General features: G+C 42.0%; 8 protein-coding genes and 2 pseudogenes across 9 annotated transcripts; 7 read left to right on the forward strand and 3 right to left on the reverse strand.

Moving 5' to 3' along the window:
* The first annotated feature begins 2,205 nt into the window (after positions 1–2,205).
* Positions 2,206–2,976, forward strand: LOC125878616 (heat shock protein 30-like). The gene has a single exon (XM_049559928.1). The coding sequence runs from the start codon at positions 2,234–2,236 to the stop codon at positions 2,873–2,875; it is 642 nt and encodes a 213-aa protein (XP_049415885.1). The 5' UTR covers positions 2,206–2,233; the 3' UTR covers positions 2,876–2,976.
* Positions 2,977–4,630: 1,654 nt separating this feature from the next.
* LOC125878615 (heat shock protein 30-like) lies at positions 4,631–5,433 on the reverse strand. Its single transcript, XM_049559927.1, has one exon. The coding sequence runs from the start codon at positions 5,379–5,381 to the stop codon at positions 4,740–4,742; it is 642 nt and encodes a 213-aa protein (XP_049415884.1). The 5' UTR covers positions 5,382–5,433; the 3' UTR covers positions 4,631–4,739.
* Positions 5,434–9,814: 4,381 nt separating this feature from the next.
* LOC125878554 (uncharacterized) lies at positions 9,815–12,834 on the reverse strand (annotated as a pseudogene).
* A 2,959-nt stretch (positions 12,835–15,793) lies between these two features.
* LOC125878614 (heat shock protein 30-like) lies at positions 15,794–16,608 on the reverse strand. Its single transcript, XM_049559926.1, has one exon. The coding sequence runs from the start codon at positions 16,552–16,554 to the stop codon at positions 15,913–15,915; it is 642 nt and encodes a 213-aa protein (XP_049415883.1). The 5' UTR covers positions 16,555–16,608; the 3' UTR covers positions 15,794–15,912.
* A 4,367-nt stretch (positions 16,609–20,975) lies between these two features.
* On the forward strand, positions 20,976–75,007 carry LOC125878607 (E3 ubiquitin-protein ligase Midline-1-like). 2 transcript variants are annotated; one of them, XM_049559917.1, is made up of 2 exons: positions 20,976–21,801; positions 73,268–75,007. In XM_049559917.1, the coding sequence occupies exons 1-2, from the start codon at positions 21,325–21,327 to the stop codon at positions 74,477–74,479; spliced, it is 1,689 nt and encodes a 562-aa protein (XP_049415874.1). In that variant the 5' UTR covers positions 20,976–21,324; the 3' UTR covers positions 74,480–75,007. The 2 variants fall into 2 exon arrangements, with proteins under 2 accessions (XP_049415874.1, XP_049415875.1); XM_049559918.1 differs by lacking the exon at positions 20,976–21,801 and adding an exon at positions 43,745–44,861 and having other exon boundaries at positions 73,463–75,007.
* On the forward strand, positions 26,648–28,590 carry LOC125878609 (tripartite motif-containing protein 16-like). The gene has a single exon (XM_049559920.1). It carries the CDS (start codon positions 26,703–26,705, stop codon positions 28,356–28,358), a length of 1,656 nt encoding a protein of 551 aa, XP_049415877.1. The 5' UTR covers positions 26,648–26,702; the 3' UTR covers positions 28,359–28,590.
* On the forward strand, positions 39,338–41,286 carry LOC125878608 (tripartite motif-containing protein 16-like). The gene has a single exon (XM_049559919.1). The coding sequence runs from the start codon at positions 39,338–39,340 to the stop codon at positions 41,000–41,002; it is 1,665 nt and encodes a 554-aa protein (XP_049415876.1). The 3' UTR covers positions 41,003–41,286.
* Positions 51,188–53,597, forward strand: LOC125878611 (tripartite motif-containing protein 16-like). Its single transcript, XM_049559921.1, has one exon. It carries the CDS (start codon positions 51,346–51,348, stop codon positions 52,996–52,998), a length of 1,653 nt encoding a protein of 550 aa, XP_049415878.1. The 5' UTR covers positions 51,188–51,345; the 3' UTR covers positions 52,999–53,597.
* On the forward strand, positions 62,562–63,280 carry LOC125878613 (E3 ubiquitin/ISG15 ligase TRIM25-like; annotated as a pseudogene).
* Positions 66,903–69,340, forward strand: LOC125878606 (tripartite motif-containing protein 16-like). The gene has a single exon (XM_049559916.1). It carries the CDS (start codon positions 67,628–67,630, stop codon positions 69,338–69,340), a length of 1,713 nt encoding a protein of 570 aa, XP_049415873.1. The 5' UTR covers positions 66,903–67,627.
* Positions 75,008–144,179: the final 69,172 nt, after the last annotated feature.

Below are 144,179 nucleotides of genomic sequence, written 5' to 3' on the forward strand. Positions count from 1 at the left end.
CCTCTCTACCTCTCTTCCCCTCCTCCCCACATGTCTGTCTGTTCGAAACTGGAGCAACGTCTTAATCGAGGCTCGGAGACGTGACGGGAATTTCTAAGCAACCCCAGCTCTGCAGTACAGACACAAACACACACACACACACACACACACACGGAAACACACATTCTGCTTGGCAGCCAATTAACAGCCTGCGATCCAGCGCCAAAGGAATAACTGCATGCTGATGAGCTGGCGGCTCTACGTGTGTGTGTCTATGTGTGTGTTTGTGATGAGCTGGTGGCCGTCAGAACCACTTACACAGATAGAGGGATATCTCTTTTATGTGTTCAGGGGGAGAGAGGGGGATTATGGCGCATTAAAAAGCATCTCCGTGAGGGACAAACTAAGGCAGGAACAAGGAAGTGCAAGTTTGTGCCCAAGATTCTCTTTGTGCGCGTGTGTGTGTTTGATGCTGTCCCGGCGTCAATATATGTGTGTGTATTTGTGCATACAAGCAGCATTAGGAGAACAATGCGGATGATTTGCATGGAGCCTTGCTTTCTCCTCCTCATCCTCCTCCTCCTCATCCTTCCTCTGTTTCCGTTACCTTTTGTTCTCCTCCACCTCCTCCTCCTCACTTCTATCCTGCCTTCACTTTGGGGAGTTCATCCAAAGGTGAACGCCTGGCAAAAAAAAAAAGTATCTCTCCCCCCTCTCAAAAAGCTCATATATTCTCTTTTTGTGTCAAAAATACTGACACCAGCCTTGACACTATATCCCCGAGCAGCAAAGCGCTGTGTTTGCCAGTCCAGGTTTCATCATCCGTCCTTGTTTTTTTGGAGATATAGAATATGTTGAAAAGAAGACTGTGGGTTTAAATCCTGCCTTCTGTGTTGTTGTTGCCCTACTTCTCTGCACAGTCCTTCATATCAATCTTCTCTGTATGCTGACTGGATAAATAAATAAAATACAGGAAGATGAAAGGTGTAGACTACTATTCTATACTGCTTAGTTTTATGCGTCCTGATTAGGTCTTCCGTTTACTGATCTCTTTCCACACGGGAGACATAAAGTAAACAGCACACTGTGTAGTCAGTGTATTAGTATCAATCCATGCATAATAGCATCAATATGGTTGTGTTGCTCACTTTAGATCGATGCTAAAACCAGCATGTGTCACAGAAATGAAAACAGAAATAATACAAAGCACAAATTAACAGTTACATTATTAATTAGAGGCTGTGTATAATCATAGGTAGCGTTGCACAGCGGGGCTTTTTTCATGCGTTAGTGATTTAATTTAGTCTTTTTTTGTGAAACTAGGATGACAACTAGTGGCAAAGTGCTGAGATAGCAGGAAAGTTGATAGGGTTTTGAGGATGATGTTGCTTGTGTATGTTTGTGGAAGCAAAGGCTGCCATCTAGTGGAGAGGTGTGCATATGACCGGAGGGTCAAGGGAAATCATTGTGAACATAAAAAGTCAATCTCATGCTGAGATATGTGAGCAAACATTGTGGGAAACTCAACAGAATAAACTTCCACTGTCTGTCATGTATTCCAGTTTTCCCTCAGAAGTACCTGATGCTGAGGTGAATGGAATTTCTGTTCAAATAGGTGGATGCATGACAGACAGAATTTAATAAAAGAACATGTGTCTGTTAAAGACAAATCAGTCATATCGTTCAGTGATCACACATATTTATTTCTTTGAGCCCAAGGAACAAAATGACTAACCTTTCTTTATCTTTCTCTGACATTTTAAACCAATTTTGAAGTTGTGTCATATTTTAAGATTAGACAACAGCGTATATAGATTATCTTTAAAACTAATCTTTGTCATCTAACAGAAAGGTTTCTGAAGACTATCTGGAAGAGAAATAGCACATTCTCCATTGTATGTTTAAAACATTCAATATTTTTGCCACATGTCGGTTTGAGCTCAACACATAATACGCAGATTTATTCTAAATTCTAAATTCTACTCTAAATCTTCATTTGTACTTGTATCTGCATAAATATATTTCGAACAGCAAACTTCAAGATCAATCTGGAATGATCCATTAACGTCAGAAATCCTGTGTAACAGCTCCACCCAGTGGAGAGCTGTGGTAACGACAGGAAAGTTCCTGAAGACTCTGGAGCTCCTTCAGTGAGAATATAAAAGCTGGGACAGTCCCACTGCTGAGACAGAAAGCAAGACACAAGAGAACACACACTTTAACAAGAGGACTCATCACTGAACACACACTGAAGATGCTGTGCTCCCATGGATTCCACTCTGCCCTCAGTCCATTCATGGACTTCCACTGGCCTGTATACACTCTGAGGTCAGAGGTCAGGCCTCTGCTCTACCAGCAGGATGTACTGCAGAGAAACCTAAAGGAGCTCCGCAGCAGTCTGGAGCTGATGGACAAACTTCAACACAAGATCCAGGAGGAGACAGAGCCCTTCCAAACCAGCGTGGCTGTGCAACCGGTCTCCTTCCAGCTGGAGAAAGAGGGAGAGCACTTCGGCCTGACCCTGGACACTCGAGGCTTCACCCCAGAGGAGCTGTCTGTCAGACAGGAGGGCAGGAGGCTGAGAGTCGGCGGGAAGACAGAGAAGAAGCAGGAGGACGGGAAAGGCTCCTACTCTTACAGACTCCAGGAGTTCAGACAGGAGTTTGATCTGCCCCAAGGGTCCAACCCTGAAGCCGTCACCTGCTGCCTGGCTCCAGACGGGAAGCTCCACATCCAGGCAGCCAAAGCTCCATGTGTGGAGGAGGCTGAGAGAGAGCTGACTATCAAGAGGAGCTCGGAGGAGGAAACACAGCAGAGTGTGTGTTCACACACAGAAGGCAGCAGCACAGACAGCAGCACGAAGGGCACACATGAAAACATGGACTCATCTACATGATGGACCAATACATAATAAATGTGTTTTATACATATACACAATTGTATTGTTAGATGATGAGAATATGGATTGTTGTGTTTTATACCTGAGTATAATAAATAAATGGGTCTAAACTGAAATCATGTATTTGAAAATTATATTCTTTTCTTTTGTACATATGATAATAAATACAATAAAATTTATATTTTCATGTAGTATTTTATATTTATTTCAATGCTTAGAGTAGGGTAAACACAAGTTTCAACAGCAGTTAAATAAGTAGAAGATGAACTGATTCCCAAAAACCATGAAGTTAAAGATGAAACATTTTATCGCATTTTTCGAAATGCTTTTTGTAACAAGCTAAAGGTCTTAAATTCTTGTTTGGGGGATTTTCACCCATTCTTCCTGCAAAAGGCGTCTGTTAGATTCTTGGGCCGTCTTGCATGCACTGCTCTTTTAAGGTCTATCCAAAAATTTGAATGATGTTTAGGTCAAAGGGACTTTGAGAGCCATGGCAAAATCTCCACTTTGTGCCTCTTCAGGTAGTCCGTTGTGAATTTCGAGGTGTCTTTAGTGTCATTGTCCTGTTGTAGAAGCCATCCTCTCTTCATCTTCAGCTTATTTACAGATGCTGTGATGTTTGCTTCCAGAATTAGTTGGAATTTAACTGAATCCATTTTTCCCTCTACCTGTGAAATGCTCCCAGTGCCACTGGCTGCAACAGAAGCCCCAATGATCGATGCAGCCCTGGGTTTTACAGCTGGACAGGTGTTCTTTTTCCTCCAAACATACCTTTGATCATTGCCTCCAGAAAGTTCTATTTCAACATCATCACTCCACAGGACTTGTTTCCCAAAAAGCATCAGGCTTGTTCAGATGTCCCTTTGCAAACTTCAGATGCTGAATTTTGTGATGATGACTCCTCCATGAAGGTCATATTTGTACAGGTGTCGCTGCACAGTAGAACAATGCACCGCCACTCCAGAGTCTGCTTAATCTTCCTGCAGGTCTTTGCAGTCAAACAGGGTCTTTGATTTGCCTTTCTAGCAACCCTATGAGCAGCTCTCTCAGAAAGTGTTCTTGGTTTTCCAGACCTCAGCTTGACCTCCACAGTTCCTCTTAACTGCCTTTACAGCAACCTGAAAACACTTTGCTATCTTCTTATAGTCTTCTCCTGCTTTGTGCTAGGCAGCTGTTTAGAGAAGCCCATGGCTGCTGATTGACAGGACAAGGTTTTGGGAGTCATAGTATTTATGAAGCTTTGAAATCTGCATCACCTGGCCTTTCCTTACAATGACTGTGAACAAGCCACAGCCCTAACAGGCTAACTATGGTCTGAGACCCTGGTAAAAGGTGTCCGAGAGCTTAAATGTCTTGGGGTGCCCAAACTTTTGCATGGTGCTCCTTTCATTGTTTGTTTTGGGGGTTTTTTTCAATCTAAAATTTTACAAAACAAAATTTCACCTTATTTGATTTCACCTCAGTAAAGCTTTGCTAGCTTTATTCTGTAGCTACGATGTTTTTTTTTTGTTGTGTTTAATCAAATACTGGTTACGCTATAGACCGATGAGCACCTGTAGAATCAACCATTTAAACTTTGTCATTGGACATTTTCCTCTCCTCTTTAATAAAAGCACTGGAATAAATTTGTGTATTTAATAAATAGAAGGTATATTGTATGTATTGTAACATTTGTTTCATACAAAAATGCAAGCTATGTGTGCAAAAGAAAATAAAAATAATATTCACAAACATGATTTCAAATTAGGGGAATTTATTCTTACTCAATTATAAAACACAACAGCCCATATTCTCATCACCTAACAATACAATTTTATTTATTTTATTTACAAATAAAACACATTTATTATGTATTGGTCCATCATGTAGATGAGTCCATGTTTTCAGGTGTGCCCTTCGTGCTGCTGTCTGTGCTGCTGCCTTCTGAGTGTGAACACACACTCTGCTGTGTTTCCTCCTCCGAGCTCCTCTTGATAGTCAGCTCTCTCTCAGCCTCCTCCACACATGGAGCTTTGGCTGCCTGGATGTGGAGCTTCCCGTCTGGAGCCAGGCAGCAGGTGACGGCTTCAGGGTTGGACCCTTGGGGCAGATCAAACTCCTGTCTGAACTCCTGGAGTCTGTAAGAGTAGGAGCCTTTCCCGTCCTCCTGCTTCTTCTCTGTCTTCCCGCTGACTCTCAGCCTCCTGCCCTCCTGTCTGACAGACAGCTCTTCTGGGGAAAAGCCTCGAGTGTCCAGGGTCAGGCCGAAGTGCTCTCCCTCTTTCTCCAGCTGGAAGGAGACCGGTTGCACGGCCTCGCTGGTTTGGAAGGGCTCTGTCTCCTCCTGGATCTTGTGTTGAAGTTTGTCCATCAGCTCCAGACTGCTGCGGAGCTCCTTTAGGTTTCTCTGCAGTACATCCTGCTGGTAGAGCAGAGGCCTGACCTCTGACCTTAGAGTGTATACAGGCCAGTGGAAGTCCATGAATGGACTGAGGGCAGAGTGGAATCCATGGGAGCACAGCATCTTCAGTGTGTGTTCAGTGATGAGTCCTCTTGTTAAAGTGTGTGTTCTCTTGTGTCTTGCTTTCTGTCTCAGCAGTGGGACTGTCCCAGCTTTTATATTCTCACTGAAGGAGCTCCAGAGTCTTCAGGAACTTTCCTGTCGTTACCACAGCTCTCCACTGGGTGGAGCTGTTACACAGGAGGACTGACGTCACCAGATCATTCCTGTGTTTACAGGAACTTTCCTGCAGTTGCAGAAGTTGAACACTAGATGTCAGTCAGACTCATGTCATCATATTCAAATGTTCATTTAACCAAATTGCAGTAATCATATGTCTTCTATGAGTTCATTTTGACATAGTACACTCACATTTTTTAACATACTACACTATGACTTTTTTTGTTTTTTTTTTTACAGATTTTCTACATACTCTGCTGTGACTTTCTAGTTTTTCTATGTGGCATACTGTGACTTTTTTGACATACTCTACTATGAGATTTTCGAGATACCATTTGTTAACAGTTTTTTGGACATGCTGGACTCAGTCTTTTCAACATTTTTTTTGAAATGCTATATTATGACTTTTTTCAAATATAAAAGTAACACATCAAGAATTATAATGAGGTGCTGATCACTGTTAGTAGACTTGCCTGCAGAAGGGTCATTATACGAAAACGTGCCATTTTGTGTCTCTCGAACAAAACTGTGCTGTAAATGTCAATAAACAATAAATACACTATAATCATTTTAGAATTTATTTTCCATGATATCTCTTGTAACATTAAAACATGTAAAATTTAATCTTTTTGTTTTCAAAGAGTTTTAAACACCTTTTTGTATGAAGCATCATTCAAAAACTGTAAAAATGGCCTGTCGCTCAACATGACTGTTCTACTTTTACTAGCTATTAAGGCCCAAAAAAGTGAAACTATCATAAAAACATTAACTTATATATAAAGCCTCAAGTGTCCTTTCATTATTCATAAATGGGTTTTAATCTTAATATATGTAAAATATTGTAAAAAAAAAAAAAAAAAAAACAACAACATGAATTTAGTTGGGTTGCCAGGTAGTCATCAACCCTGTTACTTTTAATGAAAACACTTCTTCTGAGATAATGGACTGCTCCGAAAGTTGCATCATCAGTGAGTGAAATCAGCTTCCGTTTGTGAACATGCTGGTGAAAAGACAAATAAGTGTCCTCTTCTTTTCATGATTTTTCTTACAGTTATATAATGTTTGACAGAGGGGAATGAGCTTATTGTGTCGGCCCTGTTTCGACAAAAGGACATGTTAAAAAGATATTTGTTCGAAATTTTTAATGTACATAAATAATATAAGACTCTAATGAATGCACACCATGTGGTCTCATGACCTTCACCACATGGCTAGTAATGGCTGCCAAGAACATTTTTCGTCAACCCTGTTACCATTCTAGCGTAAAAGGTTTGATGGTAACAGGGTTGACAAAAGTATGGTTTTGCGAGTACATGAAAATATACTTTCCTTACCAATAGCATTTACATGATATACATGGTTTCACAAGTTTCATCGCTAGCTTAGAGGGAAATTGAAAAAATTGTGCACTTGGTGACAAGTTTTTAAAATTTAGCATGGTGTTAAACTTGGTGGAGAGGTATAACATGGTCCAACATGGAACCCATTACAATTTGGAGCACATCCAAATCTCTGGTGAGGGCCATATTGAAATTTGTGGCTATCCCAACTTGGTTTTTGAAAACCTTATACCCATACCTTACACTATGCCAAATTTCAAAAACTTGTCACCAAGTGCACATTTTTTTCCATTTCCCTCTCAGCTAGCGATGAAACTTGTAAAAACCATAATGTAAAATGCTATTGGTAAGGAAAGTATATTTTTATGTACTCGCAAAACCATACTTTTGTTAACTCTGTTACGTCAACCCTGTTATGCTAGAATGGTAACAGGGTTGACGAAAAATGTTCTTGGCAGCCATTACTAGCCATGTGGTGAAGGTCATGAGACCACATGGTGTGCATTCATTAGAGGCTTATATCATGTTATTTATGTACATTAAAAAAAATTTTAACAAATATCTTTTTAATGTGTCCTTTTGTGAAAACAGGGCTGACACAATAAGCTTGTCCTCTTCTGTCAAACATTATATAACTATAAGAAAAATCATGAAAAGAAGAGGACACTTACTTGTCTTTTCACCAGCATGTTCACAAAAGGAAGCTGATTTCACTCCCAGGAAATGATGCAACTTTCGGAGCAGGCCAAACATGTTCAATGGATCAAATTTATTGTGACTATCCTTTCAATATCCTTCATGTTTTGAAAAATGCTAAAACCTCTCAATAAATATGTCTCCAAAATATTCTTTGATTAGTCATGTTGAATTAAAGGTTTATGAATGTCCCATTATCTTCATTAGACCCAAAGCTGCAACTTAAACTAGCAGTATGGTAACTGTTGTCAACCCTGTTACTGTGGTGTCAGCCCTGTTACTTGTATAATATTCTAGTATAATTCAAAAAATGAAAAGACAAATGTCAAATGAACTCATTTTATATGTTAAGTAAAAGAAACCAGTAATCTACAGAATGAAATGTGGGTATTATTGTTTTGTTTCCATATTCTGTTCTTAAAAAGAAAGATGCTGTGAAAGTGTCAATTGCAAATGAGCATATTCATCTATGGATAAAACATAAACACCTCAATATTCCCGCTGTACAAACACACTCAGTGTAACAAGGGGAGATTTATCCTTCAAAGTATATCAGATTTGTTGTAAATATGCATTTAAAACATTTTCAAATACTAACTGGTGTATCGTAACGGTTGGTTACTGTGTAACCTTGGTTCTCTGAGTGAAGAGACTATCTCTCCACTCCGTTACATATTCCATATGTACGGGATATGACCCCCGCTGCTTGTCAGGGTACTTGGATAATTCTTTAAGACACACCGGCTTGCCCGGCCACGCCCTATTGCGTAGCTATAAAGCGCCAGCGCAGGCGTGCGATCACTGATAGTTTGATCGAAATGTGTCTCCGAGCGGCCTAAGGACTGGAGAGATAGTCTCTTCACTCAGAGAACCAAGGTTACACAGTAACCAACCGTTCTCTATCGTCTCGAGACTATCTCTCCACTCCGTTACATATTCCATATGTACGGGGTAGACCTTTAAGACACCCCGAGAGGAGACGGTGCAGCCCACAATCCCACACCACAACGTGCAACAAACGAACTATATACAAATATACAATATATACAAGACACAGGAGTAGGCCCCGCCAGGCGCTAGGGCCCATCCTGAGAGGGAAAGGGGCGCCATGGAAGCCCGCAAGACGCAAGGCAACCAAAGCGAACCAGCCAGGGGCCCCGCAAGACGCAGGGGCCAGGCTGGCTACAGGGAAGCCGCTCACTCGGCCCGCAAGACACAAGGCCGAGGGGAGACAACGTGTCTACCGTTGGGCCGAGCCCAGCACCCGCTCCCCAAGGGAGGGGCTGGCAGCGACGTTAAGACGGTAGAACCTGGTAAAGGTCGACGGGGATGACCACGTGGCGGCAGAGCAAATGGAGGCAAGGGAGGCCCCCCGCCACAAGGCCCAGGAGGCAGCCACACCCCGAGTGGAGTGCGCCCTGACCCCTGATGGAACAGACACACCTGACAGGATGTAAGCCTGACGGATAGCGTCCACCACCCAGTGTGACAGTCTGGACTTAGCCAAAGGTCTTCCCAGACATCCAGGGTCGTAACAGACAAAGAGCTGATCGGACCTCCGGATAGCCTGAGTCCGCCGAATGTACTCTGTCAAGGCCCTCACTGGGCACAGAGCGGACCGACCCTGCTCAGCGTCCTCACCAGCATCAGGAGAGGAGAGACCTAAGCTCAACCGATTGAGACAGGTGGAACTCAGTCAGGACCTTAGGCAGGAAGGCTGGGTTGGGTCTCAGAACGACACTAGAACCATCCGAGGAGAACCGGCAGCAGTCGCCATGCACCGACAATGCATGAAGTTCACTCACCCTCCTGGCTGAGGTAATAGCAAGCAGAAAGGCGGTCTTAATGGAAAGCCACTTCAAATCAGCACCCCCAAGGGGTTCAAAAGGGGGACTCTGAAGAGCCCCAAGGACGACATCCAAGTCCCACGAGGGAACTGCGGGACCAGCAGCTCGCACCGTAAGCCTCTGGGCCCCCCGGAGAAACCGAGAAATGAGGGCACAGTCCTCATCATCCAGTGCAACCTCACCGATTCGCACTGCTTTGATTGCCGCCACCAATCCTCGCAGTGTTACCGCAGCCTTCCGGGCCTCCAGCTGAGACTGCAAAAACTGCAGGATCTGCTGAGCTGAGGCTAAGTAGGGGTCCACCTGGTTAGACCCACACCAGGCAGCAAACAATTGCCAACGTGCAGAATAAGCCGCCCTTGTGGATGGAGCCCGGGCCTGCTGAATCGTAGCCACGACAGGCCCTGGTAACCCTAAGGCCAGGAGCCTGTCCCTCTCAGGGGCCAAGCCACCAACCTGAGCCCCGCTGGAAAGGGGTGGAACAGGGCTCCGTTCGCCTGGGAGAGAAGGTCCCTCCGGCGCGGGAGCTCCCATGGTGGCCCGTCCAGCAGAGGCGGAATGGCTGAGAACCACGCCATGTGGGGCCACAGAGGCGCCACCAATATCACCCGCACATGCTCCACCAGAACTCTTCGAAGAAGAGGCTGGAGAAGAGCGAAGGGGGGAAAGGCGTAGAGCAGAACCCTGGGCCATGGATGAGCCAGAGCATCCCAGCCCAAGGGGGGATCGTCGTTCCGCAGGGGAGAAAAAGAGCGGGCAATGGGGACGACTCGCCAGCGAACAGGTCGACCTCTGCCCTGCCGAGGCGAAGCCATATCTCGAAACCACTTCCGGATGGAGCCTCCATTCCCCCGGCTGGGGGCCCCCTCTTGACATGATGTCCGCCGCGGAGTTCAGTACCCCCGGCACATGCACGGCTCTGAGTGAGAGGAAGAGGGGGTGAGCCCACTGCCAGAGAACTGTAGCCAGCTTGCACAAGACCGGGGAGCCCAGCCCCCCCTGCCTGTTGATGTAAGCGGCCGCCACTGTGCTGTCGGTGCGGACAATCACATGGTGACCCCTCAGTCTCGGCAAGAAATGACGCAGAGCGAGAAGAGCCGCCCTCAGCTCCAGAACATTTATGTGCTGACCGTGCCACCGGCCGGTCCAGACACCATTGATCCCACAGCCTTCGTGTACCGCGCCCCACCCTGCCGGGGATGCGTCGGTGTACACCAGCTGGCGATAGATCACTGGACCCAGATCGCGGCCCGCCCTGATGTTCGCGGGGACCTTCCACCACCGTAGGGCTCTGTGGAGCCTCCGAGAGACCAGTACTTTGGTCTTGTGGGACCTCTGAGGGCACAGACCCAAGCTCAGCAGACACCTCTGTACAGGCCGCATGTGCAAGAGAGCGAGAGGGACTACCTGCACCATGGCTGCCATTAGGCCCATGAGGCGAAGGCAGAGACCCCAGTCGACCAGAGCGCGCAGCCGGAACAGGGCAACACAGGACCTGAAGGCCAGCTGCCTCTCCTAGGTCAAAGCAACTGTACCGCTCTTCGAGTCCAGGACCATACCCAAGAAGGAGGTCACCTGGGCGGTTCGAGCCTGCTCTTCTTGTAGTTTAGGCGCAGGCCTAAACTCCCAACGTGGTCCAACAGCAGGGCTACGTGTTGGCGGCATTGCTCCTCTGAGACTGCGCAAACCAGCCAGTCGTCGAGGTAGTTCAAAATTCTGATGCCCTTGCGCCTCAGGGGGGAGAGAACCGCATCCATACATCGAGTGAAGGTGCGTGGTGCCAGAGAAATACCGAACGGCAGCACCTGAAACTCGTATACCCTGCCGGCAAAGCCGAACCGCAGGAAGCGCCAGTGACCCCTCCAGATGGGTATCTGGAAGTAGGCATCCTTCATGTCTATAGTGGCGAACCAATCTCCTGCAGAGATTGCCTGTCTCACCCTGGGGACCGTCAATATCCAGCATCGCAGGGGCCGGAGATACTGATTCAGCCCCCTGAGGTCCAGAATTGGGCGAAGCCCTCCGTCCCTCTTCGGGGCCAGAAAGTAGCGGGAGAAAAACCCAGCCCGCTGATCCCCTGAGGCCACCTCCCTTATGGCCCCTTTTTCCAGGAGAGCAGACAGCTCTGCCTGCAGAACCGCCTCCTGGTGAGGATCGGCCACTGTTGTAAACATGGGTGTTCTTGTAACTGGCGGTCGGCGCAAAAACTGAATGCGGTACCCGTGGGTCATGGTAGAAACCACCCACGGGTCGGCCTCCAGGGCCAACCAGGCCCTCCTGTGAGCAGCAGACGGGGGAACCTGGTTGGCCCGAGTCCGGTGATTGTCAGGAGGGTTGAGGGCGCTTAGAGGACCCCTCTGCCTTAGCAGTCAGTCCTCTGCCCCTGCCCTGGCGGTGGCGCTTATGCTGCCGGGAGGCCTCTAGCTGGAGTCTGAGGTCCCCTTGACCCCATGACGAGGCCTCAGGAGTTGGTGCTGGCCGAGAGCGAGGCTGTCTAGGCCTGGAGCCTGCGACACGCTTGACAAGGCCCACCGAAACCTCCTTAGCACAGCGGCTCTCCTGCGCCTGCTGCAATAAGGCAGCGGCGTGAGGGCCAAACATGGCTGTGGGTTCCACCGGCACTTTAAGCAGGCAGTCTCTATCACCCTGTTGCAGCTGGGATTGAGACAGCCACAAGTGGCGCCTAGCTACCCAAAAGGAAGCTAAGGCACTGCCTGCCGCCTCAGCCTGCTCCCTCATCACAGAGGAGAGGCATGAGGAGGCCACCTGCAGCTCCTCACCGACGCTGGTGTCAACCTGAACCTGCCGAGACAAGTCACGGAGGTAAAGGGACAATATAGCGCCTGTATTTGCCAGCCGAGTCTGCACCGACATGGCTTTATGTAGCCTGGCGAGCAGGCTATCCATGACCCTGCAATTCTTACTAGAGCAGGTGGCATTGCCAAGTATGGAGCTGGAGGGGGACACCAATGGAGTGAGGGCCCGATCCACTGGGGGAAGTGTCCCACAAGCAATCTGGTCCCTGTCGTGCATGTTGGAAAACCGGCGACACGCTGCAGACCACTTGTGGGCAGTGGCTGGAGTGTGGAACTGCTGGCACAGCAGCTCCTTGAAATCAGGTAGGAGCGGCACCTGGGTAGAGGCAGGGCGCACCTCCGTACCCTCTTCAAACCGAGAGGATGTAGCCCTGGGGTTCTCGGGAAGGGCAACACCCAGAGCCCTAGAGGCCCTGCTAATTACCTCCTCAAAACGATGGGCTACCTCTCCCCTAGTTACCTCACTCACAGACGGCTGTGCGCAAGAGAGAACATTATCCTCGGAGGAAGAGATGGTCTCCACATCTACATCCTCCTCCTCCGCCCCCTCTTCCTCCTCCCCCAAGGGAGGAAAAGAGCTCAGCGGAGGCCGAACCATGATAGGCTGAAGAGGAGGTAATGGAGCCTGCCAGGCACCAGAACACTCCCCTCCTCCGAAGCCACAACCACTCTCCTAGTTTTAAGCTGTGGTCCCTCATAAACCTGAGCACCCATACGCTTTGGAGCAAAAAATCGGCAACGGGCCTCTCTGGTATGTGCAGGCAGAATAAAACAATCCATGCACGACTGAGGGTTCTCTCTTGAAACTAAAGCATGTTCATGCCCTAAACATAAAACGCAGCTATCATGCCCATCCTCTAGGGGCATCGCCACCCCACAGCCCACACAACAATGTCCCTCCTGAGCCGCCATACTGACCCAGAAGTACTCAATCACTTCCTGTTAGCCGTAGCACCGAAGCTAACTACTTATTTTTTCCTTTTTTTGTGTGTGTGTTTGTTTCTTGTAATGAACTGTGCGTGCCGGCCGCCGTGGGAGCCGTACGCTATGGTGGGGTGGACAAGGGAGTGCTTGAACTATTGGAGGGGGAGACTGTTGGAGAGGGAAGACCGGCGTTTGCCGGCAAGCGCGTTAGCCCGCGAGCCGCAAGCAATACGCCGGCAGAGGACACCGCCAGAGCCGGGAGCCGAGCTTCAGCTCTGGCCCGCCCCTCAGACGACCAACACTGCAGCTGACCCAGTCAGTACCTAACCACCGAACGCGTCAGCTCACGAGCCGTGAACAATACGTTGGGGAGAGAGCACCATACCAACACAGTCAGCACCAGGCGTGTATCCACCAAGCGCGTTAGCTCACGAGCCGCGAGCAATACGCTAGGAGGAACACAGCCACCACCGCCGGGAGCCGGAGGACCTCCGGCTCAACCAGACAGGATGACTTCGCTACAGAAAACAGACAGGAAGAGCACCAAGATACAGTAATCCAGGGAGGCTGCCAAAGACAGACGCCCCGACTTACAACAGGTAAGCGGATTCAACAACTGCACCCTAGCTCCTTCTCTTACGTGGATTGAGAGACACTGCACCCTGACGCACACGTGGAGATCAAACAATCAGTGATTGCACGCCTGCGCTGGCGCTTTATAGCTACGCAATAGGGCGTGGCCGGGCAAGCCGGTGTGTCTTAAAGAATTATCCAAGTACCCTGACAAGCAGCGGGGGTCATATCCCGTACATATGGAATATGTAACGGAGTGGAGAGATAGTCTCGAGACGATAGAGAACAGGGTTGACAAAACACACATATGCATGTTGATTAAATGTGGAAAAAAATAAAAAATAAGATAGCCTGAGAAGGCACAGCACCTATTTCTGATAAGTAAGGAGCTATTTAATCCAAAAAGGGTCATAAATAGTTTTAAAACAGTACTTTGAAAATCAAACATTAAGAATAGGAAATGGCACGTTTTCATATAATGACCCAGAAAACAAGTGTTGTACACTCCATATGTATTTCTTTTATTTTGATGACATTCCAGCCTTTTCCTAAATACTTTTTATATTCAAAAACATGGGTAGGAATGGGTGACCAATGGGTCGTTCATTTTCTAATCGAAAGGAAGTTCATTTACTCTAATCATGGCTTCAAGGACAAAATATTCTTATGGTAGAGGTATTTGGATGATGTGTTTTAAGACCCAGCAAGAGTCTTTTTTTTTTTTTTTTACATATCTCAACTCATGTTCTGAATGTCTGTCATTTATTATGGATTTTCACCACAAAATAATTAGTATTTTATATTTATATCAATGCTTAGAGTAGGGGGAAACACAAGTTTCAACAGGAGTTAAATAAGCAGAAGATGAACTGATTCCCAAAAATCATTAAGTTAAAGATGAAACATTTTATCCCACTTTTGAAATGCTTTTTGTAACCAGCTAAGAGTCTTAAATTCTTGTTTGGGGGATTTTCACCCATTCTTCCTGCAAAAGGCATCTGTTAGATTCTTGGGCCGTCTTGCATGCACTGCTCTTTAAAGGTCTATCCAAACAATTTTTTTTAAGATTTTTTTTGGGCATTTTGCCTTTAATGGACAGGACAGGTAAGCGTGAAGGGGGGAGAGAGAAAAGGGGGGATGACATGCAGCAAAGGGCCACAGGCTAGATTCGAACCCGGGCCGCTGCGGCAACAGCCTTGTATATGGGGCACCTGCTCTACCACTGAGCCACCAACGCCCCATCTAGCCAAAAATTTGAATGATGTTTAGGTCAAAGGGACTTTGAGGGCCATGGCAAAATCTTCACTTTGTGCCTCTGAGGTAGTCCATTGTGGATTTCGAGGTGTGTTTAGGATCATTGTCCTGTTGTAAAAGCCATCCTCTCTTCATCTTCAGCTGCCATTATGAACTGAGGAAACAGCTACCTGAAAACTATATTCTTATAGCGTTCTCCTGCTTTATGGGCATCAGTTATGTTAGTTTTCAGAGTGCTAGGCAGCTGTTTAGAGGAGCCCATGGCTGCTGATTAACAGCACAAGGTTTTGGGAGTCAGAGTATTTATAAAGCTTTGAAATCTGCATCACCTGGCTTTTCCTTATGATGACTGTGAACAAGCCACAGCCCTAACAGGCTAATTATGGTCTGAGACCCTGGTAAAAGTTGTCCGAGAGCTTAAATGTCTTGGGGTGCCCAAACTTTTGCATGGTGCTCTTTTCATTGTTTTTTTCAATCTAAAATTTTACAAAACAAAATTTCACCTTATTTGATTTCACCTCAGTAAAGCTTTGCTAGCGGCCTTTATTCTGTAGCAACAGTGTTTTGTTTTGTTGTGTTTAATCAAATACTGGTTACGCTATAGACCGATTAAGTTATTTTGAGCACCTGTAGTATCAACCATTTAAACTTTGTCATTGGACATTTTCCTCTCCTCTTTAATAAAAGCATTGGAATAAATTTGTGTATTTAATAAATAGAAGGTATATTGTATGTATTGTAACATTTGTTTCATACAAAAATACAAGCTATGTGTGCAAAAGAAAAAAATATAATGCTCACAAACATGATTTCAAATTAGGAGAATTTATTCTTACTCAATTATAAAACACAACAGCCCATATTCTCATCATCTAACAATATAATTATGTATATGTATAAAACACATTTATTATGTATTGGTCCATCATGTAGATGAGTCCATGTTTTCATGTGTGCCCTTCGTGCTGCTGTCTGTGCTGCTGCCTTCTGTGTGTGAACACACACTCTGCTGTGTTTCCTCCTCCGAGCTCCTCTTGATAGTCAGCTCTCTCTCAGCCTCCTCCACACATGGAGCTTTGGCTGCCTGGATGTGGAGCTTCCCGTCTGGAGCCAGGCAGCAGGTGACGGCTTCAGGGTTGGACCCTTGGGGCAGATCAAACTCCTGTCTGAACTCCTGGAGTCTGTAAGAGTAGGAGCCTTTCCCGTCCTCCTGCTTCTTCTCTGTCTTCCCGCTGACTCTCAGCCTCCTGCCCTCCTGTCTGACAGACAGCTCCTCTGGGGAAAAGCCTCGAGTGTCCAGGGTCAAGCCGAAGTGCTCTCCCTCTTTCTCCAGCTGGAAGGAGACCGGTTGCACGGCCTCGCTGGTTTGGAAGGGCTCTGTCTCCTCCTGGATCTTGTGTTGAAGTTTGTCCATCAGCTCCAGACTGCTGCGGAGCTCCTTTAGGTTTCTCTGCAGTACATCCTGCTGGTAGAGCAGAGGCCTGACCTCTGACCTTAGAGTGTATACAGGCCAGTGGAAGTCCATGAATGGACTGAGGGCAGAGTGGAATCCATGGGAGCACAGCATCTTCAGTGTGTGTTCAGTGATGAGTCCTCTTGTTAAAGTGTGTGTTCTCTTGTGTCTTGCTTTCTGTCTCAGCAGTGGGACTGTCCCAGCTTTTATATTCTCACTGGAGGAGCTCCAGAGTCTTCAGGAACTTTCCTGTCGTTACCACAGCTCTCCACTGGGTGGAGCTGTTACACAGGAGGACTGACGTCACCAGATCATTCCTGTGTTTTCAGGAACTTTCCTGCAGTTGCAGGAGTTAAACACTAGATGTCAGTCAAACTCATGTCATCACATTAAAATGTTCATTTATCCAAACTGCAGTAATCATATGTGTCTTCTATGAGTTCATTTTGACATAGTACACTGACACACTGTGACTTTTTTTTTGTTTTGTTTTGTTTTGTTTTTTACAGATTTTACTCTGCTGTGACTTTTCTAGTTTTTCTATGTGGCATACTATGACTTTTTTTTACATATTCTACTATGAGATTTTCGAGATACGATTTGTTGACAGTTTTTTGGACATGCTACAATGACATTTTTAGACATACTCCCACTTTTTTGCCATACTGCACTAAAACTGTTTTTGACATGCAACAGGATCATTTTTTAAAACACACTTCACTGTGACTATTTTCAAGGGTTTTGTGACATGCTCCTCTATTACTTTTATTCAAAATGCTAGTTAAACCTTTTTAAAGTTTTTTTGGACACTTAGATTTTAATAGTTTTACAACATACCATGAGTTTTCTTGACATACTAGGATCATTTTTGAGATACTGTAGTATGAGTTATGAGTTTTCAGCATACTGTACTAAAAATTTGAGTACAGCACAGTTTTTTGACATGACATACTGTGAGTTTTTTCGCCGACATACTGTACTGTTATTATTCAACATGCAATACTATGAGTGTTAGTATGAGTTTTTATATATTTGAATCTGATTCTGAACTCAGTGGTGTATTCAAAGAACGGCCACTCATTGTCTCATGTTCCACTAAATCTGTTATTCGCTTGATTACTTACCCTTGTGGTAAGTCATATGCTGGAAAGACCAGTAGAGCATTAAAAGTACTATTAGATGTAAAAACATGAATTGTCCTGTAGCAGCTCATATTTCCTCTTTAAAATAAATTGGGATTGAGAAGGTAACAGTGGCTTCTGCCTCGAAACCAGCCACAGTGACTGTCCTCTATTGACCAATCAACGGACTGCAGTGTTCACAGCTCCACCTTTTAGTACCAGATCTATGTGCTAGGTACCCCAACAGAGGGGGGACCAAACATGGTAACGGTTAGGAAAGGTTCCATTGGTACCATCCACAAATTTTCCCAGTGGAAACAGAAAAAAACGTAGCTGCTCCTAGCTGCGTTGTTCATCATGTCACCTTGTTTGCTGGGAGTTCATTAGCCTATTTTGTTCTAGTTTTGTACTTTGGTGATCGTTAGCTGTTGTCCATAGCGCTCTAGTTAAACTAACATTAACTTCTGGAGCTTAGCTTCATTAACTTATCTGTAATGGCAGAGATAACAAAGGTTGGCAAATGTTATGCTGAATGATTCAGTGTATATATATATATATATATATATATATATATACAGTACAGGCCAAAAGTTTGGACACACCTTCTCATTCAATGTGTTTTCTTTATTTTCATGACTATTTACATTGTAGATTCTCACTGAAGGCATCAAAACTATGAATGAACACATGTGGAGTTATGTACTTAACAAAAAAAGGTGAAATAACTGAAAACATGTTTTATATTCTAGTTTCTTCAAAATAGCCACCCTTTGCTCTGATTACTGCTTTGCACACTCTTGGCATTCTCTCCATGAGCTTCAAGAGGTAGTCACCTGAAATGGTTTCCACTTCACAGGTGTGCCTTATCAGGGTTAATTAGTGGAATTTCTTGCTTTATCAATGGGGTTGGGACCATCAGTTGTGCAGAAGTCAGGTTAATACACAGCCGACAGCCCTATTGGACAACTGTTAAAATTAATATTATGGCAAGAACCAATCAGCTAACTAAAGAAAAACGAGTGGCCATCATTACTTTAAGAAATGAAGGTCAGTCAGTCCGGAAAATTGCAAAAACTTTAAATGTGTCCCCAATTGGAGTCGCAAAAACCATCAAGCGCTACAACGAAACTGGCACACATGAGGACCGACCCAGGAAAGGAAGACCAAGAGTCACCTCTGCTTCTGAGGATAAGTTCATCCGAGTCACCAGCCTCAGAAATCGCAAGTTAACAGCAGCTCAGATCAGAGACCAGATGAATGCCACACAGAGTTCTAGCAGCAGACCCATCTCTAGAACAACTGTTAAGAGGAGACTGCGCGAATCAGGCCTTCATGGTCAAATAGCTGCTAGGAAACCACTGCTAAGGAGAGGCAACAAGCAGAAGAGATTTGTTTGGGCCAAGAAACACAAGGAATGGACATTAGACCAGTGGAAATCTGTGCTTTGGTCTGATGAGTCCAAATTTGAGATCTTTGGTTCCAACCGCCGTGTCTCTGTGAGACGCAGAAAAGGTGAACTGATGGATTCCACATGCCTGGTTCCCACTGTGAAGCATGGAGGAGGAGGTGTGATGGTGTGGGGGTGTTTTGCTGGTGACACTGTTGGGGATTTATTCAAAATTGAAGGCACACTGAACCAGCATAGCTACCACAGCATCCTGCAGCGACATGCCATCCCATCCGGTTTGCGTTTAGTTGGACGATCATCTAAAAGTAAGGATGTGTGACACTTGGCAACTCAAAGCAAAACAGTCTACATTAATGAAAAGCTGTAGTGCTTTTACAAAAAAAAATGTAGTTTTGATTCCCTTTTTCCCTTTAATCCAAGTGTCTCACTAATTTGGTCTCTTAGTCTTATCAACATGCTGCTCACAAATAAAATGCAGTTACTGTAAAATTGAGGAAATAATTAAAAGGATGTGGTGGCCTCTCCTGGCTGGTGAAGGAGGAGTTGAACTGTTTAACTGTGGAACAACTTTGTTTTATCTTTGACATACATGCATCTTAAAGGGCCAGTGTGTAAAATGGGTTGAAAACCATTGAAAACAGTGACATCAGTGGTCAAATTCTAGATTGCAGGGCTCACTCGCTCACCCCTCCCGTCGGGTAAATGACCGTGGCCTTGTGGGGACAAAAAGCCTTGCGCAGACAAGAGTTTTTCAGGAGTAGGTCTATCTAGCGACGAGGTGAATATTTATTTAGAAATCTAAACCATGTTACGATATTGTAATGAATCCCTCACAAGCAGGAGACCAGAGGAGCGTTCAGGGAAAAGGCCAGTTTATTTGAGCACTCCAAAAACTCCAGTAACACTCCAGGGGGTAAAAGACTCCGTCCCAAACTCTGACTCTTCTAGTGTAACAGACACACTTCATACACACATACTCGTTTACAATACCTAGCGGGCACCCCCTCCCCTCTCTGCTCCACCAATCTCCAGCCCGCACACTGACTGACAGCGTAGCCTGTAAACAGAGCTCAGCTGTTTATTTAGCCTGGCAATATCTCCGGACTATAGTAGCTGCAATGGACGACTTTGAACGCGATTTTGAGGAGTTTCTTGTAGCGGATACAGACCCAGAGCCATACCTGTTTGAGCCGGAGCATACAGATGAGGAACTTGGATGCTGAGCGGGCGAGAAGAGAGGCTGAATCCTCCGCTCTCATTTTGCTGCACAGAATGGGATTCGGTGCTACTGCTACCATCGTTGGGGAGATATATCTTCAGGAGGAAAAGCGCCGCAGAGAGTGCATCACAAGGAGTGAAGTTGCGTCTTCTTTTCCTCGCAGATGACACTTCGGGTTCATTCTCTTCTGTTGCATGGTAAGTGTGGTCCATTCGCAAACTTTATAACTAAAAAAACCTTTCGCTACTCTCTATTGACGAACTACTAACACTCTCTGCTGTTTCCTCCTCCTTCTTCCTTCCTTCCGCTGTCTTCGTTGGTTTATTTATACACGCAAAATGCGTTCTCTGGCTGGCTGGATTGTCTGCTCGGTCTGCCGTACATACATGGCGGTGCAAGATGGCGACCTCTCTAAAGCAAGGCCCTTGCTATATATATATATATGTGTGTGTGTGTGTGTGTATATATATAAAAGCATAATTATAAGGCTAAGAAAACCAAACGAATTTTATTTTATAGCGATTATACACTTATATAAACATATTAATGGGTAGAATATTCAGATTCAGATTCAGATTTGACAATAAACCATGCCGAATATTACACACTGGCCCTTTAAACACATGTTAAAATTCCAACTATAGTTCAACATTATGTTTTGTTAATTCATGAATGTGAATTATTTCTATAGAAGACAAAATAATTAGTCATGTTACTCGTACATTAATCTACAAATTGAAACCTATTTATGTCACACAGCCTTTCCAAGCCTACATTAAACTGTATTCCTAAGAGGACTGGCTGCAGAGGTAGTGGCAATATTTATCATTGCAGGAAGTTTTTGTGGTATACTGGGAGCGATACACATTTTTGCTTTCCTCTCCCCATTCTCGAGTGCAGCCAGGTCTGTTCAGTCCACGTGTTTCCTGTTTCCTCCACCCTGAACCATTATGCAAGTTTACAGATGAGTGTAACCAACATCCTGTGATGTGCAAATGCTCTCAAGCCCCATTCACTGCATATCAATGAGTGAACATGAAGAAAGGGGAACTCCATTTTGGTTTGGTTCGGTTCCCAGCTTCTTCCGTGTTTGAGAAAGTGAAACTATTTGACATTCACTGTCTCTGAGAGGTGAAATGGCGCAGCGAGGAATTCAGATGAACCAGGAAAAACTCTGCTGTTCGATCTGTCTGGATCTACTGAAGGATCCCGTGACTATTCCCTGTGGACACAACTATTGTATGAGCTGTATTAAAAGCCACTGGGATGAAGAGGATCAGAAGCAAATCCACAGCTGTCCTCAGTGCAGACACACCTTCATGCCGAGGCCTGCTCTTGTGAAAAACACCACGTTAGCAGATTTAGTGGACGAACTGAAGAAGACAGGACTCCAAGCTGCTCCAGCTGATCACTGCTATGCCGGACCTGAAGATGTGGCCTGTGATTTCTGTACTGGGAGAAAGCTGAAAGCTGTCAAGTCCTGTTTGCAGTGTCTGGTGTCTTACTGTGAGCAGCACCTCCAGCCTCACTATGAATCCCCTGCTTTTGAAAAACACAAGCTGGTTGACCCCTCCAAGAAGCTTCAGGAGAACATCTGTACTCGTCACAACAAGGTGATTGAGATTTTCTGCCGCACTGATCAGCAGTGTATCTGTTATCTGTGCTCCATGGATGAACATAAAGGCCACGACACAGTCTTAGCTGCAGCAGAACGGACCGAGAGGCAGAAAGAGCTCGGGGTGAGTCGACAAAAGATCCAGCAGATAATCCAGAACAGAGAGAAAGATGTGACGGTGCTTCAGCAGGAACTGGAGGCTATCAATCACTCTGCTGATAAAGCAGTGAGGGACAGTGAGAAGATCTTCACAGATCTGATCCGTCTCGTTGAGAAAAGTAGGTCTGATGTGAAGCAGCACATCAGATCTCAGCAGCAAACTAAAGTTAGACAAGTCAAAGAGCTTCAGGAGAAGCTGCAGCAGGAGATCACTGATCTGAGGAGGAAAGACACTGAGCTGGAGAAGCTCTCACACACACAGGACCACACCCAGTTTCTACAGAGCTACCCCTCACTGTCACATCTCACTGACTCTGAAGACTCATCCAGGATCAATATCCGCCCTGTGCGACACTTTGAGGATGTGACTGCAGCTGTGTCAGAGGCCAGAGATAAACTACAGGATTTTGTTAGTGATGTGTGGACCAAGATCTCACTGACAAAGACTGAAGTGGATGTTTTGCTGGCACAACCTCAGCCCAAGACCAGAGCTGAATTCTTACAGTATTCACGTCAGATCACACTGGATCCAAACACAGCAGGAAGCTGGGTCGTATTATCTGAAGGGAACAGAAGAGCAACAGTGAGACCCCGATTATTTTCAGCGTACCAGTTGTATTGGTTTTCTCCACCAGCGTCACACAGTAACATCAACAGACATCAGGTCCTGAGCAGAGAGAGTCTGACTGGACGATGTTACTGGGAGGTGGAGTGGAGTGGACATAGAGTTTCAGTAGCAGTCACATCTGCACATAGGAGAGAACCAGTATGTGATACTGGATTTGGGAACAATGACACATCTTGGGCAGTATATTATTGGAATGAAACTTATGAATTCAGACATAACAACATCATCACTCCCATCTCCGGCCCTCAGTCCTCCAGAGTGGGAGTGTACCTGGATCACCCTGCAGGTATTTTGTCCTTCTACAGCATCTCTGACACCATGACTCTCCTCCACAGAGTCCAAACCACATTCACTCAGCCTCTCTATGCTGGACTTGGTGTTTATGGTTATGATTCCTCTGCTGAATTGTGTGATCTCAAGTAGACAGGTGTTATAAACAAGACAAAGGCTGACAATCTACTTTTAGGTAGTATATTTACTCTCCATCTTTGTTGTTCAGCTCTCTGTGCTGTGATGGTTCTGCACTGAACAGTCACTCAAACAGTGTGGGTATATGAAGATGTATGTATATCAAGCATATATGTATATAACTTAAATATCAGATGATCAGAAATTAACAGAATCTATAAGTGTGGGGGTTTTCTTTTAAAATCTATTAAGTAAAATAATATTGTCGAGCTTAATTTTTTTTTAGATAATGTTTGTACAGTGGAAAACTTTGATTAATTGGAAACAAAAATTTAAATTAGACAGCTATGTATTTTAGAGTGTTTATATATAGAAATAAACTCATGTAATTATTGACATGTATACAATTTTTGTGCTGTAGTGTTTGATTTGAGCTCACAGATGATTATAGTTGATGTTTACTTTTAAAAGTGTAGTTAAGATGTATAGTTATTGTTACTATACTGATAATCACTTGTGAAGCATTGTTGATTTTCCTCTACAGTGCAGACATTCTGGTTTATCAGGCTTAATGTGGATTAAATGAATGGAGAAACTGATCCAGGATTTATTAATTAGATCATTTAATAAAGTTGATTTTTCCCTCAAGGACTGATAAAGTATTTTTTTATGAATGTGTGGAATAAAAAATATCTTTGGTTCTGCTTCATGGATTTCAATCCTTCTGTATTTTTTAATTGTCCATCTGGGACACTTGAACAGAACAGAAGCATTCTTAATGTTATTTTAACACCTGTGCTGTTCCTACTGTATAAAATGTCCACTGTGATAAAGGCCTCTACTGTCACAGAGGGAAAACAAACCCAAGGGAGACATCTGGTGGTGACAAAATGACATGAACAAATCTGACTGTCTCCTTCACAGACAGGCTGCCATCAGTGTTGCCAGATCTTGGGAGAGAAACAAGCAACCAGGGCTATGGAAACAAGCCCAAAAGAAGCGACTATCATGCGTTTAAATAACTTAATAGATGGATATATATAGAGAAAGGTGATGTTTAGAGAGCAAGCCCAAATAAACAACTCCACTTTAGAAACAAGCCCAAAGTCGAGGCTAATAAGCAGACCTGGCAACCCTGGCTGCCATGCTGAAGTTTAAAGGAACAGTTTATGACACAGAAAACATAAAGTGGCACTTTGGGCTTTCTGATCACTCACAGCACTTTGGAACAAAACCACCACAGAAAAGCTGCAATGGGTAGTTGCACTAAATCAGTGTTTCTGTAATGGTGGTATGGCTACCCCTAGAGGTACTTTGGAGTACTGCATGTATAAATACTAAAATAATTAGACTGTAAGTTCAATAAGAAAATGCAAATGTAATGTTGATAACCACATTTAAAACTCAGTGTTCCTGTTGTCAGTGGTGTGGTTTTAACTGAAATTATTCAGGCTTTTAGATTATTTTGACTTTTCTATACTGAAGCAGTGACAAAATACTGCTCATAATCTCAGATCCAGACTGATGTGATACAGGGTTTTTCTACTGACGCGGTTTCATCGTTTAAGTGATGCCCCCTTTCCTCCAGTTCCTGTAAGATCCTTTGGATGAGGATGGAGAAGCAGAGAGAGAGCTGACGATCTCTCTGCTGAGGGTCAGAGGGTGTGATGATGTAGACATTGCGTTTGTGAGACTGTGTGGGGACTTCTTGTGCACTGCCTGCAAACTGGTCATGTTAAATGCCTGGCAAAATGAAAATGATTTCAATGTGAGTCACTGCTTAAAGGCCTTTTGTGTTCAATTTAAAAATCAAAAATAAAAATGTGCAGTTTATATGTATTACATATTTCTTTCTTGGAGAAGTATGGTATTTTTTATTTACTCTTATCTATTTTTTTCAGTAAATTGTAGTTTTTTTTATTTAACTTTAATCAATTTATTTCAAACTCATTTTTGCATAGATTGTTTAACACAATAACTATCTTTTTGTTATTATATTTTTCGCCTTTTTTGTATAATTAGTGATTTTTTAAAGTCTTTTTTTTTAACTTAATTGTTGACCAATTAAGTAAGACTGATTCAACACAGGCTCAAGTGATCAAGATAACTGTGTGTGCAAGCATTTCTTTATGCACTTAAAGGTGCAGTGTGAAGGATTTAGAGGGATATATTGGCAGAAATGGAAAATAATATAATAGATATGCTGTCTTTAGTGTATAAGAACTCAAAAATAATTATTGTTGTGATTTGTTACCTTAGAATGAAACATTTATATCTACAAAGGGAACTGGTCCCCATCAATATGATCGCCAGTTGCTCTTCCATACAGTAGCCCAGAATGGACATAGCAAACTTAAAAACAAACATAAAAGTGGGGCCACACAGATGGACAGAGGCAGAGCAGAGAGAGGGATGCATGGAGAGACAGATGTGGCCACAGCAGTACGAGCCCCGGGAGATATTAAGAAACTGGGGAGCAGCCGTACACCTGTCTGTGGTCCAGGTGAGGACATGTGTATCATGTGATCACTGATTGTGTTCATATCTCCCCCAGCATACAGCATGCAGAGATGTGGTTCTCCTGTCAGTCACCAGGTTGTAAAGCTCAGGCAGTGTGCATGCGAAAAGTGAGCAAGCTGGAGAACAGGGAGTAACACAGGGCAAGGATAAAGACACAGGGCAGCTTGCCAGACTTGTTTTACTGTAACTGACTATCATTTTTATTTGTTTTAGTGTTTCAGTAGTGTTTATTCAGTCTTTTAGCAATTTCCTATTTTTCATGATACTGTCCTTCTTAAGTGAACGTCTATTTGTAATTCATGTCTGTAATGCACAGCCATGCAAGCTGATTGCCCCACCTGTGATCACAACTTCTTTCCTCTCCCCTCTCTCAAATGCAGCCAGTCCTGTTCAGTCCATGTGTTTCTTGCGTCCTCCACCCTTGGCAGGTATGCAAGTTTATCGATGGGTGAAACCAAGATGCTGTGTTACGTTTCTCTTTACAAGATGCAAACAGAAACAATAACGCTGACAACCAGTAAAGTCAGTCAAAACAAAAGGATTTATTTACAATCTTTGATTAAATAAGTGGACAACAAATGAAGGTTTTGAAATGTGGGGGAAGGAGGAACTGTGGGGGTTGTGCCAAACAAAAGAAACAAAGAACAACAAAATAGGCCTAGCTCAGTGCTTTTTGTGTAGAAAGGAAAAGAAAACAAAAGGCCTGACTACCTTATCTACAAAAGTAACAATTACTTTCTATGTGTGTGCAGAATGTACAGGGTACCCCAGCCTTACCTCAGCCCTACCTCCCCGCCACAAACCTTCCTAGTATGCAAAGCAAGAGAGAGAGCAAACAAGGAGCTAGACAGGCTTTTAAAATGGTTTCCTCCATCTCTGATTGGCTGACTGGCCAGTGTGTGAGCCAGTACTCTGCTCTTCTGGAGTTCACAGGTGGCAGCCAATCTTTTAATTCCCACCTGCAGGAAAAGAGGAGGAGAGAGAGAGAGAGAAAACAAATAAACAAACCTTTCACTCTATACACGTAACATGCTGCAATAAGCAGGTGCTCTCACGCCACACACAGTGTTTATCAGTAATTGAACAAGAAGAAAGGGAGCTCAGTTTGGTTTAGATCAGTTCTCAGCTTCTTCCTTGTTTGACAAAGTGAAACTATTTGACATTCACTGTCTCTGAGAGGTGAAATGGCGCAGCGAGGAATTCAGATGGACCAGGAAAAACTCCGCTGTTCGATCTGTCTGGATCTACTGAAGGATCCCGTGACTATTGCCTGTGGACACAACTACTGTATGAACTGTATTAAAAGCCACTGGGATGAAGAGGATCAGAAGCAAATCCACAGCTGTCCTCAGTGCAGACACACCTTCATGCCGAGGCCTGCTCTTGTGAAAAACACCATGTTAGGAGATTTAGTGGAGGAACTGAAGAAGACAGGACTCCAAGCTGCTCCAGCTGATCACTGCTATGCTGGACCTGAAGATGTGGCCTGTGATGTCTGTACTGGGAGAAAGCTGAAAGCTGTCAAGTCCTGTCTGCAGTGTCTGGTGTCTTACTGTGAGCAGCACCTCCAGCCTCACTATGAATCCCCTGCCTTTGAAAAACACAAGCTGGTCGGCCCCTCCAAGAAGCTTCAGGAGAACATCTGTACTCGTCACAACAAGGTGATCGAGATTTTCTGCCGCACTGATCAGCAGTGTATCTGTTATCTGTGCTCCATGGACGAACATAAAGGCCACGACACAATTTCAGCTGCAGCAGAACGGACTGAGAGGCAGAAAGAGCTCGGAGTGAGTCGACAAAACATCCAGCAGAGAATCCAGAACAGAGAGAAAGATGTGAAGGCGCTTCAGCAGGAGGTGGAGGCTATCAATCACTCTGCTGATAAAGCAGTGAGGGACAGTGAGAAGATCTTCACAGATCTGATCCGTCTCATCAAGAAAAGTAGGTCTGATGTGAAGCAGCACATCAGATCTCAGCAGCAAACTAAAGTGAACCAAGTCAAAGAGCTTCAGGAGAAGCTGCAGCAGGAGATCACTGATCTGAGGAGGAAAGACACTGAGCTGGAGAAGCTCTCACACACAGAGGACCACACCCAGTTTCTACAGAGCTACCCCTCACTGTCACATCTCACTGACTCTAAAGACTCATCCAGGATCAATATCCGCCCTGTACAACACTTTGAGGATGTGACTGCAGCTGTGTCAGAGGCCAGAGATAAACTCCAGGACTTTGTTAGTGATGTGTGGACCGAGATCTCACTGACAAAGACTGAAGTGGATGTTTTGCTGGCACAACCTCAGCCCAAGACCAGAGCTGAATTCTTACAGTATTCACGTCAGATCACACTGGATCCAAACACAGCAGGCAGATGGCTCGAATTATCTGAAGGGAACAGAAGAGCAACAGTGAGACTATCATCATTTTTAATGCTAGTTTTCGACAGTCGTTGTCAGGTCCTGAGCAGAGAGAGTCTGACTGGACGGTGTTACTGGGAGGTGGAGTGGAATGGTGGAACAGTTTCAGTAGCAGTCACATCTGCACATAGGAGAAGACCAGTATGTGATACTGGATTTGGGAACAATGACACATCTTGGGCAGTATATTGTTTGAGTGATTCTTATAAATTCAGACATAACAGTATCAGCACTCCCATCTCAGGCCCTCAGTCCTCCAGAGTGGGAGTGTACCTGGATCACCCTGCAGGTATTTTGTCCTTCTACAGCATCTCTGACACCATGACTCTCCTCCACAGAGTCCAGACCACATTCACTCAGCCTCTCTGTGCTGGACTTGGTGTTTATGGTTTTGATTGCTCTGCTGAATTGTGTGATCTCAAGTAGACAGGTGTTATAAACAAGACAAAGGCTGAGAATCTACTTTTGGGTAGTAAATTTACTCTCCATCTTTGTTGTTCAGCTCTCTGTGCTGTGATGGTTCTGCACTGAACAGTCACTCAAACAGTGTGGGTATATGAAGATATATGTGTATCAAGCATCACTGTATAGAACTTAAAGCTATAGTTGGTAATGTTGGAGAGCTAGCAAGATTTGAAAGCGGCACCTCCTCTAAGCTCCACCCCCTGCTCCCCCTCCAGTCAGTGCTCCATCCAAATCCACGAGCCCAGACATGCCTGAACGCGCATCCTGCAGTCAGCAGAGCAGAGGAGAGCCGAGTAAAATAACAAGTCCCCCCGAAGCAAACAAATAATTACCTGTCCAACAGAAAGACAGCAACCTCTGCATCACTTTTCAGGCCCTTCAGCTCCCTCAGTTGTCTCCACTGTTCAAAAGCTGCACGGATGTTGATATCTGGTTTGTCCTCTCACTTTATCCAAAGCCTTTTTCATCGCAGCCTTTTCTGCCTCTGACTTTCTTTTCTCAGACTGTTTAGCGGGGCGAGCCGTTACAAGTAACGCTGGAAGTGATACTTTTGGCTGCATTTTCTCTGCCATTGTTCAGCAAACTCCTGCTAACTCAGTATTTCTGCTGAGGAGTATGCTGAATATTTCCGGCAACGGTGACACGTAATGAGTGCAGGCAGGGAGGAGGGAGGGAGGAACCGAGAGGGGCTCAGGCAATACGAGACATGAAGGCATCTGATTGGTTCTTTCCATTCGCACCGAATGGCAGGGATTGGTCAGAGTTTTTACAGGCCTGCAGCTGCCACAGAGGTCGGATTTTTTTTCATTCCTTTTTCTGAACACATTATGTATTGACTGCTCTCAGGGTGGAAGGACCATTTCACCCAGTATAACAAAAAGTGTTTCTGAACAGGATTACCAACTATAGCTTTAAATATCAGATGATCAAAAATTAACAGAATCTATAAGTGTGGGGGTTCCTTTTCAAATCTATTAAGTAAAATAATATTGTGGAGTTGTTATTGAATTATTTTTCAGTCAATGTTTGTATAGTGGGAAACTTTGAGTAATTGGAAACAAAAATCAAAAAAGTTAACAGCTATGTATTTTAGAGTGTTTATAGAAATAAACTCATGTAATTATTGACATGTATACAATTTTTGTGCTGTAAAGTGTTTGATTTGAGCTCACAGATGATCATAGCTGATGTTTATTTTTTAAAAGTGTAGTTAAGATGTATAATTATTGTTACTATACTGATAATCACTTGTGAAGCATTGTTGATTTTCCTCTACAGTGCAGACATTCTGGTTTATCAGACTCAATGTGGATTAAATGAATGGAGAAACTGAACCAGGATTTATTAATTAGATCATTTAATGAAGTTGATTTTTCCCTCAAGGACTGATAAAGTATTTTTTCATGAATGTGTGGAATAAAAAATATCTTTGGTTCTGCTTCATGGATTTCAATCCTTGTGTATTTTTTAATTGTCCATCTGGGACCCTTGAACAGAACAGAGGCATTCTTAATGTTATTTTAACACCTGTGCTGTTCCTACTGTATAAAATGTCCACTGTGACAAAGGTCTCGACTGTCACAGAGGGGAAACAAAACCAAGGGAGACACCTGGTGGTGACAAAATGACATGATGAGCAAATCTGACTGTCTTCTTCACTGACAGGCTGCCATGCTGAAGTTTAAAGGAACAGTTTATGACACAGAAAACATAAAGTGGCACTTTGGGCTTTCTGATCACTCACAGCACTCTGGAACAAAACCACCACAGAAAAGCTGCAATGGGTAGTCGCACTAAATCAGTGTTTCTGTAATGGTGGTATGGCTACCCCTAGAGGTACTTTGGAGTACTGCATGAATAAGTACTTAAATAATTAGACTATAAGTTCAATAAGAAAATGCAAATGTAAGTTCGTTAAACCACATTTTAAACTCAGTGCTCCTGTTTTCGGTGAAATCATTGGCTGCTATAAACTGTCAACTGCAACAAATGCAATCACATTTACATTTGTTCTCTGTGAGTGGGACGCCAGTTTTGACATTGAATGACGGACGAAAATTAAGTAACTGGATTTGCTGTTGAAACGTAGCAGCAATACAGCTGGAAACAAAGAGAGAGAAGTGAAAAAGAGTGAAAACAGAACCAATAAAATACCCTCAGTATCAGGAGGAATATGTTTTAATGGGCTTTTATTGGGCCCTTTCATTGGACCTCTTGATAAAGACTTTTTTTCTAACAAACAGTTTTGCGCAGGTCAGGGGGTACTTGGCTAAAACAATATTACAAATGTGACGGCCTCTCTGATTGGTTCCTTTGCTGTGTCTGTCCTTTTTTATTCCAGGGCTGCAGACCTTGATTGAGTGCAATCAGCATCATGGGACACACCTGGGCCCAGTGTGGCCCGTGCACATATAACACAGAGCAGCCAGTCTGCTGTGGGCAGACCGCTACACCATACGTCTTTGTGTTTTCTTACAGAGAAACAGCCGTCACTCATCCACTACCTACACTGCTGACTCTATAGATTCATCCTTTCTATTTGTGTGACTGGTTTGATTGCTTTTTCGTTAATAAATCACTTTATTTGTTAATTTACCAGTGTGACTCCCACTTTTTGTCCAGCTTAAGAGCCGGCCACTGAAATATTTTAGATTTACTTAAAGATGTTTGAAAACCACTGCTCTGAAGGGTCGCTGTGTTTTCAGAACCCGCTGATATATTCTGTTTCATCATCTGACTTCTCTCTGTATTGATGATGCACTCAGGGTCAGTGTGGTCATGATATACATAACAATGCACTCTGCTACATATCATTTATTTAGCCTGTAAAACAAACAACTGGTCCACTTTAAATACGTCATACTAACACTGCAAAAACACTTTACTGCCCTTGATGTTATTTTAAACACTAGAGGATCTGAGGAGTTCAAAGCCAGAGGCCTGTTCCATAGCATGTTAAGAAAAGTGAGGATTTAAGTCTAAAACCTGACTTGAATGAACCTAACAAATCAGTCGGGGCTCAAGCATCTCCAGAAAGGTCAATTAAAGCTCATGCAATCAGGCTAATTCAACACAGGCTCAAGTGATCAAGATAACTGTGTGTGCAAGCATTTCTTTATGCACTTAAAGGTGCAGTGTGAAGGATTTAGAGGGATATATTGGCAGAAATGGAATATAATATAATAGATATGTTGTCTTTAGTGTATAAGAACTCAAAAATAATTATTGTTGTGATTTGTTACCTTAGAAAGAGACGTTTATATCTACAAAGGGAGCTTAGTCCTCGTCAACAAGATCACCATGTTGCACCTCCATACAGCAGCCCAGAATGGACATAGCAAACATAAAAACAAACATAAAAGGGGGGCCACACAGATGGACAGAGGCAGAGCAGAGAGAGGGATGCATGGAGAGACAGATGTGACCGCAGCTGTGCGAGCCCCGGGGAATATTATGAAATTGGGGAGCAGTCGTACACCTGTCTGTGGTCCAGGTGAGGACATGTGTGTCATGTGATCACTGATTGTGTTCCTATCTCCCCCAGCATACAGCATGCAGAGGTGTGGTTCTCCTGTCAGTCACCAAGTTGGAAAGCTCAGGAGAACAGGGAGTAACACAGGGCAAGGATAAAGACACAGGGCAGCTTGCCAGACTTGGACTTTTTGGGGAGTTTCACTGTAACTAACCATCATTTTTATTTGTTTTAGTGTTTCAGTAGTGTTTATTCAGTCTTTTAGCAATTTCTTATTTTTCATGATACTGTCCTTTTTAAAGCTATAGTTAGTAATCCTGTTCAGAAACACTTCTTGTTATATTGGGTGAAATGGTCCTTCCATCTTGAGAGTAGTCAGTACATAATGTGTTCAGAAAAAGGAATGGAAAAAAATCCGACCTCTGTGGCAGCTGCAGGCCTGTAAAAACTCTGACCAATCCCTGCCATTCGGTGCGAATGGAAAGAACCAATCAGATGCCTTCGTGTCTCGTCCTGACCGAGCCCCCCTCTGTCCCCCCCCCTCCTCCCTGCATGCACTCATCACGTGTCACCGTTGCCGGAAATATTCAGCACTCCTCAGCAGAAATACTGAGTTAGCAGGAATTTGCTGAACAATGGCAGAGAAAATACAGCCAAAAGTAGCACTTCCAGTGTTACTTACCACAGCTCACCCCGCTAAACAGGCTGAGAAGAGAAAGTCGAAGGCAGAAAAGGCTGCGACGAAAAAGGCTTTGGATAAAGGGAGAGGACAAACAAGACATCAACATCTGTGCAGCTGAATGGTGGAGACAACTGAGGGAGCTGAAGGGCCTGAAAAGTGATGCAGAGGTTGCTGTCTTTCTGTTGGACAGGTAATTATTTGTTTGCTTCGGGGGGACTTGTTATTTTACTCGGCTCTCCTCTGCCCTGCTGACTCCATGCACATTCAAGTTTGTGGCCATGGCTTTGGACGGAGCACTGATGGGAGGGGGAGGAGGGGGTGGAGCTTAGAGGAGGTGCCGCTTTCAAATCTTGCTAGCTCTCCAACATTACCAACTATAGCTTTAAGTGAACGTCTCTTTTTAATTGATATCTGTAATGTACGGCCCTGCCAGTTAAATGCTGCACCAAGCCCCAGCCTCCGGGGGAGATGAGTGAGACCAATGCGGAAGTGCCAAAAACTGCAGTTCACTGACTGTCCACTTGAGGCTGGCTCCAGAGGGGGGGTCTTTCGTTTAAATGTTATTAATGTTTGAAATTGCACATAATTAAGGGCATGGTCACTTTGAGTGACAGGTCGCACCATCACGGGTGGCTAACTAGCATGCTAACTAGCCGCTGGCTCTGCTGTGCGGAGCTCGGCGGAGCTGAGCTCAGACTCGGCCGTCTGCTCTGCATCAACTCAGCCAATTCGTGCCCATGTTCAAGGTATCATTCTGCAGAGTGTATCCAACTGCTGAAAGACTGCACCTGCACTTCCTGGCTATCTGGCGGCAGCTGTACCCTTCCTGGCTGAGAATCTTTATCTTCAGGCATGTTTCCTGCGTTAGGTTCCTTGTTTTAGCCATTTTTGTGTCTGAAGAACTTTCAAATGTGCTGGCTTTATGTAGACACGAAGCTTGGCAACAAAAATTGTGTCTTTTAATAAAAAGAACGACTTTCATCACTGGTACCAAAATGACCCAATACTCAAAATTTTTACAGAACCAATTAATTTTAAGTTTTTAATGGCTTTTTTAGGATTTATTTAGTATTTTGGCTGTGACTGTACTAAAAGAAATTGCACTTGAAGACCTAAGAGTGATTCTTAATGCAATATTTCACAAATGCATGGGGTGTCCGAAAACTTTTTTCCACCACTGTATAAAATATTAAGAAGATTAGTGTATGATATAGGCCTGTACACAACAATAGATAATGCACAGACAGAATATGAGGACTGTGATGGCCACCACCTTTTTGTTTTGCTAAAATAAATTGATTATGATCTGTTGAACACTGAAGTAATTTAAGTTGTATTGTTTGCATGTAAAAGTGTCTGTGAAGTAGGTAACCTAACACATATATTACTTTTAATATCTATTCGTCTGTGTAAAGTTTTCCTCTAGGTGACCCAGACAGACTGGACCAGTGGACACTCAACACGAGGAGACAGAACTGGACTCCAAACAAGACTTCCCATCTGTGCAGTGAACACTTTGAGAGTCATCACTTCAGCACTGACTCCAGGATAAAGACACCTTTTTTTCATACAGTACCTCACAAAGAGTCAAGAAACTTATTAGTTTAAAATGATGAATTATTGACCATAATACATTTAAATGCATTACATAAATTACTAATTGTCATACATTACGAAGTACTCGATTAGGGCACCGCTTGCTCTGTACTATTACTGATAAGGTGAAATTACTGACACACCAGTGCAGTTTAGTGTTCCCCTGATGCAAAAGGCCAAATGAAGATTTTATCAATCAAGGAACATGACATGTATTTACCGACTTTAACATTTTAGTGCCTTTTATGCAAAGACCCTTTATCAAAGTGAGAACTACTACCTTTTTCCCCACACACAGTCTGTGAAGAACCAATGGAAAAAAATATTCTCATAATGAGACAGCCAAACATAGCATGATTCCACAGTGGCAGTGAGCTTTGATAACAGTTCAGTTTCCTTTTGATAGCAACAGTTATTTTAATGTGGATGAATTGCATACTGTACATTCATACTCCAGTTGTCTTGGTAGTACACTGTTAAATTTAAAATCACATTCAAATATAAAGTCAAATAGCCGCCCCCTTCCTCTGGAACACCTTCCCTGTACACATCTGTGACTATCCAGATCCATCCACCTTCAAATCACTCCTCAAAACCCACCTTTTCAAATCCACTTTTAACCTTTTAAACATTAGCTTTTCATTTTCTGTTTCTCATGTACCCCCCCCCCCTTTTTTTTTTGAATGTACTTATTTCTTTGTTTTAAATGTAAAGCGTCTTTGAGAGCTGTAAAAGCGCTATATAAATAAAATGTATTATTATTATTATTATTATTATTATTAAATATCTACAGAACTTAACACAAAACTATTTTATGAATGACAGCCACTTACTCAGCAATAAGATCATTTTGGTGGTGAGTGGGCTTTTAACCAAGACAGGCTGTAGTCAATGTTTTCTACCTGTGTTTTTAACCTGTCATCTTTCTCTCATGTAGGACACCTGAGGAAAGTTACAACGCCTCAACCAATGTGATATTTACTCCACAGTAAAGAGGTTGTTTAACAAGAAATTAAGATTTTGCAAATTATGACACTGGGTCCTAATTCATAGGTTTTATAATTACTGTTATAAATCTTTTAATTTATTTCATGTGTACTTTTTGTAACCTTTTAATATGGATGTTTTCATGAATGCAAGCTTTGACTTAATGTTGTTAAACTGTTTGTGTAATGGTTATAACTTTTGCTATATAAAATGGATCAGACAAAATTTACTTTAGAGTAAAAGCTAATTTTTTGAAAGCTGTCTTTCATCAGTTTCCTGTGATGATTGGAAATATAGTGATGATTTAAACCTTTAACAAAATATAATAGTTATTAATGGCATCTTAATGTTTCCATTTATGTCTTAACATTTACCCAAGTTTGCATTTATCTTAGCAGAAAAAAATGAAAAGCTGATGTTATGTGCTGGTTTTGTTTGAACATTTCTTTAAGACAAATGAAGAAATTTCACTGAGAAACTCTTCTCCTTTTGTGAAAAACAAGGAAATATCTGCACACTGAATAGTTTTAAGTCCCGTAGGAGGTATTATTTCTTTGTGACGTTGTGACATATGAGAAGGTTCTGTGGGTATTGCTCGGTATTGAGGCTTATATAGTGAGGCTAAAAAAATGTAACACACAATTGGCTGATTATGTTTCTGTTTGCCTCACTATAAAAACGTCACAATACCTTTGCCTGAGGAAGACCCTCTCAGAGTTGGCAACATAGCGAACAAGTGATACCTCCTTGGGGGCTTCAAAACTATTGCGTCCAGCTAATTCTTTGTTTTTCACTTTGAGCCCTTTTATCCAGTCACATTCTTCTGTGTTAAAACTAGACTTCTAACAGAGCAGCAAACAAAGGTTACTCTCCAAAATCTTCTCTGCTGCTGGGTGTAAGGCGCTTAGTTATCTTCAAGTACAAAGTTGAAATAATCAGGCCCACACAGAAATGGACTGCTTAATTTTTTGTCAGTGACAATGTTAAACATTAATGCTTAATGTTTTATCTGTAGTGTATGATTTGTTTGTCCTTTCAATTGACAGTCAGATTTGATTGTGAAATACAACATTCAGTCAGTAACAAAGACAAAAGGAGTGCAAATGTAAATAGAATTTATTGAAACTTTTAACAAGTTATAGATGAATATAAAAAACTCAACATTAGCCATGACAGTCTGGGCTATGATCAGGCCTAACAAAATGTGTCCTAAAGGCCAAATTCAAAAGCAGTGACACTGCCAACAGTAAGCAGTTTGGAGGTGACAATTAACTAATTTACTTAAAGCAGCTGTGCGGAACTTTTCGTTTTCGTTGATTATAGCGCCCCTTTGGTCGAAGCGGTATGACACCCACAGCCTAGTAAAATTACGACTGCAGCCAGCAATTACCACATACATTTGTTTTGGAGAGCAAGAGGATTAACTAACGTCAGGTCAGTCCAAGTAATTAGTGGAAATTACTCCGTAAATTCTCCCGTCGTGTTTCTGTTCTGATCTAATCTAATCTGTTGTGTATTTTAAGCTACTAAGGCTACCGTAGTAGTGTGAACCTCAAGTTATTCTGGGTAATGTAGTAACCGTTGTGCTACTGGAAACAATGAGAAGCAGCCGTGTACATTCGGTGTAAGGAGGAATAAACAGTTAACAAGTCATCTGCTGAGTCCGCATTATTATGTGAAAAGAATACTCCAACGATTTGCCCTTTCTCTATCATTTTCATATTGAGACAGCGGTTAGCATGGCACTTGTAGAGAGTCAGTACATCTTGCGGAGGGATACACCGGTGAGCAACAGCTCTGGGACAGGTACGCTAGGTCACTCGGTAAAAGCAAACAAAGAGATGACACGGATAATATTACTCAGCCGACTGAAAGCTGTCCATCAGCTCCTGGAGGTCTGGGTGTTTTGTCCAGTTCATCTTAGGAACATGAAAAAAGTTTCAATCACGCCAGGATTAGTGATTGCTGCAAAGTTTTCATTCCTTGTGATGCACTCTTTGTGGCGGTTTTCCTTCTGATGATATATCTCCACAATGATGGTAGCACCGAGGGAGCGGAGGATTCAGCCTCTCTTCTCGCCTGCTCAGCATCCAACACATGGGAGTTCCTCATCTGTGTACTCCGGCTCGAACAGGTATGGCTCTGGATCTGTGTCTGCTACAAGAAACTCTTCAAAATCGCGTTCAAACTCGTCCATTGCAGCTACTATAGTCCGGAGATATCGCTAGGCTAAATAAACAGCTGAGTTTTGTTTACAAGGTACGTCTGTGCCTGCTCACTGGTGTATCCCTCTGCGGATCACAGCGCAGGACGTACTGACCCCCTATAAGCTCAATGCTAAACGCTGAGACCCAGCCACTGAATGTACAGACACAAAAAAGATATCGATCATGTTGTCTCAGTATGAAAATGATAGAGAAAGGGCATAATTCCCAAATCGTCGGAGTATTCTTTTATGTGAAGCTACACAGTGAAGACATAACATAATCCTAACACAGCAAAGCTGTTACCTGCAGCCTTCGCTTGCAAAGCTAACGCTACTAACGTTAGGTCAGTCCAAGTAATTAGTGGAAACATGCTAACATGCTAACGTTACACACAAATTAGTAGTAAAGTAAGACCTGTTCATAAATGTTCTGGTGTAGCTCTGAATTTCTTATAAGCTGAGGACAACTGCCTGCTGTATATTTGTGTTCATGGTCACAGTCACAGATAATTTTAGATGATGCTCCTTCGTTATCCACCATGACATCAAAAGTACAACCAAGTCCTCATAGATACATCTCTGGTAAAACTGTTAGGTGTTATGTGTTCAGCAATGCTCGTTGCGTACTGCTTACTCGAAGAACACTGTAAACACGGCTCCTTCTTCTGTGGTTTAATCGCTGCGGGCGAGCAGAATCTCTTCCGCCTCGGGTGCCGTATTCTGGTTTGCTGACTTCCGCTGTGTGTCCAACCCGAGTGAGGCTACGCTAAATAGCCATATTCAAATAAATATGTGGATCTTCAAGGGGGGGTGATACGAACTAGAGACAGTTTTATTAATGGTAAAAAGTTCCGCACAGCTGCTTTAAAAACATATAAATTCTCCTAGGTGTGAGATGAATGTGTCTGATGTGAGGGTGCTCAATTATGGCACCATTTAAACTATGAACAAATGTAGCCATAACACTGTAAACACATTTCCTGGCCTTATCACTCTTTGCTGGATTGCCACCAGCCTCCCACCTGCACCTTTGGGCCAATGAAGAAAATATTATCTTAATGCCAAGATGCTGGGGGTGAAGCTGGTGCAGGTCCTCCTTCATCATGCTGACCAGCTTGACACTGCTGACCTTCCCCATGTCATTGCCGCCACAGTGGATGAAGAGGACATCTGATGCTGCTCTTCCTCGCAGGGAGTGGGAAAAGAAGGAGAAAAGGCCTCTCCTATGCAGTCCACCCCAGCCAAACCAGCAGACACGGACGCCTGGCATGCTGAGGGTGCTTCCCAAGGCCTCTGCAGCTCTCTGGACACCACGCCGGACATAGCTGTCACCAATGATCCACACTGTGCATATGAAAGTAAAATGAGTGTAATAAATGCTTTAGGTAATTAAAAGCAGAAAGTTAACTATAAAGGGTGAATCACTTCTTTTTGTTGACAATATTATTATGTCACATCTGTAGGATAATATAAAACAGGGAGCAACACCTCAAAATATAGATGACAGTCTTTTAAATGCTTTCTTTTTGTCCTTGGAAGACAATGTAATATTAGCTGTCTAAAGTCAAGTAGCCAAAACTGGTACAGTTTCTGCTGTGTGTAGCAGGCGTGGTGGAGACGTAACGTTAACAAGTGGCCATGACCTCAGCACCGGTGATGCACTGAAAGAAATTAACATCATTATTAATGTCCACTATTTTTATACAGTCTATGTGCTGCACCTGTGACCACACCTTCTTTCCTCTCCCCACTCTCACATGCATCCAGTCCTGTTCAGTCCACGTGTTTCTTGTGTCCTCCACCCTTAGCAGGTATGCAAGTTTATTGATGGATGAAACCAAGATGCTGCGATAAGCAGGTGCTCTCACAACCCATTCAGTGCGTATCAGTGAGTGAACATGAAGAAAGGGAGCTCAGTTTGGTTTAGATCAGTTCTCAGCTTCTTCCGTGTTTGACAAAGTGAAACTATTTGACATTCACTGTCTCTGAGAGGTGAAATGGCGCAGCGAGAAATTCAGATGGACCAGGAAAAACTCTGCTGTTCGATCTGTCTGGATCTACTGAAGGATCCTGTGACTATTCCCTGTGGACACAGCTACTGTATGAGCTGTATTAAAAGCCACTGGGATGAAGAGGATCAGAAGCAAATCCACAGCTGTCCTCAGTGCAGACACACCTTCATGCCGAGGCCTGCTCTGGTGAAAAACACCATGTTTGCAGATTTAGTGGAGAAACTGAAGAAGACAGGACTCCAAGCTGCTCCAGCTGATCACTGCTATGCTGGACCTGAAAATGTGGCCTGTGATGTCTGTACTGGGAGAAAGCTGAAAGCTGTCAAGTCCTGTCTGCAGTGTCTGGTGTCTTACTGTGAGCAGCACCTCCAGCCTCACTATGAATACCCTGTCTTTGAAAAACACAAGCTGGTCGGCCCCTCCAAGAAGCTTCAGGAGAACATCTGTACTCGTCACAACAAGGTGATTAAGATTTTCTGCCGCACTGATCAGCAGTGTGTCTGTTATCTGTGCTCCATGGATGAACATAAAGGCCACGACACAATTTCAGCTGCAGCAGAACGGACTGAGAGGCAGAAAGAGCTCAGGGTGAGTCGACAAAAGATCCACCAGAGAATCCAGAACAGAGAAAAAGATGTGACGGTGCTTCAGCAGGAGGTGGAGGCTATCAATCACTCTGCTGATAAAGCAGTGAGGGACAGTGAGAAGATCTTCACAGATCTGATCCGTCTCATTGAGAAAAGAAGCTCTGATGTGAAGCAGCACATCAGATCTCAGCAGAAAACTAAAGTTAGACAAGTCAAAGAGCTTCAGGAGAAGCTGCAGCAGGAGATCACTGATCTGAGGAGGAAAGACACTGAGCTGGAGAAGCTCTCACACACAGAGGACCACACCCAGTTTCTACAGAGCTACCCCTCACTGTCACATCTCACTGACTCTAAAGACTCATCCAGGATCAATATCCGCCCTGTGCGACACTTTGAGGATGTGACTGCAGCTGTGTCAGAGGCCAGAGATAAACTACAGGATTTTGTTAGTGATGTGTGGACCAAGATCTCACTGACAAAGACTGAAGTGGATGTTTTGCTGGCACAACCTCAGCCCAAGACCAGAGCTGAATTCTTACAGTATTCACGTCAGATCACACTGGATCCAAATACAGCAGGCAGCTCCCTCGAATTATCTGAAGGGAACAGAAGAGCAACAGTGACACCATTCCACCTTAAGAAGCAAAATTCACAGAGTAACGTGTACAGCCTTCAGGTCCTGAGCAGAGAGAGTCTGACTGGACGATGTTACTGGGAGGTGGAGTGGAGTGGACATAGAGTTTCAGTAGCAGTCACATCTGCACATATGAGAGAACCACTATATGAAACTAGATTTGAGAACAATGACACATCTTGGGCAGTATATTGTTTGGATGGTTTTTATGAATTCAGACATAACAGTATCATCACTCCCATCTCCGGCCCTCAGTCCTCCAGAGTGGGAGTGTACCTGGATCACCCTGCAGGTATTGTGTCCTTCTACAGCGTCTCTGACACCATGACTCTCCTCCACAGAGTCCAGACCACATTCACTCAGCCTCTCTGTGCTGGACTTGGTGTTTATCATTATCATAGCTCTGCTGAATTGTGTGATCTCAAGTAGACAGGTGTTATAAACAAGACAAAGGCTGACAATCTACTTTTAGGTAGTAAATTCACTCTCCATCTTTGTTGTTCAGCTCTCTGTGCTGTGATGGTTCTGCACTGAACAGTCACTCAAACAATGTGGGTATATGAAGATATATGTATATCAAGCATATATGTATAGAACTTAAATATCAGATGAACAGAAATGAACAGAATCTATAAGTGTGGGGGTTTTCTTTTAAAATCTTTTAAGTAAAATAATATTGTGGAGTTTAATTTATTTTCAGATAATGTTTGTATAGTGGGAAACTTTGATTAATTGGAAACAAATCAAAAACAAGTGTTTATATATAGAAATAAACTCATGTAATTATTGACATATATACTATTTTGGTTATGAAGTGTTATATTTGAGCGCACAGATGATCATAGTCAATTTTTATTTTCTTGTTGTCATTTTGTTAATGTGTAAATATATTTCAAAAGTGTAGTTAAGATATATAATTATTGTTACTATACTGATAATCACTTGTGAAGTATTGTTGATTTTCCTCTACAGTGCAGACATTCTGGTTTATCGGACTTAATGTGGATTAAATGAATGGAGAAACTGAACCAGGATTTATTATTTAGATAATTTAATGAAGTTGATTTTTCCCTCAAGAACTGATAAAGTTTTTTTTTGTTTTTTGTTTTTTTTTCACAAAAGTGTGGAAAAAAAATTTCTTTGGTTCTGCTTTTTAGATTTCAGTCCTTCTGTATTTTTTAGTTGTCCATCTGGGACACATGCATGAACAGAACGCCTGTGCTTTTCTGTCCAAAATGTCCACTGTGATAAAGTCCTCTACTGTCACAGAGGGAAAACAAAACCAAGGGAGACACCTGGTGGTGACGTTGGAAAATTGCTCTTTTGAGACGAAAACCAATATATGTTACACGACATAAGAGTAGCCTATACAATGTTGAACATTATGACTGATCTATGAAAGCTGCAAGGTCGATGTGCTCATTCATAAGATCAACATTTTCTGTAAATAATCCTGTGAATAGCCTTAATTGTGTAAGGAGCCTGAGGTTGCCAGGTTTATACTGTGTTTTTCTTGTTCCCTTGTTCTTCTGTTTGTGGGATATGTGACATGTGGTGCACAGGCTGTTGTCAATTATTGAGAAACACACCCACAGGTGATTTATCCTCCCACACCTGTGCACACCTGTGAAATGGGTGGGGCAGTTTCTATTTAAAGCTCAATGTTGAAAATAATGGTGTTGGACACTCTTGATGAAGGTCCAGGAGGACTGAAATGTTAGTGCTGCTGATGAATTGTGAAGCTGAGCAAAGAGCAGTGTGCGGGATTTTCTGTTCAAAGACTCAAGTGATTTTGTACTCAAACAGAAACATTTATTATTTGTTAGGGGGTTGAATAAAAAATTGTCTGGGCTTCAAGCTTAATTAATCATCTAAAAAATCCATTATTGCAGAGCTGAAAATGTCTGTTTTTCTTGAAAGGTTGATGTTTTGGTGATTTGTGGTTTTTACAAGACAATGTTAATGGGAACAACAATCCCAATTGAAATTGGTCCAGAATTGAGTGTGAGTGCATAGTAGTGTACGTCCACTAAAAGTGTTGTTTTTGCCACTGACAGGCTTTGATTGTTTTTCTATTTGTCTAACAACACTATGGAAAGAATCCCAACAGAGATATACCATTGTTTAAAGAGTACGATCCTTTTTATTGAAGCAGAAACAGTCCCAAAATCACTTTAGGCAAACCCAAAAGACTCATTTGAAATAAACAGTAATTTAAGGCTGTATGTGGCCAGCATATCTTCACATCTAATTGGATGAATTCAGCGTTTCTTTTAACTAAACCAGAGCTGATGATTGTTGGAACAGTGATAAGACGAAGGAAGACAGCTCTGTGAGTTTTATTTTGTTACTGACTTTGAATGAAGTGTGTTTTACGATGATAAAAATTGAGCACAGTGTTAGTTCAGGCAGGACATGATGTGAAGCTCAGCTCATATCCCAGCTACATCAGCTGATCTCAAACAACCCAGTCAACTGATGGAGCAGCTGATTGATGGATGGGAGTCAGCTGATAGATCTTTTGTCTCTTTAAACTGCTCTGGCCTGCCTACTGTTGCTGCTTCCTCTGCAAGCTGCTTTGCAACCTGCCTCCACCCCAGCTCCTCCTTTTCATGTTGTGCCTGACTTACCAGTGTCATTTGTGTTTATCATTGATGATGCTCTGTTCTGTTCCTGTGGGGTCTTTGCTACTGCTCTCCCTGCCTAAGGCTTTTGATGTAGACGCATGGAAGGGCAGGGCGGAGTGCTCTCTTTGCGGTAGGCTTTCCATGAAGGCGCATGGAGAAAGTTTTCTGCGTGGGTCCTAGGAAAGGCAGAGAGGCCCCAGAACAGAGCCATACTGCCAAATATAAAACTGCAAATGGAAATGAAGTTTTCTTTGACTAAAGTGTTCCTGACTGAATGATTGTTTATTTAACTGGAGTCTGGTGGTTTTTGCGATGGTGATTTCCAGGTTGTTTCTGGTTGAACAAAAAGTCTGTCTCTGTAGGAACTCTTTCCATAATGTTGTCAGATACTGACTATAACAATCTGAGTCTGTCATTGGCAAAAACAAGCATTTTTTTTGCTTGCTTTGTTTTATCTTTGACATACATGCATCCTAAACACATGTTAAATTCCATCTATTGTTCAGCATTATGTTCTGTTAATTCATGTATATAAATTATTTATACAGAAGACAAAATAATTAGTCATGTTACTCGTACATTAATCTATAAATTGAAACCTATTTATGTCAAACAGCTTTTCCAAGCCTACATTAAACTGTATTTCTAAGAGGACTGGCTGCAGAGGTAGTGGCAATATTTATCATTGCAGGGAGTTTATGTGGTATACTGAGAGCGATACACATTTTGCTTTCCTCTCCCCGCTCTCCAGTGCAGCCAGTTCTGTTCAGTCCACGTGTTTCCTGTTTCCTCCACCCTGAACCGTTATGCAAGTTTACAGATGAGTGTAACCAACATCCTGTGATGTGCAAATGCTCTCAAGCCCCATTCACTGCATATCAGTGAGTGAACATGAAGAAAGGGGAACTCCATTTTGGTTTAGATCAGTTCCCAGCTACTTCGCTGTTTGACAAAGTGAAACTATTTGACATTCACTGTCTCTGAGAGGTGAAATGGCGCAGCGAGGAATTCAGATGGACCAGGAAAATCTCTGCTGTTCGATCTGTCTGGATCTACAGAAGGATCCCGTGACTATTCCCTGTGGACACAACTACTGTATGAGCTGTATTAAAAGCTACTGGGATGAAGAGGATCAGAAGCAAATCCACAGCTGTCCTCAGTGCAGACACACCTTCATGCCGAGGCCTGCTCTGGTGAAAAACACCATGTTTGCAGATTTAGTGGAGGAACTGAAGAAGACAGGACTCCAAGCTGCTCCAGCTGATCACTCTGCCAGACCTGAAGATGTGGCCTGTGATGTCTGTACTGGGAGAAAGCTGAAAGCTGTGAAGTCCTGTCTGCAGTGTCTGGTGTCTTACTGTGAGCAGCACCTCCAGCCTCACTATGAATCCCCTGCCTTTGAAAAACACAAGCTGGTCGGCCCCTCCAAGAAGCTTCAGGAGAACATCTGTACTCGTCACAACAAGGTGATTGAGATTTTCTGCCGCACTGATCAGCAGTGTATCTGTTATCTGTGCTGCATGGATGAACATAAAGGCCACGACACAGTTTCAGCTGCAGCAGAACAGACTGAGAGGCAGAAAGAGCTCGGGGTGAGTCGACAAAAGATCCAGCGCATAATCCAGAACAGAGAGAAAGATGTGACGGTGCTTCAGCAGGAGGTGGAGGCTATCAATCACTCTGCTGATAAAGCAGTGAGGGACAGTGAGAAGATCTTCACAGATCTGATCCGTCTCGTTGAGAAAAGAAGCTCTGATGTGAAGCAGCACATCAGATCTCAGCAGAAAACTAAAGTTAGACAAGTCAAAGAGCTTCAGGAGAAGCTGCAGCAGGAGATCACTGATCTGAGGAGGAAAGACACTGAGCTGGAGAAGCTCTCACACACAGAGGACCACACCCAGTTTCTACAGAGCTACCCCTCACTGTCACATCTCACTGACTCTGAAGACTCATCCAGGATCAATATCCGCCCTGTGCGACACTTTGAGGATGTGACTGCAGCTGTGTCAGAGGCCAGAGATAAACTACAGGATTTTGTTAGTGACGTGTGGACCGAGATCTCACTGACAAAGACTGAAGTGGATGTTTTGCTGGCACAACCTCAGCCCAAGACCAGAGCTGAATTCTTACAGTATTCACGTCAGATCACACTGGATCCAAACACAGCAGGCAGCTGGTTTGAATTATCTGAAGGAAACAGAAAAGCAACAGTGAGACCTTCATCATGGTCTCGATTATTCACTCAACTAGGTTCAGACAGTAGCATCATCAGACTTCAGGTCCTGAGCAGAGAGAGTCTGACTGGACGATGTTACTGGGAGGTGGAGTGGAGTGGACCTAGAGTTTCAGTAGCAGTCACATTTGCACATAGAAGGCCAGTATATGAAAGTGGATTTGGGAACAATGACACATCTTGGGCAGTATATCATGTGAATGGTTCTTATGTATTCAGACATAACAATATCAGCGCTCCCATCTCCGGCCCTCAGTCCTCCAGAGTGGGAGTGTACCTGGATCACCCTGCAGGTATTTTGTCCTTCTACAGCGTCTCTGACACCATGACTCTCCTCCACAGAGTCCAGACCACATTCACTCAGCCTCTCTATGCTGGACTTGGGCTTTGCCATTATTGTTCCTCCGCTGAATTGTGTGATCTCAAGTAGACAGGTGTTATAAACAAGACAAAGGCTGAGAATCTGCTTTCAGGTAATAAATTTACTCTCCATCTTTGTTGTTCAGCTCTCTGTGCTGTGATGGTTCTGCACTGAACAGTCACTCAAACAGTGTGGGTATATGAAGATATATGCATCAAGCATATATGTATAGAACTTAAATATCAGATGATCAGAAATTAACAGAATCTATAAGTGTGGGGGTTTTCTTTTAAAATCTGTTCAGTAAAATAATATTGTGGAGTTTAATTTTTTTTCAGATCATGTTTGTATAGTGGGAAACTTTGATTAATTGGAAACAAAAATTTAAAAATAAGTTGACAGCTATGTATTTTAGAGTGTTTATATATAGAAATAAACTCATGTAATTATTGACATATATACGATTTTTGTGCTGTAAAGTGTTTGATTTGAGCTCACAGTTGATCATAGTTAATGTTTATTTTTTAAAAGTGTAGTTAAGATGTATAATTATTGTTACTATACTGATAATCACTTGTGAAGCATTGTTGATTTTCCTCTACAGTGCAGACATTCTGGTTTATCAGACTTAATGTGGATTGAATGAATGGAGAAACTGAACCAGGATTTATTGATTAGATCATTCAATGAAGTTGATTTTTCCCTCAAGGACTGAAAGTATTTTTCTATGAATGTGTGGAATAAAAAATTTCTTTGGTTCTGCTTCATGGATTTCAATCCTTGTGTATTTTTTAATTGTCCATCTGGGACACTTGAACAGAACAGAGGCATTCTTAATGTTATTTTAACACCTGTGCTTTTCCTACTGTCCAAATGTCCACTGTGATAAAGGCCTCTACTGTCACAGAGGGGAAACAAAACCAAGGGAGACACCTGGTGGTGATGTTGGAAAATTGCTCTTTTGAGACGAAGACGAACATAAGAGTATACAATGTTGAACATTATGAATGATTTATGAAAGCTGCAAGGCCGATGTGCTCATTCATAAGATCAACATTTTCTGTAAATAATCCTGTGAATAGCCTTAATTGTGTAAGGAGCCTGAGGTTGCTAGGTTTATCCTGTGTTTTTCTTGTTCCCTTGTTCTTCCATTTGTGGGATATGTGACATGTGGTGCACAGGCTGTTGTCAATTATTGAGAAACACACCCACAGCTGATTAATCCTCCCACACCTGTGCACACCTGTGAAATGGGTGGGGCAGTTTCTATTTAAGCTCAGTGTTGGAAATAATGTTGTTGAACACTCTTGATGAAGGTCCAGGAGGACTGAAATGTTAGTGTTGCTGATGAATTGTGAAGCTGAGCAAAGAGCAGTGTGCGGGATTTTCTGTTCAAAGACTCAAATAATTTTGTACTCAAACAGAAACATTAATTTTTCTTTAGGGGGTTGAATGAAAAATTGTCTGGGCTTCAAGCTAAATAAACCATCTAAAAAATCCATTATTGCAGAGCTGAAAATGGCTGTTTTTCTTTAAAGGTTGATGTTTTGGTGATTCATGGTTTTCACAAGACAATGACGATATTTTATCCACTTAATGAAGAGACAGTGAGTAAAAGTCATGGATGAAAAATGGAAACCATACTTTGAAAAGTATTTTAGGGGGGGGAGTTCACTGATTGTTGTGAACAGATTAAATCTGATCATTAATGAGGGAACTGCAATACCACCAAACTGGCCTGCAGGGGGGAGACCAGCAGGATGGGCTGGTTTAATAGTCTGAAGCTGTTTACTCTAAGGTGTAGCTGCAGCACTGAAAACACAAAAGACAATGTTACAGTCCACTGCAACTAGATGTGTCAGGTACATGTGTCTTTTTAAGCACACAGGTACAGATGTAGATGTAATATCCAATGAGACCACGAGATGGCAGCATAGAGCAACTTTAAGATAACTACTGGCTTCAGAGAGGTGAAGCTTGAAAACCTTTTTATTATTTAAAATTGAGGAAAAAGTAGCATCATGTTGCACTGCAGGGTGCAGCTGAGTGTCACACACAAACATGAGAGATTAAGTGGGAATTGTAAAAACAATGATTTCCTTCACCTTTGTTCATCTGGAACTGAGTTTCCAGGTCATGTCTCCACGATCCCAACAGCCTGCAGAGGGTGGTGACCATAGGCGTTTCTAGCCCATTTTTGGGGGTAAATTGAATCCCAGCATTTAGGATTTAGCTGACATTTTTTCTAGCTAGGAAACGTTACAGGTGGTCAGTACCACTGTCTGAATAAATAAAGTGTAAACTGTATAAATAATAGCTCCTTCAGTGACAGTCTTCAGCATCCATGGTGTGTGAAGGAGAGACTTAGGAGAATAGAGCTCCACTGCTCCCAGTAAAAACACCAACACTGAGTCATATTTATGTAATAGATACTGGGTGTAAGTGCAACATTTTGCACACAGTTGTATTATAATGGTTTTGGAGCATTTACATTTTTGTTGATTTATTTTATTTATGTTTAACATGATGAAGCTGACTAACTTGTGCTGACATGATGGCTGTTCTTTAGCCTATATACATTCAGATGTTGTTTAATGAATTACACAATTGTAAAACATACAGTATGTTTTCCTCAGGCTACAACAATCAAAATCTATGACTGTTGCATCTCAGATTGTCCCACTGTTCACATGTCTTGCATCATTATATTTTTTGTCAGATGACAAGTAGCAGAGAGACTGGAGGAGATGGAGGAGGAGAGGCAGGAAGAGAGGCAGAAGGAAATGGAAGAGAGACACGGGGAGATAGAGGAGAGACAGGAGCCTCACAGGTGAGACTGAATCATGAAGGATATATGTTGATAGTGAGATTCAGCATTGTGACCATGGAGCACTTTTATGTCCCTACCAATGTGAAAATCAAACCTACGCCCTTGATTAAAGCCAAGGTGCTACTGACGAGCTAACTGACTGGATGCCCATTAACATTATAACTCCTATTGTGTAATTATTATTATTATTATTATTATTATTATTATATTGTAGATTTCAAGCAATTTTCCTTTTTGAAGTGTATTTTTAATTTATGTATTTGTATTATATAATACAGACAAGTAGGAAAAAGGCAGAGACAAACATCGAAAAAGTCAATTACTGTTAATATGTTAATGTTACATGTTGTGCATTTCATTTCAAATAAAAGTCCAAAAAATAAGTCCAAGGTCCATTTTTGGTATTTTTGGTACTCACTATACAGGGCTGGTTTACTCCAGAAACATACATACTGTTTATGTGTATGTTGAGGAGCTGCTGTATCAAAATGAGTTATCCTCCCCCAGAAATTAGGGTCACGATATGTTTCTTTTATGATTCCAATCCATTCCTCTTTTGCTGTGGCTCAGCATTTAAATAACCTTTATCAGATTTGATGGTTTAGTCACAGACTTTCCCAAAAAGTGTTGTGCTTTACTTTCACAAATGTGGGAATGAAATTAAAATTACAAAACAGTAAAATTTATCTTGCCTGGCCGGGCAACTCTCTGGGTGCTCAGCACCCCTAAACCTCTGATTCTAGAATTGCCCCCGGTGGTGACAAAAGGAGTCAATTGTATTTTTCTACCTTGACCCCATTGTCCCATATTTCTGGGTCTAAGCGACTAATGGGTACAACAGTCCCAATTGAAATTGGTCCAGAATTGAGTGTGAATGCATAGTAGAGTATGTGCACTAAAAGTGTTGTTTTTGCCACTGACAGTCTTTGATTGTTATTCTGTTTGTCTAACAACACTATGGAAAGAATCCCGACAGAGATATACTATTGTTTAAAGAGTAAGATCATTTTTATTGAAACAGAAACGGTCCCAAAATCACTATAGGCAAACCCAAAAGACTCATTTGAAATAAACAGTAATTTAAGGCTGTATGTGGCCAGCATATCTTCACATCTAATTGGATGAATTCAGGGTTTATTTTAACCAAACCAGAGTTGCTGATAGTTGGAACAGTGATAAGATGAGGGAAGACAGCTCTGTGAGTTTTATTTTGTTATTGACTTTGAATGAAGTGTGTTTTATGATGATAAAAATTGAGCATAGCGTTAGTTCAGTCAGGACATGATGTGAAGCTCAGCTCACATCCCAGCTACATCAGCTGATCTCAAACAACCCAGTCAACTGATGGAGCAGCTGATTGATGGAAGGGAGTCAGCTGATAGATCTTTTGTCTCTTTAAACTGCTCTGGCCTGCCTACTGTTGCTGCTTCTTCTGCAAGCTGCTTTGCAACCTGCCTCCACCCCAGCTCCTCCTTTTCATGTTGTGTCTGACTTACCAGTGTCATTTCTGTTGATCATTGATGCTGCTCTGTTCTGTTCCTGTGGGGTCATTGCTGCTGCTGTCCCTGCCTTCGGCTTTTGATGTCGACGCATGGAAGGGCAGGGCGGAGTGCTCTCTTTGTCATAGGCTTTCCATGTAGGCACATGGAGGAGGTTTTCTGCGTGGGTCCTAGGAAAGGCAGAGAGGCCCCAGAGCAGAGCCATACCGCCAAATATAAAACTGCAAACGGAAATGAAGTTTTATTTAACTAAATTGTTCCTGACTGCATTAGTTTATTTATCAGGAGTCTGGGTTTGGCGATGGTGATTTCCAGGTTGTTTCTGGTTGAACAAAAAGTGTGTCTCTGTAGGAATCCTTTCCATAATGTTGTCAGATATGGACAATAACAATCTGAGTCTGTCAGTGGCAAAAACAAGCTTGGAAAAGCAAATCGCTGAGTATAGTGGATTAAACAATGCTGTGTTTGTTGCCAATTGATTCAACTTCTAATTTGTAAGAGGAAGCATGTGTTATATTCTCTTACTTTGCTCTCATTGCTCTTTCCAACTGCGACTGGTCCTCAGGGATAATTTTAGGAATAGTTAAACTATCTAAAAGTAAGGATGTGTGACACTCGGCAGCTCAAAGCAAATCAGTCTACATTAATAAAAAGCACTACAGGTATAAAACAAGGACGTTTCGATTCCATTTCCCCCTTTAATCCAAGCGTCTCACTAATTTGGTAATGGGCTATCGGTCTTATCAACATGCTGCTCACAAACGAAGTGCAGTCACCGTAAAATCAAGAAAATAATTCAGAGGTTGTTGTGGCCTCTCCTGGCTGGTGAAGGAACAGTTGAACTATTTGCCTGTGGAACAACTTTGAACTATACTCCTAAGAGGACTGGCTGCAGAGGTAGTGGCACTATTTATCATTGCAGGAAGTTTTTGTGGTATACTGAGAGCGATACACATTTTGCTTTCCTCTCCCCGCTCTCCAGTACAGCCATGTCTGTTCAGTCCACGTCTTTCCTGTTTCCTCCACCCTGAACCATGATGAAGTTTAGAGATGCGTGTAAACAACATCCTGTGATGTGCAAGAGCTCTCAAGTTGCATTCACTGCATATCAGTGAGTGATCATGAAGGAAGGGGAACTCCGTTTTGGTTTGGTTCGGTTCCCAGCTTCTTCCGTGTTTGACAAAGTGAAACTATTTGACATTTACTGTCTCTGAGAGGTGAAATGGCACAGCGAGGAATTCAGATGAACCAAGAAAAACTCTGCTGTTCGATCTGTCTGGATCTACTGAAGGATCCTGTCACTATTCCCTGTGGACACAACTACTGTATGAGCTGTATTAAAAGCCACTGGGATGAAGAGGATCAGAAGCAAATCCACAGCTGTCCTCAGTGCAGACACACCTTCATGCCGAGGCCTGCTCTTGTGAAAAACACCATGTTTGCAGATTTAGTGGAGGAACTGAAGAAGACAGGACTCCAAGCTGCTCCAGCTGATCACTGCTATGCCGGACCTGAAGATGTGGCCTGTGATTTCTGTACTGGGAGAAAGCTGAAAGCTGTCAAGTCCTGTCTGCAGTGTCTGGTGTCTTACTGTGAGCAGCACCTCCAGCCTCACTATGAATCCCCTGCCTTTGAAAAACACAAGCTGGTCGGCCCCTCCAAGAAGCTTCAGGAGAACATCTGTACTCGTCACAACAAGGTGATTGAGATTTTCTGTCGCACTGATCAGCAGTGTATCTGTTATCTGTGCTGCATGGATGAACATAAAGGCCACGACACAGTTTCAGCTGCAGCAGAACGGACTGAGAGGCAGAAAGAGCTCGGGGTGAGTCGACAAAACATCCAGCAGAGAATCCAGAACAGAGAGAAAGATGTGACGGTGCTTCAGCAGGAGGTGGAGGCTATCAATCACTCTGCTGATAAAGCAGTGAGGGACAGTGAGAAGATCTTCACAGATCTGATCCGTCTCATTGAGAAAAGAAGATCTGATGTGAAGCAGCACATCAGATCTCAGCAGAAAACTGAAGTTAGACAAGTCAAAGAGCTTCAGGAGAAGCTGCAGCAGGAGATCACTGATCTGAGGAGGAAAGACACTGAGCTGGAGAAGCTCTCACACACAGAGGACCACACCCAGTTTCTACAGAGCTACCCCTCACTGTCACATCTCACTGACTCTGAAGACTCATCCAGGATCAATATCCGCCCTGTGCGACACTTTGAGGATGTGACTGCAGCTGTGTCAGAGGCCAGAGATAAACTACAGGACTTTGTTAGTGATGTGTGGACCAAGATCTCACTGACAAAGACTAAAGTGGATGTTTTGCTGGCACAACCTCAGCCCAAGACCAGAGCTGAATTCTTACAGTATTCACGTCAGATCACACTGGATCCAAACACAGCAGACAGATGGCTTGAATTATCTGAAGGGAACAGAAAAGCAACAGTGAGACAAGCACCATTTTTATTGCTAGTTTTCGACAGTCGTTGTCAGGTCCTGAGCAGAAAGAGTCTGACTGGACGATGTTACTGGGAGGTGGAGTTGAGTGGTGGAACAGTTTCAGCTGCAGTCACATTTGCACATAGAAGACCAGTATGTGATACTGGATTTGGGAACAATGACACATCTTGGGCAGTATATTGTTTGAGTGATTCTTATAAATTCAGACATAACAGTATCATCACTTCCATCTCAGGCCCTCAGTCCTCCAGAGTGGGAGTGTACCTGGATCACCCTGCAGGTATTTTGTCCTTCTACAGCGTCTCTGACACCATGACTCTCCTCCACAGAGTCCAGACCACATTCACTCAGCCTCTCTGTGCTGGACTTGGTGTTTATGGTTATGATTCCTCTGCTGAATTGTGTGATCTCAAGTAGACAGGTGTTATAAACAAGACAACGGCTGAGAATCTACTTTTAGGTAGTAAAGTGCAAAGTGGTTTTGCACTGAACAGTCACTCAAACAGTGTGGGTATATGAAGATATATGTATATCAAGCATATATGTATAGAACTTAAATATCAGATGATCAGAAATTAACAGAATCTATAAGTGTGGGGGTTTCTTTTAAAATCTATTAAGTAAAATAATATTGTCGAGCTTAAATTTTTTTTTCAATAATGTTTGTACAGTGGAAAACTTTGATTAATTGGAAACAAAAATTTAAATTAGACAGCTATGTATTTTAGAGTGTTTATATATAGAAATAAACTCATGTAATTATTGACATATATACGATTTTTGTGCTGTAAAGTGTTTGATTTGAGCTCACAGTTGATCATAGTTGATGTTTATTTTTTAAAAGTGTAGTTAAGATGTATAATTATTGTTACTATACTGATAATCACTTGTGAAGCATTGTTGATTTTCCTCTACAGTGCAGACATTCTGGTTTATCAGACTTAATGTGGATTAAATGAATGGAGAAACTGATCCAGGATTTATTAATTAGATCATTTAATAAAGTTGATTTTTCCCTCAAGGACTGATAAAGTATTTTTTATGAATGTGTGGAATAAAAAATATCTTTGGTTCTGCTTCATGGATTTCAATCCTTCTGTATTTTTTAATTGTCCATCTGGGACACTTGAACAGAACAGAGGCATTCTTAATGTTATTTTAACACCTGTGCTGTTCCTACTGTCCAAATGTCCACTGTGATAAAGGCCTCTACTGTCACAGAGGGAAAACAAAACCAAGGGAGACACCTAGTGGTGACAAAATGACATGATGAACAAATCTGACTGTCTCCTTCACTGACAGGCTGCCATGCTGAAGTTTAAAGGAAGACTTTATGACACAGAAAACATAAAGTGGCACTTTGGGCTTTCTGATCACTCACAGCACTCTGGAACAAAACCACCACAGAAAAGCTGCAATGGGTAGTTGCACTAAAGCAGTGTTTCTGTAATGGTGGTATGGCTACCCCTAGAGGTACTTTGGAGTACTGCATGAATAAGTTCTAAAATAATGATACTATAAGTTCAATGAGAAAATGCAAATGTAAGTTTGATAAACTACATTTTAAACTCAGTGGCCCTGTTTTTAGTGAAATCATTGGCTGCCATAAACTGTCAACTGCAACAAATGCAATCACATTTACATTTGTTCACTGTGAGTGGGACGCCAGTTTTGACATTGGATGACGGACGAAAATCAAGTAATTGGATTTGTTGTTGAAACGTAGCAGCAATACAGCTGGAAACACAGAGAGAGAAGTGAAAAAGAGTGAAAACAGAACCAATAAAATACCCTCAGTATCAGGAGGAATATCAAACTCCCATGCCCCCTCCAGCACCCTGGTGAGGGTAAAGAGCTGGTCCACGGTTCCGCGTCCGGGACGAAAACCACATTGCTCCTCCTCAATCTGAGGTTCAACTATCGACCGGACCCTCTTCTCCAGCACCCTGGAGTAGACCTTACCGGGTAGGCTGAGGAGTGTGATCCCCCTGTAGTTGGAACACACACTCTGGTCCCCTTTCTTGAAAATGGGGACCACCACCCCGGTCTGCCATTCCAGAGGCACTGCCCCCGATGTCCACGCAATGCTGCAGAGGCGTGTCAGCCAGGACAGCCCTACAACATCCAGAGCCTTGAGATATCCAGGACGAATCTCATCCACCCCCGGGGCTCCGCCACTTCGGAGTTGTTTCACTACCTCAGCAACTTCTGCCCCAGAAATTGGACGACCCGCCCCCGAGACCCTCGTCTCTGTTTCCTCACTGGAATATGTGTTGGTGGGATTGAGGAGCTCCTCAAAGTATTCCTTCCACCACCCGACAATGTCCCCAGTTGACGTCAGCAGCTCCCCACCCCCACTGTAAACAGTGTGAGCAAGTTGCCATCTTCCCCCTCTGAGGCGCCGGACGGTTTGCCAGAACCTCTTTGGAGCCAATCGATAGTCTTCCTCCATGGCCTCACCAAACTCCTCCCACGCCCGAGTTTTTGCCGCTTGGCCCGCCGGTACCCGTCAGCTGCTTCCGGAGACCCACAGACCAACCATGCCCTGTAGGCCTCCTCCTTCAGCCTGACGGTTCCCCTCACCTCTGGTGACCACCAGCGGGTTTGGGGATTACTGTCACGACTGGCCCCAGCGGCCTTGCGGCCACAGCTCGCAACCGCCACCTCGACAATGGCAGAGCGGAACAAGGCCCATTCGGACTCAATGTCCCTCTCTGCCCTCGGGACGCGGTCGAAGCTCTCCCAGAGGTGGGAGTTGAAGGTCATCTGGACAGGTACTTCCACCAGGTGTTCCCAGCAGACCCTCACTGCCAGGTCTGCGCAGCGTCTTCCCCCACCATCTGATCCAACTCACCACTAGGTGGTGATCAGTTGACAGCTCTGCTCCTCTCTTCACCTGAGTGTCCAGAACATATGGCCGCAGGTCAAATGATACGACTACAAAGTCGATCATTGACCTGCGACCTAGGCTGTCCTGGTGCCACGTGCACCGATGGACATCCTTATGTTTGAACATGGTGTTAGTTATGGCCAAACTGCGACCCGCACAGAAGTCCAGTAACTGAACACCACTCGGGTTCAGATCGGGCAGGCCGTTCCTCCCAATCACACCCCTCCAGTTCCCGCTGTCATTGCCCATGTGAGCGTTGAAGTCCCCCAACAGAACAATGGAGTCCCCGGTCAGGGCACTGTCCAGCACCCGTCCCAGGGACTCCAAAAAGGGTGGGTACTCTGAACTGTTGTTCGGTGCATAAGCACAGACAACAGTCAGGACCCGTTCCCCGACCCGAAGGCGCAGGGAAGCAACCTTTTTGTCTACCGGGGTAAACCCCAACGTACAGGCAGAGAGTCTGGGGGCTATCAGAAAGCCCACCCCAGCCCTCCGCCTCTCACCTGGAGCAACTCCAGCGAAGGAGAGAATCCAACCCCTCTCAAGGACTAGGGTTCCAGAGCCGGAACTATGTGTCGAGGTGAGGCCGACTATATCTAGCCGGTAGCACTCAACCTCTTCCACAAGCTCCGGCTCCTTCCCCGCCAGAGAGGTGACATTCCATGTCCCAAGAGCCAACTTCTGTAACCGAGGATCAGACCGCCAAGGCCCCCGCCTTGGTCTGCTGCCCAATCCACATTGCACCGAACCCTTCTGGATCCCTCTGCGGGTGCCCGGCCGGACCCCATGGGCGAAGGCCCGACCACCAGGCGCTCGCCCACGGGCTCCAACCCCAGGCCTGCCTCCAGGGCGGGGCCCCAGTAACCCTCCGGGCCGGGTACATGTGTCCTTGTTTGTATCCATCATGAAGGGTCTTCTGAACCGTTCTTCGTCTGACCCTTTGCCCAGAACCAATCTGCCATGGGAAACCCTACCAGGGGCAAAATGCCCCCGACAGCATAGCTCCTAGGGTCATTAGGGCACTCAAACTTCTCCACCACGATAAGGTGACGGTTCTCGGAGGATTATCTGATATTAAACAAATTAATATCAGATAATCATATTGATTTACTCAGTCTCACTGAAACCTGGCTGTGTCAAGATGAATATGTTAGTCTAAATGAGTCCAGTCCTTCCAGTCATAATAATACCCACACTCCTCGAGGCAGCGGCCAAGGCGGGGGAGTTGCAGCCATTTTTAACTCTAGTCTGTTAATCAGCCCTAAACCTGAACTAGATTATAATTCATTTGAAAGCCTCGTTCTTAGTCTTCTATATCCGACCTGGAAAACCTTGCAGCCACTTTTATTTGTTATAGTGTACCGTGCTCCTGGCCCGTATTCTGAATTTGTATCTGAATTCTCAGAGTTTTTATCCAGTCTAGTTCTTAAATCAGTTAAAGTTATTATTGTAGTCGATTTTAACATTCGTGTCGACGTTGATAATGACTCCCTGGCTACCGCGTTTATCTCATTATTAGACTCCATTGGCTTCAGTCAGGGTGTACACGAACCCACTCACTGTTTTAACCATACCCTCGATCTAGTTCTGACGTATGGAATTGAAATTGAAAACCTAACAGTCTTTCCACAGAATCCCTCGCTATCAGATCATTATCTGATTACTTTTGATTTCTTTTTACTCGATTACACGCCACTCAGCAACAGTTACTATACTAGATGTTTATCAGATAGTGCTGTCGCAAAATTTAAGGAAATGATTACTCCGTCGTTAAATTCAATACCAAGTCCTTCAGTAACAGAGGTTTCCCGTACCGACTTTAACCTCTCCCGAATTGATCATTTTGTTGATAGCACCGTAGGCTCACTGCGAACAACATTCGACTCTGTAGCTCATCTTAAAAAGAAGTTAACAAAGCAAAGAAAGTTCGCTCCTTGGTATAACTCTCAAACCCGTAAGTTAAAACAAATATCACAAAAGTTTGAAAGGAATTGGCGATTAACCAAACTGGAAGAATCTCGTTTAATCTGGGCAGACAGTCTCAAAACGTATAAGAGGGGCCTCTGCCAGAGCAAACTATTACTCAGCATTAACAGAAGAAAACAAGAATAACCCCAGGTTTCTTTTCAGCACTGTAGCCAGGCTGACTGAGAGTCAAAGCTCTATTGAGCCTTGTATTCCCTTAGCCCTTAGAAGTAATGATTTTATGAACTTTTTTAATGACAAAATTCTAACTATTAGAGGCAAAATTCATGACCTCCTGCCCTCAGATAGTACCTATCTAACCTCAAACACAGCTGTAAGACCTAATATATATTTAGATTGCTTCTCCCCAATTTCTCTTCAAGAATTGACCGCAGTGATTTCTTCATCTAAATCATCAACGTGTATCTTAGACCCCATCCCAACTAGGCTACTTAAGGAGGTCTTACCTTTAGTTAACACTCATATATTAGATATGATCAATATATCCTTATTAACAGGCTATGTACCACAGTCTTTTAAGGTAGCTGTAATTAAACCTCTACTAAAAAAAGCCCACCCTGGATCCAGAGGTGTTAGCCAACTATAGACCAATATCTAATCTTCCCTTTATGTCAAAGATCCTTGAGAAAGTAGTCGCAGACCAGCTGTGTGATTTTCTCCATGATAATAATTTATTTGAGGAATTTCAGTCAGGATTTAGAGTGCATCATTGCACTGAGACAGCACTAATTAAAATTACAAATGACCTTCTGATTGCTTCAGACAAAAGACTTGTCTCTGTACTTGTTTTATGAGATCTTAGTGCAGCGTTTGACACTATTGACCATCAAATTCTACTGCAGAGACTGGATCACTTAATTGGCCTAAAAGGTTCTGCACTAAGCTGGTTTAAATCTTATTTATCTGATCGTTTTCAGTTTGTTGATGTTCATAATGAATCATCCTTACGTACTAAAGTTTGTTTTGGAGTTCTGCAAGGTTCTGTGCTCGGACCAATCCTATTTATTCTATATATGCTTCCTTTAGGTAACATCATTAGAAATCACTCTATAAATTTCCATCGTTATGCAGATGATACACAGTTGTATTTATCGATGAAGCCAGAAGAAAGTTATCAATTAACTAAACTCCATAACTGCCTTTTAAAGAGATAAAAACCTGGATGAGCAACAATTTCCTGATGTTAAATTCAGACAAAACTGAAGCTATTGTTCTTGGCCCCAAACAACTCAGAGACTCTCTATCTGATGACATAGTTTCTCTAGATGGCAGTGCTCTGGCCTCTAGCACTACCGTAAGAAACCTCGGAGTTTGTCAAAGATTTGTCTTTTAATTCTCATTTAAAACAAACCTCACAGACTGCATTTTTTCATCTGCGTAATATTGCGAAAATTAGGCCTACCCTGATCCGAAAAGATGCAGAAAAATTGGTCCACGCTTTTGTTACCTCAAGGCTGGATTACTGTAACTCTCTATTATCAGGTAGCTCTAGTAAGTCCTTAAAAACTCTCCAGCTAATTCAGAATGCAGCAGCACGTGTACTAACAGGAACTAAGAAACAAGATCATGTTTTTTGCTTCTCTGCACTGGCTCCCTGTAAAATCCAGAATTGAATTTAAAATCCTACTGTTAACTTATAAAGCTCTAAATGGTCAAGCTCCGTCATATCTTAGAGAGCTTATAGTGCCACGTTACTTTGTAACGTGTTATATCCAACTCTGGATCTGACGTAAATACTGTAAGAATTCAGCTCTGGTCTTGGGCTGAGGTTGTGCCAGCAAAACATCCATTTCAGTCTTTGTCAGTGAGATCCCCTCACAGGGCTTTACAGCATACAACATCCCTCTGTCCTTAGGACCCTCACAGCGGATAAGGAAAAACTCCCCCAAAAAAACCCTTTAACGGGGGGAAAAAACGGTAGACACCTCAGGAAGAGCAACTGAGGAGGGATCCCTCTTCCAGGACGGACAGACGTGCAATAGATGTCGTACAGAACAGATCAGCATAATAAAGCAGGAGGCATCTGGCAGGACCACGGCAGCAGCACAACCACACACGTCACGCTGTCCAGGCACCGCTGCAATATGAGTTAATCTGAGAGACAGTGGAGCACAAAGGCTCTGGAGAAGAAGCTGAGTTAGTGACATCCAGAATGGCCGAGTTAGCAAGATGCAGTATTAGGATACGAGAGAGAGAGAGAGAGAGAGAGAGAGAGAAGGAGCCCAGTGTATTATAGGGGGGTCCTCCGGCAGACTAGGCCTAAGTCAGCCTAACTAGGGGCTGGTACAGGGCAAGCCTGAGCCGGCCCTAACTATAAGCTTTATCAAAGAGGAAAGTCTTAAGTCTAGTCTTAAATGTGGAGACGGTGTCTGCCTCCCGGACCGTAACAGGAAGATGATTCCACAGGAGAGGAGCCTGATAGCTAAAGGCTCTGGCTCCTGATCTACTTTTGGAGACTTTAGGGACCACGAGTAACCCTGCGTTCTCAGAGCGCAGTGTTCTGGTGGGATAATAAGGCGCTATGAGCTCTCTAAGATATGACGGAGCTTGACCATTTAGAGCTTTATAAGTTAACAGTAGGATTTTAAATTCAATTCGCTGACAGGTCAGACTCAGGACTTGCATTATGCCTGGTGCAAACTACACGACTTTTCTGCCCGTTCTGAAAGTCACTATGTCACATTACACGATTGTGGAGTCATAAAATCGTGCCGTGACTTGACACAGACATGACATGCTACACGCTGCTGGTACTCACCAATTATCCCCGGTCGTCTTTCATGGCGTGTGTGATGTCATCGGGTTATTCTTGTCCTGTTTTTATTACTTTTACTGGGCTATTATTTCAGTCATTGTGTCTGTTCATGTGCCAGCCGACATGTTGTTGTAGTCACCTAAAAGCAGATGGCAGGAGCTACATTTGAAGTGCCATATGTAAACATCAAGCTACTGTATCTTCCACAACCAAGTTCTTACAAACATTTCAGAATAAAAGCCTATTTAGAAAATGGAGGAATTCTCTCAGCCGAGGTTATAAGGGGCTTTTAATTTGAAACAAGTGTTGAGTTTGAAATGACAGTGCGATATGTTAACTTTACAAAGACAACGGAGCGGATTAAAAGTAAATATGTAAACACACAGAGGGATTAATAAATAACGGGGCGTCTATAATGTAGTTTGTTTCAAATGAAGCCGGGAGCCTCTGCAGTTGTGGTGAGTAAAAGCCCCGCCGCTATTTGTTAATGTTATTACTTTATGTCCGACCGTGAGGATGTACCGTTGTTTGCTAGCTTGATGCTGATGACAGTAACGTTAACTCAGCGGGTTGACAAAGTGCCTCTGCTGTTTCACACCACCATCATTTCCCCCTTTTACTCTGTGTGGTAACATCCCTAGAGGAAATATTAAAAACGCTGGGGTGTTGTTGTCATACAGTTGTCTACGGCAGCAGATCGTTCTGTGTTTCTACTGGTCAAAGTGACGGCTGTGATGGGAGGATTGGATCTCAGTGAAGGACAAGTGGTCCATAACTTTAATTTTGGAGACAAAAAAATGTAGGCTTAGCGCCCTTTGGTCCATTGCCCAATAGGAAATGTAGAATACTCAAAAGTAGTTTAAAAGTGCTTGAGTTACTTTTCTCAGGGAGTAACGTTGGAAGTACTTTTAAAGTACTTGAGTTACTCTACTCAGGGAGTAACGCAGTAAAGTAACTGGTTACTTTTTTTTTTTAAAAAAAGTGACGCAATAAAGTACTTTAATTACTTTTAAAGTAACCCTTACCCGACTCTGGCTGTCACTCATCCACTACCTACACTGCTGACTCTATTGATTCATCCTTTCTATTTGTATGACTGGTTTGATTTATTTGTTAATTTACTAGTGTGACTCCCACTTTTTGTCCAGCTTAAGAGCCGGCCACCCTAGAGGATCTGAGGAGTTCAAAGCCAGAGGCCTGTTCCATAGCATGTTAAGAAAAGTGAGGATTTAAATCCAAAACCTGACTTGAATGAACCTAACAAGTCAGTCAGGGCTCAAGCATCTCCAGAAAGGTCAATTAAAGTTCATGCAATCAGGCATATTCAACACAGGCTCAAGTGATCAAGATAACTGTGTGTGCAAGCATTTCTTTATGCACTTAAAGGTGCAGTGTGAAGGATTTAGAGGGATATATTGGCAGAAATGGAAAATAATATAATAGATATGTTGTCTTTAGTGTATAAGAACTCAAAAATAATTATTGTTGTGATTTGTTACCTTAGAAAGAGATGTTTATATCTACAAAGGGAGCTGGTCCTCGTCAGCAAGATCACCATGTCACCTCCATACAGTAGCCCAGAATGGACAAAGCAAACTTAAAAACAAACATAAAAGGGGGGCCACACAGATGGACAGAGGCGGAGCAGAGAGAGGGATGCATGGAGAGACAGACATGGCCGCGACAGTACGAGCCCCGGGGGATATTATGACACTGGGGAGCAGCCGTACACCTGTCTGTGGTCCAGGTGAGGACATGTGTATCATGTGATCACTGATTGTGTTCCTATCTCCCCCAGCGTACAGCATGCAGAGGTGTGGTTCTCCTGTCAGTCACCAGGTTGTAAAGCTCAGGCAGTGTGCATGCGAAAAGTGAGCAAGCTGGAGAACAGGGAGTAACACAGGGCAAGGATGAAGACACAGACACAAGGCAGCTTGCCAGACTTGTTTTACTGTAACTAACCATCCTTTTTTTTGTTTTAGTGTTTCAGTAGTGTTTATTCAGACTTTTAGCAATTTCTTATTTTTCGTGATACTGTCCTTTTTAAGTGAACTGCCAGTTAAATGCTGCACCTGTGACCACACCTTCTTTCCTCGCCCCGCTCTCAAGTGCAGCCAGTCCTGTTCAGTCCACGAGTTTCTTGCGTCCTCCACCCTTAGCAGGTATGCAAGTTTATCGATGGGTGAAACCAAGATGCTGTGATAAGCAGGTGCTCTCACGACCCATTCAGTAAATATCAGTGAGTGAACATGAAGAAAGGGAGCTCAGATTTGGTTTAGATCAGTTCCCAGTTTCTTCCTTGTTTGACACAGTGAAACTATTTGACATTCACTGTCTCTGAGAGGTGAAATGGCGCAGCGAGGAATTCAGATGGACCAGGAAAATCTCTGCTGTTCGATCTGTCTGGATCTACTGAAGGATCCCATGACTATTCCCTGTGGACACAACTACTGTATGAACTGTATTAAAAGCCACTGGGATGAAGAGGATCAGAAGCAAATCCACAGCTGTCCTCAGTGCAGACACACCTTCATGCCGAGGCCTGCTCTGGTGCAAAACACCATGTTAGCAGATTTAGTGGAGGAACTGAAGAAGACAGGACTCCAAGCTGCTCCAGCTGATCACTGCTATGCCGGACCTGAAGATGTGGCCTGTGATGTCTGTACTGGGAGAAAGCTGAAAGCTGTCAAGTCCTGTCTGCAGTGTCTGGTGTCTTACTGTGAGCAGCACCTCCAGCCTCACTATGAATCCCCTGCCTTTGAAAAACACAAGCTGGTCGGCCCCTCCAAGAAGCTTCAGGAGAACATCTGTACTTGTCACAACAAGGTCATTGAGATTTTCTGCCGCACTGATCATCAGTGTATCTGTTATCTGTGCTCCATGGATGAACATAAAGGCCACGACACAATTTCAGCTGCAGCAGAACGGACTGAGAGGCAGAAAGAGCTCGGAGTGAGTCGACAAAAGATCCAGCAGAGAATCCAGAACAGAAAGAAAGATGTGACGGCGCTTCAGCAGGAGGTGGAGGCTATCAATCACTCTGCTGATAAAGCAGTGAGGGACAGTGAGAAGATCTTCACAGATCTGATCCGTCTCATTGAGAAAAGAAGATCTGATGTGAAGCAGCACATCAGATCTCAGCAGAAAACTAAAGTTAGACAAGTCAAAGAGCTTCAGGAGAAGCTGCAGCAGGAGATCACTGATCTGAGGAGGAAAGACACTGAGCTGGAGAAGCTCTCACACACAGAGGACCACACCCAGTTTCTACAGAGCTACCCCTCACTGTCACATCTCACTGACTCTGAAGACTCATCCAGGATCAATATCCGCCCTGTGCGACACTTTGAGGATGTGACTGCAGCTGTGTCAGAGGCCAGAGATAAACTACAGGACTTTGTTAGTGATGTGTGGACCGAGATCTCACTGACAAAGACTGAAGTGGATGTTTTGCTGGCACAACCTCAGCCCAAGACCAGAGCTGAATTCTTACAGTATTCACGTCAGATCACACTGGATCCAAACACAGCAGGCAGCTGGCTTGAATTATCTGAAGGGAACAGAAAAGCAACAGTGAGACAAGAACCATTTATAATGCTAGTTTTCAACAGTTGTTTTCAGGTCCTGAGCAGAGAGAGTCTGACTGGACGATGTTACTGGGAGGTGGAGTGGAGTGGTGGAACAGTTTCAGTTGCAGTCACATTTGCACATAGAAGACCAGTATATGAAACTGCATTTGGGAACAATGACACATCTTGGGCAGTATATTGTTTGATGAATCATTATCAGTTCAGACATAACAACATCATCACTCCCATCTCAGGCCCTCAGTCCTCCAGAGTGGGAGTGTACCTGGATCACTCTGCAGGTATTGTGTCCTTCTACAGTGTCTCTGACACCATGACTCTCCTCCACAGAGTCCAGACCACATTCACTCAGCCTCTCTGTGCTGGACTTGGGCTTTATGCTCATGATTCCTTTGCTGAATTGTGTGATCCCAAGTAGACAGGTGTTGTAAACAAGACAAAGGCTGAGAATCTACTTTTAGGGAGTAAATTTACTCTCCATCTTTGTTGTTCAGCTCTCTGTGCTGTGATGGTTCTGCACTGAACAGTCACTCAAACAGTGTGGGTATATGTAGATATATGTTTAACAAATATTATATGTACATGACTTTGATATCAGATGAACAGAAATGAACAGAATCTATAAGTGTGGGGGTTTTCTTTTAAAATCTTTTAACTAAAATAATATTGTGGAGTTGAATGGGGTTTTTTTCAGATAATGTTTGTATAGTGGGAAAATTTGATTAATTGGAAACAAATATCAAAAATGTCAACATTGTAGTGTTTATATATAGAAATAAACTCATGTAATTATTGACATATATACTATTTTTTGGTGTAAAGTGTTTGATTTGAGCTCACAGATGATCATAGTTGATGTTTAGTTTTTAAAAGTGTAGTTAAGATGTATAATTATTATTACTATACTCAGTGGTCGAATTGTTAATTTTTAACAAAGGGGATGCAATGTAGCTTTGATTTTTATGCGTGCACACATCATCAAATATGACAGCACAGATGTGCAAAATTAATCAAGACAAAGAAAAATGGCATGACCTATAACTGCTGCCTTTAAAAACACAAATAATGCAGTAGTATTGCTATTGCAATACAGACAAAAACATTTTAGAGTATAAATCAGATTAGTTCTAAAATAGCTGTGAAAATTAATCTTAGAGTCACTCTTATCCTATAGACATTTCCTTAGCCAGTTATAATTTCTCCTTCCCTGTGAAGCCTTGGGCTGATAATTGGTGATGCTGTCAGGTCCCTGTCCTGATACCTGCCTGGTTTCTCCCTGTCCCTCTTCTGTCTATTACAATAATATACAGTAGATAATAAATGTGCAAAGCACAATTCATAAATAGAATTAGGAATAGTATTGGTGACATAGCTGTAGAAATTAATCGCACAGTCACTTTTGTGCTATAGATATTTTCTCTCAGCCAGTTATAATCTCTCCTCACCTATGAGGACCCTACGTGATCATCCTTGCTGGCCTCTGGTCCACTGTCTCCTCCCTGACCCTGCTCTTTATATTGTAGCAATAAAGATTAAACAAATATGTGCAAAGCATTAGTGAGCACACGTTCTTATTAAGGAGGAGTGGGTTTATTCCTAGCATGAAACTAGCTAGCAAGGCATTTAACATACGTAACACCTTAACATTAGTGTTCTTGTTAACTAGCTTAACTTGATATATTGGCATCTATTAATTAGTCATCATTTAGCTAACATTATCTACATGCAACAACATTACTCAACTTACACGGTTTGTTTGGAAGAAACTGTGCAAGGTTTTTTGCTTCTTGCTGGCTGGTTTGCTGAACATAGCAGAACTGCCCTGTAACACACATCTCATCTGTGAGATTGATTCTGATCACAACATGACAGCATGTGTATGCGCCTGGCGTTGTCTACTCATGGTGCGTTTAAAGATGGCTCGGAAAAACACGTTACCACATGTTAAAACGAATTGACCAGTTGTAACTGCTGTAAAAAGTGAAGGGGACAGAGGGCACAGATACGGGAAGTGCGGGGGACATGTCCCTTGTGCCCCCCCCCCCCGAAATTACGTCCGTGCCTGCACACATGTCCGTGCCTCCTCATCCCCCCTCAATTCGACCACTGACTATACTGATAATCATTTGTGAAGCACTGTTGATTTTCCTCTACAGTGCAGACATTCTGGTTTATCAGACTTAATGTGGATTAAATGAATGGAGAAACTGAACCAGGATTTATTAATTAGATCATTCAATAAAGTTGATTTTTCCCTCAAGGACTGATAAAGTGTTTTTTTTATGAATGTGTGGAATAAAAACATCTTTGGTTCTGCTTCATGGATTTCAATCCTTCTGTATTTTTTAGTTGTCCATCTGGGACACTTGAACAGAACAGAGGCATTCTTAATGTTATTTTAACACCTGTGCTTTTCCTACTGTCCAAATGTCCACTGTGATAAAGGCCTCTACTGTCACAGAGGGAAAACAAAACCAAAGGAGACACCTGGTGGTGACAAAATGACATGATGAACAAATCTGACTGTCTCCTTCACTGACAGGCTGCCATGCTGAAGTTTAAAGGAAGACTTTTTGTCCAGCTGAAGAGCCGGCCACTGAACTACTTTATATTTACAGAAAGAAGTTTGAGAACCACTGCTCTAAAGGGTCGCTGTATTTTCAGAACCCACTGAAATATTTTGTGTCATTACAGTGCTTCATTACAATTAGTTTTTCCCCCTCAACCAGATTGGCACAGTGACATGTACAGGTTTCAGGTTCTGAGCAGACAGAGTCTGACTGGACGATGTTACTGAGAGGTGGAGTGGAGTGGTGGTACAGTTTCAGTAGCAGTCACATCTGCACGTAAAAGAAGACTAGCATGTGAAAGTGGATTTGGGAACAATGGCACATCTTGGGCAGTATATTGATTTCCTAACTTTTATACATTTAGACATAACACCGTTCTCACTGCCATCTCAGGTCCTCAGACACGTTTTTTTGTTCAGAACCTTACTCCCCATCTTTGTTGTTCAGCTCTCTGTGCTGTGATTTTAAATATTACATGAACAGAGTGTGGTACTTTCGTGTTTGTTTCTTTTTTCTTACAAAATATTGTATCTCACATGAAACAATGTTAAAGACTCTTCATAATGATTTTGTTATTTTCGGACACATGGCATCGATTAAACTTTATATTTTGAATTCTTAATCAGCTCTACTTCCTCTACCGAAAGGACTTGAGACTAAATGCGACAAGCAGTTATGGGCACCTTGTTCACCAAATAGAATATTGATTTGATTACGTTATGATGAGTTTGTTTCAACATTGAGGGCGACACAAATGAAAGGGCTGATTTTGGCGCTCCATGAGCTAATTTCAGCATCAAACTCTTGATTTTAGGAAATTTTTATATACCAGTTTGTGTAAATCTGCATCGGTTGTTGTGCATCGATTTCTGGCCACTACTTTCCTGTTTGTATTGAGGGAACAAAAGTGCATGTTCTAGATATTGAGGGGAGCCTGTGTACTGCACACCCCCAAAATCTACACTTGTGGCCAACTGAAACGTATTAATGTCACACAGCTTCTCTAAGCCAAAGGTAATCTGTATTTCTGGGACAACTGGGTGTAGAAATGACAGCAATATAAATCATTGCAAAATATTTTAGGTGTATACTGACAGCAATAATCATTTTGCTTTCACATCAAGTTTTATGTACAATATGATCTTTGCTCTGTGTTGTAAACAGGGCCTATAAACACAGTCCGAGTCCAAACCATTCATCTTCCAGGACCAATCAAAGTCTGATCTGATAAGCCCTCTATCTTATGAACTGAATGCACTAAATGCCTTTCAGACATTCACTGTCTCTGAGAGGTGAAATGGCGCAGCGAGGAATTCAGATGGACCAGGAAAAACTCTGCTGTTCGATCTGTCTGGATCTACTGAAGGATCCTGTGACTATTGCCTGTGGACACAACTACTGTATGAACTGTATTAAAAGCTACTGGGATGAAGAGGATCAGAAGCAAATCCACAGCTGTCCTCAGTGCAGACACACCTTCATGCCGAGGCCTGCTCTGGTGCAAAACACCATGTTAGCAGATTTAGTGGAGGAACTGAAGAAGACAGGACTCCAAGCTGCTCCAGCTGATCACTGCTATGCTGGACCTGAAGATGTGGCCTGTGATGTCTGTACTGGGAGAAAGCTGAAAGCTGTCAAGTCCTGTCTGCAGTGTCTGGTGTCTTACTGTGAGCAGCACCTCCAGCCTCACTATGAATCCCCTGCCTTTGAAAAACACAAGCTGGTCGACCCCTCCGAGAAACTTCAGGAGAACATCTGTACTCGTCACAACAAGGTGATTGAGATTTTCTGCCGCACTGATCAGCAGTGTATCTGTTATCTGTGCTGCATGGATGAACATAAAGGCCACGACACAGTCTTTGTCTCGACAGAACGGACTGAGAGGCAGAAAGAGCTCGGGGTGAGTCGACAAAACATCCAGCGCAGAATCCAGAACAGAGAGAAAGATGTGACGGTGCTTCAGCAGGAGGTGGAGGCTATCAATCACTCTGCTGATAAAGCAGTGAGGGACAGTGAGAAGATCTTCACAGACCTGAATCGTCTCATTGAGAAAAGAAGATCTGATGTGAAGCAGCACATCAGATCTCAGCAGAAAACTAAAGTTAGACAAGTCAAAGAGCTTCAGGAGAAGCTGCAGCAGGAGATCACTGATCTGAGGAGGAAAGACACTGAGCTGGAGAAGCTCTCACACACAGAGGACCACACCCAGTTTCTACAGAGCTACCCCTCACTGTCACATCTCACTGACTCTAAAGACTCATCTCGGATCAATATCCGCCCTGTGCGACACTTTGAGGATGTGACTGCAGCTGTGTCAGAGGCCAGAGATAAACTACAGGACTTTGTTAGTGATGTGTGGACCAAAATCTCACTGACAAAGACTGAAGTGGATGTTTTGCTGACACAACCTCAGCCCAAGACCAGAGCTGAATTCTTACAGTATTCACGTCAGATCACACTGGATCCAAACACAGCAGGCAATTGGGTCAGATTATCTGGAGGGAACAGAAGAGCAACAGAAAATCAGCCAGGATCTTTACCAGTTATTCCTCCACCAGGTTCACGCAGTGACATCATCAGACTTCAGGTCCTGAGCAGAGAGAGTCTGACTAGACGATGTTACTGGGAGGTGGAGTGGAGTGGATCTGCAGTTTCAGTAGCAGTCACATCTGCACATAGGAAAACACCAGTATATGAAACTGCATTTGGGAAAAATGACACATCTTGGGCAGTATATTGTTTGATGAATCATTATCAATTCAGACATAACCGTATCATCACTCCCATCTCAGGCCCTCAGTCCTCCAGAGTGGGAGTGTACCTGGATCACCCTGCAGGTATTTTGTCCTTCTACAGTGTCTCTGACACCATGACTCTCCTCCACAGAGTCCAGACCACATTCACTCAGCCTCTCTGTGCTGGACTTGGTGTTTATCATTATCATAGCTCTGCTGAATTGTGTGATCTCAAGTAGATAGGTGTTATAAACAAGACAAAGGCTGAGAAACTAGTTTTAGGGAGTAAATTTACTCTCCATCTTTGTTACATGAACAACTTACTGATAAGTTGTTACTGTACTGATAATCACTTGTGAAGCATTGTTGATTCGTCCTCTACAGTGCAGACATTCTGGTTTATCAGACTTAATGTGGATTAAATGAATGGAGAAACTGATCCAGGATTTATTAATTAGATCATTTAATAAAATTGATTTTTCCCTCATGGACTGATAAAGTATTTTTTTATGAATGTGTGGAATAAAAAATATCTTTGGTTCTGCTTTATAGATTTTAATCCTTGTGTATTTTTTTAGTTGTCCATGTGGGACACATGAACAGAACGCCTGTGCTTTTCTGTCCAAAATGTCCACTGTGATAAAGGCCTCTACTGTCACAGAAGGAAACAAGCACTGGGGCGGCAGTAGCTCAGTTCATAGGGACTTGGGTTGGGAACCAAAGGGTCGCTTTTCGAGTCCCCGTCCGGACCAAAATATGGAGTGTGGACTGGTGGCTGGAGAGGGGCCAGTTCACCTCCTGGGCACTGCCGAGGTGCCCTTGAGCAAAGCACCGAACCCCCAACCGCTCAGGGCACCTCACCAAGGGCAGCCCCCTCACTCTGACATCTCTCCACTTTGTGTATGTATAGGTCCTGTTTGTGCATGTGTGTCTTTCGGACCTGTGTGTAATTGACAAGCAAGAGTGAAAACATTGAATTTCTCCTCAGGGGGATTAATAAAGGAAATAAACTCAAACTTAAAAACCAAGGGAGACACCTGGTGTTGACGTAGGAAAATTGCTCTTTTGAGAGGAAGACCAATTTATGATACACAGCATAAGAGTATACAATGTTGAACATTGTGAATGATCTATGAAAGCTGCAAGGTCGATGTGCTCATTCATAAGATCAACATTTTCTGTAAATAATCCTGTGAATAGCCTTAATTGTGTAAGGAGCCTGAGGTTGCCAGGTTTAGCCTTTGTTTTTCTTGTTCCTTTGTTCTTTTGTTTGTGGGGTATGTGACATGTGGTGCACAGGCTGTTGTCAATTATTGAGAAACACACCCACAGCTGATTAATCCTCCCACACCTGTGAAATGGGTGGGGCAGTTTCTATTTAAAGCTCAATGTTGAAAATAATGGTGTTGAACACTTTTGATGAAGGTCCAGGAGGACTGAAATGTTAGTGCTGCTGATGAATTGTGAAGCTGAGCAAAGAGCAGTGTGCGGGATTTTCTGTTCAAAGACTCAAGTAATTTTGTACTCAAACAGAAACATTAATTATTTGTTAGGGGGTTGAATAAAAAAGTGTTTGGGCTTCAAGCTAAATAAATCATCTAAAAAATCCATTGTTGCAGAGCTGAAAATGTCTGTTTTTCTTGAATGGTTAATGTTTTGGTGATTTGTTGTTTTCACAAAACAATGTTACAGTCCACTGCAACTAGATGTGTCAGGTACATGTGTCTTTTTAAGCACACAGGTACAGATGTAGATGTAATATCCAATGAGACCACGAGATGGCAGCATAGAGCAACTTTAAGATTACTACTGGCTTCAGAGAGGTGAAGCTTGAAAACCTTTTATTATTAAAGATTTAGGAAAAAGTAGCATCATGTTGCACTGCAGGGTGCAGCTGAGTGTCACACACAAACATGAGAGATTAAGTGGGAATTGTAAAAACAGTGATTTCCTTCACCTTTGTTCATCTGGAACTGAGTTTCCAGGTCATGTCCCCAGTATCCCAACAGCCTGCAGGGGATGGTGACAAAAGGAGTCAGTTGTATTTTTCTACCTTGACCCCATTGTCCCATATTTCTGGGTCTAAGCGACTGATGGGAACAACAATCCCAATTGAAATTGGTCCAGAATTGAGTGTGAGTGCATAGTAGAGTATGTCCACTAAAAGTGTTGTTTTTGTCACTGACAGGCTTTGATTGTTTTTCTATTTGTCTAACAACACTATGGAAAGAATCCCTACAGAGATATACCATTGTTTAAAGAGTACGATCCTTTTTATTGAAGCAGAAACAGTCCCAAAATCACTATAGGCAAACCCAAAAGACTCATTTGAAATAAACAGTAATTTAAGGCTGTATGGAGCCAGCATATCTTCACATCTAATTGGATGAATTCAGGGTTTATTTTAACTAAATCAGAGTTAGTGATTGTTGGAACAGTGATAAGACAAAGGAAGACAGCTCTGTGAGTTTTATTTTGTTATTGAATTTGAATGAAGTGTGTTTTACAATGATAAAACTTGAGCATAGCGTTAGTTCAGGCAGGACATGATGTGAAGCTCAGCTCACATCCCAGCTACATCAGCTGATCTCAAACAACCAATCAACTGATGGAGCAGCTGATTGATGGAAGGGAGTCAGCTGATAGATCTTTTGTCTCTTTAAACTGCTCTGGCCTGCCTACTGTTGCTGCTTCCTCTGCAAGCTGCTTTGCAACCTGCCTCCACCCCAGCTCCTCCTTTTCATGCTGTGTCTGACTTATCAATGTCATTTCTGTTTGTCATTGATGCTGCTCTGTTCTGTTCACAGAGGGGTCTTTGCTGCTGCTGTCCCTGTGTAAGGCTTTCCATGTAGGCACATGGAGGAGGTTTTCTGTGTGGGCCCTAGAAAAGGCAGAGAGGCCCCAGAACAGAGCCATACCACCAAATATAAAACTGCAAATGGAAATGAAGTTTTCTTTGATGAAAGTGTTCCTGACTGAGTTATTATGTCTTGAACAAGAGTCTGGTGGTTTTTGCGATGGTGATTTCCAGGTTTTTTCTGGTAGAACAAAAAGTCTGTCTCTGTAGGGACCCTTTCCACAATGTCAGATACTGACTATAACAATCTGAGTCTGTCAGTGGCAAAAACAAGCATTCTTTTGCTTGCTTTGTTTTATATTTGACATACATTCATCCTAACGACGTGGATATTCCAACTATTATTCAGCATTATGTTCTGTTAATTCATGAATGTGAATTATTTATTTAGAAGACAAAATGATTAGTTATGTTAATCGTACGTTAATCTATAAATTCAAACCTATTGATGTCACACAGCTTTTAGGCTACATTAAACTGTATTCCTAAGAGGACTGGGTGCAGAGGTAGTGGCAATATTTACCTTTACAGGAAGTTTATGTGGTATACTGAGAGCGATACACATTTTGCTTTCCTCTCCCCGCTCTCCAGTGCAGCCAGTTCTGTTCAGTCCACGTGTTTCCTGTTTCCTCCACCCTGAACCGTTATGCAAGTTTACAGATGAGTGTAACCAAAATCCTGTGATGTGCAAATGCTCTCAAGCCCCATTCACTGCATATCAGTGAGTGAACATGAAGAAAGGGGAACTCCGTTTTGGTTTAGATCAGTTCCCAGCTACTTCGCTGTTTGACAAAGTGAAACTATTTGACATTCACTGTCTCTGAGAGGTGAAATGGCGCAGCGAGGAATTCAGATGGACCAGGAAAAACTCTGCTGTTCGATCTGTCTGGATCTACTGAAGGATCCTGTGACTATTGCCTGTGGACACAACTACTGTATGAGCTGTATTAAAAGCCACTGGGATGAAGAGGATCAGAAGCAAATCCACAGCTGTCCTCAGTGCAGACACACCTTCATGCCGAGGCCTGCTCTGGTGAAAAACACCACGTTAGCAGATTTAGTGGAGGAACTGAAGAAGACAGGACTCCAAGCTGCTCCAGCTGATCACTGCTATGCTGGACCTGAAGATGTGGCCTGTGATGTCTGTACTGGGAGAAAGCTGAAAGCTGTCAAGTCCTGTCTGCAGTGTCTGGTGTCTTACTGTGAGCAGCACCTCCAGCCTCACTATGAATCCCCTGCCTTTGAAAAACACAAGCTGGTCGGCCCCTCCAAGAAGCTTCAGGAGAACATCTGTACTCGTCACAACAAGGTGATTGAGATTTTCTGCCGCACTGATCAGCAGTGTGTCTGTATTCTCTGCTCTATGGATGAACATAAAGGCCACGACACAATTTCAGCTGCAGCAGAACGGACTGGGAGGCAGAAAGAGCTCGGGGTGAGTCGACAAAAGATCCACCAGAGAATCCAGAACAGAGAGAAAGATGTGACGGTGCTTCAGCAGGAGGTGGAGGCTATCAATCACTCTGCTGATAAAGCAGTGAGGGACAGTGAGAAGATCTTCACAGATCTGATCCGTCTCATTGAGAAAAGAAGATCTGATGTGAAGCAGCACATCAGATCTCAGCAGAAAACTAAAGTTAGACAAGTCAAAGAGCTTCAGGAGAAGCTGCAGCAGGAGATCACTGATCTGAGGAGGAAAGACACTGAGCTGGAGAAGCTCTCACACACAGAGGACCACACCCAGTTTCTACAGAGCTACCCCTCACTGTCACATCTCACTGACTCTGAAGACTCATCCAGGATCAATATCCGCCCTGTGCGACACTTTGAGGATGTGACTGCAGCTGTGTCAGAGGCCAGAGATAAACTCCAGGACTTTGTTAGTGATGTGTGGACCAAGATCTCACTGACAAAGACTGAAGTGAGTGTTTTGCTGGCACAACCTCAGCCCAAGACCAGAGCTGAATTCTTACAGTATTCACGTCAGATCACACTGGATCCAACCACAGCAGACAGCTTGGTCGTATTATCTGAAGGGAACAGAAGAGCAACAGTGAGAGGACCAGGACATGTTCTGAGAATGATATTTCTACAGTTACTATTGTCCTCTCCACCAGGTTCACACAGTGACATCATCAGACTTCAGGTCCTGAGCAGAGAGAGTCTGACTGGACGATGTTACTGGGAGGTGGAGTGGAGTGGACCTAGAGTTTCAGTAGCAGTCACATCTGCACATAGGAGAAGACCAGTATATGAAACTGCATTTGGGAACAATGACACATCTTGGGCAGTATATTGTTTGATGAATCATTATCAGTTCAGACATAACAACATCAGTACTCTCATCTCAGGCCCTCAGTCCTCCAGAGTGGGAGTGTACCTGGATCACCCTGCAGGTATTTTGTCCTTCTACAGAGTCTCTGACACCATGACTCTCCTCCACAGAGTCCAGACCACATTCACTCAGCCTCTCTATGCTGGACTTGAGCTTTTTTATGGAGCCACAGCTGAGTTCAGGTAGACAGAAATTATTGGGTAGACTGGTGAGATGCTGTTTTGTATTGAAATAGATTTTTATTCTCTCTCTTTGTTGCTCGCCTCTGTTTTCTGTGACGTTCCAACACATCCTACTGAAGAATATGTAAATGTACCTTTGATTCTCTGTTGATATTGTTTGAGTTTTGGAAAGTTTTTGTGAACTCAATAAGCATTTTGTAAAAATTTGAGTTCTTCCATTATTATTAAAAATGGCAGCAATGCAGTATGTTGTTGTTGTTTTAGTGTATGTGTTATATATTGTTGTTAAACAAATCAATGAAATAATCCAATAATCGTTAGTTGCAACTCTAATTCACATATTTATTGTCATTGTCATTACTTTGATACTGGTGATACTGGTGATACTGGTGGATTCCTCCCCTCCCACAAGGAAGACATGTTGGCTGTAGAGACTCTTTTATTTTTAAGACGTGAATATGTAGATAGAAAGATTGAACCAGTCCTAACTAACATTTACTGACTGTATGAACAAGCTGAATCAATAAAGTTTTTCCTCAGAATGAATAAAGTTTTTCTTGAGTTCATTTAAGAAACTGTCTCAGAGCTGCCAGAGAAGAAGTAAACTAAGGATCTGTGTACTTTAACAGTTCTCCTCAGGTGTGAAAAGTGGGGACAGCAATATATACATATATATATTTTTGCTATTGTTTTTGAAAATAGAAAATGCAACAAAACAAAGAAATACATGTAAAAGAGGGAAACAGCAGCAGTTTATCCTGCAGTGACACTAACTGAATTAGTTCACTCATCAGTTATGCTGCAAAACTGTATTTAAACAATACAAATAACTAAATATAACTAAATATATTATTCTCCTATCCTATTATATTATTATTATCCATCATTTTTCATAGCCATTCAGTTTCTCCTGCCTTGTAGCGATAATGCCATCTAACATAAAGAAAGAAGGAAAAAATAAATAGTTTCCTAATAATATAATAGTATTTAAAATGCTAGGACAACCATTTCTTAATTCAGCACTACTGTTTGGGGGCACATGGTTAAAAACATTCAAACTTGATGCAAGCCATCTTTTGATAGTCGTCCAAAAAGTGGCCACATGAGGACATAAATGCAATATATTTTCAATTTCATATTTACATAAAGGACCATTTCCATCCTCTTTCATACCCTAACCAAAAAGCTTTCTTCTTGTTGACAGTATTTTGTATAGAATTTTTGATTTGAAAAAATCAGAACTTTTGAAAGGAATACTTCACCAGCAAAATGATCGGTTTTATATCAGTTACTCACCACATGTTACCTTGAATTTGTAAACAGTTAGAAAAGAGGAAAAAGACAAACATTCTTGATGAACTGAAGTACAGGGGAGCCACATTTCACAATAGTAAAACTACACCATTACAACATTTAATATTTATGAAACAACATTGTGAAATCAACATGAATTCATCTTTCTAAATCGTAACATAATTCAGCTGTGATTTAATCATGGTGTATGACATTGATTCAACAGTGAATAAATATTAGGACATTAGTTATTCTCAGACAAGGACATTTAAACTTAATTATAGTTTTGTTCTATCCTTCTATCTATCTATCTATCCATCCATCCATCTCTCCAGATCCAGATGTTTTATAAATGTTTGTGTCTTCATCTGACTGTATAGTGTGTCACAGTGAACTGCACTGGGCCTACTGTGTCTGTGTGTCAGTGAAGCTGCAGTACTGTTTATAGCCTCTAGGTGTCACTGCAGGACTGTGTCTGTCTCTTTCAGCTCTGCCCTTAGTGTGTGACTCCAGTGAGAACTCGATGTGTAGTTCAGCAGCAGGAACAGAGGATGGCAGATCACATGGCATCGAAACATCTGAACAGGTTCCAGCTCTCATATTTCCTCGCCATCTTCATGTGTTTTCACCTGACTGTGCAGTTTGTCAAGGCAGACATAGCTCACTCCAACAATAAATAATAAGATTTTATTTGTTTATTTGCTATATTTGACATTTTGTTCTTGTGCCTGAGGTCAAGAATTGTTGATGAAGCCATACTGGACAAATTACAAGAATTATAATATTTGTGCCTCTGATTCAAAGCTTTAAATTCACATTTTTACCTTATATCAAACCAATCAGTCCTTACTGATAAAACGTCCTCATTCTGCACAACCTATTGCATTTTTTTTAGTTTGTGCTTATTTGTCCTGTCACATATAGCCCATACAAAATAAAATAATTCTTTCAGCACATTCTCAGATCATCACTTGTGCTCTGGGAGTGCTCAGAGTATTATAAAATATCAAGCTTCCATGCTTGCAGCTATAGCTTCAGGTGAAATGAGATGACACATACATCACTGAATCCACATGAACATTTTTACTGTATCCATCAGTCAAACACTAAAGGTTCAACAATTTGTTTCCTGTTTGGTGCTGAATTTCTCTCAATTAGAGATCAGTTTTGCACGCAATCCGTTAAGCTTTAAAATGTTAATGTAATCATTATTTCCCTGTTTCTTCTGTTGCTATTAATTGAATGTATAAATTGTATTATCTGAAACATGCTGTATCAAAGAATAATCTCTCAAATAGCCCTTAAAGCCCCTGATGACCTGGCTTCTACTCGTATGTGTTTTTCTTCTATACATTAAATATTCATGACTAAATAAGGAATTCAATATTATTTCTTAAATCTGCAACCGATTTTTTTTTTTTTTTTAAATCTAGTTCTGTACCATAACTAATGGGCTATCCGAATACGTTCATTCATTTTACGTACCCACTTATCCTGGTGTTGGGTCGCGTGTGTGCTGGAACCTATCCCAGCTGTCATTGGTCGAGAGGCAGGGTACACCCTGGACAGGTCACCAGACTATCACAGGGCTCACACATAGAGACAGACAACCATTTACACTCACATTCACACCTACGGCTGATTTAGAGTCACCAATTAACCTGCATGTCTTTGGACTGTGGTAGGAAGCTGCAGTACCTGGAGAAAACCCACAGTAACACAGGGAGAACATGCAAACTCAGGCTGAACAGGCACAGCAGGACCTAATTACCAGAACAGCTTGGAACTGCTTTTTAGATCCAAAACATCATTGGAAGCGAGGGACCTCCACTACAGAGGCATAGCCAACAGTAAGGCATCTGATGATCTGATGAAAATTAGACGTAATGTTGTGATTTGCCCAGGGCACGTGAGATCACTTCAGTGAAGGCACTGTCCGACACTACTCAGATTCACCCAGGCCCACACACAGTCACACACTGGTGGCCAAGGCTACCATTTAAGGTGCCACCTGCTACTCATCTTAAATGCATTTATGCACCTATGGAAGAATCACCAGGAATGAATACTTCAGCATGCTGACTGGTGAAGCCTGGGATCGAACGCCGATCTTCCAGGAACAGGATGACCCGCTCTACCTCCTGAGCCACCTCAAATGTTTTCCATAATGTATTTTAGTGTGCTCTTAAGCTGTAATTTGTGACCCGGTTGTTGGGCGGTGCTCACTTTCCAGATTAACTGATCTGATTGGTTGTTCTCACACTGTGGATTCTTGCAAGTGCCACTGGAAGCACTAGGAGGAGGAGAGACATGAATTGTTTCACAGATTATCTGTCTCGTGTACTGCTGTCAGTATATAGTGACAGTTTCATCAAAGGACTGCCTAGCTGTTGATCTGCACAAATGGCCTGATGACTGCAATCAGATTCTGATACAGATTTGGCTAAACATTGATAGATGCATGGAAGTTTCTGACATCCCTGTGTCCCACCCACTTTAAACCAGTAAAAGATGTATAAAAAACAAACAAAACAAATGCTAAATCTTTCATTTGAAACAACCAAACCTGTTCAAACTTTGTCGAAAGATGTTCATGTAGCAAATAGCTGAAAGTGAACAGCTAATATTTGAAAGGTTTCTCAGCACATTCACATGAATATGCAGTTTAAAAGTGTCAGTTTCTATCAAAAGAATGTATACATTTTCATATTAGCATTTAATGGTTACTGTTACTTAAAGCAAGCCTGCATGAATGGCATCAGGCTCCAACGGGGTTTTAATAGTTTAAATTTTATTTGATTCATCCCTACAACCAATAAAATTACTGCTGTAACACTGCTAACAGCATGTTAAATCACCTTTTTTTTGGCCGCTATCTCGCTGTCTCTCTGTCAAATCTGCATCAGTTCCACATCAGAGGCCTCCAGGCGGACTTAGATAATGCTCTCCATATTTACAGTGGCAGGAGGATTGGGAGGTTTTTGACTAGATCCCATTTGTGTGAACCTATTAGTGCTGAGCGCTCTGAGCTCCCTCTGATACGCCTCTGAGATTAGGCAATGGTATTACTGTAAGAGGATCGACTCGCCTCGAGGTGAGGGCCGAATATACAGAGAGAGAGAGAGAGGAACACACACAAAGGCGGGAACGTGCTCACACAGATAGGACCACACACTCCCCAGAAAAAATCAGGACCTGGCAGTGAGAGCGGGAAAGAGATAGAGGGAGGAACACACACACACACACACACACACACACACACACACACACACACACTTGAAAATGAAGAACTGGAACCAAGGACCTGCAATGATAACGATGGTAATGAGAGAGGAAGCGTGTGTGTGTGTGTGTGAAAGGGAGAAAGAGAAAACAAAACTGTTAAATTAAAATGATGTTTCACTCTCCTGAACATGGATGATTGTTATTTAACCCCCCCTTCCTCTTTGGAGGAGAGGCCTTGGCAGGACCAAAAACTTATCGAACACTGACAGGCATACTGTAAATTAATTTAAAAAGAAAAGATAGAATATGGACCTGAGGACAATCAAACTCATTTTGAGTCAACTTTAAGAATAATTCAGGCTGTTCTCTTTTACTTTTCATACTTCAGTCAGGAACACTTTAGTCAAAGAAAACTTCATTTCCATTTGCAGCATTATTGTAGTATTAATTATTATATTTGGCTGTATGGCTCTGTTCTGGGGCCTCTCTGCCTTTCCTAGGGCCTAGGCAGAAAGCCTCTTCCACACACCTTTCTGCCCTTCCACATGCAAACTAAGAAAGTCTGAGGTAGAGAGAGCACACATCTCTGCCCTTCCACGTGCACTATGTGCAAACTAAGAAAGTCTGAGGTGGAGAGAGCACACATCTTCTGCCCTTCCACGTGCAAACTAAGAAAGTCTGAGGCGGAGAGAGCACACCTCTCTGCCCTTCCATGTGCCTATGTGTAAAAGCCTAAAGCAGGGAGAACAGCAGCAAAGACTCCCCCAGGAACAGAACAGAGCAGCATCAATGACAAACAGAAATGACATTGATAAGTCAGACACAACATGACAAGGAGGAGCTGGGGTGGAGGTGGGTTGCAAAGTGTCTTGCAGAGGAAGCAGCAGCAGTGGGCAGGCCAGAGCAGTTTAAATAGGGTGCCCTGGATGAGATCTGCCAATTGGTTGCATAGAAAGGAATCATGTGCCCCTCGCTCCACAGCTCCACCGTCTCTCAAAATTTGCATGTCTGGCTCCAGAAATCCAGAGATGGCCAAAGATGGCGATGGCCAAAATGCCTAACTCAAGGCTTCATAACGGCAGTCCACAAACCAACGGGTGACGTCATGGTGGCTACGTCCGTTATTTTCACAGTCTATGGCTGAAACACAACCAGAAAGTATCCAAATACATTTACAGAAGTGTCGTACTGAAATTATAATGACACTTTATTTAAATTTAGGTCTTATTTTCATAGTTTTGTCCATCCCTGGCATCAGTTATAATAACATTGCCTGATGACATCTCTAGAAAAAGAAGTCAGATGGGTGCAAAAACATGCACTCAAACTATCAGACTGATTTATCCTGAAATGTAAGTAGGAATCTCTCATGGCACAGCAGAACTGTGTGACTGTTGGATGTGTACAACTAACAGTTTGGACAATAACTTCCCAGATTCCAGTAATTATTTTGGTCAGCACAGTGTCAGTATTACTAGAAATTATGGACCAAATGGCCAAACTAAGACCCAAGCTGATTGCAAGTGAGGATTCAGATTATCTCTTACCTCCGTCCTTGTAATGGAGAATATTAACACTTTATACCTTTAATTCTGTGTGTGTCTGTGTAGGGGAGTGTATACATAAGTCAGGAGGAGGAAGGTAGAGGAGGAAGAAGTCACAGCCAACACCCCCCTTCCACCACCGCCCCACACCTCCCAGCAGAGGTTGAGAGCACCGTGCCATAATTTATGCCTTAAAAAGCATGAATTTTTCAGCGCACAGTGGCAGAGATGGCACTTCATGTTTACGACAATCATTTCCTTAGTGAATGATTCATGTCGATGTGGCGCTTATGAATCTTTCAGGGAACAAACAGAAACACTGATGCTCAGAGCTTTAAACTCCTTCGCTGGTCGCCACTTCAACAGCCTAGCTGAGTGTCTGGGAACAGAACAAACAGTGAAGTGACTGTGGGAATAATAACCCCACCTGCCTCCTCCATATTTTTTCCTTTTTACCATTTATTTTTTAGGTACCTCTATGGGTCAGAGGAATATTAGTATCGCTAGACAGTTGTGGATTATTTGGATATCCTTATCTCTATACGTGAATTTCTGGACAATGACGTTAAATTTAGGTCTTATAGGTTTTTCCAGTTGCTACTCTTGAAGATGATGTATTCTGACCAAGTGGCAGCCTCCAGGGCTGAAAAATGATGCCGACACAAAGTGCCAAAAACTGCAGTTCCTGCAATGACCACTTGAGGCTGGCTCCAAAAGCGAATCAATTCCCACAGATTCCCATTTTAAAATACTCAACTTTAAGGTAAAAATAAACATGTTGACAGACTGATACAAAAATCAGGTTTTGGTTTCTATGGCTAATGTCTTTGTTCATGACAACTGTACAGGGGGTGAATTTTTATATAACTCACCTATTTAAATGTTATTAAGGCTTAAAGTTACCCATAACTAAGGGTGTGGCCACTTTGAGTGACAGGCTGTCTGTAGATAGTGTCCTCGGCTTCTCAGTGAGGTCCACATTCTCTCTCCTTCACAGCTCTACAATATCATCCAAATATGGTCATTTCTGGCTCCAAAGAACCAAGATAGCGACAGCCAAAATACCAAACTTGAGGCTTCAAAACAGGAGTCCAAAAGCCAATAGGCAAAGTCACATTAGTTATGTCCATAATTTTTATATAGTCTATGCCTCTGAGTATTGACATCATAGATGCTGAGCTAGCAATAAGAGAAAATAAAATAAAATAACATGGATGATGCATGAATTCTATTGGGTCCTGCAATTTGAAATCTTATTCATTTTAACTGGATGTCATGCTCTTGTCAGGCCTAAGAGCAGCATAACGACCTGTTCACATCAGCATTTAGCAGCAACTTAGCTCCAGTAGAACTGCTGCAATTGGTCAGTTTGCTCACATGGAAGTATATTCGTGTCAAGTGAACTTGATGAATTATGATCTGCAAATATGTCTTGTTCGCAAATAGAAAGCTGTCCTGACAGCTTTAAATTAATTATTAAATGATCTATTTAGGGCGGGGCAACACAATGGTTTGAGTTGAAGGTGTGAGAAAGAATAGTATCAGTAACATTGTTAACACTGTGCTACATTACAGAGAAATACAAAACCATACTAATGAACCTTCATTAATATAGGCCTATATTTTATCTACAAGTGCACGTCACACACTGAGCGAGCCGCCTGTTAATGACACTGTCGGCAAAGCAGTAATGACTGTGCTAAGTGGCTAATGGGCATGTAGCTACTGACATGTTTCAGATGATACGTCATGTTTGTAGTCGACCAATGAAGATGAGTTTACATATCACCTTGGGTTCGTCCTTCACCTTCTCAAAATGATCCCACACTTTGGATTTCCTGCCCGACATGTTATTAACTAGCCTGTGGAATAACCGCAGGTACCATTCATTCATCTTCTAACCACTTCATCCTCTTGAGGGTCGCGGGGGGGCTGGAGCCTATCCCAGCTGACATTGGGCGAGAGGCAGGGTACACCCTGGACAGGTCGCCAGACTATCGCAGGGCTGACACATAGAGACAAACAACCATTCACACTCACATTCACACCTACGGTCAATTTAGAGTTACCAATTAACCTAGTCCCCAATCTGCATGTCTTTGGACTGTGGGAGGAAGCCGGAGTGCCCGGAGAGAACCCACGCTGACACGGGGAGAACATGCAAACTCCGCACAGAAGGGCTCCCACGCCTGGGATCGAACCAGCAACCCTCTTGCTGTGAGGCGAGAGTACTAACCACCACAGCACCGTGCCGTCCCCGCAGGTACCAGCCCTGGAAATTAACATGACTCCTGTCTGACTGCTGAGCGTGGACACTTCCTGTGTCTGTCCTTTCAAATTAAATTCTTGCATGGTCCAGTCATAAAGGTTTTGATTTATTTTGACAAGGCACAGCTGCTAATAGAGTTTCATGTTTGTTTGTTTGTTTTTCTGCAACTAAGCGACCAATGTTTGGTTGACTATTAGGTGGCAGCACCTAGAGATGACCATGCCCACCTAGGAGGTAGGAAGTGAATACCATTTCATACCGTTGCCGCAGCTTGTAATGTGCTCTTGTTATAGAGCATCTTCACAGAGTATGTTGTAAAAGACATAGGGCTAAAAGTTTACGGGTAGAACTTGCACTTGCATTACGTACATCAGTCTACATACCAAGTGTTCTTTGTGTGGCTGAGTGCACAAAACCATGACCCCCAAACCATGACAGTACTGCCCCTGAGATGGATTTGAAACTTGTTTCCATACCAGTCACGTAAACACATTATCACCAATACACATAGCTAATTATATGTTATGTTTAATCACAGCTCTTTATTTCTGCATTGTGTTTCATAATGCTTTTTATGCTTTTAATAGGTGTCATGTAAACTGCAGTTCCTCTAATGGCCACTAGATGCTGCTCCCAGAAAAGTGAATGGGGAAAATGGTATTAATATATATTCTATTTTATTCTATTTATTTATTCATTTCTTTTTGCAGGCTAATTGAACTGGGGTGATTCAGATCAAGGTTGCCAAAATATCTACACCAGAGCTTTGCAACAAGGCACTGAATGCACCAGTATTGGCGACATTTTGTGTGTTGCTGCCAGCCAGTCTGTACAACTGTATTTTCAATTTTTTGAGATTTAATCAGATTGGAAGCAGTGAAGTGTGTCAGTAAATATCTCTAACATGGAAGCAGGCTATTATTAGTTCATATAAAAACGCTGGACGGGCCACTGTCACCCTGATATTCACCGTCGCTCCTCTGCTCAGTGGAAGCATGTCCTCCTTTAAAAATCACATTTATCTGTTGCCTGGAAGCTGCAGTCGCCTGGTGGAAATCTTTCATCTTGCCTGTGTAGTGCCCTTCAGAGGGCCCTACCGGCTGTTTGGATTTTAGCCAAGGTTACTATAGAAACACACAGAGGGAGAAGTGCAGGAAAATGGGAAAGGCTTGCTCATGCTAATGGAAAACACACTTATAGAGTCCCATAAAAAATAAATAAATAAAACACATTTAAAATTGTGAACAAAACGTAACCATCAAAGGTTTTGTTAGTGATCAAACAGTTTTTATAACGTCCTCTTGTGAATGATGACAGATTTAATCAGCCTGGAGGTGTTGAAAAAGCTGATAAATGCACTGATTGATGATTTAATTGATTGTCTGTTTGCTGGAATGATTCATTCACTAAAGGCAGCAGCAGATCAGCTCCTGACACAAAGACACACTCGTCTACAGACGATCATGTTCACAACAAAGCTGAAGACTTTAAAGGGCTGTTCTGCAAATTTATTCTTTACAACAGACACACACACGCTCAGCTTCTCTTTGTGTTCACTTTGAGAACAACGAAAACAAAATTCTGCAAATGCAGTAATACTTAGTTACTTAATTATTTGCTGTATCTCTCAACAGAGTTGATCGAATTTGTGTGATGTGTGATCGAGTCATTCCATCCAATTGCAGGCTGACACTGAGGGTTTGTGTGTGTGTGTGTGTGTGTGTGTGTGTGTGTGTGTGTGTGTGTGTGTGCGACCTCAGACAAGTGTTATTCTCTTTGAGGTGAGTTTGATAGTCGTGGCAGACACCTGCACAGATCACAGCTGAAAGATTTAAATCATGTCGACTGGGAGAGTATGGAACCGACGAAGGAACGAATGAACAGATGAATTCATTAAACTGCTGATCAAACGTATTAAAGTAAAATGTATGTTTGATTGAAGTCAACCACACCGAATGCACTCAACATGCATATTAAAGGAAAACAACATTAACATGAATAAATGCACACAAGTCAGAGTGCGATGAATGAATGGATGAACAAATGAGACAGAGTGAATGAGTAAGCAGACATCAAATAAATGAGCGTGTGAATGAAGAAAGTGAATGTTGATAGAAAATGCTTAGAAATAAATATTGCTCAACAAATGTGATACACAGACGGCTAAATCCTACCTGGGAATGGTTGTACTTTGATATGCTGTGCAAAATGTGAAAATTCAAAGTGTAAAAGACTCATCACCACCATGTTCTAGCCAGTCAAATGAATAATGTTGCTGACTTGCTACCTATAGATAAAATCAAATTTTGCAGGATCTCTCAGTGTTTTATATGCATGAGTCATCTAAATGTGGTGACAGCTTTCATGGCATATTACGGAGTTTAAGGCATTTTTGTAACAAATAGGCCACACCTACCAGAATTTAACATGAATAATGACAAAATTAATACAGTTCAGTCAGGAGCACTTTAGTCAAAGAAAACCTTATTTCCATTTGCTGTATTATATTTGGCATAATGGCTCTGTTCCAGGGTCTTTCCTAAAGCCTAAGGTGGACAGAGCTCACATCTCTGCCCTTCCATGTGCCTACGCAGGAAGCCTAAGGTGGAGAGAGTACACTTCTCCGCCCTTCTGCGTGCCTATGAGGAAAGCCTGAGGCAGAGAGAGCAAACCTCCCTGCCCTTCCATGTGCCTACATGGAAAGCCTAAGTCAGGGAGATCAGAGATCAGCTGATGTAGCTGGGATGTGAGCTGGGTGAAAGTCTTGTTTCGTTTAGCCCATTCACCTCCCCTCCCTTCTACCCCACGCTGACTTTCTCGATCTTAATACTACATCAATTCCTTTAAGCGTCAAGTATCATCATGATGGCTTTACATTGTAGTTAGTTGAAAGCCCAGTGTGTCTCATGTTGACTCCAAAAGGTGTCTTAGCATCAACCTCACAAGATGAAGCATCACTGTTTGATGACTTCAGAATGAGAACGGGCTGGTTTGCTCACCTTAACAAAGCACTTCTCTAAAGCCAAAGCATCATCTTTTCCTAAACTTAACTAAGCCCTAAACACAGCTGTCAAGATGTTTTTTAATTGTAATTTTAGTGCATGTGCATGTGCTGCTCTGAAGGCCAGTAACAAACAGCGGCTTTGGTATTTAATTTGGCGGACTTGTTGTGGACTAAAAGCAAAACCTCCTCTGTGGAGGCATAAATAAATAACTATGTTGATTTTTTGTCAACTGCTGAAACGCCTACTATGATGATTAGTATGTGGTACGGTACATACTGTATAGAATTAATATGTAATATGTATTTGGGACACAGTGGTGTCTCCAGCTGCTTCCTTTCACCTGCTGTTAGCTTCACCTGAGGAGTGTAATCCCCTGTTCACATACAGAGTTAAACAGTAGAGGCATGACAGACGGACACATCTACTGTAAGAAGAAGAATTACAGCAGTAACCTGCTGGATCCATCAGACTTTTCACATGTATCAATTACTCAGTGGACTCAAAGTCAAAGGAGCAAGTGAAAATCATTTTTCCAATTTTTCCATCCAGGTGTATTTAGATTAAGGAAATTTAAATGTGCACCAATAACTTTTAGGATATTTAGGTATTTTACATCAGTAAGCTCAGAGGTCTGGTACAGCATGTAGATGTGGAGATGCAATTACATTATATACGCTCTGTGTGCTTATGTGTGTGTGAGTGTGTTGGTGGATTCAAATAAAGCATTTCAAATGTGTGTGTGCAGCTGTGAAGAACCCCTGCAGGGCTTGATTGCCCTCTTATACCTGTTGACAGCCCTCATCCATCCATCCATCCATCCATCCATCCACAGCCCTTTCTCGCTCCTCTTCTCTGCCTTAAGCCCCTCCCACCAGAGGAGCACAGGCACATGCACACACTTCATACAGTAACCCAGTGATTTTCCATGCATTGATTTATTTCATCTAATAATATAATAATAGAGGACTCCCTCTGTTTGTCAGACACAATTGAGACAAGACAATTGTTTAGTTGTCAGCGGCTGGTAGCCAGCGGCAGCAGCACCAGATCTAACCCGCGTCACGGCAGCCACAGAGTCAGGGAGTCGGGGCTGGCTGAGTTTGAGTTGCTGCAGTCGCTGGCTGGAGGTCCGTATTTGGAGCTGCTACCCGCCCCTCTCTCAGCAACATGGTCTATAGTGGCAGGGTGTGAGGTGGAGGACACACTGTGACTAGAGGCACTAGCTAGATACATACAGTAAACTTGAATAAGCCACAGCTGTGAGCTTTTGGCCTCGATTAGCAGAAAGCTAAACTATTAGCAACATTTTCTCTCCGTATCTAAAACACTTCACCAATATTAACGTGTTTGGTTTTGCTTATTGTCGGACTCTCTTAAAGGGCCAGTGTGTAAAATGGGTTGAAAACAGTGACATCAGTGGTCAAATTCTAGATTGCAGGGCTCACTCGCTCACCGCTCCCGTCGGGTAAATGACGGCGGCCTCGTGGGGACAAAAAGCCTTGCGCACGACTTTTTCAGGAGTAGGTCTATCTAGCGACGAGGTGAATGTTTATTTAGAAATCTAAACCATGTTACGATATTGTAATGAATCCCTCATGAGCAGGAGACCAGAGGAGCGTTCGGGAAAAAGGCCCATTTATTTGAGCACTCCAGAAACTCCGGTAACACTCCACTCCGTTCCAAACTCTGACTCTTTCTCATAACTTTACACACATACTCGTTTACCATACTTAGTGGGGACCTCCCGCCCCCTCTCTGTTCCACCAATCTCCAGCCTGCACACTGACTGACAGCGTAGCCGGTAAACAGAGCTCAGCTGTTTATCTGGCCTAGCAATATCTCCGGACTATAGTAGCTGTCTTCATTGGTTCATTTATACACACGAAACGCGTTCTCTGGCTGGCTGGATTGTCTGCTCGGTCTGCTGTACATACATGGTGGCGCAAGATGGCGACCTCTCTAAAGCAAGGCCCTTGCTATATATATATATATAAAAGCATAATTATAAGGCTACGAAAACCAAACGAATTTTATTTTATAGCGATCATACACTTGTATAAACATATTAATGGGTAGAATATTCAGATTCAGATTCAGATTGACAATAAACCATGCCAAATATTACACACTGTCCCTTTAAGTCTTTCAGTCTCAGTCTTTTTTGGGTTGCTTTGCAGTGTAGGTAGTTGTTGCCAGTGCTGCGATAGCAACTTTCTCCGCAGGATTCTCCGCCACTGAATCATGTTTTCACTTTCTAAATGGCAAAGGAAGGCCCTTTTGTCTGAAATGACCTGTGATTGGCTAAACTCTCCCGTCACAGGTTAGATATTCTAAGAGGAGGTGCAGAAGTCTAGTTTTCTCTCAGACTACTTAAACTACAATATGCTCAAAGGTTATAATGGGACTTTGCCCAATGATGCCTAATTAAAATTGCCTACCCCAGCTTTAAAAACCACAAGTACATTCTCCAAGATTATATATAGAATTCTTCAATCTAAGCTTTCCTTTACGTTAGCGGATGGGATAGTCCGATGCTTTAAAAAAAAAAAAAAAAAGAGGGTTTGACATCATGACTGACATTCTTGTTTTTGCTCTTTTCATGCATTTGATCACAATAAGAAAAGTATAGACTCACACTAGCCTTATCCTGTATGTCATAATAACAAGAACATATTTTTGATTTTGTTGGGATTAAATGAGACTGAAGAGTATTACTTATAGATGCAACATAAATCCATCAAGAACTATAACGCTTGCACTGTGTACTAAAGGATATGCTCCCTGAAGATGCCCATTTTTCATGTAAATGCATTCTCCTTTATCTTTAACCTAATTCTTCATTACATTTCAACTCCCTTGGCACACTCCATCCCCTGAGGGTCCCCTTTAGACTCCGAATCTCCTCCTCTGATATTCAAATACTTTATTATTATTAAACATTCATAATATTATGTCCCATTTAGCTGGACAAAGTTAGTGCACATTTTTAGCATGTGTGGGCCCTCAGGGAATCGAACTCTCACCCGGGCTGTGTTAGTGCCTTGCTCTGCCGATTAGGGACAGCGGATCAGTAAACTGCTGCACCCAGGGGATTAAAAACAACAACAATGCGCACACACACACACACACACACACACACACACAAACACACAAAAAAACAAAAAAAAGTAGAGGAGGTGTGGATTTGAACCGATAAATCAAACTGATACAGGATCATTATGTAAATTTTAACCTCGGAGGGCAGTTTCACTTAGTGCTGATGTAGGTCTGTGTGTCTGCATGTATCTCACACACACATACACACACACACACACACACACACACACACAGAAAAGACATTGTACTCTGCCAGCTGAGACCCAAACAATAAAAATAACAAATAATAAAACTCTTCTCCGTCTCTGCCTTGTCCCTCCAGGACAGACAATCCCTCTGTCTGTTTCTTTTCCTTCACCACTCTCACCTTCTTTCTTTCTTTCTTTCTTTCTTTCTTTCTATACAAACAATACAAGGTTTGTCTCTGTTTTTTTGGTATGTCTCCTCCTGCCACTATCTCCCTGCCACTGTCAGGTTTTTTGATTTATTTCATTATTTTATATTCAGAGCTGCTCTAATCAGTATTTATTAACAGTGGATCAAATGAAAGGTGTCACTCTGTTGAACCTGTAGAGAATTATCACCCAGTCTCAGTGTTTTCAGCAGCTGTTTTCAACAAACAAGCTCTCAAAATCCACAGCAGACAGACATGATAACACATCATATTCACTGCATGGTACGACTCGACTTCACTCCGCTCGTTTAACTTTTGGTACCAGGTGCTTTTCTCTGTTTCGTTTTCAAGTGAAGATAGCGTCCTGTCATTTTTGGCTGATCTTCATAGCAACACTGTGAAACTGCTAAAAAAAACCCTGAAAAATTGCTGTCCCTGTTGACAATAGCTTGGTTATTTGAAAATGGTGGGTTTGTGTTTGTCCCATGTCGCGCCCTCTCTGACCAATCAGTGGTCTCCAGTGTTTTAACCCCACTTTCTAGTAGCAGCTCAGCCCGCTCAGAACTTAAAGTGAGGTGGTACTAAAAAAAAAAGGTGCATTCCACTACTGTTTGCCATGGAAAACCAAAAAAAGAATGGTTCCAACCAAGTCGAGTCGAGTTTGGTTTTAATCACTGATTCGTTGCAAAATTGTGCAGAGATAAGAAATATGAGTCGGACTGTATGTTGCCCTGTCTTGCAGAGGGACCCTGGGTAAAGAGAGCTTTGCTTACATGTTGCATATTCCTAAATAAAGTTATGTAAAATTACTACTGAAAACACTATATTTCGAAAGAGAGATTTTTTTAATAGGTAGTATTACATGATAAATGAAAATATTTTTAAAGGGCAGAATGAAAGTAGTTTTACTTGACATAAAAACACATTAATTAGGTGCATTACAAAATATTATTTCCTAATCTAATCAATTTAAAATGAATAATGAAAACAAATTATATATATTTTTTCAAAAAGACCAAAACAACTGCGACATCTTGACATTCAAAGACTGGACCTGTATTTAATTGTTGCTTTAGGTTGTAGGCCCATTTGACTGCTGGTAAAATGTGATTATATTGCCATGTTTGGACTTGTGCATTTTAATGTTCATATTGTTTTTTTCTTTGTGATTTCCTGTTTCATTAGATGCTTTTTGAAAAGCAACAGAAGAGAGATGGAGAGAGGGGATATTGCTGTAAACCTAACCTAATAAAGGACAAATAATGTGCGAAGATTTATGGTTCTCATCAATAATATTATTTCTGTTGAAAACTGCAGAAAATATCAGGCTGATACAAATACACATTCACTTAGCAGTCTCGGTTTTGCTTGCATTCGTACTTTGTTTCCTGTCCCTCCTTCTCTGTGTGTGTGAATCTTTTGCAAGTGGTGTAGACACTGTTCGGTGTCTATTTCATTACTTTGTAATGTATTAAATTGGAAAACTAGAGTGTAATGTGAAAGTGTTACAAGTCTGAGCTTAACCTCTTGAGACCCTGTGTCCTCATATGAAGACATCACATTTTGGGTTTACTTGACCTTATACTTCATTCCACTTAACTCAGACCTGTTGTCCTCATTTGTGGACACTTTTAAGTGCCATCTAGTGGTAGTAAGACCACAATACACTAAGCCATGTAAAAACAAGATGGCAGCCATCTCTGCCAAGTCATGGCGTGTCTCAAATCACATACTTCTGTTAGTACACTTCTATGTAGTATACTGTGTGCACTCACTGGCATAGTGCACAAATTTCGACAGGGTAGTGTTGTCTCAAACCAAACACAGCCGTTTATTTATTTATTTATTTATTTGTTTATTTATCAGGGGCAATGCATATTAATGAACAGTGAACTGTAAATATACCGGAATTAGCCAAAAGGCTAGTTTTCATCCACAGTCCCTGGCCAGATCTGAGTTGGCTGCCTAAGTAATAAAAAAGTTGGAAGTTTAAAAAAATATCATTGCATGCAGTTTAAGATATAAGATAAAAATATAGTAACAGGTAAACATGGCAACACAAACATAAAAGCAGAGCGAGCCAAGACTCTACTAATAACAATTACAAAGCAGCCTAATTCACAAGAAACAAACATAGACTGCGACAAACAGCAAGACAGACAAAAGCAAAAGAATATGGCAGGCAGGCAGTTGTTAAAGAGCAGACAGAGTCAGCAGTTGAGTATTAATGTGTACAGATTTGATTGTTGATGAGCCATGATTTCAACTGTTTTGTGCACTCACTGGAAATGATGACCGCAAATTAGCTAGTTAGCAAACTAGCATTAGCATTCGCGTTAACGTTCACGGTACCAAATCATTACAAACTGCTAAATTAACCCAATAAACACACTGCTGGCTTATATCCGACAACAGTATAGTGGTGCTTAGTGCAAAAAACATACGAATTTGTACAATGCAGCGATGTTCACGGTCGCACAGTCCTTGGCCGCCATTTCCAATTTGAAAAGTGGTCCCTCCCCTTCCACTACGTAGCCAAGATGGCGACCATTGAGGGCGAGAAGAGTCCATAGTTCCACACATGCACTTATGCACTCAAAATATTAAATGTAAGTACAGAAGTATGCGATTTGAGACACAACATCAGTCTGCAGCCAATCCTGACACAAAAGTGGACTGATCACATTTTATGGTTGAAACTTGTTTATTTATGATTAATAATGTTTGTAATTTGACCAATTTTAGCAACAGTAACAAGCTAAGACACTGTTGATTACGAAGTACTTGTTTGAGGACATTGGGATTTTATTATCATTGACAATATTTAGTTTTTTATACTTACGGGGTCCTACTGATCCCAAGTAGCTCGGAGAAATTAGAAATGCAAAACTTTGGGTCTCAGGAGGATATTCCACTGGCAAGGTTTGCGCGAAATTAGGATCTGTTCATGTTCTGTTAATGATGAGAAACCCTTCACGTCAGTCAGGACATGCATGAAAATATTGTTAATGTAGATATCTCATTTTGCACTGGAACTAGTTGTGACAGTTAATAATATTTTGCTAGAAAGTGTCAGACCCCTGAGAGATTTGATCCCTTCCAAATGTTGACTCCATGGCCACGGCCTTGAAACGGCAGTAGGACAAAGCTGACGAAAGAAGCGGGTCTGTAAACTGTGATGGATGTTGATAACCAGCAGTTTACGTAATAATTTTACTGTTTTCTCTTCCTAATGAAATTAGCTAACCTGGAGATTAATTTGTTTACAACCCATCTGATCATCAACTCATAGTTGCTGACCCGTTACCATGTTTCCAGATCTTAGCTATTAACTTGGTGAGTGCAATGTGATTATTATTGATAGAAATAATAAAAGAAGTTGGACAAAAAGTGGAATTTTTCTTTAAACTATACACACTGTGTCCATGCATGAGAACTTGCAGTAAAACCAGGGTACAGTAATACTTGCTTCCCAGATACTCAGTGCTGTTTGTGTGTGTGTAATCCCCATCTCTCTCTCACACACACACACACACACACACACACACACACACACACAAACACACATGATCAGTGAAGGATGCAGAGACATGAAGCTTCTCTCTTTCCCTCTTCGGCACGTCAGAAGCATTTTGCCGGGTGATTAATCGCAGCGGCGAGCGTTCGAGCCCCACGGTCGGCCCGGGGGCGTCGCCACGATCCCTGCACCTGCCACTCTGATCCACTGACCCCCCCTCTCCTCCCCTCCCCTCCCCTCCCCAACACACACACACACACAAACATAAAGCCACTGATAAATGTAAAAATGAACAGGATATGCAAGCCCTGGCCATGGAGGAAAACACACACAGGCAGAAGACACAGCTACATAATACCGACTAAACTCACAAATACAAAAAAATACAATTTTTCAAAAAACATACAACTAATGGCCAAGTCCTTTGATTAATTAAAACACTAACACGCCTGAAGAGAGATAAAAAAAAATAAATACAGGAAAAAATACACCACTCCTGCAACTACACAAGAACCAGTGACGTGAAGGGGAAATTCAGGATAAAAACAAAAGAGCAGCAGAGGCCACTGCACACCACCTTATGGATCTACCCCAGTTCTGGGACCAGTGCCTTGCTCAAGGGCAGTGGCAGGGGGATTCCAAACAACCAAGCGCACAGAAACTGGAGAAACTGGGGCACCTGAGGAAACTCATATGTTCCCAAGCAGAACATGCAAAAGATTTTAGCAACCATAAATATCCCAGTGTGTCCTCATACGGCAGCTTGTATGATATCCTACAAATGGTATGGTAATTTTGGTGTTTAATTATTAATCAGAGCTTCAAGCTGATAGTTTAGTATGTTTTATGAGAATGATGAGACTAAATTAAACAATAAACGAATCCTTAATGGTTCATATGCTATATCTAAAGAATTAGCACCCCTCCATGCCCAATCATCGCTGGTCGTCTTTCATGACGTGTGTGATGTCATCAGGTTATTCTTGTCCTATTTTTTACAATTATTACTATTATTTCAGTCACTGTGTCTGTTCATGAGCCAACTGAAATGTTATTGTAGCAATGTAAAAAGTGCCACCAGATGGCAGGAGCTACATTTGAAGTACGGCATGCAAACTATGCAAGTCACTGAATCCTCCACAACAAGTTCCTACAAATGTTTCAAAGTAAAAGCCTTTTTAGAAAATGATGGGATTGTCTAAACCGAAATTATAGGGGTATTTTGATTTTATACAGATACAGGAAGTGTTGAGTTTGAAAGTAAGAAAAAAAGCCCCGCCAGTATTTTTTAATTTTCTTTCTTTATATCCATCTCCATTATAAAGAAGTAACATTCTTTGCTAGCTTGATGCTAATGGCATTACTCACCGCTAAAGTGCCTCTGCTGTTTCACACCATCATTTTCCCATTGTTAATCCGTCATGATAATGTCCCTAGAGGAAATATCAATAAAACTGGGGTGTTGTTGCCACATAGTTGTCCATCAGTCTGTGTTTCTATTGGTCAAAGTGACAGCTGTGACGGGAGCAGTTGTGAACGACAAAAAGAAAATCAAACATGCTAGGCTTTCTGTCGGGACGTCATGAGGCGTCCTGGAGGTGGCATAGGTTGTCGTCCACTATATGACAATACTCTTGTCATTCATGATCCAGGCTGACACGGTTGATGCTGCATCAGGCTATAATCAGGCTGATAACGTGTAGTGTGAACCTGGCATTATAATAACTCAGGGTTTACTTGGTTTCACATGGAGCATAAACACCAGTCTCCTGGGGGAAAGGCCTGTGTTTGTTTGACACATCCACCACACTAACCTCCCTCCTTATGCAGACTTTCACTCTTTATACTACTTCCTGCTTTACTCCAGTCAGCACATTGGTCAGATGATCACAGCCTTCCCAATTAAATGGGCTATATACAAATTACAGTAGATATATGTACAGACAGTGCATGAGAACAACCTGAATTAATTGGCTATCATCATCCAAAGTCTAAAGGTGGTGCCCTGAGGTGTTAAGTTAAATTCTGCTATTCAATATATTGATATTCAATTTAATATCAACAAAAAAAGTACCTCATTTTTAAAAGCAAGCTCAATATATCAATATCAGACAATCAGATTAGGGTTCTTACAGCATGTGATCTAGGTGGTTTATTCCAGATATCCTCCTCTCATTGTTCTTCATCATTCATCAATAATGACGCCCCCCAAAATAAAGCAGAAAATGATGAACGTCTTCTGGACATTTTCTCTCGGAGGATCTCTCTCTCTCTCTCTCTCTCTCTCTCTCTCTCTCTCTCTCTCTCTCTCTCTCTGTCACATCCCCTGCACTCTCACCACCTGAGTTGGAGGAGGGCGAGCATGTGTCTCGGGCCCACACTACATCTGTTACACTCCAACGTGTGTGTGTCGCACCACCGGTTAGTATGTGCGTGTGTTTATATATACTCTTGGTGGTGCTGAGGTGGTGTGTGTGTGTGTGTGTGTGTGTGTGTATAACAGCAGATGTCATTTGCTCTGAAATCAGCAGCTGGATCCTAAGTTCCCAATGGGACCTTTAATGTCTACAACACACACACACACACACACACACACACACACACACACACACACACACACACAAAACCAACCACCAGCCCTACCTGTAGACTATACACACGCAGCGAGATGTCATGTGGGACAGTTCTTGTTTGTGTGTGTGTGTGTGTGTGTGTGTGTGTGTGTGTGTGTGTGTGTGTGTTAGAGACCAACAGGTTCCCTGATAGTTGTGGAGGTGATGAGGTGGTGGTGTGTTTGTGTGTGCGTGGATATTAGCAGAGCTGACCTGCTGACCATTAACATATGGAGCAAGTTACCTGCATACATTAACCACAGGTAACACACACACACACACACACACACACACACAAACACACAGATTTTATTTTACAAACAAACCTTTGAAAGAAGTTTCCTAGAGTTCAGAGCGCAGCGCAAACTTCTTCTGTGAAACTTTATGTTTTCTATTACATTCAGCAGAAACTGACGGAAACAGAAGCTTGAAGTTGAATAAAAATTATATAGTAATATAACAAGAACACATGTTGAGCAACATCCTGAAAAACCCCATATAAATCCAATGTATTATAATTATTATTATTATTAATGCCAATTGTTCCATTCATTCATCTTTTTCCATTCAATTTGGTGAAATTAAAACAATATTTTATAAAATAACAATTAAAGATTACAATAAAACTACCAGTATAAAATTGTGCAGATGAAATCCCTTGGGGCTTATAAGGAATCTCACCTCAGTAAGCATAATAAGCAAATACAAAAGTCATGTGATCAAGAAAAATAAACAAATATGCAAACAAAGGGTCAATAAGCAATGTTTTTTACATTTTGTGACATGTTGCTGCTCTGTTTCTACATGATTTGTCTCGCTGAATAAATGTTTTATTCTCAGTACATATCACAAAATACAAAATTAAGTTGATGTAATTTTAAAAAACCCATTTCTTTCTGCAATGCATTTGTCATACATAAATTCTATATTTAAAACATAATGATGAAATTAACTTGATTCAAAACAAAAAAAAATGGAAAATTGTGTTGCCTTAAATTAAAAAAAAGAGTGGATTTACTTATTATAATTAGGTTGAAGTGATTCAGTTGCATTACCAATTTAATAATCAAGTACTTAAATTTGGGGAATATATTCAAATACATACATTTGAATTTACTTTCATTAAAAACAAGACATGTTGATTTAAATCAATAAAATTTGTGCAAACACTTGCCACATTTTTTTTTTATTTTTAAGACTTTTTTTTTTTCTTTTTGACATTTTTTACAGTGTGCAGCACAGTGGTGTAAGCACTGTGTTGCAGTGGTTAGCACTGTCGCCTCACAGCAAGAGCGTTCTGGGTTCAAATCCGTGGGCCCTTCTTTGTGGAGTGTGCATGTTCTCCAGCTTCCTTCCACAGGTCAAAGACATGCAGGTTAATTGGTGACTCTAAATTGTCCGTAGGTGTGAATGTGAGTGTGAATGGTTGTCTGTTTCTATGTGTCAGCCCTGTGATAGTCTGGTGACCTGTCCAGGGTGTACCCTGCCTCTCGCCCAGTGTCAGCTGGGATAGACTCCAGCCCCCCGCGACCCCTAACATGATAAGCGGTTAGGGATCATGAATGAGTGCTTTCATTTGCACTTAAGCACGATGTTAACAGAAATGCTAATACAAAAGCAGTTGTCTTCTTAAGGGCCGTCTTAACTGCCTGGAAAACATAAGGTCAGCTGCTGGGTGCTACTCTTGTGCCTTTGCTGTGCCAGCTTCCAAGAGCATGGCAGCAGGTTGTGTATGAGGTTGCTAAGCAACCTTAACAAGCACCATATCATAGCCTATTTTCCTGAAATCCTGAGTGCAGAGCTGATCTTCTTCCAAGCGTTGTTTGTGTGAAGGCCTACGGTTGATGGGACAGATGTAAAGCTCTGGCAGCCCTGCACTATCATCATCAAATCCCACATGGGACAAGAAACAGCTTGTCCCATGTGGGAAGGAAAGAGAATTTAAGGACTCAAGGAGTGAGGGAGAGCTTGTTTTGGGCAGTTGAATATTCCAGTAAAGTACATATGAACAGATAATGGTACAAAATGTTTATATAGGAGACCTGTGGGGGATTTTTACCAAGCCAGTCACACATTATTGCCAGGGGCACCAAATTTGGCCTCACCACCATTTTTCAATGTGGTGCCTACAAAGACTGCAGATGCAAATAAGTCCAGGCACGGTTCATCTGATTTGCATACAGTGGTGCTGCATAAAATCTGCTGGTGGGCCGTTATGACACGTGTTGCACATGGAGAAGGAAAAGAAAGAAGCACAAAAGAAATTACTTTCTTAACTTTAATTATTACTTAAACAGAACACATTTTTGGAAATGTTTTGAATATCAGTAGGGAAATATCTAATTTGCTGATGTGGTCAGCGCCACAAAAAGAACAGTAATTACAAAGAAATAAGTGTTGTGGTATTATTGGTAAAAGCCTTAAACTCCTGCTGTGAAGCACTAAAAGTTAGGGGGAATACGCAGGAGGCCACTGTGGGAAGCTAGCAGAGTTGTGATGCCGACTGTGGGTCTGATAAAACAGCATTGCAGATTGTACATCTGCTTGTCTAAAGTTGAAACACACGTCTTATGACACGTGTCGAGTGCAGCCCCCTGCACCAATGAAGAATGTGACGTTTATGTCACACCATGTTAAATTTTGTGTCAGTGTTCCTGCTACAGTTGTAAAGCAATGGTATTTGTACAAGCTAATCATGATAAGCAACAGCTTCATATCAACTGTCCCACTGTCCTCAAATGAGACAACAGTAAAGTTCTAATGTCCTCAAACAAGACAATAATACAGTCCTACTGTCCTCAAACAAGTACTTCCTAATTAACAGTGTCTTAGCTTATTACTGTTGCTAAAGTTGGTCAAATGTGTTGCCATATCAAACTACAAACATTATTAATCATCAATAAACAACTTTCAACCATAAAATGTGACCAGGTTTTGGACCTTGTCTGCTTTTGTGTTCTGGTCGGCTGCAGACCGACTTGGCAGAGATGGCTGCCATCTTGTTTTTACATGGATTAATGTAATGTGCTCTTACTACCACTAGATGGCGCAAAAAGTGTCCACAAACAAGGACAACAGGTCTAAGTTTAGTAGAATGAAGTATAAGGTCAAGTTAACCCAAAATGTGATGTCCTCATATGAGGACACAGGGTCTCAGGAGGATATAGTGGGACATTGTCAACGATTTCCTTTGTCTCGTTTTTCTTTTTGTTTTGTTTTTTTAATTGAGAGCATACACTTTGATAACAGAGAGCGATCCTTAGAATATGGCGTGCTGTCCCATGCTTTGCTGTCCTCTGTTGTAGTTTTACTCAAGCTGAGCTGCCATTGGGGCAGAGAAGAAGACCTGCTACGGTAGCTGGAATGTACAAATAGGACCCAAGTGGGAAAAATCGTGTTTTTTTTCCGGGGTGACAAGGCTGAAGAAAGGACAGTGGTGTGAAGAGTTGTGGGGTGATGCAACCATGAGTTTCGTTGCGTGCCCAGCCGCCGCCATTGTGGAGCTTGTTAATAAAAAACACGCACATCTTTCAGCAGTGGTGTACTTTGGTGTTTAGATGTTACATCTGCATGTAGGACGTAGTTTTGAGTGTTGCAGTGGTGTAAATGAGCCGGCTGTCTTTATAACAGGCTTCCTGTGGATGCGTGGACTGATACTTGTTTTGCCTTCTAAATGAAAGATGCAGATTTGATCACAAAAAAAAAAACATTAATTAATGCCATACGATTAGAGTACAACTGAGTGTGACAGAGTCTAGAGTAGACTGATGAAAACTGAGCCAAGTCAGCTGAGTCTGTGATGTCCTCAAAGGGCCACCATACAGAGGACAAATCCTTAATATTTAGGACCCTCAGGAAAAACTGGTGATAAAGATCTTTGAATTATAAATATTTTTCATCCTTTCACCAGGTTTTTTTTCTGGGGTGTAATGCACATACATATAAATATAATTTTCTCTTGCTGTGTGGCCATCTCACAAACATTCACCTTAAAATGCCCGGGGAGTTTAGCCCTGTAGCCAAGCACCATATGGTCGTCTCATACAGGATCTAGCCTCGTCCTGACAATTAGGACCATGGGCTAAAACCCTGCTGGATCTGGAGCACAGCCAGATGAGAGGAGGACAGCAAGAAACTGAGAGAGGGAGCAGAAAAAAGAGAGCAGATCCAACATAAAGACCCGGGGAAAAGGGAGTCAAAATGGACATAAAGAAACTGGTAAAGACGGAAAGAGCGAAGACACGAAAGAAGCATCAAAGTGACGATGAGACTGGGTGAGGAGAGGAGGAGGGGAGCAGGATTGGGTAGTAATGATGATAATAATAATAAAAAGAATAAAAGTAGAGAAGGAAAAACTGACTAAGTGGGCTAAACAATGTTTAGCCAATTAAGCGTTGCAGAGGAATCCATGTGCACAATGAGCCACCCATGACTGAGCGCAGAGACAGAGGCAGAGCTGCTTAATTACAGCCTGAAGAGATGGGAGTCTTCATCAGAGCGGAAACAGGAGGGAAGGAAGGAAGGAAGGAAAGAAAGAAAGAAGGAAGGAAGGAAGGATGAGAGGATGGAAGGAAGGAAGTGCTTTTTAGTCTGAGAAAGGAAAGAAAGAAGGATATGAGGAGGGAAGAGAGGAAATAAAGACTTATGAGCTGATGTTAAGTCAGGAGTTTGTCTAAAAATATTTCATAATTCCTATCAGGCCTATTTATTAAGTATTCCGTCTGATGTACCTGTGAAATACAAAAAAAAGATAAATATAAATCACCACAGATCACACCCATGTAGCCACACATACTTGTGAATAAACAGAGAGCAGGGGGAGCGGATAAATTATGGTGGTGAAATAAAACCACAACAACCCAGGAGGCTTATAAAAAAACCCATCTCACCTCCAAACAAAAATAACACGCAGAGAAAATAAACATCAACACAACACGAAGTGTATTCAGCTATAATTTAACCAAGATCTAAAAATGATCAAATCTAACAACTGAGAGCAAGAAGTAGAAGTCAAAGTGTGTTTGGAAGCTATGCATAAATATGAATAAACGTTGTGAATAAAAAGCAAACTACACAGCGCAGTGAGTAAATGTAACCAATAAACTTCACAGTGTACACGCCTGCTGTAAATTAACTATGAAGACAAAGACAAACAAACACTGAATAATATAGTGGAACCAGCCACAAATCATGATTTACCTCTTGCATTCAGGGCCAATGCAGGATGATGCATGTTCTTTGTACAGCAAGGAAAAATGGAGGGTGGTACCCACATATAACTTTAACCATAATGTAATTCCAGGTGCAGATATTTAAAAAAATATCATTTCAGTCAGGACCACTTTAGTCAAAGAAAACCTTATTTCTATCTGCACTATTATATTTGGTGGTATGGCTCTGTTCTGGGGCCTCTGCCTTTCCTAGGCCTATGCAGAAAGCCTCTTCCACTCGCCTACATGGAAATCCTTAAGGCAGGGAAAGCACACCTCTCTGCCCTTCCATGTGCAATGAGGAGAGCCTGAGGCAGAGAGAGCAAACATCAGGCTCTCCTCATTTGCACATGAGGAGGAGAGCCTGAGGCAGAGAGAGCAAACATCCCTGCCCTTCCATGCGCCTACATGGAAAGGTATTGTATATGTCAACGGAGTCATCAGCTGATTCACAATCAACCAATAGCACAGTGACACACCTTCTCTGTCAGACTATCAGCTTACTGCTCCTCATTTTAAATATGGTTCTTTCTCTGCCGTAGTTCTTTCTTGCTGCTGTCAACTGCACCCTCCACCTCCTCATCACCACCTAGCCTTTATGGATTCATCAGCCTCACCTGCCTCAGCAGTCAGCAGCCTCAGAGTCATCAGCCGCCATCACCACCAGTGTCTGGACTCCAAGGGAGGATTTATCCTGCTGCTGCTCAGATGTCCCTTGATCACAAAATATCTTCCTCTGGAGTGGGTTATAAAGTTGTAGTGGTGGTTTGTATTTCATATGTTGTCTGTTGTAACCTATTTGTTTCTTTTGTTTAGACAAATGTGTCATAAAAAGAGTAAATAAAAAGTAAAAATTAGCAAATGTATTAGTACTGCATTAACACTGACTATATGGACCGAGTAATAGTAGAAAAACACACTGGACAGACTGTAAATTAACCCATACCACAACTAAAACAACCTGGTATATGGAAGAACAGAGAATAAATAGTTCCTCTTCAACCAGTTAAAAGCAGTTTGAACCTGGTTTAATGTTACACATTTAAAGCAGAACACAGCAGATTCACTTCATATGTCTGTGTATACTCTTCCTAAAGTGGTAAAATTAGTAATACTAAACGTTTAAGTTGATGGTATGTATTCCTGTCCACCTGATATATGAGGGTTATATTACAGTCCACTGGAAGAGAGGGGGGAGAGAGAAACTTCTTCATTTATTTTCTGCTGTGCTGCCTGGCACACATGTTTAGCCCCGGGTGACAGCGAGCAGGAAGTATTTCTAAAAACAGGGCAATTCTGGAAAAATCACTGGCAGCATAACCCCCCCCCCCCCCCCCCCCCTCCCCATCCATCCACCCCCTCCGATGTCTTTGGCTGGGTCATTGCATAATTTAGTAATCAACTAAATTAAGGTATGGAGAGATGAACTTGCAGCTCGTGAGCATTTGTGTCAAGTTCATCGGCTTTTGCTGGAAAACGGTGTCCGGGCAGCCACCGTGCTTTAATGAATCTCAAACTGCCTCCGATTTTCATCTGCAGCGATGAGGGAGGGAACTAGCTGGGGCCCCTGTACACACACACACACACACACACACACACACACACACAGGAAACAGGCACCATTTGGTGTTTATGTAAATGTGCAAAAACAAAATGGCTGACTGCCAAATCCTGTCAGTAAACAAAGCTTGTTTAAGTGCCAGGCAGAGTGTTGTTAAGGTGGACCGCTCAGGATGGAGTCTGAGCAGGAGGTGGCCCGGTGAGGCCGAAACACCTTAAACGAGGGTGCTGGTGACCATGTAAAACAGCCATTAACTTGTGATCGGATGCAAGAGCGTTGGTCTGCATCTCTAAAACAGGAACATTGTTCCCGGGCCTCTTGGTTTGGGGGATGGTTGGTTGTCATGGCAGCCAAACAGCCAATAATCATTCAGAGGAGAACACTGGATCTGATCAACATCAGCTTTTCGGTTCTGACTAAAGGTCCATTCATGTCAGGCCATCTAAAGGCAGAGAAATCACTGTAATCAGAGCATAGTTTGTGGTGCGGGGGGGCAGTGCCGGTCCAAATGAGCGTTTGTGCCCCACTCTCAAAAATTCATATATAAAAAAATCATATTATAATAAACATTAGATATGATAAATATGTTGATGGATTATCAATACTGTTAATTTGCAAACAAACTCATAAGTTAAAAATACATGTGAGAAAAATCATGGTTATGCCGCAATCAGGTAGCCATCCCTCCCTCCCTCCCTCCCTCCCTCCATCTGCAAAATAAAGTTTGACAGTGTCATTGTTACTAATTGACTGTTGATGCCATTGATGCATGGCATGTTACAGAGTGAATGAACATCAGAATCTACAGGATCTCCTCCTTCGAAGTCAGAATCAATATCACTTTCCAAAGTTTCCCACGTGACTTCTCAAAACATGAACAATCTTTCTATACAGCAAGCTAAAGTTAGCTTAGCTAATGTTCTCCACCACCACCAACTACTTCACCTGATAATTACGGTTGTGAAAAGCCAAATCAGGTAAACTGGGACAAGTACCAAAGCCACAATTGTAATGGTTTTCAGTAACTATTACTATGGGAGAGAGTGGTTGGATTACTTGGGACAAGCCAACTGGACATAGTGGCCAAACTATGTAATTACATCTTCCAATGTTGTCATGGTTTTTCCCATTGACTTTCAGTGTGAAAATCTAGAAGAGCTTCACAATTAAATCATTTATCCCCATTCAAGTCAGCGCTAAACTAGAAGTTAGCTGCTCAGCCAGCCAAAGTCTCTAGTGCACCTGCTCTAAGGACGTACTTGGCTGAGAAATTCCTTACCTCAACTGTTTCACTCACCAATTTCACCTTGTGATTGTCCTTGCTATATTAGGAGAGGACACAGTCAGTGACTTTTTAATGTTTGTGGAATGCTTTATGTTATAGAAAGTCCTCTGTATTCATGCACTACAAAGGTGGTAGCCTGAAGCTCCTCCTGGACCAGTGCTGGACTGCTCATCTTTCCATGGTCCCAGTTATCCTTAATAACTTGGAGGATATCTCTGCAGTACTGTCGGAGATAAACAGCACTCAGGTCTATGGAGCAGAGGTAAAAGTGGAGGCAACCAGGTTCCTTCTACACATCAAGGAAGCAAGCTTTGTGTTTACTGGACATGCAAGTGCTCAAGATATTTTTGCTTCTAGACTCACCAAACAAGCAGGTGCAGGCCAAAGACCTGGACCTACTTCCTGGAGTGTGCTCCGTGCCACAGAGTGTGTTCATGAGCTGAGATGTAAAACTGTATTTACCAAACTCTGGAATACAGCCACCACCAACAACAATGCACCACCACACATCAGCAAAAATAGACATACTATGAACAGGAACCTTGAGGACTGCATGGTTAAGGAGAGAGTGGGACGAAATGACAACAACAAGACAGAGCTGAAGAGAAGTGCAGAGTTCAAATTATTACCTTCAAACTGAACATCAATTATTTTGTCCAAGCTTTGTATTAATTTTGATAGTTTTGCACTTTTCCCTGTGCTGTGTTTGGTCCTCCTGATGTCCTCCTGATATGTTAGGAGGCACAATCAACTACAGTACATGGCGTATTGAGCAGATGGCTCCTTTGTTTCAATCATTCTGTCCGGTGTTAGTGTTATTTTCCTGCATCTTTGTCAAGAGATTGCTGCATTGCTTTGTATTAGAGTGCCTCTGGAGTGGCTTTCAAACCACAGAGAAGTACAGGCGGGAATCTGTTCTTGTACAAAGGAAGTTTGAAATGGTCCTCTCAGTATTGTCCCTGTTGCAGTTCTTGTAAATTAATGTCATGGTGTCCTGATTGCTTCGAAGAAAGAGAATAAATTGTCGATTCTGATTTCTTTTGATCTGTGTTTTTTTTGGACTGCTGATAATTATAATTACCGAAAGGCTTCATTCAGATTTCTTAAAATGGGGTTGCATGAAGTACTTATAAATAGTCAGTGTAATATTTTCACGGCTTTACCTTGCTGTCAGACAGCTCTGTCCGACTGGGAACTGTTATGTTGCTCTCTTCAAAGCGGCCAGGCTCCTTTAATAAAAACAGTAATTTTACTTCACGGCACACAGGAGTTACCGCTCTACCACTGCCTCAGTCAGTTAGTTAGTTTGTTTGTGTTATTGTACCACTTAAATAATGTTTATATTATGTCAGGTCATGTGGGAAAATGTTTTTCTAAAGATGACATAAGCATTTTGACGCTAAAACATATTTGCCTAAACATATGCAGATGCCTAATTATACTAACATCGACTTATACTTCACATACTCATATTTTCTGCTCTTAAATTGATACTATTATTATTATTTTTGTTGTTGCAATCAATCATATTTTGCTATTAGTAGTTTGTTATCACTTGTATTAGTTTTTTGTATTGTTCTTTATGTTTCTGTGCTTTTGAGTTCTTAATAACTTCGTGAAACTTTTATTAGGTGGCAGCCTCAAATAAGCCCTCTGGGTTTTTTGTTTTTTTTTGCCTCTTCCTGCACTGTATTTCATTATTAATTTTTCTTGCCTTTTTTGTGTTTTAAATGTGCAAAAAATAAACCATAAACTATACTTCAACCAAAAATTTAAGGTTTGAATTTGAATACATAAGGAACACTACTGGGACACTACAGAATGATATAAACATGTAAATTACATAAAAAATAAATACAAAAAAAAAATAAATAAATAAATACACAAACCCCTTTAACTTCAAAACGACAGCTGACAATTGCTTGTCACATTTTTAGCACATCTCGTATCATCCTGACTGTTACACAGACTTCGTAGGAACATAGTTGGATCATCTTCAGCATTGCAGGAGATATCACACAGTCAAGTATCATGTGGAAATAAAAATGAATTCCATGTCATCAGCTGTCTAATATTGACTGATTTTGAAACTTAGAGAATGAACCTAACTTTAATGAACTTTGTTGTCATGCAGTTTCTGTCCACTAGGCGTCACCATCAGACTGAGCCATTAACAGACTTTGCAACCTTTTTTTTTTTTTTTTTTTTTTTTTTTTTTACTCTAAATATTATCGCTCTATTTTCTATCAAGGTATGTGTTATTTAATTTCCTACCAAATATGCCTTTTGACCATTTGGAAATTGGGTTAATGCCAGGAGTGCTGCTTTGGTCACGAAGAATGGGAATAAACAAATAAATAAATTAATTAATTAAAAATATATCTTTGATCACTTTTATTCACCAATTCATTTTATACATGCAGCCAAAAACGATAAACACGTTCTCTCCCACGATTCCCTCCTCACCTAACATGGCGGGTGGAAAGGTCAAATGAGGGCGGAAACCGGAAATAAGCAGGGATGAAGAAATTAATAGCAATTAATCGGGCCACCGTTCACTCAGAGGAACGTGAGTAAAAACAAATGTTGGCTGAGGGTGAAAAATGTTCAAACATAACAGACGTATTATGGAAGCATACCGCCGCCGAGGCCGCGCGTGAAGCGGAAGTGCTGCTGTTGTCATGGGAGACAAGCTATGGGGACGACATGGACATTACAGAGCCAGACCAGGGACACAAACATGGCGAAGAGGCCAAAGACTCGGACACTGGATAACAAAACGCCGCTGGGGGAGGCAGCAGGTACAAGTGCGGCTTCAGAGGATGCTGAGTACGGTTAAAGCACGCGCCCAAAGACGTTTCCGCTCACCTGAAGTTTAACTGTCAACACCTGAGGAGTGTCAGAGGACAGTTTGGAGGCGAAGGAGTGAGACACCCTAAAGATTCTGGACTCTGACGATGTAACTGACGAACTTGTGGAGAAAGGCAAACTCCTTCATAGCTTGTGAACGACATGAAGGTAAGACACATTTATTTATTAATATTAATTAATTAATAGTCCTATTAATATAGGACTATTGTGGCTGTGTAGTGGTTTAGCCTGACGTTACCGTAATACACGCTGTGCAGTGCTTTACCGTAATACACGCTGTGGCTGTGCAGTACTCTACTGTGTCATACTTTGTGGCTGTGCAACTGCTCTGCTGTCATTTGTGCTTGACAAGAAATGCAACGGCATGAGATTTTCACAGGTCTATCTCAGAAAATATTGCAGTTTCATGGTATCACGGTATTACAGAGTTGATATTGTTATCAGTCAGACTGACCCTTAAAGGGGAACTAATGTTTTTTTCAACCTGGGCCCTATTTTTCAATCTACTTTTGTCTAAATGAGTGATGGGATGTTCAATATGTGACATTTCTCCAGTACGAAGCTAGGGCTGACCTGCCTGCAGCCCCTGAGCGTGCGCTATATTGAATAATAGGGCACTCAGACAGCGTCAAACAACGTCAAAATATGTCCACTAAAAGTGCATTTTTTCAACACAGATAGGCTCGGATTGTTAGTACAATTATCCGACAACATAACAGAAAGGAGAAATGAAGGTCTGTGTTTACCTTTAGCTGGATTCCGACATGTTCCTCTGCCTGTTGTTGCTCCCTCTCTCTCTCCTTGTCTTCAATTACAATGAGCTCTGCGTTCGTGAACATGCTCAGATTATGTGTTGTGCTTTGCTTATGGTGCTCTGTTATGTGCTGGTGTTATGTGCAATACACGAATGGCTGATGTGCAGTACTGTAAGGTGTAGTATGTGTATTTGCTTAATTTCTTCTGGACTGTTACTGTTAGCAGTATTTGTGCCAGAATTTCTTTACGGCGACAATAAAGTGTATCGTATCGTATCGTACCGTACCGTACCGTACCGTACCATACCGTGCCATATCGTAAAATTGTTGTCAGCATACCTCAGTGACTGCAGCAATATGAATATTTTTAATAGTTTGTAGTTTAAAACAAATCATTCAATGTATGCCCATGTAAAATGTATGCCCACCTTTGGAAACCCTGTGCCCTCTGTAACATCAAAATATTGATCAGCACCAGACCTGTGACCAGAGGCTTTGCATCTATGTCTTCTGTGCTTGCTGGTGCGGGCTTCTCTCATCCATGGCAGGCATATACAATACTGCGGCAGATTGCATGTAGCATGTAGTTTCACACGTGTGTTGGGACCAGGACTGTCTGGAAATCCCTCCTCCTTGCTCTGGTGTCCAATCAAATCTCTTCTGAAGAGCATCTTCTTTGCTGTAAAGTACACTAGTTGTTGTCTTCTTGCAGCAGGAAACATAACTTTTGTGACAAGTGACAAAACCAACTTGAATGGGTTGTCATATGGCTGTTTATTTCAGTCAGTCATCAGATTTTCAGAGTCTCCAGTGTGTCCCTGAAGGCCTCAGCAGGTATCTTTCACCACTTGAGTGTGTTGAGAGGCTTAAAGGATCACACAAACCTTTCACGGAGGAGATTATGTTTTTTGTACTTTATGTGTTCGGGAAAATACAGGTACATTAGCTGTGTAGGTGATAAATTGGTGTTGGGCGGGATATATTTAGGCTATTTCCTGGTACCTCAGAGCCAGCAAAAGGCTAAATCCACCAAGGACCAAATGCAACAAGGAAGGTTTATTTTATTTCCTCTTTGCTCAGCAACATTATGATCATTTCTTATTTCAGTAAAATCTAAAATTAGAATATTCGATATCTAAACTGCATATTTAATTTTTTCTGCATTATTTTTCTGGTGTTTTTAATGTGCAAATGCAGTTGCATTTAAGTACATTTATACATGTAGTTTTTTTCTAAAGTTAAATATGAAGTATTGAAATGTATCCCCCTCTTCTCTCCTCTTTTGGAAACAGCAGCTGTTGACTTTAAGATCAGTGTTCATTTTTAAATTACTGAGCATAAATGGTCTTTGAAATTAATATTTTTAAAAACAGGCATTTTTTTAAAAATGTTATTTTAATGTGAATGCTTTGCCTTTCTCTCTACTCAGTGCAAATATTTTCCTTTAGTCTTCCTTCTCCATTTGACCTGTTTCAGTTTTCTTTGTGTTTCTCTTGAGGTGTTTCATTTCTCACTCTGTTTTTCCTTCTCTCTTTCCTTCCTTCTCAGTCATTATATATTAACTCCTACACTTCCTCACTCTGTCCTAGGGCTGGGTGATATGAACTAAAAATAATATCTTGGTACAGCCTGACTAGATGCAAAGAGAGGGATTTTATTCCCCTATTTAAAAATATGCAGCTGCACAACAGTTACATCTTCAAAACACTAGTTAGCGGTGGGGTTTCTGTGAAGTGCTGTAAAGTTTAGTTGATTCAAACACACATTAAACACACATTAAACTTTGCTTAAAGGAGCTATATGTAAGAAATTTAAAGCAAATAGTCGTAAAATCCTCCTAATATGTCACAGAGACAAAGGACTCGTGGCAGTATTTTGAATTTGAGTGCAGTAACCGTTTTGGCCACATTCTTACATACAGCGCCTGTAATAGAGACAGTTTCAAACATGAGTACACAAATCAGCTTCACTATAACTCGCAGCATTCACAGACAAAGCATTTGTCTTGTGTTGTACACATTTCCCCCCAAATACAACATGCTAATGTTTTTAGCACAAGCCTGTGGCATTTTACATTGTATAAATTAGCCTATCAGCTAGCAGACTTTTCCTCTTCTCACATGAAGCCAGGGACAACAGCTACATTTAACTAAGTAATGTTACAAAATTCGGCTCCATTACAACTCACAAGGTTCATCCTCAAAACAACTGTCTTATACTAAACACAAGTACAACATGCTAACGTTATTAGCACAAGCCTATGGCATTTTACATTGTATAAATTAGTCTAGCGACGAGCAGAGCTTTCCTCCAGTCATATGAAGCCAGGATGAATCACACACAAGACTTAAAATGCTATTTTTGTGGAGGCTTTATTGTCTTCACAATTTGTTGTTTCTTATCTGTGAAACTAAAGTAAATAGGCCTAATAATTGTGTTTCAACTAATGGAAATGGTTTCAGCTTACAAATATAGACAGGAGGGCTGCAGCACTGCAACCTGTAGTTACATTTCTGGGGAGATGCACGTCAGGCTTCTGCTCTAAAAAGTGTTGCTGGAGAACTTGTGAGTGAGTTGGGCGGAGCTGAGTGGAGAGTGTGAGAGAGGAGAGATGCACACTGGTACACGTCATGTAACACAACTTGAGCCTATATCGATATAAACAGTGTTGTCTAAATTTATGTCTTACTTGAAAATATATCAGTATATCATACATAGTCATTAAATCACCCACTCCTACTCTGTCTTAAAATCTTTTATCACTCTCCATCCATTGCACTTGGCCTCTTTCTGTCCCTTATCCCTTCTTCACTTTTGTCATTCCTTAACATCAGTACTTCCTTTCCTTCCCTCTGTAGACAACTCTTTTTTTCTTCGCCTTTTGTCTTTATTCAGTCTCCCCTTCACATTGTCGATGATGCAAAAGTTTTTATCAGTGTCATGCATGCAACACCTTCACAACCTCCCTTCCATCCTTCTTTCCTGTGATTCTTCCCTCTTACTTCACCCTTCTTCTTCTTCTCCTCTTCTTTACGCTTTTGTTGTTTTTTGACATAGGAGGTAGGAGGAAAGGAAAGGAAGGATGATTCCCTTCTCTTTGCCTCTGGCCTTCAGTTTGTGTAACCGTGCAGCAGAACTGATAATAATTAGCAAATGGGGACTGGATTAATTTGGTCCAAGTGGCGGTGGCAGGCAGGGCCCCGCCCCCTGCAGAGCGGCGCTGTTTGCTCAGCCCGTGGACGGACGAGAGGGAAAGAAAAATACACTGGCTAATTATTTCAGATAATGCAATTAAGATATGCATATTTAGCATAAATTCCACAATGGAAATGTAGACGTCAGCAGATAAAAAGAGTGTGTGTGTGTGTGTGTGTGTGTGTGTGTGTGTTTCCTGCACATGGCGGCAGTAGTCTCTGGTGGCGGGTAGCAACATTAATCTCGCCTTGTTTTGGGTCTCTTAACTGCACAGAGGTTATAGTCTGTACCTGAACATGCATATGTGTGTGTGTGAGCGTGTATGTGTGTGTGTATGCCTAGACTAAAAATAAACACATTTGAAATCTTTTTTTAAAAATGTTTATTTATCTCTGTCATCCTCAGCTCTGCATACTCATTCTTACACACACACACACACACACACACACACACACGCACACGCACAGTATGCAATGGGCCAGGTGCAGCAGCGTGTCTGTCCACAGTGTGTGTTTGTGTGCCTAAAGTGGTTGGTGTGTGTATCTACCTGCTACACTAATGATCTGCAGCTGTCAGCAACACACACACACACACACACACACACACATGGCATATAGAGGGAGGGGTGGAGAGAAATGGATGGGGAAAAAAGGAAAAGAGAGAAAGGGAAAATTAAATGAAAGATGAAATTGAAAAATAGATGGAAAAGTGGAAGGAAAAACAACAAAAATAGGAAAGGAGGAGAGATGAGGGATATATGGAAAGAATTTAGAAAATAACTTAAGGAGAAAGGAAATAAAGTGAGTGAAACTATCTGGAGAAAGAAGGAAAGAAGAAAAGGAGACAAAGAAATAGGAGAGGAAAGGTGAGAGGGTGGGATGAGTCAAGGAAAGGAACACTTATGTGAAAGTAAAAGAGCTGAGAAAGGAGACACAAAGGAGAGGAGGAAGAGAAGGAGAGGAAAAGAGGGGAGAGAATAGTTGGCATCTGTCCAAATACCAGCCTCTTCCTCTCCTCTGTTCTGGTTTGAATACTGCTGCATGTCATTAGAGCTGCCAATCAACAGCTGCCAGCGCTCTGCTGCAGCATGCAGCTCGATGCAGGGTGACAGCTGCAGCCGACGCACAAACCCTGAACGCTGTGTGCCTCAGCTTTTTAAATAGGCTTCACCCACAGGATTCCTAGACTGTACCGTAAGCTGCCTGATGAGGTCAGCAGGTCCTCATCAGAATCAGGGCCGTTATTCAAATCTTAGACCAACTTTGGTGGCGTGGTGTGTTAGATTGGCTTGGTTGAAAAAACAACCGTTTTTCATAGCACTAACCCGACATAAAATGCAGCGATCATTGGTAAAAACAACCTGGTCTCACTCCAAAGTTGTTGAAATCTTGGGCAGTGACTTGCGGTGTCAGACACTGACGAAAAAACCTGTCCTTTAACGTCGGCATGATACGCAGCCAGTCACCGTTATAGCTTAATGGCGCCCAGGGGTGTAGCCCACGGCTGCAATCAGCAACACTTTCCTCTTAAATAAGTAACGTCAATAGAGAGTGAAAAACTAATCTGATTTATTTGGTAGCTGTGTGGGTCAGCTCAGCCTTAGTAAGAAGTTAGCTAAGTTGGCAACATTGCTCATAAACTTGGATGATAGTCGAAAATTTGTATAAGTTAAAATCCGGTGCGGACTTTTGGATGCTTTCACACCTGCCCTGTTTGGTTCACTTCAATCGAACTCAAGTTCATTTGCCCCATTAGTGCGGTTCATTTGGGCAGGTGTGAACACAGCAATTGCGCTCAGGTAGGGATGCACCGAATATTCGGTAACCGAATACATTCGGCCGAATATTGCAAAAAAACACACATTTGGTATTCGGTGGAATAAGTTAAAAGCAAGGCCGAATAATAGCGGCGTGTTTTGATAATGCAATCAAAAAGCGTGCTGTGACACGCGGAGTAAAATGTCGGCAGTGTGGTGATCTGTCCCTCACTGCACTCGCATTTGCGACTAAAAATAGTTTTGAGCAGCAAAATAGGCTTAAATCATTCAGCACGCTGTGCGAGCAGCCTACAGATTTCAACCAGCAGCAGAAACGAAAGGCGAATCCCACCGATTGTGGGTTGAACGGGGGTCACAGACACAGACAGTAATGTATTCCTGTCAAATACGGCGGCCATAGGCTTACCCGGCGACAGATAAGTCTGCTCCAATAATATCCTCTTCTTGGCGTGTGGACTGCCCAGAAGTACCTGAACAGCCGAGCCAGCCGAACACAGGTATGTGACGTGTCAGAGGAGAAACGAGCCGTTCACGGCCCACAAACCTCACCGCACTTTAGGGACTGTTCTTTACTTGTCAGGGGAGGAGGGTGGCTGGTTGATTCTTATTTTATTTATTTATTTTATTTTGATCCCCCCTATGTTCATCATTTATTGATGCTGTTTTTGAAGTTTGAATAAGTCAATAGTGGGTCCCAATTTTGGTACCGTGACAACACTAATCTGGAGGGGGTTCATCTGCAAAAACTAATGAAAAACTAAACAATGATATTCGGTATTCGGTACTCAGTATTCGGCCAAGCGTTTAATATTATTCGGCTTCAGCTTCGGCCACAAATTTTCATTTCGGTGCATCCCTACACTCAGGTGCACACCAAAACAACCGGACCGAGACCTTCTTGAAGAGGTGGTCTCAGTCTGGTTACAAACAAACTTTGGTGTGGTTCGTTTGTGGTGAGAACGTGTTCTGACCTTGATCTGAACCAACTGCAGTCACATGACACATTGTTTGGGTTAAACATGAGCATGTTACAGTCCTGGAGGATTATTAATGTGCACCTCCTCCTGTACTACCTTAATATGCACATTCAGCACATCCAATGCATCAAAACATTGTTTTCTAGTTGGAGCCGCGCCTCGTTTTCAAACTGTATGGTTTGACTAAAATGAACAATGACAGCAATATAGTCCACGATGAGCAGCGCTACAATCAACCTGCGTAGTTGTCCCTCCATTGTGACATTAGAAAGTGTCACATTTATCTTGCAAGTGTACTCTTCTTCAACGTTTGGTTTACTTCCTGGATTTTTCCCACATGGACATTCTGACCAATCAAGAGCAGCTTTCTCACACAAGGCATTTGATCTGGTCTGTTTGTAAATGCTGCTGTGAGAACACGAACCAACTCTAGGCAATTATGCAACTTTGTACCACAGCGCTCGACAGTGCGAGCGTTTCACTCGCATTTGCGACTAAAAATAGGTGTGTGCGAACTGTAAAAAATATTTAGGGGCACATGTGCGCATAAAAAAATCAGCCGAAGCAGCCTATATTTTTGTCAATGAAAAAATATATTAATCTAACTGCAGATGTTGGAGGAACTTCAGCAACCTTCCCTCTTCCCTCTTCCCCGTGTGACACAGTTATGGGCGGTTTTCCAAGAACTGTCGGCACAATGAATATAAGTCCCACTGTCGGCAGGGTGGAAATAAGTCAAAGTGTGGTGGAGGAGATGGACCGGGTTAAGCGGCGGACCTCCGGGGAAGCCCTATCCCCTCTCCCCGCAGTGAGGGACCGTTCTCCAAGCTACCCCTGCTGGGCAGGGTAGAAATAAGTCCTGCAGAGTTTCAGAGGACCTGGAGAATGTTTTAGGATAGTAATAACATTATGTAAGATAATCATATTGCAAAGACAATAAGATAATAACATTAAAGACAAAATTAAATTGCAATACTTTTTCAAAACTTGATGATTTTACCTTTCTCTACATTTTGTATCCAAATTCATTAAATAATTTTGCTTGTAAATGTCTATTTGCATCACGATTATTACGGAAAACACATTATTTGATCAAATTACATTGTGCTCCTAAAGTTCTTTGTGCGCTTCTTACTTTTTCAACTTAGGAGCACATATGCTCTTTGGGAGAAAAGTTAGCGTCAAGCCCTGTACCAAAAGTAGTCCCTGATTCGGACCAAAGCAAGACAACTCTGAAAGCACCCATTTAAAACATACAAAGTATGATACTTTTAAGATACCCTTTTCACATTTTCCTCTGTGTCTACTGAAAGTAATACAAACTTTTACTTTAATTTGAAAGCAAAGGAAATGGTGATTATTCACAGTAAGACTTTGGGAACTTCCCGATGGTGCCAGTCGTGGCTGGAAGGAATTCATGTTTCACCTGCACTGCCTCCACATGATGGGGAGCAGGGTACTCTTTAAATTTGATATTTCTTTCTTGCTTTATTTTTTTATGTAAAGGAAAACATTGGTTCTCTCTACTCACGCACGTTTTACAAAATGCCCTGACACTTTATCTACCTGAAGAGAGAGCAGAGAAAGGAGACGGGCTGTTTGAAAAGAAAAGCAGCTAATGTCTCCCACACAGCTCTTTCACTGTACTACTCACTAACCTGGGCTTGTTTCCCTTCTGTCCCATTACCATCTTGTTGCATTCAGTTTCCTTCAGTGCTATTATTATACACTAACATGTAATTAAAGTTTAATTGTGTAGTACTGGGAGTACAGTTCAGAATTTGATTGCTTGCATAGTAACCATTTTTACAAAGTATTTGTAAATCATTTTCACAACTGGGTTACATCTCGCTATGGATTTTCTTGAATATCATATTAGAGGTAATTACTTCTTTATGAAGGCCAGAGAATATCTGGGAATTATCCAAACACCTCACAGAAACACGAGACAGTGAGTTTCCGGACTGGTTTTAGGTTTTTATTCCGTCAGATGGCGCAAACCAGGCTGCTCAACTTCAGCGTTAAGCAATGTAGACACCATACTTCCAACACACAGCCTGTATATTACTTTATTATTTTCCTTCTTACTGTAACATGAGCATTCACTGGATTCACTCATTCATGGTGGCCAGTTACTCAACAGCTACCAAAAATAGAGGCTAGCCCTGCCTTATGCTGATGTCACAAGAGAATGTTTATGTACATTTGGCGCATTTTAGTGACTATCAATTCAAACAAAACATCAGGTTGAAGAATAAAATTTGTATTCAGAGCTTTAAAACAACAATAAATACATCAAATCAACTCATGTGTGACATCTGCCTTATAGTCAGTCATTTAAGTTTCATTCCGCTTTGATGATGAAGTTTTATTTGACCACTGTTATCTAGTAGTGTGTCCTCCCTGATTCTCTAAGGCTGCATTTACATCACAAGTAGGGATGCAGCAATGCAGATTTTTTCAACTGATACCGATAAGTGATAATGACCTGCTTCTCATGGCAGATAACTGATACGATAACAGATAATTTCACATTTTTGTTTCTTAAAAAGAAGTGTATAACCTTTAGTTTATGTACACCTGAGGGTAAGAAAGGCTAAGATGCAGTAAGAAAATATGGATGATTGAACATTCCATAGCCCTAAACCGAACCGAATCAAACCACTATCACTATTGCTAACACAACAAAAACAAAGAACAGCTCTGACTCTTCCATACCTGCCATTTCTGGGGTATTGTAAAAGAAACACGTAGCCAGAAAGAAACGTGCTCCTGACTGGGTCATCAGGTAACGATACAAAGAATCACTACTTGTAGCATCACATGGCTAGCGGTTATATTAAGTTTAGCAACATAATCAAGCTTTTTAAAAGCTTGGTGTTGGATGTAAGCTGCTGCTGCTAATACGCTTGTGCTAACACTCTGGAGAAGGTCCTTCAGCGCTGTGTCTAACCTGTTTAACAGCTGCAGGAAGTTTGTTGATCTGGCGGGGTGTCGGGCAGTTGGATATCAGACGATCTACGCAATCCTGTTGTCTTCCTCTGGAACTGTGAAAGACATCCAAACAGTGACATGTTTTGCCCTCTAGACAGCGTGCTGCAGTTGTTGTTGTTCTTCTCTGTGTTTATTGGCAGCTTGCAAACCAAGTTTAAAGGTACATGTACCGCCACCCACTGTGTCGGGTGTGTAGATGCTGCCCTTGTTAAATCAATGAAAGCAGTCTGGCTTCGTAGTATTGGCACTATTTATTGGCATCAGAATAATGCATAATTATAAAAATGTCTCATTATCGGCCGGTAATTTATTGGCTCAGTATAGGGCTGGGCGATATGGCCTAAAAAAAAATCTCTGATTTTTTCACAAAAAATCCGATTCACGATTTAAATCGATTTTTTTCCCCTCTTAGTTAAAAAAATATATATTTGCGGCCTGGTAGCACATACCTGGGGTCCAAAACTTCCAGCATGTGAATAAACCCCAGCTTTTCCACGGTAGCCTATATATGGGCACCATATCTCTTGCAATATACATGGCAACTGCATCTGTGATCGCTTTCCACTGGACCCCTTTCTTATCATATGGCAGTGTTTCCTCTACCATTATATTGGATCACAACAGAAGTCATTTAAGGTTACCTTTCCTATAGAACAGGTCTATATCTTGTCCTTTTGTTAAACAAACTAAATAGCCTTATGTTACAGGCTGAACCTGATGTGTGTGGCTTGTGTGTGTGTGTGTGTGTGTGTGTGTGTGTGTGTGTAGTTGATGTTGGAGGTCTCTTTCACACAGAGCGTGATTTTCGCGCAGATCTCCGCGGGGTAGGGCGCAGAGCAAGTGGAGAGCAAGGCGCGCAAGACAGGATTTGGGGGAGTACAGGAGCTACAGCTCCATGGTGACCGCTTATGGGTCTACTTCAGGCTCTTCTCTGCTATTGGACGCGCCGAGGTGTCGTCACAGTGCGTTACGGTGAAAAAATTTTCAATTCAAGCGCAGGCTGGCGGCGCGCAGACGCCACGGCATGCGCCCTCTCGCGCGCCGCTCAGCTCGCCGGTAGAGCAGTGCGCTCTTGCGCCGCGGTAGCACATACACAATGAATTGGTTCGTCGGCGGAGGTCTGCGCTTTGCGCGCTCTGTGTGAAAAGGGCTTGAGACGTTGTGCGCCGGGTGTGGTGTGTGACGTCAGACAGATGCGCCCCAGGAAGAAAGTGAGGCATGTGCTATGTTGTTTACATCGAGCAGCCACAGTGAAGAAGCCTACGCAGTTCTGCATGCTGTTTTTGAGTTATTTCCCTCTATGTAAAAGTCAGACACTGATGAGAGAGGCTGCGTATCATCCCGGCAGTATTGAAAATAAAGTGCCGTTCTTTAACACAGACAAAGTCCCGTTGTTTATGTGTCGTTGCCACAACGAGCTAACACAAGCTAAAGGAGCTAATGGTCTTCGGAGGTCCCTTTACTACGGTTCGAGGGTCTGCCAGCTTGGCGTTGGCAACACATATTTATCTTATTTACACAACGGCATGTCATTTATGTCCCTACACGGTGCGCATCTAAAATCCTCCTCTGCTCTCTGTGTCGCACACGGCGGAGTTCGGCCCTAATGTGCGCGCACACACACACAGACAGGTGAGCACACAGACACAGACACAGGTGAGCACACAGACACAGACACAGGTGTGCACACAAAAGTGCTGAAGAACTCGTTCCCTTTCTTGAGAACGAGTTCTTCTCCGCTCGCTGCCATGTTGTTTGTGTATCAAGTGCGCGGCGGGAGGGGTGAGCCCACTCTGATCTACGGGAGCCCAGCATGGAGTGGCGGTGGCGGATTTTAAATAGAAACTCGATTTTCATTAAAACAAACCGGCCTAAACTACGAATTCGAATTAATCGATAAAATCAATTTATCGCCCAGCCCTAGCTCAGTATATATTGTGTGTTGTATATGTATTATGTGTGTTTTTCCCATACATCCATGGTTTCTCCCCATCATGCTTCACTGCACAGGTGCAGATACACTCACCATACAATATCGGAGCGTCCGTTTAAAATACTGAAGGCCCCAGTCACCAGCCAATAGAGCCAACAGCCAGATGCTTTGACAGGGACAGCTTGCCTACATGCAGTGACAGTGTTATTGATAAGTGCTGACAGAGGTATCAGAATGCAGCTGTGGACCTCTTAAAGTTTTGGAGGAACTGTTGTGGCCCCACCACCCCCTGACTCACAGCTCTCTCTCCACAGATCTACCAGCAGTAGCTGCTAATAGAGCTATAGCTACAGCTTTGTGTTTATCTTCTCACCCTCATCCTCAACTTATGATGTTTGCCCTTCTATATCATACATTTTGTCCCCAAATGCACGTCTCACAAATGTGACGTTTTTTTGTTGTTGTTCCAACGCGCTTGTGTGTGACATTACTGTTTGCATGTGTGGTTTTGCAGGGTAGAGATATGTTCACACTGTCAGATATGGGTCACTTCAACCATGCATGTGAACAGTCGGATCAGGGAAAAAATTAGACTTGAGCATTAAGCCCTGTGATGTAAACGTAGCTTGCGTTCAGTATATCTGTTAACAAAGACTCTTAACAGGTCTCCCTCAGTGTGTTTTGTTCTGTCAGAGGACCAGAGAGCTCAGGTCCAACTGTTTATTTAATTAGACTGTATGTTCATATGCTGATAAAGTTATTAATGCTGTAATGGAGCTGACTGAAGGGCTGAGCTGAGACTCCACCACAGATCACTCACCTGCCTTATCAACAGGCTGCTAATGAAAGTAACACACACACACACACACACACCTGAGATTACTTGACAGAAATTCAAGCACTCTCTTGTGCATATATTGTGTAAATGAAAGCTCGCAGACAAGAGCACACACACTCTCTTGCTGTCTCATTTAATAAAGTTTGTTTTGTATCTAAAAATTTGACACAAATTCTGCAGCAATTTTTATTATTATATTTTATAGTCATTTAACAACTGTTGAGGAAACATACTAATATTTTAATTAGCGCTTGTTTAGTTTATAATCTTTTTGTTTCGTATAATATGACACACCAAACATTTGTCGTAAGGAAGGGATAATGTACAGCAAGCGGGTCATTATGTAAGGGATAATGTATAATGAGCCGGTGAATACAGGGAAAATAAGTCCCAACAGGGAGTTTTTCCCTGTATTCACCGGGTCATTATACATTATCCCGCTTATTACACGGCTAATTATCAGTTAAATAAATAATGTTGTCTGCCTCCGCAAAGTGCATTAAAACCGACTGGATTCGACAACTTTTAGTGAAAGTTTTGTACTCATCCAGGCTCAGTGGACTGAACCGAGGTATAAAACTCGCATAAAATGTCATTAAGCATGACTGCGGAGTGTATATTCAAATCTGTGTTCTTTTGTTTTTGGCAGATAAAGTCCGTATTCTTATTCTTCAGCAGCATCCCATTCCCCAAAATCCTTGTAGCTACTCTCCAAATAAGTTAAAAGAAATGTTAAAATCAGCCACTTCTGTTTGTTTTTTCCCTCAAAAGTTGTTTGACAGCTGCAGTGTTGCAGGGCAGCATCCCTAGCAACGCTGGGCTACGTAGCAACTGTGTATAATGACCATTGCTACTAGCAGCGGTCATTACACAGTAATATCAGACCGCTGAATGCTGCGACTGACCAATCAGAATATAGCATTTAATAGAGCCGTGTAATAATGAGAGATATTGCCCAAGTGGTGTTCATTTCACAATAAAGACCCACTTGCTGTACATAATCTCTCTTATTACACATCTACTTACTAAAATATTAAGTTAACACAAAATATATTGAGCATCTGCATTAGTTATCTCTCCCCTTAAGTTTTCCAAGTTTTCCTTTAACACTACCTCCGCCACTGACGAGATTTTCCGTCATTTATGACAGAACGCTTCCCTGCCATTGATGAGATATTCCAGGGGGTGCTGTTACACATCTTGTGAAATCGAACAGCACTGCTGTGTCCAAAAACAAATGAAGAAGATCTGCTGTAAACCGAAAGAAGATGTTGTTCACAGAAATGTAGCAGCTTGTAAACTGCATGAAAATGCTGGTGCCGATGGAAGAGCTTACAGTTGCACATTTTGATCTACATTCTGGATCCAGTTTCGACGAAGAAGGAACCAAGTTTGGTGGGCTGAAACAGGTTCTCCATGACGGTGACTTTAGCCCCTTTTAAATACGAATTGTGGAAATTTGCAGGAAAGCCCGATCAGTCTTCTTTCAGCATTGGCAGTATAAAAACAAAATCGAGGAATGCAGTGGCGCCTACCTACTTTTTTCATGAGCCTTTTTTGTGGCAATGTTTGGCGTGAGCAAGTAACAAAACGTGTAGCTCAGCGTGTGACGTAAACAGTGATGTGGGAGGGAAGCCGCGGCTGGTCAGTCCTTCGACGATTCTCTCATAAGTTGGCCTGTCCTTCACCGTCCCCGTCATCTGACCGTTAATGGCCTCTTCGTTTGCGAGGACAAGGAGGGCGCGCAATTCCTTGTCTCCCCAGTTGCTCATCTTTACAGTGTCTGTCAGGTTTGCGTTTCCCTCTTGCTACTAGCTGCTCTTTCCTGCTATCAGCTGTTTCCTGTTTATCCGCCAGTAGGTCGCACGTGCGGTGTCATCATCAACAGCTCCTCCCACAAGTCCTCAACAGCCTCTCCTGTTGCGGAAGGGCACCTTGTTCTTTTTAAACCACAAAGGTTCTGCCAATATGACTACCCTACGAGGCGGAAAATTGGGCACCTCGGATCGACTCGCCAATCCAGCTCTGTGTGTCTAAACGCTCGCAGCTTGCCGGCAAAACGGCCCAACATTCGCCGAAAATCTGGCAGTGTAAAAGGGGCTAGTGACACACGGACAAGACGACCACAGAGGAGAGGGAGACAACAGAACACTGAACGATCACTGAACGTGACAGTGTGTTCCGCTGTACCTCAAACAGAATATTATTTTCATTATTATTATTGTTATTATTTTCATTTATACAATTCAAACTGACATAAGGAAACAAGAACAGACAAAAACAAGAGGATAAAGTAACTGTTAATTAAAAATAAAATAACAGCAGCTTAGACACCAGGCAGAACCTTTAACCATTCAGTGTTTCTTTAAGATTGTAATGCTCTTTCACACACCTGCTTCAGACTGAGAAGAAAGACAAAAACGTAACGTCACCAGCGGTCAGATTTTAATCTGATACCCTCATTCATCATAGCAACGCTCTCCAGACGGGGAAACCCAAACGTCAAATACTGGGATAGGAAGAATGTCTGTTGTCCTGGCGACCGGGTAAATATTTAAGGATGTGGGAAGCTTGTTCAACTAATGGCTGAGGGCTGTGTCTCACCCTCCTGACATCTGTCTGTCTGTCTTTCTTTGTTTTCATCTGTCTGTCCTTAAGTTAACTGTCTGTATCCCTTTCTTCCTCACCATCCATCTTTATGCCTTTCTCTTGTTACAGTGTAGTATTAGAATATTTTTGTGTGGCAATATTGTGTCATCACACAGTGCCAAGTATGACTTCTTTTTTTTATTATACAAATTATTTCTATTCCAAAAACAAATTAAACTTCAGGCAGCCTACTAGAATGATATAATCTTTTAATATATAATATTTTTCAGTCCAATAGATACATTTTGCTGCTGCAAAAAATGGCTGAGGTGAGATGAAAAGACTGAAAACTTAATTTTATTAGATAAAATAGATAATTAACAGTTGAAAAAGGTTAATAAATTGCAATGTATAGCAATATATTTTATCCCAATACATGCATATTGCAACATTTAAAATCGCAATAATATTGTATGGTGACTAAAGTATTGTCATAATATCATTCCTCCCCACAAGACAGGATGGACAGGAATTTTTAGACATTTTTTTGGACACTTAATAACCTTTTTTTTTTCTTTGCTGTTGTTTGTTTAGCCTCCTTCAAAATTTGTTTGCACTTATATGCTTTTATTTTTAATGTGCTCCGATATCCTTAATGTTATTCTATGCAAAACTTTTTCTGGGACCATAGAGAGCATAAGGATGTGAATATTATACAAATTATATTGTTTTTTGGTGAATTATTTCTTTATTTGGCTAGCTAGCTGTAGCTGATGAAGTGTGCCCACTTCGACCTTTCAATCAAGGTTTCTGGCTAAAGGCACATTGTGGCGGCTCTGGCTCAGGGTTAGAGAGGTTTGTCCACTAATCGGAAGATCAGCATTTCGATCTGTGGCTCCTCAAATCTGCTAGCCTTGGCCGGATAATGTACCACAAATTGGATGTTACATCAGTGTGTGAGTGAGAGTGAATGGTTACCAAGTAGCAGGTGGCATCTTGTATAGTAGCCTTGGCCCCCAGTGTGCGAATGTATGTGTGAATGCGCCGCAGTGTTAAAGTGCTTTGAGTGGGCGAAAGACTCAAAAAGTGCTTTACAAGTGCAGTCCATTTACATTACAGAGGAAAAACTTGTGCTGCATGTTCCATATTGGTTGGTGCAGAGTGTTCCTTTGTGATCATCCCTTTCTCAGTTGAAATGTTTGAATGTAGCGCAGTCGGCAATAAAGTTCTGCTGCTCCGTCTGTGCCCAGTATGCTCTGTGCTCCGAGAGGATGGTGCTATAAGCCGAACAGTATATATATTCCAAATCAGTATGTGGTGGGGATGGTGATATTGTGGTGGGCTACCACAAATAAATCAATGTTTAGGAAACCCTGTAGTGAAAAGAAAACCTCCAAAATGTAGTTCCTGGTAATATGTAGGCTAGTCAGAGAAGTTGAAAACAGCTTTGTGCTTGGTTGTGTTTTCTGATGTCAATATATATTAATAGAAACAGTGAAGAAAAAGTTTGTGGTCGGTCATTTGAATTTCAGTCAAGTCCTGAACTTATTTCAAGTTTGTCCTTCACACATGAAGTCAATAAACTTTTCAAATTTCAGGCCGAATGAAGTAATGGTGGAAAGAAAGTTCAACTTGGGTAGAAATATTTCTCACAATGGAGGAGGATGACCAACTCTTTCTTCATCTCTCTCTGATTACATCTATATGTGTCTCTCTCTCAGCCCAAAGCAGCTGCTTCAACTCACCACTCTAATGTGTGTGTGTGTGTGTGTGTGTGTGTGTGTGTCAGAGAGAGAGAGGGATCGGATAGCTGAGCATATTTTCTCACCAGCTGACTGTATGGGAAATGGATTATCCTAAAACCTGCAGGTTTACATTTCATTATATTTCCGCCTTAAAGCCACAACTCACAGTATATCACAGTATCGGACACACAGTTCACTCACTGCTCAAGGCTACTGATTATTCATGATGTGTAGTTATGCCAATTAAAAGAAAAAAAGAAAGGGTAGTTGTTGAATCCTGAAAAGTGAGAAACATATAGTCTCAATATGACTAACAAAATGACGAAAAGGCTAATTACATAGTGATTATTTTGTCAATGTAAGTTACTCCTGTCAGGGACTATGTCTCTCTCCCTCTCAAAGATGCACACACACAAAAAAAGACTCACAAACATGATATCGAACACACTCCTCCGCCCATCCAAACCACACTGTCCTGGCTGATAGCGTGAGCAGGTGATGTGGGCTCCAGACTGCAGTTTCATTTTGTGACCATGGAGCACCAGTGCAACTTGAAAATGTTGTTAAGATATGAATTAGAGAGCTGTTAGTTTGTTTCCAGGTTACAGTGAATAAATCATCATGTTTAACAGCACTGCGATAACAGTTTAACTTAATGAGTTCAACGATGGTGTGAGAAGGCAAGGTGTGTTTTTGTACCTGCAGGGCTCCAGACTGAAAGTATTTAGTCACATTTTGCGACCATGGAGCACTAGTGCAATATGCAGTTATTATTAATTTATGAACCAGAAACTGTGAGTTTGTTTTCATGTCACTGTGAATCAGTCCTCACGTTTAACAGAGCCGCGGTAACAGTTTAACTTTCTGCTAACTGCTAATGTCTAACTGTTGACCTGAAGCTTCAAGTTCACAGTAAACACATCAACACTTTGGGCCCGAGATCAGCCAGGTGCTTCAGAATAAAAGCACCAGTGGTTCTGTTGTGATTTATTTTATTATAACAATATTTAACTTTATTATAACCGTTCTTTAGCCTCTAGCCTCAGCCTCTCGGGAAGTTAGCAGCACTTCAGAGTGTTAACATTGCTGTGTTTTAGAATAGATATTTATTTAATTGATAAGACTTTTATTAAATAGGTTCTTTTTAAATGACGTCATTCATTGGTGCACTGTTCAGGTGGAGGGCAGGCAACTGGAGACAAAGACTACCAACACTGCATAAATGCTCGTGATTTGTATATGTCTGTTCCAATTCATCAAACTGGGGAAAAAACAAGGGGCACATTATGTCCTGAAAATAGTAGGAAGTAAAGGGGAGAAGTAAAGTAAAAAAAAAAAAAAAATCAAAATTCCCCATCTTGTGTCAAACGTTAGGTTAAAGTTTTGTCCTAAACATGCCTCAAGCTGGATTGCAATGTCAGGGCTTGACGCTAACTTTTTTTCCAAGGAGCACATGTGCTCCTAAGTTGAAAAAGTAAGGAGCACACAAAGAACTTTAGGGGCACAATGTAAATTGATCAAATAATGTGTTTTCTGTAATAAACGTGATGCAAATAGACATTTACAAGCAAAATTATGTAATGAATTTGTATACAAAATATACAGAAAGGTAAAATCATCAAGTTTTGAAAAAGTATTGCAATTTAATTTTGTCTTTAATGTTATTATCTTATATATATATTATCTTTGCAATATGATTATCTTACATAATGTTATTACCATCCTAAAACATTCTCCAGGTCCTCTGAAACTCTGCGGGACTTAAGCCTCTTTCACACAGAGCTTTCGCGGCACCCACCGCGGGGTAGGGCGCAGAGGACAGGATTTGGGGGAGTACAGGCTTGTTCAGGAGCTACAGCTCCATGATGACCGCTTCCGGGTCTACTTCAGGCTCTTCTCTGCTATTGGATGCGCGGCGCCGAGGTGTTGTCACAGCGCGTTGCAGTGAAATTAAAAAAAATTCAGTTCGAGCGCAGGCTGGCGGAGCGCAGACGTCGCGACATGCGCCCTGCTCGCGTGCCGCTCAGCTCGGCGACAGAGCAGTGTGCTCTTGCGCCGCGGTAGCACATACACAATGAATGGGTTCGTTGGTGGAGGTCTGCGCTTTGCGCACTGTGTGTGAAAAGGGCTTTATTTCCACCCTGCCCAGCAGAGGTACCGTGGCGAACGGTCCCTAAAGGCCTCTACACATGATCAGCTGTAGAACCGCTTTGCGTTGGCTGTCCCATTGTTTGTTTATGGAAAGGGCAGCAACACCTGACAAAGCGGCGCGCACTGCTCTGATTTTCTGCCTGTGCGCTGTGCTCAAAGTTGAAATTATTTGAACTATGGGGAGAACGGAGCAGGCTTCCCCCGAGATCCACCGGTCCATCTCCTCCACACTTTGACTTATTTCTACGCTGCTGACAGTGGGACTGATATTCATTGTGCCGACAGTGGCTTGGAAAACCGCCCATAACCGTGTCACACAGGGAAGAGGGAAGAGGAATGCGGCTGGAGTTCCTCTAACATTTGCGGTTAGATTATCATATTTTTTTATTGACAAAAATATAGGCTGCTTTGGCAGATTTTTTCATGCGCACATGTGCCCCTAAATATTTATTACAGTTCACACACACCTATTTTTAGTCGCAAATGCGAGTGAAAAGCTCGCACTGTCGAGCCCTGAATGTGCTGTCACAATTTTTCAGTGTTTTTAGCCACAACTCAAACTTGTGAAAGTTTTTCACCAGAACTTTGGGAATGGTTGACCTATTAGATATTATAAAATTGTGTCTAAAGTTAACTAATGTTAGCACTTGAAATATAAAAGTTGTTTAAACTCAAGCACAGTTGGCTAAAAACGAGACGGCAAATGTTTCAGTCGTGGACCCAACTGCACACAAAATAACTATAGTTCCCGAGCCTCTTGTAATCGCCATTGTCATCGGCCAGTGAGGAGAATGAGGTCATTCGTAACAACAGTTGTGTCCACACCAGGCACATCAATGATAAAAATCACATCTCTTCATTTTGTATGGATCACATCCAACATGAGTTTCAGATTTCTGATGACATCAACCTATTTACTCCATTTCAAGTGTTGTGATTTTACTGTGATGGCAGCAAACGCACGCACGCACGCACGCACGCACGCACGCACGCACACAGAGAAACACAAACAACCTCCACCTTTGTCAGACTGCAGGTGCAGCTGTTCAACTTGCTGCTGTGGAGGAAGGTGTGTGTGTGTGTGTGTGTGGGGGGGGGGTGCTGGACCCCGAAACTGGGAGGGAAAGGCGATAGATAGATAGATAGATAGATAGATAGATAGATCAGTTATATTGTCATGATTAACTTTTATAGTCAGATTTTATGCATTGGTTTTTGCTGTTTCATATGTTTCTAATTTTGTTTCTGTCGTATTTACGGATTTATAAATGAAATGAATATAAAATGAAAAAAGAAAGAAAGGAGAATGGATAGAGGACTGAGATAAAGGAAGAGCAGTGAGACAGAGAGAGAGAAAAATGAGGGAGAGAGGGAGGGAGGCGTTCACCATGAACATCTGGCCCCGCGGCTATAAAAGGACTCCCTGAGACACACTCGCACTCACTCACGCACACACGCACACACGCACACACACACACACATTCCTTCCCTGTGTAAATCTATCTGGCCAGGTGAGGTTTAAACTCAGCAACATACGATCAAATTTATAATCTGAGTCAGGAGTTTAGTCCAAGAAAACAAAACAAACAGGAATGTGTTCACAGTTCTGAGACTGATCTCACTGGAAAAAAAATGTAATTAAAAAAACAATGTATAACTGTCTATAACTTGCACCAGCAGTTGAGTGTTTCAAGATTTTGCTAATCGGTCATTTTGTTACTAGAGGAGGGATCCTGCCGATCCAAACTAGCCAAAATAAAATGAGAATAAATAAATAAATGTATACATGTAATTTTACAATGAGAATTCTAATAAATGCAGATGCAAACAATTATTAAATACATTATATTGGAAATGTGTCATGCATTACACACTGTAGTTCAACTGATTCACAGGCACGTGTTCACTTGAGACCAACTCATCAAATACGGCAGCCTGGTCAGTGGCCCTACACGTCAAACTATGATACTATGTAGGTGTAGGTGGTATCTGTTTTTTCGTACCTTCATACCTTACTGAAATTTCACAGAGGTATACCATATATGACGGTATTGGCGTGCGGCACTACATTACCATTTGACCCCTCTATCAACTTTCCCTCCCACCCAACATGGACTTTCTTGTCCTTTCTTATGCGTTGTTATCAGAAGCTGAACAGTTCAATAAATATGCTGCCAGACACAGAATTTAAAGAGTGTGCAGTCACTATAATATCTACTTTCTTTCTTTTTCTCACTCTTATATTAATTCACTTTACGGTCATTGCACAGTAATTCCAAAAGCTTTATTAGGAGTTGATCAAAGTGTTTCAAAATAACAGACATAGCAGTATAAAATACGGAAAACGTATTATAAATAGGCATATCACAATGCCAGAAATTTAGTAGTTGATACCAATACCAGTGAAATTCCACAAATCTCGATACTCTTCATGAGGAAGAACAAAATGGAACCAAAGAACACATGGAAATTCAAAAAATGTTTTGTCGCAGAAAAGAAAAAAGAACAAACATCCTGTACAAACAGTTGGGTGTTGGCCAGCAAATGTACGCCCTGGTGATCATCTCCTCTGGCCACCCCGGCCTCGTCCCCTTCCTCTTCCTTGCCCTTGTCCAGCCACTGCTTCTCTGTACTTGGACTTGATCTTTTGCTCGATGTCAACCAGCAGGGTGTCCAATGAGAGGCTGTCAGGATGGATAAAGTAGCAAACGTTGTTGCCACAAATACTCAGTGATTCCAGCTGAGTGGGCTCCCTCTTTTTCATGTTGATTTTCATCACCCTCAGGTGGTTGTTCATGCTCTTATCAACAGTCCCTCCAGAAAATCTTGACCTTGTGATCGCATTAATTAACACAAATTCAACGAAAGTCCGCAATATTTGCAGGGGCTTGCAATTTTTCAAAAGTCCCGTGATTTTTTCGCATTTTCCAGCAGACTGGAAGTCGGCACGCATGCTACATCATTTGCCACGTCAACAAACGCATCATCAAATCGCGGTAATGGCATTGCAATATGGAGAATCGCTCTGTATTGACATTAAGAATTTGCACTGTTTAAATGCATACAATATGTGTTGAATGTATTAAAATGTTATGTTTACAGAAGATGTAGCTTACGTGTTGTTTTGCAGTCACATGGTCTGGTTTGAGAGCTACAATATTCACTCATTATTGGAGTTCATGTTTTGAAACTAATTAAATAAAATTACAGGAGAGAAAAATAAAAAATATTTGCAGCTATTTTTGTAATATTCAGTGTGATTATTATAGCAAGTGATTACATGACTTAGTTTTTGGAGGTTGTAGTTCAAAAAATTCACTTTTTTTTCTCCTTTTGTCATTAGTCGCAATTTTTGTCATTTGCTACAATTTCCCACCAAAAAATCATATAAAAATTCAGCAATTTTTATCAAATTTTTTGACAATATTGGCTGCAAATTCAAGTTTTTTTTTTGCTGCGAAATCCTGGAGGGACTGAATAGAGAGACAAATCCTCCACTGAAGACAAAAAATTGCAGTACTTGAGTGAAAACACAGGCTGCTGCTGTTGTATTTTTAACATGATGCTAAAGTAAAACAAAAATAAACCGATAAATCCCATGTACTTAAACATACACTCCTTTATGAATAACATTTGAATGTAACAAAATTGTTATTTTTAAATTAATCCCTGATGATCCGCCTCCAACATGAAGTACTAGTCTGTGTGGGTTCATGAGATCTTGTGGGTGAGGAAACACATATTTATAACCTGCAGTATATTGACATAGTTCTCCCCCATTGTTGTTATTGAGCACATGTACATGTAAGATGTGGTGGTTTGTCTTTGTGGTAGGCTATTTGTTCTGCTCCTCCTCTCTGCCACTGAACGTTACAGCAACCTGGTCAAATACATAAAACGTCCCAGGCTCAGTGCATGATAGACACACAGCGCCTCATCACGCTGCTGGAGTTTGTATCGTAGTGTAAATATGCCAGGCTTTGAGTCAGTGAGACCAACGGAGCTGTCGTCTTTTTTCATGTGTTGTTGTTGTCCTTCTGTGCTGGCAGGCGTTCTTCTCTTGGCATTTAACGACAGACTAGAACACTTGTGGGCATAGATGCTGCCCCGTCAGGTCCGGAAGAATTACATCTCTGGTACCCACGACACTGGAGAAAAATTAGTATCATTATGTTTTAGAATTTTGGCATCGACTTGGTACCGAAGCATCAGCTCTCGTGACATCCCTAATTGCACATACATAAAGAAAGACGGCAACTGCGCACTGTTAATTTACAATGTGAGTGTCAGAAACTGAGACACTAAATTCGATGCATTGCAGTTTGTAAGATTTTTCATACTTATATTCCTTTCCATATTTTGGCTATTTTAAGAAGAATGCACAGGATTAGCGTTCTCTACTGCGACCAGTTTCAACAGCAAACAGTTAATCACTTCCTGTATTTTAATTAAATTTGTCAGTGTAAATGGTTTTACTAAAGATGGTTGTAAATGGATTGGACTAAATGTTTTCTTCTGTATGCCTCTGTCTCAGTGATCACCCTGGAGTGTTGAGTGTTGACACTTGTTCACGCTGTCAGCAGCTGAGGTTAAAAAATGTTTAACATCCACATTGCCAAAAATGGAAAAAAAAACAGAGCAGACAAAATAAAAAAAAAAAACCATAAGATTTTTTATTTTTTTTATTTTGTCTGCTCTGTGGAACTTTGTGTGTGTGTGTGTGTGTGTGCGTGCGCAGTGTGTGTGATTAATTTCTAAATAAGGTCACATCCCGCTGGCCAAGGGTTGTCTGCAATCTGCTGTTGTGCAAATCAAAAGGTCAAAGGTCGCGCCAGTCAGAGCCATGTTCCGCAGCTCTAATTTTACTAATGAAATTAATTAGAGTTAAATCTATGGAGTTAATATGAATGAAATGGGATGAACTGAGGCCAGAGCAGGAAACAATCTGGAATCATCTCTGTGGATTAAAGGTTTTACATTGATTACGTGATGTCGTCATAAACGACAGGCCATGAGGAGCTCATCATTAGGACAGAAAGATGGAGATGTTCTTCAGTTTGTTTGGACTTTAAGAAATAGTTCATGTTATTAAGGAAAAAGATATATTGAATCATCTCTTCCTTGGATCAGTGTTTCCAGTAGAAATGTATTTCATAGGTCACAAATGGAATTGTAAACTAAGAATAGAGCCAAGTGCTGATACAGGTCCAGACTGAACCAACTGAAGTCATTACTCAGGATTATGTGTTGGGAATATTTGAAACTGAAACAAGATATTTAATATTTTCAAGGTCTTTCGTCCGTGTCTGTGGCTAGGGTGGATTTCTAATTTCAAGACAAAGGAGTAGGGATGCACCGAATATTCGGTAACCGAATATATTCGGCCAAATATTACAAAAAAACAAATTTTCATTTCGGTGCATCCCTACAAAGGAATACAGGCCATGTTTTCTCCGCCAAATACGTATTTGCCCATGCAATATTCAGTCCCTCCAAGATGTCGGATCACAACAGTTGACACAAATTCAGTCTTGGTGTAGGATTTTGCATGCCAAGAGTCGCATGTTAAAACGACACTTACCATTCGTTATATTATAAAACTTATCAGTCATCACTGACCCCAGATAAGTTTCAAAATTCCAGGATTGCGTTTGACTGTGCAGGAGAGGTAACATTTTGTTTAGTTTGCTTGACAACACAGCATCTCTCCTCTTCCGTGTGGTGTATCTAACGTTACCTTGCCAACGCCTATGTCCATCATAGAAGTAATGAGGACGTAATGGAGGAGGGGGGCGGGACTTTGGAGGGAGATGGGAGTTGTGGATGTTCAAATTTTTGTGCATTTCAGTGCTGTGTGAAATGCAAGAAAGGTAAGAGTTGCTTTAACCCCTGCTGTGATCGTGGAAAAAATTGAGGAGAAGGGATGAGATCACAGTGTGCTGTTTAAACACGTTCTCACTCTGACCCTGTCACATATCGACGTTTGGTCATGGGCTTTCCACATTCAGATAGGGTGTGGAAGGTACCCTGGATGTGTTGGTTGGTGATGTTCTTGGACACCGTGTCAAGTTCTGCTTGCTACATGCATTGTCTTCTCTCAAAATACACTTCTATTTTCACAGGGAATTTACTGTTTGCATACAGTCTCTTTCAAAACCAACGCACTATGTCAGTACACACTGAGAGTTGACGTTTTCTTTTCCTTCAACAACACGCATGTGGTTATGTTTAGCCAACACACACACATGGCTGGGTTTAGGAAAAAAGAACAGGGTTTGACTGTACAATCTTAAAGTAAGTCAACACCAGCCTCCTGAGTGAATACTCATTTTCCACAGTATCGATACACCTGTACTAGCTGTATTTTCTTGTTCGTTCTTATTGTTGATGTTTGCTACAGTCACTCTGCTGGTCTCTGCAACCAACCAAGAAAAGAAAAAGTTATTGTCGTTGTGTATAGCCTTGTTAAAAATCTGAAACTGTATGCCTCTGATGTCAATTTTTGTTCAAGTCACTGTATTGAAGTTAGAAATTCCAGCTTGACGACATCACTACCTCGGTATAACCTCCGTGTAACCATCCCCAGTTCGATTTAATCATGTCATTTGTTCTCTTCTTATTATCCTGCTGTGAACTGTCAACAAAAATGATCTTACTGCAAAGAATGAGTCTTTTCATGCGATCAGTGGTCAGGTGGATTTCTGTCACTTTTGAGATGGTCCCTGAAACTTCGCCTCCACTCTCTTCTTCTTCTTTTTCTCTGATGGACTAATTATTGTCGTTGTTCTGCCGCTCGCGCTGCTGGCTGCCAAATGGAATTAAAAACCAATTATTGATAAATGAAGAGTGGCTTTAGATGTGTGTGTGCGTGTGTGTGTGTATGTGTGTGTGCGTCTGGAACCGAGCCTAGACCAGAGTACTACATCTGTCATCCAAACGCCGTGACAACCACTCATGTGTGGCGTCGCATCCTGTGCATTCAACACACACATCTGCACTGCAACGCCTTCGCTGCAGGAGTGTGTGAGCGTTTGTGTGTGTGAATATGTTTTTACTTGGCATCTGTGCTTTCATATGTGTGCTCAGATGTGTGTATGATGTATACCTGTGACATTTTAGCATGTGCATACGTACATGTATGCAGGTGTGCGTGCAGATGTGTGTGAGTGAGTGAAGACACGTGCTGTCTGCGACTGTGTGTTTACGTTGTTTGTGTTTGTGTGACAGATTGACGTGTGCACAGATGGTGGATGATGAACATATGAATTTCACTTCACACTTTACATGTTGACATGACAACAGTGTTAAAGCACATATAATATAAATAACGTTTATCAAATTAAAACAGACTTTATTGATAGGTGTGGAGTATTTTGATCCCTGCAGCAGAAAATATAACAGGTTGAGCACAGAAGAAATACATTGGATCATACAGAAAAAGAGAAGGATTATAGCTCCCTCCTAGTACTATTAAAAAATGAAAAAATAAATAAAACAATAAATAAAAAAACACAAGAAGAAATGCAAATTGGTTTACTTAACGTAATTCATGAAAACCCCCCAAAATGAAATAAACACAATGAAAATAAACTACATTGGAAAAGAAACGCAGACAAAAAGAAAGGAAGTATGTCACAGTAGGGACTTTAAGTACAGTACTTCATCACATTCCACCATTGAAGTAGGGCCTGTCCCAATACCCACACTTCCCCTAGAAATACCTACTTGCACTTGGTTGTGTGCGTTCACGTGTAGGCTAGTGGTGTCCCAAAACAGAATTTAGGTAGTGGAAGTGGTTTCCAACACTTTAAACCCGACCTAGATTCCAAAGGAGCCCTGACCCACACTTGCAACAAAGTGGAAGATGAAATTTCCCAGAACACCTTGCGAAGTCAGCAACTTCAGCAAGTTTTGGAAAACAATTTGTTACTGTACGATTGGAATGTAGGCTATACAAACAACAGATGGTTGGACTAGCGTAAACTCATCAGCAACTCGGTTGAACACAGCGTCACAATATTTAAACAAATCGACTCACCCGAACAAAATTGATCGAGAACTAGAAGACGTTGTAGGCGCCTCCAGTTTTCAGCATTTCTTCTCTGTTAATTCATCAGAATAATCATAGCACACGCCACAACACAAGCGCTGGCGCCGGTATTTTCATTGCGTCGCTACTACGCATGACGTATGCCTGCACGTCGACCACCCCGATTTGCATGAAGTGGTGTCCCATTTCTTAGGGAAAGATCTCTACCCTAATATTTCTCACTTCCCTTATCAAGGGTTATCTCGCAAATGAGGGCACTCAATACCAAGTGGAAGATTTCAGGGGTAGAAATGGGATAGTCCCGTAGTGTCCATGGCATGTACACTACTTCTTGCTAACAATCCCACAATGCAATGCTTCACATTTTGTAGATGCAGAAATTACAGCTGTGTGACTCTACAGCTGTCAGTGATGAAAAATGATGATGATACTAAGTGTCTAAAATCTCAGTTTACTGCTCACTAATGAGTAAACTATTGAGTGTCTACTTTTTAGGAAGTAGTGAATAAGTATACAAGGGAATTACTTAAACTCTGCAGCAAAAAGTAGGCGTAACAGGAAATGGTATTGGCAGGACTCAAAGCATAAACAGCATAAACCACATCAACAGGTGCAGTCATAGACCCTGGCAACATGTATACAGAAATATTTTTGGATTTTTGTGGATTAAGAGTGGAAGGAAAACTTCCCTCAATCTTGTCTTTGAGTGAGCTCCTTTGTCATTATCAAACAGGAATAAACAGTGATAAGATATTCAGTAGGTGTTTTGAAAAAGGTAACGTTAGCTTGTGCACTTTATTACCATTGCAAAGAGGGAAGGTGGGAGACAGCATATGAGGGGGTGCATTTGGAGTCGTTTTACCAGTCCTTTTAGTGTGGACACAGATATTTTGTAAAACAAAGGTTTTGTGGTTTTAACAAATGGACAAAGCATCAGTCTTCAAAAATATCTGTATATATGTGGACAATACACTTTCTTACCATTACCCTCTGTTGTAGAGTGGTGCAGAAATGAGTCCTAAAATCTAGATATGAGTTAACATTTCAGCACTACCCCTTCTCTCATCTTTAAGTCAGTGGTTTTTTTTTAATTGATTTTTCATTAGATGCCTGAAATAAGGTCTGTGGTTAACACAAGCTTATAGGCCTACTTCTACGATTTCAGTCAGCTTTGCATCAAAACACTGTGGGTAGTATGTGTAAATGAACTGTTGTAAACATACCTCCGTCTAACAAGTGCCTAGATAACCCTCCACTCCCTTGGCAAATGCCCCCCTGATGACGCAGATAATGCAAAACGCATCATCCAGCAGAGTTTTGCTGGCTCTCCCAGGCTGTTTCTCGAACTACGGGCTGTATTTCCTCATTTTCGTATTGCCTGCAACTGTCCACCACTGCCCGCCACCCATGCTGCCACCAAAAAGAAACAAAAAGTAAAGAAGCAGATCAAGAGACAGGTTAGGTTATTGCACTGCCTATTTCTCGCCTAAAATGTTTTTGAAGTGCATTGTGGTTGTTGTAGGTTTTCTACTCCTTGAGCAAAATTGAATACCACGTCTTTTTCCTTCACTGTTTTCTCAGGTCATGTAGCACCAGTTTCTAAAGTATTTACGACTTTCCACTTCATAGACAGCCTGGTTTTATGACAAGACTGTCTTTCCAAAGTGAAATACTTTAAGAAGTTTTAATGTTTTCTACGACATAAAATACATCAGTAAATACCCCACTTATTAATCTTGAAGCATTCAGGTGTGTTAAAAAAGGTGGTTCCTAACAAGTGGCTGAAAGAGACTACAGATGGTCAACATGCTGAATATGGCTTTCCGTCAATGTTGTGGTGTCAACGCTAAGTCATGTGACCGTAGTGTGGCATCTTTATAGTCTTAATATTAAGTTTTTACTTCTGGTGATTGCATTTGGGCTTAAAAAAATCATGAAATTGGTGTACATTTGTTCAACGAGATTATCTTGCTGAATAAAACATTTAAGTATCATAAATGTTTGTGTGCCACAGAGCTTATTTTCTGCAATAATACAAAATCCAGTAGAAAAACCCTATTGGCTTTTTGTTGAGGGTACCAGGGCGACGCCAACCTCCACGAAAAATGTCACCCCTGCGGCACTCATCTTGTCATCCGCTGACTGCAGCCAATCAGTATCTCTCCTTTTCTGCTTCTTGTATTGTCTCAGTGTGCAGTTATATATAGAAGGATATAAACGATCGATAATTTCTGTATGAATAAGTCTGTCCCGCCCCCTTTACACAGGCCAGTCATGTGTCAGTCAGATTGAACTGGGCTTGAGGTGAATAAGGGTTGAAGCTCTGTTAGAGCTAATGCTGTTTTCAGGTGCTCCTTTTCATCTCATAAAGTTGGGCATTTAGTATTTCATCACCAGCATGTTAAACTTGTAAAAGTGTTTAATCTTGTGAGAAAATGCATCCATAATGCCGGAGTTTGTAATTTCTGACTTGAACACATCATCATCAAATTTCCAAACTGTGAAACACTGATTCATTTGTAGGGCTTGTAATTTAAAGGTTTGTTTGATTTAAAAAAAGATGAATACATAGATGTGTGTGCAAACTGGATTGCATCACAAAAATCTACTTTAAGCATTATTTTTCTGATGAATTTCAGGGACTTTTAGGCACAATCAGTGGCTTATTTCTGTTCTCTTGCCTTTTTTTTTTTTTAAATTTCTTGTTATGTAAAGCGGAGAGGTAACCTCCTCTACTGTAAACTGTGGTAAAATGTCTTCTTGCAACAGAAAACAACATTTATGTGAGTAGGGACATAAATTCTGCATGAGAAAAAACAGCCTAGAATGATCTCCTTTTTAAGAAATCCATGAAAATGATGAGCCTTAATAACATGATTAATTCAGATGCAAAAAAACACACACACAAATGTCTACATGTATACAGTCTAAAACGCACACACACACACACACACACACACGCACACACACACAGAGTAAATTATTATTAAACCCAGTGATAACGGCCTCACTATGAATCCATCAACTGATCTCTATCTGTAAGGACCAGGCTATTTTTAGAACTGCTGCAAGGGAATATGTGTGTGTGTGTGTGTGTGTGTTTCCACATGTATATCTGTATATATGTATGTGTGTGTGTGTGTGTGTGTGTGTGTGTGTGTGTGTGTGTGTGTGTGTTAGCGGGGGTTGTGGGACTGGAGTTGTTTTCCAGAAAATAGTTTTGTAATTACATCTGCGAGGGGGGAAACTCGTTATCTGTGTTAGCGAGCGGCCGACGGCGAACGCTTTGAAATATGGCTCCTCTTCAGCGCGGCGACGCCAAAATACTGGTAATAACTGCTGATAAACAAGGCGAGTGTAATTGCATCTATTTGCATTTTTAAATAATGCCGCTGAAAAATAAATGTGTTTGCTGTAGACAGTGGCTGCTAGGTGTAAACTGCAGAGTCGCTCACACACGGGGAGCTGCTTTTATTTTTTATATATTTCTGCCTGTTTTCATTTCAGATTATCGTTTCAGCTTTTTAATAAGCTGATATATTATCTCATTATTTTTAGGATTAATATTACCATTATTTCAGAGGTTTAAATTAGGGAGATGCAGCTGCCCTTCAAAAAGTTTGAAATGCCTTTCAATGACAGAAAACATTTTGTTTTGTTTACCCATTTTTCTGGTGCTTTCACTGGAGCAAGCTTTTATTTTATCTCACTCATAATAACCCTGTTTGCTCTCAACACTTAAAACCCACAGGAAGTTAAAGAGCAGCGCCACATTACATTCTAATTATTTTTTGCCCTGTAATCATATACAGTTGATTTTTGATGGTGAGTTGCGTTAATAGAGGTGATTTTTCAAGTAATACACATGTGTGAAAACTCCCCTGCTGCCCAAAACTAGTTTGTATACATCCTCTTGGAGGTGAAAGGTCAGGTAAGCTGAATTCAGTGGCCTCTAGTGGGCCATGATGAAATAGCCAACACTCCGAGATCATTGCTGCAGTGGCTTGAACAATAGTGATGGTCATTCACTATCCACCACTCAGTGTAAAAAACAAACGTGAAACTCTATTAGGAGCTGCACCTTGTCAAAAATAAATCTGAACCTATATGACTGGACCATGTGGGAATTTAATTTGAAAGGACAGACACAGGAAGTGGCCTCACTCAGCAGTCAGACAGGAGTCATGTTAATTCCCAGGGCTGGTACCTGCGGTTATTCCACAGGCTAGTTAATAACATGTCGGGCAGGAAATCCAAAGTGTGGGATCATTTTGAGAAGGTGAAGGACGAACCCAAGGTGATATGTAAACTCATCTTCATTGGTCGACTACAAACGTGACGTATCATCTGAAACATGGAAGTAGCTACATGTATTTCTCTGTAATGTAGCACAGTGTTAACAATGTTACCGATACTATTCTTTCTCACACCTTCAACTCAAACCATTGTGTTGCCCTGCCCAAAATACATAACTCAGTGATTGATTAAATTAACATCTTAAACATGTGGGTGACTAGTTGACTAATGACCTAATGACTATTGGCTGACTAGGAAAATTCTTAGATGGGGGCAGCCTAAATCTTAAGGTCTATCTGGCTCAAAACCCTGAGGGCAGACTTCTCCCAGCAGCCATAAAACCTGTCAGTAATAACTGTCAAGGTACATAGACATGTCAGTTTTTTGCAAGTCACTCACTTTAAGCTCAAGCATGTTTACATTGCATAAATTAGCCCAGTTGCTAGTGGACTCCCCTCCATTCATAGCTTATCAAATAAATGTATTATTAATACTATTTCTTACTCACCATTGGTTGAAGTCGCTGCATGTCCTGACAGAACAGCACGGTTGGATTTCAGCCTGTACGCATGTTTTTTAAGCCGAACATTGTTGAAAAGAGCAGCTAATGTTGCTGTGGTGAAAAGTTAGCGGAGTGAAATGCTCATCTAGGCAGGTAACGTTACGTCATGTTTGTAACAACATAGTTTACATACGTCATGTGCGCCGTCTGTTGACCCTTTTTTCTCTGAAATTTAAAATACTTCCACTCTGCTGATGTATCCCCAAGTAAACAACGTTATTATCATCGTCTTTCTCTCGGCTGCTTGCCGTTTGCCTGCCACTGTTTGGACAGGGACACAGACTTTCAAAATAAAAGCGTATTCTAAAGATGACGATATAGATCAATGTTTTCACTTTGCATCTGTGATATTGGATTGTGATCGTAAAATCAATATATCAATCCAGAATGATGGATCCTCACACCCCTAGTAATACGTAATACATCACATTTTGAAAGTAACTTGCCCAACACTGGCCTTTACCACATGACTGCAGCTCCTGTTCAGTGATCTCATGTGTCTTTTGTCATCAGATGAGGCCAAGTGGCTAATGTGACCTTGCAAACACAGATGTTATACCAAACTATATTTACACACGCACACAGTGTGCAATGTAAGTTTACAAGATAAGGGTTATTTATCTGAGCAGCTAGCTGCAGATTTTATTATTAGCAGGTACGTCTGCTGACCAAAGGAGGCAACCTCTGCGTGGCTGCAAAGCACATCCACCTTATCTCTCTCCGCTTCTCTGTCTACACTGTTTTTACTGTATCTTTTTCATTCTTTCCCTCTCTCTAGTCTCCATGTAACTCACCATCTCTTTCACTCCATCCCCTATCTCAATATTTCCATTCCTTTACTCTTCTTGTTTCTTGATATCTATATTATCTTTTACTTTCACTCTCTCCATCTGTCTGTTTCTCCTATTTTCTCTCTTTGGTTTTCTCTCTTTCTACCCTTTTCCATCCTGTTTCCTCCTCTACTTCTTTGTTTTTAGCCTCTTCAATCTGTCTTTTCCGTTTCACTTGTCTTTCTTTTCTCTCGCTCCATCACTCTTTACATTCCCCATGTCTTTCTGTTTTGCTTCTTTCCCCTTTTGTCTTATTTTATATTTGTTTTCCCCATCTTTTTTCATCACTTCTCCCCGTCTTTCTATCTCTTTGCCTCCTTCACATGTATAACAGTGGTGGGGGTGTTAGGGTGGTTTAATTAATACCACAGCATCCCCCGCTCTGCTCCCCTCTCCGGCTCCGGACATTAATCAGAGGTATTTTCGGGGGAAGCGAGGCGGCGCAGGTGCAAATCGTCGGGGCAGAGAGAGAGAGAGTCAGATGATGTATGGAAATACACGGCAGACCCTGATCCGGCCGGCCAATCATCATCCATCACCATCCGGTCGCCAGGCGGAACAAGTTATTCCCACCAATGGAAAAAAGGGAGGCGACAGATTTGCGTCTCGCTCATCACAACAAACAAGGTGGACGGTTTCTAAGTGGAAAACAGGAGGCAAAGTTCCTCCAGGTACAGCTGGACTCAAAGGAAAAAAAATAGTTTTTGGTGCTTCCTCTGTCTTTGATCAAACTGTGCTCCAGTTAGTGAATTTCCTACATTTCACAGAGCCTCAAAGCATTTACAGATTTAACACATTCGTTAAATTTGTTCACATTTTATGAACAAACATGTATTATATTTGAGCTTTTGCTGGTGCTATTTATCCAGTTTTCGCAGTTAGTTTGCCTTATCTAAAACATGGCTGTTCCTTTAATGGTCCCATCAGACCACCTGACCACTTACCTGACAAACAGATTTTTCACAGCAGACATTTTGGTATGTCAAAGCAGGTAAAGCACAGGTTTAATTGATAATATTAAGAGCTATTGATTTCCAGTTAGCTGCTTCAGTTTTGGGTTGTAGTATTAAGTGTCTGCACCTATGTCACGGTTTGGTCAGTAACACTGATGAGCAGCTATTATGGAGGTACTGAGTGTAAACAACAGAATGGATTGCACACTGATGGTTGAAAGACTAAAAGGTACAAAAGCGAAGACCCCTGCTCTTGTGTTTATATCATTGTGGCATTTAACAGAGCTGTTTATTCTTGTATTTATTTGACAGAAAGAGCTAAAATGTTAGCAATAATGTAACAGCCATTTTTTTTTACACCCTAATACCTTCCTGACATTTCACCAGGGTATAGGGTATCGTATATGACGGTATTAGCCCCCCTAAGGCTCAGCCTCAGAGATAGGGTAAGGAGCTCGGACATCCGGAGGGAGCTCGGAGTAGAGCCGCTGCTCCGAAAAGGGTCAGTTGAGGTTGTTAGGGCATCTGATCAGGGCAGGCCCAGAACACGCTGGAGGGATTACATACCTCATCTGGCCTGGGAACACCTTGGGGTCTCCCAGGAGGAGCTGGAAAGCGTTGCTGGGGAGAGGGACATCTGGGGTGCTTTGTTTGGCCTGGTGCCCCCGTGACCCGGCCTCAGATAAGATACAAATTTTTTAGGATTTAGGACATCTTAACCATGGTAAAGTTCACAAAAATGTGGAAGCGACTAAAACTAACAGGGAAGGACTTTCAGTTAATGCTTTAGCAAGATGTTTAAAGTTCCTCCATGTCTCCATGTAACCAGAGACACCCTGCATTTTATTATGGTCCGAGGCTTTGTGTTGCGTTTAGTGAAGCGTCATCAGCAGCTGTTTAACATCTTTCAAATAACCTGCTGTATATATGTTTTTTTTTTTTAACTTAAAAGCCATACATGTATTGATTGATCAGCCCCCAATGTCCATCTGTGAGTGGCTGATTCCCCTCACTCGCTATGGTGGGCTGGGAAATAAGATAATTGAATCAAAACATACAACCACTGATGATTTCCTTCTGTGGTGCTGACATGAAAAGTATCTTGGTCAAGTTATTAACTGCTGGTGAAGGCAGTTTGGCCGGCCGCTGTCCTCTCAGCTTTTTAGGAGCTGCTACTGACAGACAGCTGTTCCTGTGGATTGAGGCGCTCGATGCAGGTTGTAGTTGGTGTGGATTGAAAACTACTATCTCCATGACAACAGTAGTAATACTATCAATCACTTTGCAATCACATTTTGAGTAACCACGTCTAATGGGGCGTTTACACCGAGTGCGAATTCGCAAATTTGCGCGTCAAGATTACATACAAAGTCAATGCAAAGACGCAATTAGACATGAATTTGCGGCGGGTGGCGCGATGGACGCGTCTAGTGTGACGCGATGGACGCGATACACGCGAAATTCACGTCCAACGCCTCATTGCTCGAGTTGAAAATATTGAACTTTTGAGGCGAATTCGCATGACGCTGTGCCGCGAAAGCCAATCAGCGTTGAGATTCTCCCGACGTCACTAGCATCATGACGTCAGTGACGTCTTGACACCCTGACGTCCAGTTGTTGACAACAATAAACTGCTACTCACAGGAGACAGATGGACAGATGCTCCGCAGCTGAAATGGAGCGCCTGTAGTTGGTGTCCTGCCGGGACATCCTGGTGCCAGCCCTCACCAACGTTAGCACTAGCTTAGCTCCAGTAAGCACAGCCTGAAGTACTCGCTGAAAGCAGCGTGATAACGCGGAATTCAAAATGGTCCAGCGTGAAACTCGCGAGTTGGAGCGCTTCTGCAGGATAGGGTGAACCTGAAACGCGCAGCAGTAATTTGCTTCAGAGCAGGTACAAAGTGATGGTGGTTATCTATCCCGACTCACGCAACTACAGTGTAAACGTCTCTAGGAGGAACCAATGGGTCACACTTATAAGGCTGAGCAGCCATATCCTTTAATTACAGCTGAAGACAGTAACAGAGTTGACACAGTCAGATAAACACCAGCAGCTCAGATCAGGGTTTAGGACATGAATGAAATATTACATTGAGTAAATTAATTGTCGATATTACTAATCAGCATATAAAGGATGATGATGGTGGTCATGATTACAGAAACAATGAAAGGACAATAACAAGCAGCAGGCGACTGATAACTGTAATGGTAATTGCTACACCAATAATGTCAGTGTTATCTGATTAATTATGATAATGTTGTTAAACCAGGCGAACGCACTCGCTCACTCCTCTAAACCTCCCTCACTGTCTCGCACTCTCTATATGAATATAAGTTGTATATGAATGCCACTGAAATTCATGGATTTACATAATCATAACTTTTTATTTTTATTTTTAATTATCCAGGCATTCATGTTGCATCGCTTTACCATAGTCTGTCTGTCTGTCTGTCTCTCTCTCTCTCTCTCTCTCTCTCTCTCTCTCTCACACACACACACACACACACACACACACACACACACACACACACAGTCAAATGCAATGCAAACATGCTATCAGAGGTGTATGTGTGTGTGAGTGTGTTGGGTCAGGCCTGGTGAATGCAGATCAAATATTTCCGGCTAATTGGGAGGTTTAATTCAGTATCAGGGCCCCCCCCCCACCCACCCACCCACCTCCCTTCCCTTCCCACACACACACACACACACACACACACACACACACACACACACACTCTTAATATTATTACTTGTCATTCAGGGTCTATTTAGTCTAATCATTATTGGAGCCTAATACGCTTCATGATTAACATTTAAAGCCCATTTCTTATAACACACACACACACACACACACACACACACAAAGGTAATCCTCTCGTTTCCATATGGAAGTGCGTGTGTGTAGGCAGAGAGTCAAGTACTACTACTAAATACAACCTTAAGTAATAAAATATTAATTTTAAGTAAATTTTAGTCTTTTATATTTGCATGTGTTTGTCTCCATGGTTGAATCTAAATATCTGGACTCCACCGCACTTGCAGACTCGTGGACTTTGTGGGTCGTGTTCACGGGAAGTCAAGGAGTGCTGAGGGCTGTCCAAATCCACAGTTCATCCACCTCAAGTGGACTTTCTGCAGACTTCCAGAGAGTCTGCTTGGGATACAGACTTCAGCAGACTTTACTGATTTAATAACCCACAATTCATCGCAATATTTAAATAAGTTTTTATTTCCCTATCTCACTCTATTCCCATGAATTTGATCACTAGACTGTTTGTTATTCACAACCCACGGCTAATGTACCAATTGTGCAGATTGCCTGATTGTGTGTGACAGCTCAGACTCTTGACTGATCTCGAAACTTGCCAGGAACTCCAGTTCCTTCTGTTATTTCTTCCAGTTTGTATCGTCTTTCCTCAGAAAGTGGAGTAATTCAGCATCAAGATAAAAGCCTTTTATTTCCACTTTGGTTAAAACACTGGGACAAATCTTTTCCTCCACTTAGAGCAAACTCACATTTGTTCACATCCACTTTTCACTAACTTTGTATGCAACAGGTTCTTTTCACAGAAGACTTTTCCCATGTAACAGCAAGAAAATCACAGGTATAAATAATAAAATGAATAATGGCTGAATTCCATTTAGCTGCTTCAGTTTCAGGGTCCTGGTATTGTGCATGCTGGCTCACTGTCCAAAAAAAACAATGCTTCATTAACATTATTTATTCTCATTAATTCCTCAAAAAATTGGTCAAGAGTCTGGATAGAACCTGAGCTCAGTCTGGGTTAGGTCCCATTTTAGGATGCCCAATTTAAAGCTGTCTGCCGTACCAAACGTTGTGTTTGTATGTTCTTTCAGAAAGAAAGGTAGTCAAGTATAATTAAAAATGATAGCCATATCATAACCATATGGTATTATTCAATTTTCCAGGAGACTGTGGTTCTTCTGTTTTGAAGAATTTACAGTGGGTAAAACTGCTTGTGCAAACCTGAGCATAGCATTAGTTTAGGCAGGACACGATGTCAACCTCAGCTCACATCAGAGCTACATCAGCTGATCTCAAACAGCCCAGTCAACTGATGGAGCAGCTGATTGATGGAAGGGAGTCAGCTGATTGATCACATGATTCCTTTCTATGCAACCGATTGGCGATGGCCTGCCTACTGTTGCTGCTTC

This window comes from Epinephelus fuscoguttatus, linkage group LG18 (assembly GCF_011397635.1).
Source record: "Epinephelus fuscoguttatus linkage group LG18, E.fuscoguttatus.final_Chr_v1".
In the NCBI taxonomy this organism is placed as follows: domain Eukaryota; kingdom Metazoa; phylum Chordata; class Actinopteri; order Perciformes; family Serranidae; genus Epinephelus; species Epinephelus fuscoguttatus.

Excerpts from the sequence above, each read along its gene's own strand:
- LOC125878611 (XM_049559921.1), top strand. The coding sequence starts at position 51,346 with ATGGCACAGCGAGGAATTCAGATGAACCAAGAAAAACTCTGCTGTTCG.
- LOC125878614 (XM_049559926.1), bottom strand. The coding sequence starts at position 16,554 with ATGCTGTGCTCCCATGGATTCCACTCTGCCCTCAGTCCATTCATGGAC.
- LOC125878609 (XM_049559920.1), top strand. The coding sequence starts at position 26,703 with ATGGCGCAGCGAGGAATTCAGATGGACCAGGAAAAACTCCGCTGTTCG.
- LOC125878606 (XM_049559916.1), top strand. The coding sequence starts at position 67,628 with ATGCCTTTCAGACATTCACTGTCTCTGAGAGGTGAAATGGCGCAGCGA.
- LOC125878608 (XM_049559919.1), top strand. The coding sequence starts at position 39,338 with ATGGCGCAGCGAGAAATTCAGATGGACCAGGAAAAACTCTGCTGTTCG.
- LOC125878615 (XM_049559927.1), bottom strand. The coding sequence starts at position 5,381 with ATGCTGTGCTCCCATGGATTCCACTCTGCCCTCAGTCCATTCATGGAC.
- LOC125878607 (XM_049559917.1), top strand. The coding sequence starts at position 21,325 with ATGGCGCAGCGAGGAATTCAGATGAACCAGGAAAAACTCTGCTGTTCG. Across the intron at positions 21,802-73,267 it reads TCTGTACTCGTCACAACAAG|GTGATTGAGATTTTCTGCCG; the intron begins GTGATTGAGATT and ends CGTCACAACAAG.
- LOC125878616 (XM_049559928.1), top strand. The coding sequence starts at position 2,234 with ATGCTGTGCTCCCATGGATTCCACTCTGCCCTCAGTCCATTCATGGAC.